At 38.7% G+C, this 142,248-nt stretch overlaps 1 protein-coding gene and 1 pseudogene across 1 annotated transcript; both read left to right on the top strand.

Moving 5' to 3' along the window:
* The first annotated feature begins 47,767 nt into the window (after window positions 1–47,767).
* Window positions 47,768–48,607, top strand: LOC105944669 (annotated as a pseudogene).
* A 25,085-nt stretch (window positions 48,608–73,692) lies between these two features.
* Window positions 73,693–141,413, top strand: LOC101600466 (fibronectin type III domain containing protein 3C1-like). Its single transcript, XM_004666959.2, has 28 exons — window positions 73,693–73,777; window positions 76,159–76,241; window positions 91,539–91,655; window positions 92,381–92,500; window positions 92,844–92,919; window positions 105,221–105,297; window positions 107,508–107,751; window positions 108,552–109,265; window positions 110,596–110,648; window positions 110,800–110,942; window positions 113,180–113,239; window positions 113,579–113,717; window positions 115,488–115,541; window positions 115,652–115,773; window positions 115,859–116,033; window positions 116,725–116,811; window positions 117,003–117,141; window positions 117,720–117,788; window positions 122,880–122,998; window positions 123,121–123,226; window positions 123,753–123,859; window positions 124,067–124,180; window positions 126,000–126,149; window positions 133,464–133,738; window positions 134,061–134,273; window positions 135,088–135,254; window positions 139,171–139,292; window positions 140,703–141,413. The coding sequence occupies exons 3-28, from the start codon at window positions 91,575–91,577 to the stop codon at window positions 141,024–141,026; spliced, it is 4,050 nt and encodes a 1,349-aa protein (XP_004667016.2). The 5' UTR covers window positions 73,693–73,777; window positions 76,159–76,241; window positions 91,539–91,574; the 3' UTR covers window positions 141,027–141,413.
* Window positions 141,414–142,248: the final 835 nt, after the last annotated feature.

Raw genomic sequence — 142,248 nt, 5'->3', positions numbered from 1 at the left:
TCTTATGCCTTGCTTTAAACCATGATGTTCTAGAACTAGGGATTGAACATAAGAAAATTGAAGGGTTACAACTCAGCCTATTATAGTGAATATCTAATTTCCTCCCTAGTACAGTCTTCTAGGAGGGGTTACATAGCAAATACCATAGGTAGTACCAGCTGTAGAGATAAATATATGGCTGCTTTAAATTGAGAAATAAATGAAGTACAGTACACGGTAAGAAAAAGATAAAAGTACTGGCTATTTATAAATATTATCTTTTCAAGAAGAAGAAAATTCCATTAAAATAAACATTTTATTAATATACTTTCTACACTGAGAAGAGCTCATCTAATCCTAGTAGGAATTCAACCCTGAAAAAGTCTTTTGTCTTATCAGAGTCGTAAGTTGACAAAACTAGGAGGTAAATTGGAATAAAAGTTACTCATTCACTTAGTTTCACACAGGGAAAAAGCAGAGGTCACAAGATGTAAAGAGACCTAAATATCACATGACAATCTGTCAGAAATCTAGTACTATAATGCAAGTTTTCCCTGTCTTATTTCAAAGATTCTACAATTAGACTACACAATTTCTCATGTTAAGTAGTAGTTTTTAATATTTATTTGTTTGTTTGTTTGTTTTAGAAAGAGAGAGAGAGAGAAAGAATCAGAGAGAGAGAATGGGCATATCAAGGTCTTTAGTCACTGCAAAGGTACTACTGCAAAGGTACTACAGATGCAGGCACCACCTTGTGCATCTGACCTAACATGGATACTGAGGGATTACACCTGGGTCCTTTGGCTTTGCCAGCAAGTACCTTAACCACTAAGCCATCTCTCCAGCCCAAGTAGTCATTTTTGATATTTATGCAGTAAGATCCCTCTGTGCCAGCTTCTTCTAAATAATGGTGGGACAGTTCATCTTCTCCCTTCCAGAGGCCCTATACTTGCCTTTGTTCCCTAAAGATCATCATTTCTTTAAAAAAAAAATATGCCCATCATAGTGATATATGCCTTTAAACCCATCACTCAAAAGGCCAAGGTAGGAGGGTCTCTGTGAGTTTGAGGCCAGCCTGAGACTACATAGTTCCTTTGGATTCCACAGTATGATATATCCTCAAGAACTGGGATAATTTGGATCCTGGCATTCTAAAAAAAAAAAAAAAAGAGGTTATTGTTTTATTGTAACACCACATGACCTCAATATGAGACCATTTTGTAACTCTTTCTAGCTTGTTAAAATTATCTGAAGTGCCTGATGTTCAAAACTTCATTGCCCTTTAATAGTATAAGAGGTTGTATTGGTCAGGTTTTCTCTAGAGGAACACAAATAAGAGAAAGAATATATTATAAAGCAGATTTATTAGTGTGGCTTATACAATACAAGCTGGGCAGTGCAACAATGGTTGTCATTTCAACTTGGTGGAGAGGCTGAGAGCCTAATAGTTGCTCAATTCTTGAGATAGAATGTCTCAGTAGTCCCAATCTGAGGCTTCTGATGCTGAAGGCTTGGAGGATGCCTGGAGAATCATAAGTCATGAGTCCACATGTGAAGGCTAAAGAAGTTGGGTGCTAATGTTCATAAAGTGTAGCAGCAACACCACAGATTAACTCACCAATGAGCTACAAGGGCAGCCAGGCCAAAAGACGTCACCTTTTCTTGGAACCTCATTATATAGGAATTTCTGCCCACTCTGATATCAGTCCATTCTCCCACAATTAAGGCTTTGATGAACCACCCTTACAGAACTATACAGTTATCATTATTTGCAGATGACATGATTCTATACACAAGGGACCCTAAAGACTGTACTAGCAAACTGTTAGAGCTGATCAAAACCTACAGCCATGTAGCAGGATACAAAATAAATACACAGAAATCAGTAGCCTTCATACATGCTAACAACAAACACAGAGAATGAAAGCAAAGAATCACTCCCATTCACAATTGCATCAAAAAAAAATAATGTACCTTGGAATAAACCTAACCAAGGAAGTAAAGAATCTCTACAATGAGAACTTTAAAACACTCAAGTGAGTAATTGCAGAAGACACTAGAAAGTGAAGAAACATCCTTTGTTCCTGGATTGAAAGAATCAATATTGTGAAAATGGCAATCTTACCAAAAGCAATCTACACATTTAATGTAATCCCTATCAAAATTCCCAAAGGCATTCTTCATGGAAATAGAAAAAACAATCCAAAAATTCATTTGGAATCACAAAAAGCCTCGAATATCTAAAATAATACTGAGCAACAAAAAAGAGGCTGGTGGTATCACCATACCTGATTTTAACCTATACTACAGAGCCATAGTAACAAAAACAGCCTGGTACTAGCACAAAAACAGACATGTAGATCAGTGGAACAGAATAGAGGGCCCTGATGTAAGCCCAGGTAGCTATAGCCACCTGATATTCGATAAAAATGCCAAAAATATTCATTGGAGAAGAGACAGCCTCTTCAGCAAATGGTGTTTTGAAAACTGGATATATATCTGTAGAAAGATGAAAATAGATTATTCTCTCTCTCCATGCACAAGAATTAAGTCCAAATGGATTAAAGACCTTAACATCAGACCGGAAACTCTGAAATTGCTAGAGGAAAAAGTAGGGGAAACCCTTCAACATGTTGGTCTTGGCAAAGACTTTCTGAATACAACCCCAATTGCTCAGGCAATAAAACCACAGATTAACCACTGGGACCTCATGAAGTTACAAAGATTTTGCACCGCAAAGGACACAGTGAAAGAAGCAAATAGGCATCCTACAGAATGGGAAAAAATCTTCGCTTGCTATATATGTGATAGAGGATTAATATCTAGGATATACAAAGAACTCAAAAAGTTAAATAATAAGGAATCTAACAAGCCAATCAAAAAATGGGCTATGAGCCGGGCGTGGTGGCGCACGCCTTTAATCCCAGCACTCGGGAGGCAGAGGTAGGCGGATTGCCGTGTGTTCAAGGCCACACTGAGACTCGATAGTGAAGTCCAGGTCAGCCTGGGCTAGAGTGAGACCCTACCTCGGGGAAAAAAAAAATGGGCTATGGAGCTAAATAGAGAGTTCTCAAAGGAAGAAATACAAATGGCATATAAGCATCTAAAAAAATGTTCTATGACACTAGTTATCAGGGAAATGCAGATTAAAACTACATTGAGATTCCATCTCACTCCTGTCAGATTGGCCACCATCATGAAAACAAATGATCATAATTGTTGGCGGGGATGTGGAAAAAGAGGAACCCTCCTACACTTCTGGTGGGAATGCAATCTGGTCCAGCCATTGTGGAAATCAGTGTGGAGGTTCCTAAAACAGCTAAAGATTGATCTTCCATATGACCCAGCTATAGCACTCCTAGGCATATATCCGAAGGAATCATCCCATTTCCTTAGAAGTATGTGCTCACCCATGTTTATTGCTGCTCAATCTATAATAGCTGGGAAATGGAACCAGCCTAGATGTCCCTCAACAGATGAGTGGATAATGAAGATGTGGCACATTTGTACAATGGAGTTCTACTCAGCAGTAAAGAAAAATGAAGTTATGAAATTTGCAGAAAAATGGATGGACCTGGAAAGGATTATACTAAGTAGGTAACCCAGGCCCAGAAATCCAAGCACCACATGTTCTCCCTCATATGTGGATCCTAGGTACAGGTGATTGGGCTTCTGCGTGAGAAGGAAAATACTTAGTAGCAGAGGCCAGTAAGTTAAAAAGGAGGCATAAAGGGAAGAGAAAGGAAGGGAGGAGGGTACTTAATAGGTTGGTATTGTATATATAGTAAGTACAATGATTGAGATAGGGAGGTAATATGATGGAGAATGGAATTTCAAAGGGGAAAGTGCGGGAGGTAGGTAGGCTATTGCCATGGGATATTTTTTATAATCATGAAAAATGTTAATAAAAATTGTGAAAAGAAAAAAAATAAAATTGAAAAAAATTCCAATGACATTCTTCACAGGAATAGAAAGAACAATACTTTTTTTTAAATTCATTTGGAAGCACAAAAAACCTTGAATAGCCAACACAACTTTGAGCAGCAAAAATAAGGCTGGTGGTATCACCATACACAAAGTTAAGCTGTATTTAAAAGCCACAGTAACAAAAACAGAATGGTAGGCAGACATGTAAATCAATGGAACAGAATAGAGGACAGAGATGTTATTACAGGCAGATTCAGCCATCTAATTTTTGACAAAAATGCCAAAAATATTCACTGCAGAAACAGCCTCTTCAAAAAGTGGTGCTGGGAAAACTGGATATCTATATGCACAAGAATCAAATCCAAGTGGATCAGGGACCTTAATATCAGACCTGAAACTCTGAAATTGCTAGAGGAAAAGGTAGGGGAAACCCTTCAATATATTGGCATAGGTAATGACTTTCTGAATATAACCGCAATTGTTCAGAAAATAAAACTACTAATCAACTACTGGGAACTTGTGAAATTACAAAGACACCAAATGACACTGTGAATACGGCAAAGAGACAACCTACAGCATGGAAGAAAATCTTTGCCAGCTACACATCTGACAAAGGATTAATATCCAGAATATAAAACAAACTCAAAAAAACAGAACAATAAGAAATCAAACAACCCAACCAAAAAATGGGCTATGGAACTAGTAGAGAGTTCTCATCAGAGGAAATATAGATGATATATAATTATCTAAAAAAGTATTCTGCATCCTTAACCATCAGGGAAATGCCAATTAAAACTACCTTGAGATTCCATCTCTCCCCTGTCAGAATGGCTACACCATCAAGAAAACAAATGACAATAAATGTTGGTGAGGATATGGTAAAAGGTGAATCCTTCTACACTGTTGGTGGGAATGTAATCTGGTACAGCTATTGTGGAAGTCAGTGTGGAGGTTCTTGAGACAGCTAAAAATAGATTTGCCATATATCCAGCTTTAGCACTCTCCTAGGCATATGTCCTAACGAGTCTTCTCACTACCTTAGAGATTCTTGCACAACCATGTTTATTGCTGCTATATTCACAATATCTAGGAAATGGAACAAGCCTAGATGTCTATCCACAGATGAATGGATAAAAAAGATGTAGTACATCTTCATAATGGAGTTCTATTCAGTGGTGAAGAAAAATGAAATTATTAAATTTGCAAGGAAATTGATGGATCTAGAAAGGATTATACTAAGTGAAGTAACACAGGCCCAGAAAGTCAAACATTGCATGTTGTCTCTCATATGTGGTAGCTAGCTACAAATGTATAGACTTGTGTGTTATCTGGAACCAAAATCAGTAGCCGAGGCCCATAAGCTATAAAAGGCTATAAGGGAGGGAGTAGAGAGAAGGTCTTAAGGGGATGGTATTGTATATATGTAAGTAGAAGAACAGATTACAGGGAGGGGAAAGGCCTAAGTGAGGTGAGGGGAAGAGATTGTATAAAAGAAAGATGAGGGGGGTGTCAATCAAAATTCAAGATGTTAAGAATAAGACATATGAACATCTACTTTCTTGAATAATGGGACATCCAGAAGCCATAGATTGTTACTAGAAAATTTTCAGTGCCCAGTTTGGGATACCTTCCAATGAGTTGTTGGCCAGGGTGATCCCTGTTGCCTCCAAAACATTATAGACTATTGCCAAGGGCCTTGTTTTCCCATAAGAAAGAGAGACAGTAAGACCCTATTGCTGAAGACTTCACACGCCTGAGTGGCAGAGTCACTGAGAAATCAAGCTGGTGCTGAGCAGAAAACCTTCTCCCTGTAGCCCAGATGACTGAAAGCTGGGAAAGCTGCACTGTATGCAGCCCAATGGGAGACAGAAATCATCAGCAGTGAAAACAGTGGACACTGGAAACCTCAAGTTTGGCCAGACAAGCCAAATTACTAAACAAGTGCAATAGTGGCATGTCTGCTCTGGGGAAAACCAACTTCTCTCTAATTGGACTGAAGGCCCACTCTATGGGAGGGAATACATGCTGGTACTGAAAACCTAATCAAAAGCCTATGGCCGGGGAAGTCATGAGCCTTAGGGGTATAAAGCCTTCTCTTGTCTGGATAAATGTATAAATTACTCTCACTAAATTGCCCTGAAAGCACTACACTTAATGTTCATACTCATATATTAATGCTACTTTCACTTCTGGTTAGAAAAGCTTCTTTTTTCAGATGATGATGACCACTGGGATGACCCAAAAGACAACATAGTGCTGAGAAGAAGGGATGGAGGAGTGTCCAGCACTGAAACATCTCACACCCTCCAAGGCTCAGGTACCATTGCGGAGAGCCAAAGGACGGGTACCACTCCTTATATACAAATGTCCAGACAGAATTTGTACATGATATCCAAGACCTCGCAGTGCCTAGCAATACCTACACAAGAGCTTCATAATAGGAGAAAAAGATGATGGCACCAAATTAAAAGAGAGACTAATGGAGAGAGGGAGGGCATATGATGGAGGTCAGAGTTATGAAGGGGAAAGTGGGGGAGGGGAGGGAAATACCATGGTTTGTTGTCTGTAAGTATAGAAGTTTTCAATATATATATTTTAAAAATTCTGCTGACCATCTACCAGAAGCACAGGTCCTCACCAATCATGAACCCACTGCTTTAGATTATTAGACCCCAGCAAGGACCCATAAATATAGGATGATAATAGAAACCATCATTGAAGGAATGAAAACATTACATTAAGACATCAGTTAACTCTAACAAGATCAGAAAGTTTCCTCAAAGTACAAAAGAAAATCCTTTCCTATTTCATAACAAGCTAATTGAGGCTTTCAAGAATTCATCAACTGAGATGCCTCATCCTCCAAAGAACAAGCTCTTCTGAACCAATATTCATTTACTAGTGCTTCCCTGATTTCTACAGAAAGCTTCAGAATCTGAGGAGGGTCCCCAGCAGAATGTTTTCAGGTGTGAGGGAAAAGAGTATACCAACACATGATGTATCCATGCAAAATATGTTGTTAATAAAAGTAGTAACAATTTAAAAAAAATGACAGAAAGAATATATACTAAATATATATTTAAAAGGAATACATTGGATTAATTTATATGCTATTTCTTGGTAGTCTAACAATGACTGACTTTTCTTCATAGTGGAGCGGTTGAGAAGCTGGTTGATAGCTGGATGCTTCATTATTACCAGTATGATACTGAAAGCATAGAGGGATCTCTGGACAGCCACCGGACATGTTGTAAGGCTGAAGAAGCTAAGTTCTGTCATCAGCACAGGGTGAAAGCAAAAGGATGAATGCACTCACCAGCAAGGAGAATGATAGGCTAGCCATAAGGCCACTCCTTCCTGGAGATTCTTTTTATGTGATTTGCCACCAGAAGAGCTGCGCACACTGGGGTAAGGTCTTCCCCTTAGTTAATCCTTCCTAGAAACACCCACAACAGCACTGCCCAAGAAACATGTCTCTTACTTGATTCCTGATCTGATCAAGCTGACAATAGAAATTAACTTTCAGAGAAAGCTTAAACTCATTACAAAGGATCCAAGTAAATCACAGCATGATTTATGAAACAGAAAATTTAATGGTGACACATACGTAATTGTTAACTACAATTAATAATTAATTTTCTTTTTCCTGGGCTGGAGAGATGGCTCAGCAGTTAAGTAAATTTCCTATGCAAGCATGAGGGCCTGAGGGTACCTGAGACGCCCAAGTTTGAATCCAGAAACCATATAAGCAATTAGGTATGGCCATGCACACCTGTAACCCTAGTCCTACAGGGAGTGGAGACTGGAGAATTTCGGGGGCTCACAAATGGCAAATTAGAATCATTAAGAGACTCCACTGAAGGGCCAGGTGTGGTGGCGCACACTTTTAATCCCAGCACTTGGGAAGCAGAGGTAGGAGGATTGCCATGAATTCAAGGCCATCCTGAGACTACACAGTGAATTCCAGGTTAGCCTGGGTTAGAGTGAGACCCTACCTCAAAAAATCACTCTACTGCAAGGAAAAACAGGTGGGCAAATTATGGCAGGGGACACCAGATGTTCATGATCTACCATAGGCAACAAAGTACCATATGAGTACATACCTGTGCATATACCACATATACACCACACCAAACATAACTACACACATGCAGTAAAATCCAATAGTCAAATACTGCTAGATGTTTATTTCACAATAGGGGGAAACTAAAAAAGGATGCAACAAAGCTCTAATACTCCAAGTTAATTTCTCATTTTTGCTTTAGTGGTCTTCAACAACAAGAATAAAGACATTCCAAAAGACCAAAGGAAAATTATTTTAAGCACAGAAACAAGCCAATTAATCATCTTAACCTTGGGGACAATACATTTCCTAGGTAGATAACAATCCATTGCTTCAGAGAAACTCCAAGCTCAGTGAAGAGGATCTTAAAGGGGCAATGCTTGCCACAGCTATGGGAAATTTTTCTAAAATCAGGAACAAGAGAAAGGTACTCACATTAACCATTCTTACTCAATATCTTACTCAATTCTTACTCAAAGTTTTAGCTAGAGCAATAAGAAAAATAAGGGGAAAGTATACAAATAGGAAAGGAAGAAGTCAAAATTTCTCCATTTGCAGATGGCAAAATCCTATACTAAAAAGACTGTAAGCACTCTACCAGAAAGCAGTTTCATCATATCAGCAGGATCCAAAAATCAATGTACAAAAATCAGTGTCCTTTTTATATACCAATAATCCATAGATTCAATACAATCTTCATCCAAATTTTAATGACATTTTCCCAAAACTATAAAAAAAATCTTAAAATACATCTGGAGGTTCAAAACACACCAAACAGCCAAAAAATCTTAAGCAGAAAGAGTGATGCTAGAGACATCTGGAAATATCATATTTAATCTCAAATTATACTTTAAATCCATATGGGGGAACTATGACATATGACATCATATGGAACTGAGGAAAGATGTATAGACAAATAGAACAGAATATCAGACCTAGAAATAATCTCACACAGCTACAGCCACTTGATTATTGACAGAGGAGTTGTGGTGGCTTTATTCAGGTATCCCCCATAAACCTAGGTGTGATGAAAGGTTCCCAGATGATGGAGATTTGGGAATTAAAGCCTCCTATAGTTAGTGCATTGTTGGGGGCAGGTTTATGGGTGTTATAGCCAGTTTTCCCTTGCCAGTGTTTGGCACACTCTTCCTGTTGCTATTATCCACCTTATGTTGGCCCACAGTGATGTCCACCCTCTACTCATGTCATTGTTTTCTCCTGCTATCATGGAGCTTCCCCTCAAGTCTATAAGCCTTTTTTTCCCTAAAGCTGCTCTTGGTCAGGTGATTTCTGCCAGCAATAGGAACCTGACTGCAACAGGAGTCAAAAACATACATTGGAAATCAATCTCTTTCACAAATGGTGCTGAGAAAACCGGCTACACACATGTAGAAAAACCAAACTAGATCCTTATCTTTCATCATGCACAAAAAACAATTCAAAGTAAATCAAAGACCTTAATGCATGAACTGTTCAAGGAAAATATTTCAAAACATAGGCATAAGCAAGAACTTTCTGAAAAAGACTTCAATAGCACAGGAACTAACTTCAAGAACTGACCAATAGGATTACATGAAATTAGAAGCTTCTGCACAGCAGAGGAAACAATCATCAGAGTGAAGATAAAGCCTTACAGGATGGGAGGAATGTGTTTCCATCTATACATCTGATAGGGAATAATATCTAGAATATGTAAAGAACTGCAATAATTTAATACCAAAAATACAAAATCAGGGCTGGAGAGATGGCTTAGCCGTTAAGCACTTGCCTATGAAGCCTGAGGACCCCAGTTCGAGGCTTGATTCCCCAGGACCCACGTTAGCCAGATGCACAAGGGGGCGCAAGCTCTGGAGTTCGGTTTGCAGTAGCTGGAGGCGCTAGCGCGCCCATTCTCTCTCTCTATCTGCCTCTTTCTCTCTCTGTGTCACTCTCAAATAAGTAAAAATAAACAACAACAAAAAAATTTTTTAAAATACCAAATTAGTGCTGCTAGGATTGTTGGCTGGTGAAGGTCTTGTTAGTCGCTTCCACACTGGCCGTTGAACTGAGGGGCCGAGCTCACTTGGGCCAGTCAGTTTGTCGCCTTTTGGGAGCTACAGAGGAGGTGAGAGGCCAGGGAACCCCTGTGAAGGACAAGACGGTGTGGTGCATGCATGCAACAGTTGTTTTTTGTTTGTTTGTTTGTTTGTGTGTGTTTCTTTCTTTCTTTCTTTCTTTCTTTCTTTCTTTCTTTCTTTCTTTCTTTCTTTCTTTGTTGAGAGAGAAGTAGAGAGAATGGGTGCATGAGCACACCTCTAGCCACTACAAACGAACTCCAGATGCATGGGCCATCATGTGCATCTGGCTTACATGGTATCTGAAGAACCAAACCTGGATCCTAGGGCTTCACACACAGGCACCTTAACCGCTAAGCCATCCCTCCAGCCCTCCCTACTTATTTTTGGTTTTTCAATGTAGGGTTTCACTCTAGCCTAGGCTGACGTGGAATTCACTATGTAGACTCAGGGTGGCCTAGAACTCACAGTGATCCTCCTACCTCTGCCTCCCGAGTACTAGGATTAAATCACACAATCAATAAGTGAGCTAATGGACTGAATGGTGTGCCCCTTCTCTCTCTGTTTCTTTATGTCTCTCGGCTTGTTCTTTAGGTTCAGGTTGCTGGGATGAGCTTCCAGACCAGGCAAAGTTATGGAGGAAGGGATATTTATTGAAGCTTACAAATACAGGGAAAGTTCCATAATGACAGAAGAAGCTGCCCCACTTTCATAGGTCCAAGCAGAGAGAGAGAAAAAGCCGAAAGCTATCAGCAGCACCATAATCAACCAAACTTTAAGAAGTCCAGGCAGAACTCTGAATATCTTTAAAATGGAATTCCAAATCCATCCCTGCACCTTAGGACTGGACCCTAGCATCCACCCACAGTGACACCTCCTCCAGCCAGATGGAGATATCTAAGAAGCTTTAATAAAACTCCAGGGGGACAATCTATTCAAATTACCACACAAATGAATAAATAAAAATATATTTTTAAAAAACTACTACATCTAGCTATACTATTCCTGGACATGTACCCACAGGAATCTAAGTCAGCCTACAAACTAGATACCTGCCCACCCATATTTATCATGGCACTATTCAAGTAGCCAAGTTAAGGGAACCATCTAGGTGTCTATTAAAAGATGAAAGAGCCGGGCGTGGTGGCGCACGCCTTTAATCCCAGCACTCGGGAGGCAGAGGTAGGAGGATTGGCGTGAATTTGAGGCCACCCTGAGACTCCATAGTGAATTCCAGGTCAGCCTGGGCTGGAGTAAGACCCTACCTTGAAAAAACAAAAACAAACAAACAAAAAAAAAAAAAGATGAAAGGACTTGGGTTAGAGGGATAGCTTAGAGGTTAAGGTGCTTGCCTGCAAAGCCAAAGGACCTAGGTTTGATTCCCCAGGACCCAAGTAAGCCAGATGCACAAGGTTTCCCATGCACGTGGAGTTTGTTTGCAGCGGCTGAAGGCCCTGGTGCACCCATATTCATTCTCTCATTCTCTCTCTTTCTCTCTCTCTCTTTCCTTCTCTCTCTCTCTCTCTCTCTCTCTCTCTCTCTCTCTCTCTCTCTGTCCCTCTATCAAATAAAAACAAATAAATAAAACGGGCATTAGAATTAAATGTGTTTTAAAAAATTAAAGGGGGCTAGAGGGATGTCTTAGTGGTTAAGGAACTTGCCTGCAAAGTCAAAGGACCCAGGATCAATTACCTAGGACCCATGTAAGCCAGATGCACATGGTGGTGCATGCTTCTGGAGCTCGTCTGCAGTGGCTGAAGCCCTGGCACACCATTCTCTTTCTCTCTATATCTGATTCTTTCTCTCTCTCTCTCAAATAAATAAAATAATTAATTTTTTAAAGTTTTTTTTAAATATTTTTTGTTCATTTATTTATTTGAGAGCGAACAGTCAGAAAGAGAGAGACAGAGAGAGAGAAATGGGCGCGCCAGGGCTTCCAGCCTCTGCAAACGAACTCCAGACGCGTGCGCCCCCTTGTGCATCTGGCTAACGTGGGACCTGGGGAACCGAGCCTCGAACCGGGGTCCTTAGGCTTCACAGGCAAGCGCTTAACCGCTAAGCCATCTCTCCAGCCCAATTTTTTAAAGTTTTTAAAAGATGAAAGGACTTTTGAAAATTTGGTAAATATACACAATGAAATTGTGTTTATCTGTTTGAATGATTGAAGTACTAAGGATTGAGCATAGCATCTCACACATACCAAGCACTCTACCACTCAGGTATATATATATACATACATATATATATATATATATATATATATATATATATATATATATATATATATATATATATATATATATATATGTATATATATATATATATTGTTTTTAATTTTTGAGAGAGTCTTACTAAGTTTCCATGCTGCAGTTGAACTCATTGTGATCTCAAGCAGGCCTTAAACTTAAAATCTCCCTGCTCCAGCTTTTTGGGTATTTGGCCTGGCTACACAATGGAGTTTTATTCAGCCATAGTTATCAAAATTGTATTATTTGTGGGAAAAAATTGATTGAACTAGAGAATAAGCTGTTAAATGAAATAAGCTACTTTTAGAAAGACAAAGATTGCACGGTTTCTCTCATAGTGAAATGATTTTGTGTGTGTGTTGTATGCACATGCATGTGCAGATCTGTGTGCTCCATGCACACAGTTGTAGAGACCAAAAAATGATATCAGGGGTCCTCCTCTATCTCTCTTATGCCTTATTTCCCTGAAGCAGTCTCTCATTGAACATGAAACGCCCCATTTTATGTTAGATTGGCTACACACATAGCTGCATGTATTCTCCTGTCTGTACCCCAGGCTCCCAGAATTGAGTATATAAACATGAGTGGTTATGCTCTGCTTTTTTTCATAACTTTTCTTTTTTTTATTTGAGAGCGACAGACAGAGAGAGAAAGAGGCAGGTAGAGAGAGGGAGAAAGAATGGGCGTGCCAGGGCCTCCAGCCACTGCAAACGATTTCCAGACATGTGCACCTCCTTGTGCATCTGGCTAACGTAGGTCCTGAGGAGTCGAGCCTTGAACCGGGGTCCTTAGGCTTCACAGGCAAGCGCTTAACCGCTAAGCCATCTCTCCAGCCCTGCTCTGCTTTTTAAGTGGGAGCTGGGGGTAAACTCAGGTCCTCATGCTTATGCAACAAGCTCTTTTACCCACTGAGCCATCTCTTTAGGCCCTGTAATCTTGATCTAAGTGAAAAAAACAAAAGGATGAGAGTAGGAGGCCAATTTAGGAAGAAGGGAGTGAGATGGGGAAGACTAACAAGTAAGGTAAGGTAGGGTGAATATAATTAAAGCACATTAAATACATTTCTAAAAATCTCAAAATGAGGCTAGAGAGATGGTTCAGCAGTTAAGGTGCTTTCCTGCAGAACCTAATTACCCAGGTTTGATTCCTCAGTACCCATGTAAAGCCAGAGACACAAAGTAGTGCATGCGTCTGGAGTTCATTTGCAGCAGATGAAGGTGCTGGCATGCCCATTCTCATATTCTCTCTCTCTCTCTCTCTCTCTCTCTCTCTCTCTCTCTCTCTCTCTCTCTCCCTCTCTCTCTCTCCTCTGCTTGCAAATAAATAAATAAATATTTTAATATCAAAATAAAACTAATGGGGGCTGGAGAGATGGTTAGCAGTTAAGTGCTTGCCTGTGAAGCCTAAGGACCCTGGTTCGAGGCTCAATTCTCCAGGGCCCACGTTAGCCAGATGCACAAGGGGGCGCACGCATCTGGAGTTCTTTTGCAGTGGCTGGAGGCCCTGGTGCGCCCATTCTCTCTCTCTCTCTCTCTATCTGCCTCTTTTTTCTCTCTCTCTCTGTCACTCTCAAATAAATAAAATAAAAAATATTTTAAAAAGCAAAACTAATTATACAATTACTATATGGTAATAAAAGTAGATAATGAGGAGCTTGAGAGATGGCTTAGTGGTTAAGGTGCTTGACTGCAAAGCCAAAGAACCCAGGTTTGATTTCCCAGGACCCAAATAAAGCCAGACACACAAGGTGGCATATGTGTCTGGAGTTCGTTTTCACTGGCTTGAGGTCCTGGCATACCCATGAGTAAATGGTGAAGGTAAAGAAATATACATGCAAAAACTTTCAGAGCTGGATGAAGTGATACACACCTTCAATCCCAGGACTCAAAAGGCAGAGGTAGGAAGGAATGCCATGAGTTTGAGGCCACCCTGAGACTACATAGTAAATTCCAGGTCAGCCTGAGCTAGAGCGAGACCCTACTTAAAAAAAAAAAAAAAAAAAAACTTTCAAATATTTGAATGCTTTTCTGTTAATAGTATAATCAAGAAAGAAATTGAAGAGGGCATGAGAAGATGAAAAGACCTCCCATGCACCTATATGGGTAGAATTAATATTGTGAAAATGGCAATTTTACCAAAAGCAATATACATATTTAATGTAATACTAATAAAAATCTGGCATCATTCTGCTCAGAGATAGAAAAAACAATTTCAAAATACATATGAAATGGCAGCAGGCCTCAGATATCCAAACATATCCTCGCCAAAAAAACATGTGTGGCGGGGCTGGAGAGATGGCTTAGCAGTTAAGCACTTGCCTGTGAAGCCTAAGGACCCCGGTTCGAGGCTCAGTTCCCCAGGTCCCACATTAGCCAGATGCACAAGGGGGCACATGCGTCTGGAGTTCGTTTGCAGAGGCTGGAAGCCCTGGCGCGCCCATTCTCTCTCTCTCTCCCTCTATCTGTCTTTTTCTCTGTGACGCTCTCAAATAAATAAATAAATAATTTAAAAAAAAAAAACACGTGTGGAGTTATCACCATACCCTATCTAAAGCTATACTGCAAATCTATAGTAGCAAAAAATAGCATGGTATTGACATAAAAACAGACATATAGACCAGTGAAACAGAATTGAATACCTGGTCCATAGTTCAACTACTTGATCTTTGACAAAGGAGACATCGTACACTGGAGAAAAAAAGAGCGACTTCAGCAAATGGTACTGGACAAACTGGAAAAGCACATGTAGAAAAATGAAATTAGACCCATTCATCTCACCATGCACAAAAATCAACTCCAAGTGGATAAAGACCTTAATATATGACCTGAAACTCTAAACCTACTGGAAGAAAAAATAGTAGGAACTCTCCATGATATAACAGTGGGAAAGACTTCCTGAACAATACCCCAGTAGCCCAGAAAAACAGAGCTACCAGCAGGCCCAGCTATTCCTCTACTGGGCATTTACCCTAAATGCTCCATACTTCACAGCAGACACAGCAGAAATATTTGCCCAACCATATTTATAACTACTCAATTCATAATAGTTAAGAACTGAAATCAACCCAGGTTCCCATCATTGGACAAATAGTTAATTAAGATGTGGTACATATATACACAATGAAATTGTACTCAGCAGTAAGAAAAATGATATAATGACATTTATAGGAAAGTGGATGGACTACTAAACAAGACACAGAAAGACAAACGCCACATGTTCTCACTTATGGATAGCTTGAGTTGCTGGCATACCTGACAGGCAACTCAAGGGCCAGACAATAGGGATGGAAGGGTCAAGGGGAGGGGAGTGGGAAGTTGGTGGGGGAATAAACACAAAACCAAACCCAAAATGAACTGGTACCATAAAAAAGTTTCTCCTTGAAGATGATGAAATCAAATTAAAAGAGAGACTAATGGTGAGAGGGAGGGGATATGATGGAGAGCAGAGTGGGGAGGGGAGGGAAATATCATGGCTTATTGTTTGTAAGTATAGAAGGTGTGTGTGTGTGTGTGTGTGTGTGTGTGTGTGGGTGGGTGGGTGTGTGTGGGTGTGTTTGTGTGTGTGATAGAAGACAAAAGGATATACACTTCAACAGGAGCATGGGGGGATCATCTGGTAAGAAGGGCCCTGGAAAGAGTAGGATGAAGCAGAACCTTAAAATATTTGGCTCTGGTATGTAACCCCAGTACCAAAAGCAGTTGCTACCCACATTGAGCTGATTATCAGAGAGACCTACAAGGTTCCCAAAACAAGACAGGCTTCTGTCAAAACACTTGATTACCCACCTTAGGTTAAAGGTAATACTCTATTCCTAAAGACACCACATGCTGCCAACATAGAACCCCAAGTGACCTGGCTATAATCTGAAAGGGACCCAGTTCCCAGATGCTTAGTCCATGTAGTTGTATAAAGTACTACATGAGCTACTGGGGGAACATGGCCAACAACTTTGTGAGCAAGCAGGGGTCACAGCTCCTCAAAAGCAACCAGCCTGGCAAGACATACATACCAGTGCAAAGGTGGCACACAGCTTTGGTGGGTAACCAATAATGGCTTTCTGATTGGCTAAGAGATCTATTCAGTGAAAAGGGACCCATGGCTGGAACTGGGAACCAGGTCAGAATCTCCTGGAGACCAACACTATGGTCTCCAATGACAAGTTTCCACTAGTCTTTGACCAAATGAAGGGCTACATCCATCAAAACCTCTCTAAATTAACAGTGCTTATCCCATTTAATTATGCTAACTTCATTCTCCATTGGATAATCCATTCTTTTTCAGAAGATAATGAGACCTGAGGAAATAAACCATCCTTGCCACTTCAGCCAAGGCCCAGGTGAAACCGAGGAGGATTTGGTGAAATGTACAAGAGTGCTGATTGCATGGTGAACCTGACAATCTGCACCAGAGTGACAGAGATAGATGCTGAAGACACTGAACACATATCAAAGCAAAAATCCAGAGTCTCCTGAGAGCTTAACACTGAAGTAGACGTAAAATACACCCACCACAGCTCAGGGAATTTTGCAGAAGAGTGGGTAGAAAGACTGTAAGAGCCACAGGCCGGGAGGGCATACCCAGAGGCATCCCCTTCCTGCTAATGACTGACTCCTGCTCTCACAACACTTTGTCATAAAATGATTGCACATCAAGGATCACTGAGAACTGGTTCTGAACTATTACTAGTTCCAGGGAAATGTAAATTTCACTATAATGCAATACTCTGAAATTGTTCTTATCAAGATCAGATATACAAGGGAACTGTGGCTCAGATCTATCAAACAATGGGTGTAATGGGTAGATCTTTGAACACATGTGTGGCTATTTCTCACATTCTGAAAATCATAATGCAAACAGACATACTCAATAATTAGTAGAATCATTTCCCATTAGTCCCCTGGCCTACAATTTGAGGAGCATGAGTGTGGAGAAAGTAAATAAAAAGCAACACTGGAATTCTGAAGAGATTTCAAAGATTAATACCATCATCTAGAACTTGAAGGATACAGGGACGGTTATTACCACTATACTTCCATTAAGCTCACCCTTTCAGCCTGTGTAGAAAACAAATGGACTTTGGAAAATGACAGTAACTTGGTGATGACTCCAATTGCAGCTGCTATACCAGCTACAGCTGGTTTCATTGCTTCAGCCAATTTACTCATCCCCTGGAATCCAGTCTGAAGCTATTTATATGTCAAATCTTTATCCCCATGTCTGTTCAAAAAGTCCATGGAGAAACAGCTTGTTTTATTGCTGAAGTACATGATATGCCTTTAACTCTCTCATCTCACTGATAAAATTAACTTTCTATACCTATGTCATGTTTTAGTCAGCAAAGCCCTTGATTGCATCCACCTTTTACAAAATACCACACTAAGCCATTCCAGTAGTGGCATTATGCTCATTGGACTCAGGCAGAAGTAATAGCTATAGATTTGGTATCAAGGTATTTGCACATCTGAAAAGAGAAATAAATTCAACCAAGATTCAAGATCTTCCACCTCGGTAAAGGTTTTAGAGATTCAACAGTGTGAGTCTGTATAACTATCCCTTCTAAGGCTGCCCCATCACCAAAATGAAGGCAAATATTCAGTTAAGCAGTTTTATTACAAGAACAACATTTCCTCGCCTGGTTGTGTTACCTCAGCCTATTTACTAAGTAACCAGAAAACCTGATGGTTTTGTGTGCAGCCCAGAACAGTAGAAGACTACAGCAAGTCCAGGCTGTCATGAAAGCTCCTCTACACCACAACTGAGATCCTTAGAATTTTGGGGCCAAGTTCTACCATCTCCACATTTCAACAAATAAATTTCTGTGAACCATAGCCAAATTGCACATATAATTAGCCTTTATCAATTCAGTTTTGATACACAAATCCTTAAAACATACTTGTTTTTTTTTAAAGACTAGCAAAGTCATACTGTCACTTAACCTGATACACCACTCTTGCATACAACTGAAAATTTATATTAACCTTTCTTTGATGATGTTTACTGTTTTCAATATGTGTGAACTCAATACTCTTATGGAAAGTTAACAATGCTTAAATATTATAAGGTAAGCATAATATGTGTTATACAACATAATAACTTTCCACTATCCATAGTATTTTTATATTATATAGAACAATCTGGTAATTGGGACTGAATTTTCTCTTCCTCAATCAACTGGTTGTGGGAATTCTCCATGAAGATTATTCTATCCTATACTCTTTCATAGGCAGAGGGAGAAAACATAAAGTAGTTAAACTGGGAACCATGGGCATTTGGCCCACTTTGTTATACAACTTATTTGGATTTTAGGGCTTGGTCATGTTCTATCTCATATATAGAACTTTCATTTGGTAATGACGTGCTATGATGTTGCTGTTGTACCTGTGCAACTATATGGCTTGATGTTTCAGAGAACATTCAGTTCATGCTAGGAACTCATGTGGCATTCTTAAGGCCCACTAGCAAGCCAAGAACTTATTCTTAAACGGGGCACACAATGGAGTTTCTACCCACCTCAACAAATTTTGTACACATTTTGGATTTGCCAACCTCAACAAGTGTGAATGACATAAGCCAATTGTAGGGGAGGAGAGAGGAGAGAAAAGAGAGTGATCCTCTTGGTTTCATTTGCTTGCATAACTCTAATATAACATTTTAAATGCTTGAATAAAACTTTGTTTAGTGGGAAAAAATAACCTATAAGGATTTACAAGTTAAAATCCTAGAACCTGGCCTGGAAAGATGGCTTAGCAGTGAAGTTACTTGCCTGTGAAGCCTAAGAATCCAGGTTTGATTCCTCAGTACCCACATAAACCAGATGTACATTGTGGCACATGTGTCTGGAGTTCATTTGCAGTGGCTAGAGGCCCTGTAATGCAAATTCTTTCTCTCACTCACTCACTCTGTCTCTCCTTCCTCCCTCTTCCTCTCTCTCTTTCTGCCCCCCCCCTTACATAAAAAGAATTTTAAAAATTCTACCTCCTGTAAATTCCCTGGTCCCAGTTCCCTGTGTTGGAGGGTGTGTGTGGACTAGTGCTGCATAGAGTAAGTAGTCCAGATCCCTGTTTGCTGGCTCTTCCCAGTTCCCTGGTCCTGGAACTTCCCATTGTGCATTGCTTGCAGAGGCCTGGTTCCAGTCCTATATCATGAGCATGCTTTCTGTTTTTTCTTCCAGTAGTTGAAGAGTTTCAGGTCCAATATTGAGGTCTTTAATCCATTTGGATTTTGGGTATGGCTTAAGAAGTTGGTCTAATTTCATTTTTCTACATATGGTCATCCAATTTGTCCAACACCATTTGTTGAAGATGGTGTCTTTTCTCCAGTCTATATTATTGGCACCTTTGTCAAAGATCAAGCAGCTATAGTTACTTGACCTAAGGTCTGGGTCTTCAATTCTGTTCCATTGGTCCATGTTTTTGTTTTTATTCCAGTACCATGCTATTTTTGTTACTATGGCTTTGTAATATAGCTTTAGATCAGGTGTGGTCATATCTTCAGATTTTTTTTGTAATTTTTTGTTGTTGCTTTTGTTTGTTTTTTACTGAGAATATGCTTGGATATCCAAGGCCTGCTGTCATTCCGTATGAATTTTGAGGTCATTTTTTTCAATCTCTGTGAAGAATGATGCTGGTATTTTTATTGATATGGCATTAAATCTGTATATTGGTAGAATTGCCATTTTCACAATTTTAATTCTATCTATCCAAGAGCATGGGAGGTGTTTCCATCTTTTCAAGTCCTCCTCAATTTCTTTCTTGAGCTTTTCTTCTCATGCTTTCATTATATAAGTCTTTCACATTCTTGGTTAGTGTTATTCCAAGGTATTTTGTTGTTGTTGCTATTCAAAATGGGACAGCCTCACTGATTTTTTTTTCTCTGTATATTTGTCCTTTGCATATAGAAAAGCTACTGATTTTTTGTACATTAATTTTGTATCCTGACACTTTACTGAAGGTATTAATCACCTTTAGAAGTTTTGAGATGGAGACTTTTAGGTCACTTGTTTACAGTATGATGTCATCTGCATTATAGGAATAAATTGACTTCCTCCTTCCCAATTTGAATCCCTTTTATTTTTTTCTCCTGTCTTACTGCTTGTGCTAGTACTTCTAGTACTATGTTGAAGAGCAGTGGTAAGAGTGGGCACCCCTGTCTTGTCCACAATCTCAGTGGTAACTCCTTGTGTCTTTCTCCATTAAGTATTATTTGGGCTATAGGAGCTTTATATATAGCCTTTATTCTGCCTATTCCTTCCAGTGTTTTAATCATGAAGTGTGTTGTATTTTGTCAGAGGCCTTTTCTGCTTCAATTGAGGTGATCGTGTGGTTCTTATGATTAAGTTTATTTATGTGGTGTATTACATTAAACAATTTCCATATGTTAAACCATTCCTGTATCTCTAGGATGAAGCTTACTTGATCAAGATGGATAATGTTGTGGATGTGTTGTTGAATTCAGTTTGCAAGGATTTTGTTCAAATCTTTGCATCTAAGTTCATTAGGAATATAAGCCTATAGATTTCTTTCTTTGTTGCATCTCTGTCTGGTTTTTGTATTAGGGTGATGCTAGCTTCATAAAAGGAGTCCAGTAGGATTCCCTATTCTCTGATTGTGCTCAATAGTTTGAGAAAAAAAAATGGTTTCAGTTCTTCTTTGAAGGTTTGATAGATTTTACCTGAGAAGCCATCTGGTCCTGGACTCTTCTTTTGGGGGAGGTTTTTGATTACATTTTAGATCTCCATGGATGTGATAGGTTTGTTTAGGAGATTAATCTTCTCTGGATTTAGTTTTGGTAAGGTGGTATGTATCTAGGAATTCTCCATTTCTTCCAGATTATTCAATTTTTTGGAGTAGAGGTTTTGGAAGTATGTCCTGATAATTCTTCCAATTTCATTGATGTCTGTTGTGATCTCTTCTTTTTCATTTCTGATTTTGTTAATTTGAGACTTCTCTTTTTTTCACTCAATCAAATTGGCCAGGGGTTTTCAATCTTGTTTATTTTCTTCAAGGAACCAGCTCTTCCATTCACCAATTTTTTTAATTGTTTTCTTAGTTTCCAATTCATTAATTTCTGCTCTAATCTTGATTATTTCTTTCTGTCTGGAGCTCTTTGGGTTGGATTCGTCTTATTTCTCCAGTGCCTTTAGCTGGACAGTTAGGTTATTAAATTGAGATCTCTCTGTCATTGTAACAAAGGCATTTAGCACTATGAATTTTCCTCTTAGGATTACCTTCATTGTGTTGCATAAGTGTTAACAGGTTGTGTTTTCATCATCATTCAATTTCTTTTTTATTTCTTCCACAACCCATTCATTTTTTTAAAGTGTGTTGTTTAGTCTCCAGGAAGTGGTGGAGTTCTCAATGTGTCTCTTGTTGTTAATTTCTAGCTTTAAAGCATTGTGATCTGACATGATGCAGGATGTTACTTCAATTTTCCTGACTTTATTTTTTTTTTGTTTACCTTTATTTATTTGAGAGTGACACACAGACAGGGAAAGAAAGAGGCAGATAGATAGAGAATGGGCACGCCAGGGCCTCCAGCCACTGAAAACGAATTCCAGATGCATGCGCCACCTTGTGCTTCTGGCTTACATGGGTCCTGGGGAATCGAGCCTTGAACCAGGGTCCTTAGGCTTCACAGGCAAGCGCTTAACCACTAAGCTATCTCTCCAGCCCTTAATTTTTCTGACTTTATAGAGGGATGCTTTATAGTCTCATATATGGTCAATTTTGGAGAAGGTTCCATGGGCTGCTGAGAAGAATGTGTATTCTGTAGTGCTGGGATGGAAAGTTCTGTAGATGTCCATTAGGTCTAGTTGATCATTAATGTTGTTGAGCTTTATTATTTCCCTGTTGATTTTCTGCTATTGATTATAGTGGAGTATTGAAGTCTCTCACTATGATGGTGCTGGTGTTGATTTCTGTTTTATAGACTGTGGGGCACCTGTGTTTGGCACATGTATTTATAATTGTGGTATGCTCATGTTGGACCATTTTCTTGATGAGTAAGAAGTGGCCTTCTTTTCCCTTTTTGATTACTTTTGGTTTGAAGTCTATTTTATCAGATATTAATATAGCAACACCCACTTGTTTTCTTCTTTCCATTTGCTTGGAATATTTTTTCCATCCTTTCACCCTGAGGAGGTGTCTATCTTTAGTGGTGAGGTGGGTTTCTTGAAGACAGGAGACAAAAGGGTCCAGTTTTTTTTTTTATCCACCCTGATAACCTGTGTCTTTTGATGGATGAGTTAAGATCATTACTATTTAAGGTTATTAGTATGAGGTTTGAATCAACTCCTGCCATGATGAGGTGTTTTATGGGGTTTAGTGCTTTCTTGTGCTTGGAACTATTTTGAGCCTGGTCTATGTTGGTGACTCTGATCTTCTTGTTGGCTAATGAAATTAGTTGTTTGACTGTTTTGTGTATTCTCTGTAGGTTTGGCTTTGTGTTCATATAATCATAGAGTTGACTTTTTTGCATGGAATGTTTTCCTTTCACCATCTATTATGAGGGATACTTTTGTTGGGTAGAGGAGCTTGGGTTGAAAGCCATACTTTGAAGTGTTCCATTCTAGGCCTTTCTGGCTTTCAGGGTTTCCATTGAGAAATCTGATGTAATTTTTATGGAAGTGTCTTTGTATGTTGTGATTTGTTTTTCATTTGCTTCTTTTAACACTCTCTCTGTTTTCATTGTTGATAGTTTTGTTGTTGTTGTTTATTTATTTATTTGAAAGTGATAGACCGAGAAAGAGGCAGAGAGAAAGAGAATGGGCATACCAGGGCCTCCAGCCACTGCAAACAAACTCCAGATGCATGCACCCCCTTGTGCATCTGGCTAACATGGGTCCTGGGGAATTGAACCTCAAACCGGGGTCCTTAGGCTTCACAGGCAAGCGCTTAACCACTAAACCATCTTCCCAGCCCTCATTGTTAATAGTTTTAACTATGATGTGCCTTGGAGAGTTTCTTCTTTGGTCTTGTCTGTTTGGTGTTCTGTGGGCTTCTTTTATCTGGATAGGCCTCTCTTTTGAGAGATTCAGAAAATTTTCTTCAATAATTTTGTTGAATATGTTCTCTATGCCTCTGGCCTGGATTTTCTCTCCTTCTGGTATAGCCATGATCTGGATGTTTGGTCATTTTGGGGTATCCCACAGTTCCCTCATATTCTGTTCATTTGATTTTTTGAACTTAGCAAAGTGTTTGGCCTCCTGATCAACTTATTCTGTCTTGTCTTCCAAGTCAGAGGTTCTGTCTTCCACATGAGTTACTCTGTTTATGAGGGATTCTAGAGAGGATTTTATAATCTATATTTGATTGTGGTTTTCTGTTGTATTATGTTGCATTGTCTCTATCTCTTTTTTCAGGTACAATTTCAGTTCAAGTTCTAATTTTCTTGATGCTTCATGGAATTCATTCTTACATTTGACCAAGTCTTCATTAAGCTTAATCAACCAGTTGTTAAGATCTTCCATTTCTTTACTCACCTTCAATTCGTTCATAGCTCTTTTGAGGTTTCAAACATTCTCTTCAATCAAGTTAAACATACTGTCAAAAGCTGAATGCTCTAAAAGACAATTCTGTTCAATTTCTTTGATACCATAGTTGGTTCTCTGATGGTTTGATTCCAGTTCAACGATTCTTTTGAATAGGGTCTCACTGGTTGTTGTATTTTTCTTTTGGAAATTAATTGCTGTTGACTTCTCTATGATTTCATTGGTGTCTTTCATTGTAGGACTAGGCATCCTTGGTGGCGATCTCTCAGTTTTCTCACTTTTGTTGGCTTTTTTTTTTTCCATTGTGGTCTACCCATTTTAGGGAGACTCTGTTATTGAGGAAGAAGCAAGTTTTGTCCTTTGGCTTGTGTACTCTCTGACTCAGGTGAACAGGGATGTTGGTACGCAGTGGCCTGTCAGGACACCACAGCAAAAGGCCTGACTCCACACCCCACACAGGGAGCAGGCCTCCACAAGCAAGGCACAATGGCTCCTACCAGGACCAGGGAACTGGGAGGAGTCAGGAAATAGGGATCTGGCCTACTCACTCTTCACCATGCCTGCCTGCGTACTTTCCTGCACAGGGAAACTGGGTCAGGGAGCTAGGAAGAACAGGGAAAAAAATGATCTGACCTACTCACTCTGCATGGTGCCCTCCCACAAGCATGCCATCATGTGCAAAGTACCCAAATCAGGGAGCTGGGAGGAACTGGAAAACAGGGGTCTTGCCTACTCACCTGTGCATGCACCTGCCCACCTGCCTGCACATGGTCCAGTGCAGTGAACTGGGCTTTCACTCTAGTTTTGATTTTCATTTCCATGATTAATAATATGAAGCATATTTTTCATATTCTTGTTGGACATTTCTATGGTTATTTAAGGAAATGTCCATTAGGGTCTACTGCACATTAAAAAAAATCATCGACAATTTTCACACATGTACATAACGTAATTCTGATCATAATCTCCTCTCATTGCTATCTTTTATCCCCTTCCTCCATCCTGAACACCTTCTTTCCAACTAGTACCTTTCATATTTTAACATCTTTTTTTGCCTTTATCCATCTTCCATGGTGACATGTTAGTGGACAAAATATTGTGCAGGTCTTGTGCAAGTAATGACAGCCACAGTGAGGTCATGAAAGCAACAGCCACTTTGTATCTGGAAGATAGTGCTCCAGGGTATTACTCCCCATCCTTTGGCTCCTACATTCTTCCAGCCACTTTTTCCATAGTGTTCTATGAGCCTTGAAGGACATAATAGAGATGTCTCATTTAGTGCTAAGCACTCAATAGCCATTTATTCTCATCAATCCGATGAGTTTTGAGTCTCTCCAGTAGTCACCACCATCTGCATAGAGAAGCATCTCTAACCAAAAGTGGAAACCACACTAATCTATAGGCATTAACATAAATATTTAGGGGGTAGCTGGTTGTGGTGCACACCTTTAGTCCCAACACTCAAAAGACAGAGGTAAGAGGATTGTTGTGAGTTCAAGGCCATGCTGAGACTACACAGTGAATTCCTGGCCAGCCTGAACTAGAGCAAGAACCCTCGACTGGAACCCCTGTTGAACTACTTTGGGGAAGTAAAGCTATTTTTCTTCTCAGCACAAGTACAGAAAGGCTTGTCAATAACAGGTAGAGATTCTAAGATCCCAGACCTAGTCTGGACACACAGGGAAGGGAGGAAAGGCAACTCTCTTTAAAATCCCAGATCTAGTTAGAGCATGGTCTGGTTGGTGTGGAGAGAGGGAAGTGGTTAGAGCTCTGGGAATCTGACAGTAACCAGGACTCTCTGAGAGTTCTTGTTACATACTGATATATTTTTTTTTTCATTGTCTGACTCATTTATCTTAAGGAAGAAATTAACAAGGGTTGTGAAAGTAAAATTCCAGGTGTTTTTAGTGGTTCACACAAAGCCAACAGGTTAGCATTGTAGATTTTTTTAGGCTAAGGTTTATATAGAAGCAAGTTCTTTTTTCTTTCCTGTTTACCAAGCCAATCCCATTACTAACATATTATGCAAGTAGGTGGGAATCAGTCTATCATACAATTTAGAGTTGTATAAAGTACTTAGGTGTTAAAATTTGATGTTTTTAATTTGAAAAGCCACAAAGTTATGCTGTGAAATTACAGAAAATGCAACCAATGATAATATTACATATAAATATTAAATATTAATATTTACTTATTTCTTATTTGAGAGAGAGTCAGAGAGAAAGAGGCAGAGACAGGGAGACAGAGAGAAAGAATGGGCACACTAGGGAATCCAGCCACTACACACTCTAGATGTATGCATTACCTTGTACATCGGGCTTGTGTGGGTCCTGAGGAATCGAACCTGGGTCCTTTGCCTTTGTAGGCAAGTGCCTTAACCACTAGGCAATCTCTCCAGCTCTGAAAATTTTGCTTCTTAATTAGAAATTCATTACTGAAAAAATTTAAATCAATACATAATGACATATTTCACAGAAATTAGAATAGCCCCTAACTGCTACATAACTGCTTGTTTTAATACAGAGAAAAAAAGAACTACCCAAACATCTTCCTTTCAAAAATGGTTTTATTGAGGAATCATTCCTGTAACATAATGCACCCATTCTAAGTATACCTTTCCATGTGTTTTTAGCAAATTATCAAAGTTATGCACATAACTTTTAGATGACCCACTTTTAGAAAACGTCTCTCATTCCAAAACATCTCCTGTGCTCACATGGAGTGGGTTTTAATTCCTATGCCCACACCTAGAAAATTATCTTTATTCTGCTTGGAATTTTTCTTAGGAATAAAATATGTAATATGTTGTTTTTTAGTTATTATTTTTTCCGCTTCATATTCTTTAAGTTCATCTTAGTTATAGCATGTATTAGTACCTTGTTTCCTGTTGTTGGTGAATAATTTTCCCTTGATGAACATAACATATTTTTAAGTTCAATTTTGATTGCCAAATAGTAATTGTGTATGTTTATAAGGTGCAATTTGATGTTTCATTGCATGTATACATTATGGGATGCTTGAATCAGGGTAATTAGCATTTCCATCATTTAAAATATTTATTATTGCTTTGTGATATGTTGCAGTCAGCTTTGAGTTGCTGGCAGAAAACACCCGACCAAGAGCAGCTTGTTGGAGGAAAAGGTTTATTTTGGTTTACAGACTTGCAGGGAAGTTCCATGATGGCAGAGGAAAATGATGGCATGAGCAAAGGGTGGACATCACCTCCTTGCCTACATCAGGTGGACAACAGAAGCAGGAGAATGTGTCAAACCTGACAAGAGGGGGGGTGTTGCCACAAGCCTGCCCCCAACATCACCTCCAGAAGGTGCCAATTCCCAATTGCCACCAGCTGGGGACCTAGCATTCAGAATACAATCAGTTTATGGGGGACACTTGAATCAAACCATCACATAATATAAAAGATTTAGTATTTTCTTTTGTAGCTATTTTGAAATTTATGATGCATTAACCTCAGCACTCTGTTTTAGTAACCACTGTTGTATGCTCTATGAGTTTGGCTAATGTTAGCTTCCACATAAGAGAAAATATGATGTTTTCTTGTCTGTGCTTAGCTTCTCTCTCTTAGCTAATGTTTATCAGATTCATCTATGTCATGTTGGCAGAAATGATAGCATTTCCCTTTCTAGGGAAAAATACTATTGTGTATGTGTATAATTACTGATATTTAACGTGAACCTCACATTGAAAGATTATTTACCCCCATCAACATAATTTTGCTTTGTTTTTGCCTGCCTTTCCTGAAATTCTAAGCAGGGGTATTATTTTTTTATATGCATATACTCACTTCCTCCATTTCAGCACTAGATGGCACCCAGGCCCAGATTTGCCACAAACCCATTATTGGTAAATTGTCACTCTTGTCACTAGAAAGCAACCCCAGGCTGAACTTGTCCCAAATCCATAATTGATGTATGGTTCAGCTTGAACTGGTGGATTACCTAAGTGCACAAACTGTCTCACAAACCTCTCCTATGGACAATATAGGCCCATCTTACTTATACTTACTGGCCATTCTGCTTTGCTCTGGGCAGTATCATTATGGAAGAGAGAACTAGCCTCAGGCTCCTATATTGTGCCTGTGGCCATCAATGTAACAATATCATATCACACCCTGAGTCCTCAGCCTTATTAGACCAGAACAGCTCTGAGATGAGATCATGGGGTGCATATTACTGGGGTGGAATCATTATCTAAAGCTTCTTAAACCAGCAACAGGTGATGCTTGCTGGAATGGAAGTATGATAGATAGTTTGAGGTTACATGCCTCTGCCTGTCTGTCCATTGACTCCATTTGCAGGCCCTAGCTGGGAGATAATACTCACTGGATTCTATTCAGCTATGTTTCATCAGCCCAACACCAAGTTTAAGATTAGTCCTGAACTTTCTAATAAGTCCCACTGTCACATAAAAATCCTTTTTTCCCCCTGGGATGACATGAACACACACCTTCTCCCCAGATAGGGTACTGGAATGGGGAAATTGGGGTTCTGTGGTGCTTCCTGGAACCCCAAGCCCTGAGTTCATATCTGCAAACTAACCAAAGAATTGGTGATAATGATCTTTTTTTTTTTTTTTTTTTTTTTTTTTTGGTTTTTCAAGATAGGGTCTCACACTAGCCCAGGCTGACCTGGAATTCACTCTGTATTCTCAGAGTGACCTCAAACTCAAGGTAATCCTCCCACCTCTGCCTCCTGAGTGCTGGGATTAAAATCACCACCATGCCCGGCTCTAAGATAATGATTTTTAAAATACCATGTTTTATTCGAATTTTACAAAGGTGTGCAGAAAGTAGAAGACTGAAAGGTACAGGGAAATAAAGTGAGGAGAAGTTCACCACGTGGAGCCCAAAAGCCAATGTGGGCCACATGTAGCTCAGGAGTCCATGTGACTTTGTTGACTTCCTGAGTTCTCTGGAATTTCCCTCCTGCAACCCCCAAGGGATATTTCAGTTTCTAGCTAACATAACCTTGGGGAGTAGTTGTATCACCTTTAAAATTCAGTTCTCCATGACTTGACTTCCAGAATCCCCAGAGCCTCCCTTTCTGTCTTCATTTTGGAGTAATCTGCTACACAAAACCAACCTTCAGTGAATGGGCTCTTGCTCCATGCTATGCTGCCCAATGCTGATGTAACATGGTGAAGGCACATCTTCAGCTATCTAGATTAACACTAAATCCAACCTAAATTTCACAGTTGCACAGTCCTACACAGTCACATTGGTGCACAAGCTAGTAGATATGCAAACTGAAACATGAATTCGTCCCACTGAAGTTTCTAATACTGAGGAAGGTTTTGAGCCCCCATTTCTGAACAGTGGCCATATATAATTAATCATATTATATATATTGTACTATATATATTCATATATACAATATATGTATAATTAAATATATTATATATTTGTTATATAAATATATATTTAAAATTTATATGTATATATATAATAACAATAATTGTACTGCCTGAGGTTGGAGAAAATGTGATAAAAATAGTCCGTTGGTTGGGAGGGATAACATTAAGTTCAGTCACCTGATTCTTAAAGCTGTACAGACCTACATAACTTTGAAGAGGGAGTGGTATGCCCTTGTCCTACAATGATCCAGGCTAAAACTTAAGTACATCTCAATAACACAGTTCTCTGCTGGATTCCAAGGAAAGTCTGGAAATTCAATCTGTAAACTCTGGTCTGAGTATAGAGGCCTTTGTTTTCTACATGTTATTTAATCACACCATGGTAGGTGTAGTAGTTACCTTTTCATTGTTGTCATAAAACACTAGTCCAGAAGCAGAAGGGTTTATTTCAGGCTTACAGTTTTAAGGAGAAGCTTCATAATGGCAGGAAAAGAATGGCATGAGCAGGAAGCAGGTTCACATCTTCATGTATCAGCAGCAGGGAGGTAGCAGTCTAAGTGAGCTATCTCTGAACACAAACTGGTCTGGACTAACAAAGCTCAAGGCATAGTGGTGCACACCTTTAATCCCAGCACTCAGGAGGCAGAGGTAGGAAGATCACCATGAGTTCAAGGCCACCCTGAGACTACATAGTGAATTCCAGGTCAGCCTGGACTAGAGTGAAACATTACCTTGTAAAACAACATCGGCACAGCTGGGAAACAAGTCAGAACCATATCCAAAAATGAGTCCGCTCTCCATTATCAAGCTACCACCAACTGTGGGCTACAAGAGGGCCTACACCTATTAAATTCTCTCTAAAATAATAATGGTTATCCCCTTTATCTTGCTAACTTTACTCTCCATCAATAACCCACTTCTCTTTTTCAGATAGATGCAGATCCTAAGGAGAGAACCACCCCATCATACCTCAAAAGGGCCCCAGCTGAAACTAAGTATAATTGGCAGAACAAGCAAGAATGCTGTTTCTTTGGGGAACCTGGTACCAGCAAAAGGGTGAAGGAGATAGACACAGAGAACAATCAACTCCAACGAAATCAGATATCGAGAGACACAGAAGCTCCCAAGCTCTCATCACTGAAGCAGACCTTAAAATGAACCCAACATGGCTCAGGGAAATTTGCGGAAGAGGGGGTGAAAAGAATGCCAGAGCAACACGTTAGGTCATGATACACAGAGACATTTCCCCCTACCCTACTGATGGCTAACCCCACAATGCATGACCCATATACTCCAACAAGAAGGGTCCATGTGGAGGGGGGAGGTCAGGTAGGAGGCTAATAATGATACCGACTTGACTGTATTCACTGAGTACAAAACTAATTTTTAAAAAGAAAAATAAAAACACCTCAAGGCCTACCCACAGTGACACACCTCCTCCAGCAAGGCTGCACTTCCCAAAGGCTCCACCAGCACGGGACGAAGTAAGATGCTTAATCACAAACTCTTGAGGTTATGGGGGATATTTTACACTCAACCCACCACAGTAGATCTGGCAATGAATCCTAAAACAAAGCCATTTATTAGTTTTATGTTCTGCTCTCCAGACAGTGCATTCTTCTTCCCCATTCAAGTACACAAGGTAAGAGAAAGGATGGTAAAGTCATTCTCTTTGATACCAGGCAGGGCACAAAAGTTCTAGCAAATCAGCCAAAGAATATTACCCAGGGAATGGATGTTATAGTACTCTGCCTAGCACTTGGTTTCACTGTAGTGAGCCTAGAGGTTTATTTTAAGTATAATGCTCGAACATAATTCACTCTTCCTCCCCCAAGCACTAGGAAACTCTATCTCCACTGATTGCAGTTGAGATAGAGGCAACATAAGGACCTCTTTGTTTCCTACCTTCTTAAATGCATCTTTTTATTATTATACTAAAACCAGGGACAATGGTCTCTTCCCAGATTTCCTTAATTCTTGTGAAAGTAGTTTGATGCATGAATCACTCTGGGTGTTACTATGGGGTGACAATTGCCAGAGGGTACTACTGGCCATCATCTTCTTCTGCCTTTTCTGGGTATATTAAAAAGACTAAAACCAAGAAAATCCTCAAGTTTACCATTGTACATAAATAGGAAAATTTTTAAGTTAGAGTAACATCATAGAAGTTATAGTCAGGAGATCAATGTCTCTGTCTTTTCTCACCACTCAGCATGAAAACAAAGCAATTAATAAGCTGTAAAAAGCTACCAAATCAACTTTTATAAAACTCAAGATGCTAGTCAAAATTGGCAACAATTGTGGGCTGGAAAAATGGCTCATTAAGAGCCATAGTTAACAGCACTTATTGCTTAAGCAGGAGGGCCTTTCGAGCCAGAGACTGCCAAATTCAACTCCTTAAAACCCACATAAAAAGCTGGGCAAGGCCACACATGGCTATAACCCAATCCAAGGGGGGTTGGAGACAAGAGGGAGTTGGAAACCAGAGAATCACCGGGGCTTACTGAACAGACACCAGCTCTTTGTTGAGAGAGGAACCATGTCTCAAGGAAATAGCCAGATGACATTATCCTCTGGCCTCTATGCATGCGCATACACACACATATGCATAAACCACACACATATTCTACATACAAAAAAGTTACAACAGAACTTCTGGGTAAGTTGATAGCATAGTGGCCACACCAAAACTGCCCAGGGTGGGAAATAAGCAGAAAAACAGTAAAATACACTTGCATACCAAAAAGTAAAGGTTATAAGTTACTATCAACCAAAGCAAAGAATGGAGAAAAGTATCCAGAATCCCACTGAGGCAGCAGTGGCCCCAATCCACACAGCACCCGCCTGGTCAGGACAGAACTGCATGAGCAGAAACCAGATGAAAGGACTTTCCACTCACATCAGCCTCCTTGAAAAGTCAAGAAACCTTAAGGGGAAGATAGCAGGGACCAGTTGAGCAGCTGCTGAAGAACACAAACAGAACCAGCTGAGCAGCTCTGATACAACTTCAAGCACTCTGCACAGCCTCCCATCCACCTACCACCAGTGCCACAGCATCCAGCACAGCCAATAAGAATGCCAGATCCAGTGACCAAGCAGCCTAAAAGAGTCCCCAGCACAATGGAAAGGGATCAAGGTGGGCAATCAGAATTGGTGATATTGGAAGCCATGCCAAAAAGTAACAGGGCCTACTTACCAAAGTCAGATACAAAGGCCTGCATTGGAAGTGCTAATCTCTCTTTCCATATCAGAAAAGGTTATGTATTACATTTGAATGATATTCTTCATTGGCTTTATCATTCTCAAATAAGCACCAGAAATCTCAACCTCCTAGTTGATAGGATTAAAGGTTTGGGGCAACACACTAAATGATGAATGGGTCAATGAAGAAATCAAGAAGGAAATCAAATATTCATAAAATCAAATGACAATGAGATCACAACATACCAAAATCTTTGGGACACAATGAAGGCACTCCTAAGAGGGAACTTTATAGATATAAGTGCCTATATTTATAAATTAGAAAAGTCTCAAGTAAACAACATAATGCTTCACCTTAAGGCCTTGGAAAAAGAAGAACAAGGCAAACCAAAAATTAGTAGATAGAAAAATAATAAAGATTAGGACAGAAATTAATGAAATAGAAAACCTGCCGGGCGTGGTGGCGCACGCCTTTAATCCCAGTACTCGGGAGGCAGAGGTAGGAGGATTGCCACGAGTTCAAGGCCACCCTGAGGCTACATAGTGAATTCCAGGTCAGCCTGAGCCAGAGTGAGACCCTACCTCGAAAAACCAAAAAAAAAAAAAAAAAATACAAAGAATGAATGAAACAAAGTGTTCTTTGTAATGATAAACAAGATTGATAAAACTTTAGCAAAACTGACCAAAAGAAAGAGAGAAGAGACACAAAATAACAAAATTAGAGATGAAAAAAGACACAATTCCAACAGATACAAAAGAAATTCATAAAATCATAGGGATATAATTTAAGGACATATACTCCACTAAGTTTGAAACTCTGAAAGAAATGGATGCTTTCCTTGATTTATATGACCCACCAAAATTAAATCAAGATGAGATTAGCCACTTAAATACACTTATAACAAGTAGGAAGATCTAAGCAGTTGTAAAAAAAAAAAAAAAAAAAAAAAAAAAAAAAAAACTCCCAACTGAAAAAATCCAGGCTCAAATGGATTCGCTGGTGAATTTTACTAGAGCTTCATGGAAGAACTAACACCAATGATTCTCAAACTTTTCGATAAAATAGAAAAGGAAGGAAATCTACCAAACTCTGTCTGTGAAGCCAGCATCACCCTGATACCAAAACCAGACAAAGATAGAACAAAAAAAAGAAAGAAAATTACAGACAAATATCCCTCATTAACATAGATGAAAAATTTCTCAACAAAATATTGACAACCAGAATACAAGAATATATCAGAAAGATCATTTACTCTGGACAAGTTGGCTTTATCCCAGAAAATCAAGGATGGCTCAACCTATTCAAATTGATAAATGTAATACACTACATATAAATGGACTGAAGGAAAAAAAATCACATGATTATCTGAAGAGATGCAGAAAAGGCATTTAACAAAATCCAATATCCTTTCATTATAAAAGTCCTACAGAAATGGGTAATAGAAGGAACATATCTCAACATAATGAAGGCTATTTATGACAAACCTACAGCCAACATAATACTAAATGGAGAAAAACTCAAAGATTTTGCTGAAATCAGGATGGAGGTTCCTGAGACACCTAAAAATACATTTATCATATGACCCATCTATACTACTTCTAGGCATATATCCTAAGGTCACATCGCACTACCTTAGAGATACTTGCATATCCATGTTTATTGCAGTTTTATTCACAATAGCTAGAAAATGGAACCAACCTAGATGTCCTTCAACTTATGAGTGGATAATGAAGATGTGGCACATTTGTACAATGGAGTTATATTCAGTAATAAAGAAAAACAAAATTTACAAGAAAATGGATGGATCTGAAAGGATTATATTTAGTGAGGTAACCCAGGCCCAGAAAGCCAAGCTCTGCATATTGTCTCTAATATGTAGATCCTAGCTATAGATATTTGGACTTGTATGTGAGTTGGAACAAAACTTAGTAGCAGAGGCCAGAATCCAGAAAGGGGATAGAAAGGGAGGGAGGAGAGGGTGGCGAATTTAAGGATTGTATTATATATATGTAAGTAGAAGAACAGATGAATAGGGCTGAAAAAGTCTAAGTGAGGTCAAGGGAAGAGATTGAGTAAAGGGAAGGTGAGGGCAGGGTTAATAAAATCTAAAAGAATATGAATGAATAAGTCATATGAAAACCTACTTTTTTGAACAACGGTGCACCCAGAAGCCATAGATTGTTCCTAGAAATTTTTCATACCAGGGATGGGATACATTTCAGAGAGTTGTTGGTCAGGGAGGTCCCTGGTGCCTCAAAAACTTTACAGGTCAATTCCAAGGCTATTAGTTTCCACCAGGAGTAGATGGTAAGACCCTATTACTGAAGACTCCACATCCTTGGCCTTCAAGGTCACTGAGAAATCTTGTTAGAGCTAAGGTAAAAACCTCCTCTGTGTAGACCTGCTGAGAGAAAGGTGGAAAAAGCTATGCTGCATGCAGCTCCATGGGAGACAGAGAAGTCAACAGTGGAGATAAACAAAAGGAGATCCTACAAGCCTTAAGTTTGGCCAGCCAGGCCAAATGATCCAATGGGTGCAATAGTGGCATGTCTGTTATGGGGGAAACCAGCTGCTCTCTAATTGGACCAGAGGCTTGCTCCACAGGAGGGAATACATTCCTGATACTCAAAACCTCTGATGGGGGAGGGAGGTCATGAGCCCTAGGGGCATAACATCTGCTGGTGTCTGGCTAAATTCATATATTATGCTCACCAAACTTCCCAGTAAGCATTTCTCTTAATGTTCATACCCATATATTACTGTTATTCTCACTTTTGGTTAGAAAAGGTTCTCTTTTCAGATGGTGGTGACCTTGAGATGATTCAGAAGGCACAATGGTGCTGAGAAGATGTGACAGAGGAATGCTCAGCATTGAAATACCTCTATCATGCCTTCCCAGGCTCATGGTCCATTGCAGAAGAGGTGGCAGAAAAACTGAAAGAGCCAAAGAAAGGGTAGGACTCATTACAATGCACTCTTCTGACACAAAATGGTCTGAATATCCATGACCTTGCAGTGCCTGACACTAACTACATAAGTTCATTATGATAGGAGGAAAAGATGATGACATCACAATAAAAGAGAGACTAATTGAAAGGGGAAAGGGATATGATGGAGAGTGGAGTTGTGAATGGAAATTGAGGGGGGAGGGAATTACCATAGTTTATTGTCTATAATTATGGAAGTTGTCAATACAAAAATTTTTAAAAAATTAAAGTTACACCAGCCAGGCATGGTGGTCCACACCTTTAATCCCAGCACTTGGGAGGCTGGAATCGCCATTAGTTCAAGGCCACCCTGAGACTACATAATGAATTCCAGGTTTGCCTAGACTAGACTGAGACCCTACCTCAGGAAAAAAAAAAAAAAAAAAACAGTTACAACAATCAGGAGAAAGTTTAATGAAAACATTGCTGCATGTAATAAAAGAGCACTGACAGATCAATGTTTGTTTTCTTTTATCCCCTAGTTTGGTGGTCGTGATTACTCAGCCTTCACTCAGGTTGATAGTGACAAAGGAAGCAATAAGGACCTTGCTCTCAATGGATTGTTTTAATTTTTTTTTTTTTATTTTCTAGTAGCAACCTCAAGAATCAGTGGGAAAAAAATCTCTTTTCTTTCCACTGAGTTGGAACATTCCCAGAATTGGGGTGGTTTCCTAAGCAGCTTTTGTCAAAATCATCTTAAGTAATTGGGCTTAGCAGACTGGAACAAGGGAAAACACTCAGGGCAAGTCATTTTCAGAACAAAAAAACCTGGAAATAGAGAAGTTAAGAAAGAAAACTACAAAATAAAAAGAGAGTTTGAAATTAGGTATATAGTGGAATATCAAGAATGCTGTGCTCATACATATGGCTAGATACATGTTCAGGGAAGGCCTGATGAGACCCTAACCTTGCACTTCTACATGACTTTCCGACTTGGTGAAAATAAGAAACAAATACTAAGGTTCTATTTTAAATAGCCTAGCTAAGTTTTGAAAGAAGGTCCCAACATAAATCCAACTAAAAAAATTCTTTACTTTTCATTTTGGCTTCTGACATACAAGAGAACTTGTTCAAAAACCAGATAACTGAAAACTTCTGGTTAAGATGGTGGTGTAGATACCACGCCAAAGCCGCCTGGGGGAAAAAAAGACCAAAAAAAAAAAAAACTCAGCAAAATACACATTTTTACTAAAAAGTGAGGTGTATAGGAAATTGAAGCAGCAGTGGAGAAGTAGAAGAGATCCAGAGCATCCAGAGCTGACACAGGCCTGCAAAAGCGGCTCCGGCAGCTCGGCCAACCATGGTGGTGACGGCACACCAGAAAGTGGCCAGGTTCAGCTCCAGATGCAGGAAAAGCCAGGTGCGGGACTTTCCCCTCACACCAGCGCTCTCTGCAACTCAGGAAACGTGAAGGGAGAGTGGCAGTGAGCAATGGAGGAGCAGACCACGAGGTAGAAGGACACGTGGAACAGCGAGAGAACCAGAGCAACTGCGGATCCCTCCCCTCCCCACACCACCCCCCACCCACACCTGAGACCAGCTCCAGTGAACGGAGCAGTGGTCCTGGAACTGGCCACGCCAACTTGAGCCGACAGCAGGACCTAAGCAAGAGCAGAGTTTGGCAGCAACATCAGTGGCTCCGGCACCAGTAACAGCGGCCCCAACAGCAGCAGATCCAGTAGCGGCAGTAGCAGCAGACCCAGCAGCAGCAGCAGTGGCAGACCCAGCAGCAGCAGCTTCAGTGGCAGCAGCGGCACTGGACCCAGCAGTAGCAGCTTCAGCAGCAGTGTGGCTCCAGAAGTGGCAGCTACAGCAGCAGCAGCAGCAGAGGCAGCAGCAGCGGAGGGCCCAGCAGCAGCACCATCAGATGCTGACAGACCCAGCAGAGGCAGCTTTAGCAGCAGCAGTTCCAGCAGCGGGGGTGCTGATCTGCAGGGCCACAGTTGCCAGGCTCAGTTTGCCCCGCAGGAAAAGCCAGTGCGCAGCTCCAGAAATCAGAACAGCAGCCCAATGACCCAGGCAGCAACTTGACTGAGACCAAAATCATCCAAGGTAACTGGGATTGCACCAGGAAAGTATCTCACTTGGTCACAAGCTGACTTGGATCCCTCAACAGACCAGAAATCTTAACCTCCATGTTGATAGAGGATCTGGTTGTTACATTAACTACTCTGGCATACATACTTGGGGCAGTTTTTGATTGAACGGGTACAGTGCTTAGTTAAATTTTAGAAACTACCTGTATTTTATTCCACTCAGCCTACTTGAATACTCCCATAGCAGGGAAACTCAACCCCTAGGAACACCTTTGTAGATACTCTGAGAGTCTTAAGAGCCACACCTAACACCTTAAGCTCCTACCCTGAAAATATATAACATCAAATCAATTGATACAGCTAAGAATACCCAGCTAGCTAGAAAATCCAAGCATTAACTTAATCCAAGATGCAGAAATATATACATTATAACACAAGAAACACTAAAAAGCAAGATGATATAAATCCACCTAAAAGTATTAATGCATCAGAAATTACCTCCAGTGAAAATGAGTTAGAGGAAATGCCTGAGAAAGATTTCAAAAGAATGATTGTAAATATGTTCAAAGAAGTCAGGGAACAAATCAAAGGAGTCAAAGAGGAACTTAAAGAGGAAATCAAAGGAATCAAAGAAGATGCAGGACACCAATTTCATGAAATAAAGAAGGCAATACAAGACATAAATAAGGAAATAGAAATAATAAAGAAAAAACAGTTAGAATTACTAGCAATGAAGAACACAGTTAGTGAAATTAAAAACTCTGTAAAAAATCTCACCAGTATAATGGATGAAGGAGAGGACAGAATATCTAATCTAGAAGACCAGGTGGCAGATCTAATACAGTCCAACAAAGAGAAAGACAAACTTATAGAAATGTATGAGTGGGGATTTCAAGATATTTGGGACACTATGAAAAGATCCAATATAAGAATTCAGGGCATAGTAGAAGGAGAAGAATTCCACTCCAAAGGCTTAGTAGGCATCTTCAACAAAATCATAGAAGAAAATTTCCCCAAAATTGGGAAAGAGGTGCCAATGAAGATACAGGAAGCCTTTAGAATCCCAGCCAGACAAAACCTGGAAATAACCTCTCCTCGCCATATTATAATCAAACTTGCAAACACACACACCAATGAAAAAATATTGAAAGCAGTTAGAGAGAAAAATCAAGTTACCTACAAAAGCAAGCCCATCAGGATTACAGCAGATTATTCAACACAAACTTTTAAAGCCAGAAGGGCTTGGAGTGATATATTCCATGTTCTGAAAGATAACAACTGTCAACCAAGGTTACTTTATCCTGCAAAGTTATCCATTCAAATAGACGGAGAAATAAAGACATTCCATGACAAAAGCAGGTTAAAGGGGTATTTGAAGACAAAACTAGCTCTGCAGAAAATACTTGATAGAATCCTCCATGCTGAAGAAAAAGAAAAGCACACATATAAGGAATCTAGAAAAAAATCAGCAATACTCAAATACTAGTAAACACAAGAGAGCACATGTAGAACCGGAACCACAAAAAATGGCAAACATAAATACACACCATTCAATAATATCTCTTAATATCAACAGCCTCAATGCCCCAACGAAAAGACATAGGTTTGCAGACTGGGTGAAAAAGCAGGATCCTACAATTTGTTGTCTCCAAGAAACTCACTTTTCTTTTTTTATTTATTTATTTATTTATTGAGAGTGACAGACATAAAGAGAAAGACAGATAGAGGGAGAGAGAGAGAATGGGTGCGCCAGGGCTTCCAGCCTCTGCAAACGAACTCCAGATGCGTGCGACCCTTGTACATCTGGCTAACGTGGGACCTGGGGAACCAAGCCTCGAACCAGGGTACTTAGGCTTCATAGGCAAGTGCTTAACTGCTAAGCCATCTCTCCAGCCCGAAACTCACCTTTCTACAAAGGATAGACATTATCTTAGGGTGAAAGTTTGAAAGACGGTGTTTCAAGCAAATGGGCCTAGAAAACAAGCAGGGGTTGCTATCCTAATATCTGACAAGGTAGACTTTAGTCCAACGTTAGTCAAGAATGATAAAGAAGGTCACTTTATATTGATTAAAGGCACACTCCAACAGGAGGACATTACAATCCTAAACATATATGCACCTAACACGGGGGCTCCCAAATTCATCAAACAAACACTATTAGAACTAAGGTCACAGATAACACCAAACACAGTGGTGTTGGGTGACTTTAACACCCCACTCTCATCAATTGACAGGTCATCCCGGGAAAAAATAAACAGAGAGGCATCTGGACTAAATGAGGTCATAGAAGGAATGCACCTAACAGATATATACAGGACATTTCATCCAAAGGCTGCAGAATATACATTCTTTTCAGCAGCACATGGAACATTCTCTAAAATAGACCATATATTAGGACACAAAGCAAATCTTAACAAATTCAGGAAAATTGAAATAATTCCTTACATTCTATCTGACCACAATGGAATCAAACTACAAATCAGTAGCAAGAAAAGCTATAGAGCATACACAAAATCATGGAAACTGAATAATACACTACTAAATGATGAATGGGTCAATGAAGAAATCAAAAAATTATAGATTCAAATGATAATGAGAATACAACATATCAAAATCTCTGGGACACAATGAAGGCAGTTCTCAGAGGTAAGTGTCTATATTAAGAAATTAGAAAGGTCGCAAGTAAACGACCTAATGCTTCACCTTAAAGCCTTGGAAAAAGAATAACAAGGCAAACCAAAAATCAGTAGGCGGGAAGAAATAATAAAGATTAGGGCAGAAATAAATGAAATAGAAACAAAAGAACAATCCAAAGAATTAATGAAACAAAGAGTTGGTTCTTTGAAAGGATAAAGAAGATTGATAAATCCTTAGCAAATCTGACCAAAAGAAAAGAGAAGAAACACAAATTAATAAAATCAGAGATGAACAAGGTAACATCTCAACAGATTCCAGAGAAATTCAAAAAATCATAGGGACATACTATAAATGCATATACTCCACAAAGTAAGAAAATCTGAAAGAAATGGATGCTTTCCTTGATTTATATGACCTACCTAAATTAAACCAAAATGAGATTAATCACTTAAATAGACCTATAACAAACATGGAGATCCGAACAGTTATCAATAATCTCCCAACTAAAAAAAGTCCAGGCCCAGATGGATTCACTGCTGAATTTTACCAGACCTTTAAGGAAGAGCTAACACCATTGCTTCTTAAGCTTTTCCAGGAAATAGAAAAAGAAGGAATCCTACCAAACTCCTTCTATGAGGCCAGCATCACCCTGATACCAAAACCAGGCAAAGATAGAACAAAAAAAGAAAATTACAGACCAATCTCCCTCATGAACATAGATGCAAAAATTCTCAACAAAATATTGGCAAACAGAATACAAGAGTATATCAAAAAGATCATTCACCCTGACCAAGTAGGCTTTATCCCAGAGATGCAGGGATGGTTCAACATACGCAAATCTATAAATGTAATACATTACATAAATGGGTTGAAGGACAAAAATCACATGATCATCTCATTAGATGCAGAGAAAGCATTTGACAAAATCCAACATCCCTTCATGATAAAAGTCCTACAGAGACTGGGAATAGAAGGAACATATCTCAATATAATAAAGGCTATTTATGACAAGCCTACAGCCAACATATTACTAAATGGGGAAAAACTGGAAGCTTTTCCACTAAAATCAGGAACAAGACAAGGGTGTCCACTGTCTCCACTTCTATTTAATATAGTATTGGAAGTCTTAGCCATAGCAATAAAGCAAGAGACACACATAAAAGGGATACAAATTGGAAAGGAAGAAATCAAGTTATCATTATTTGCAGATGACATGATTCTATACATAAAGGACCCTAAAGACTCTACTAGCAAGCTGTTAGAGCTGATCAAAACCTACAGCAATGTAGCAGGATACAAAATAAATACACAGAAATCAGTAGCCTTCGTATATGCTAACAACAAACACACAGAGGATGAAATCAGAGAATCACTCCCATTCACAATTGCATCAAAAAAAAATAAAATACCTTGGAATAAACCTAACTAAGGAAGTAAAGAATCTATACAATGAGAACTTTAAAACACTCAAGCGAGAAATTGCAGAAGACACTAGAAAGTGGAGAAACATCCCTTGTTCCTGGCTTGGAAGAATCAATATCGTGAAAATGGCAATCCTACCTAAAGCAATCTACACATTTAATGCAATCCCTATCAAAATACCAAAGGCTTTCTTCATGGAAATAGAAAAAACAACCCAAAAATTCATTTGGAATCATAAAAAACCTCGAATATCTAAAATAATACTGAGCAACAAAAAAGAGGCTGGTGGTATCACCATACCTGATTTTAACCTATACTACAGAGCCATAGTAACAAAAACAGCATGGTACTGGCACAAAAACAGACATGTAGATCAGTGGAACAGAATAGAGGACCCAGATGTAAGCCCAAGTAGCTATAGCCACCTGATATTCGATAAAAATGCCAAAAATACTCATTGGAGAAGAGACAGCCTCTTCAGCAAATGGTGTTTTGAAAACTGGATAAATATCTGCAGAAGGATGAAAATAGATTCTTCTCTCTCGCCATGCACAAGAATTAAGTCCAAATGGATTAAAGACCTTAACATCAGACCGGAAACTTTGAAACTGCTAGAGGAAAAAGTAGGGGAAACCCTTCAACATATTGGTCTTGGCAAAGACTTTCTGAATACAACCCCAATTGCTCAGGCAATAAAACCACAGATTAACCACTGGGACCTCATGAAATTACAAAGATTTTGCACCGCAAAGGACACAGTGAAAAAAGCAAAGAGGCAACCTACAGAATGGGAAAAAATCTTCGCCAGCTATATATCTGATAGAGGATTAATATCTAGGATATACAAAGAACTCAAAAAGTTAACTAATAAGGAATCAAACAAGCCAATCAAAAAATGGGCTAAGGAGCTAAATAGAGAGTTCTCAAAGGAAGAAATACGAATGGCATATAAGCACCTAAAAAAATGTTCAACGTCACTAGTCATCAGGGAAATGCAGATTAAAACTACATTGAGATTCCATCTCACTCCTGTCAGATTGGCCACCATCATGAAAACAAATGATCATAAATGTTGGCGGGGATGTGGAAAAAAAGGAACCCTTCTGCACTGCTGGTGGGAATGCAATCTGGTCCAGCCATTGTGGAAAACAGTGTGGAGGTTCCTAAAGCAGCTAGAGATTGATCTACCATATGACCCAGCTATAGCACTCCTAGGCATATATCCAAAGGACTCATCTCATTTCCTTAGAAGTACATGCTCAACCATGTTTATTGCTGCTCAATTTATAATAGCTGGGAAATGGAACCAGCCTAGATGTCCCTCAACTGATGAGTGGATAATGAAGATGTGGTACATTTATACAATGGAGTTCTACTCAGCGGTAAAGAAAAATGAAGTTATGAAATTTGCAGAAAAATGGATGGACCTGGAAAGTATTATACTAAGTCAGGTAACCCAGGCCCAGAAAGCCAAGCGCCACATGTTCTCCCTCATATGGGGATCCTAGCTACAGATGACTGGGCTTCTGTGTGAGAATGAAAATACTTAGTAGCAGAGGCCAGTAAGTTGAAACGGAGACATAAAGGGTGGAGAAAGGAAGGGAGGAGGATACTTAATAGGTTGATATTGTATATATGTAATTACAATGATTGTAATAGGGAGGTAATATGATTGAGAATGGAATTTCAAACGGGAAAGTGTGGGGGTGGGGTGGGAGGGAATTACCATGGGATATATTTTATAATCATGGAAAATGTTAATAAAAATTAAAAAAAAAAAACTCTACCAGCAAACTGCTAGAGCTGATCAAAACCTATAGCCATGTAGCAGGATACAAAATAAATACACAGAATCCAGTAGCCTTCATATATGCTAACAACAAACACACAGAGGATGAAATCAGAGAATCGCTCCCATTCACAATTGCATCAAAAAAAAATTAATAAAGTACCTTGGAATAAACCTAACCAAGGAAGTAAAGAATCTCTACAATGAGAACTTTAAAAACCCTCAAGCGAGAAATTGCAGAAGACAATAGAAACTGGAGAAACATCCCCTGTTCCTTGATTAGAAGAATCAATATTGTCAAAAGGGCAATCTTACCAAAAGCAATCTATACATTTAATGCAATCCCTATCAAAATTCCAAAAGCATTCTTCATGGAAATAGAAAAAACAATGCAAAAATTCATTTGGAATCACAAAAAAACTTCGAATATCTAAAACAATACTGAGCAACAAAAATAAGGCTGGTGGTATAACCATACCTGATTTTAACCTATACTACAGAGCCATAGTAACAAAAACAGCCTGGTACTGGCACAAAAACAGACATGTAGATAAGTGGAACAGAATAGAGGACCCAGATGTAAGCCCAAGTAGCTATAGTCACCTGATATTCGATAAAAATGCCAAAAATGCTCATTGGAGAAAAGACAGCCTCTTCAGCAAATGATGTTGGGAAAACTGGATATATATTTGCAGAAGGTTGAAAATAGATTCTTCTCTCTCGCCATGCACAACAATTAAGTCCAAATGGATTAAAGACCTTAACATCAGACCTGAAACTCTGAAACTGCTAGAGGAAAAAGTAGGGGAAACCCTCCAACAGATTGGTCTTGGCAAAGACTTTCTGAATACAACCCCAATTGCTCAGTCAATAAAACCACAGATTAATCACTGGGACCTCATGAAATTACAAAGATTTTGCACTGTAAAAGACACAGTGAAAAATGCAAAGAGGCAACCTACAGAATGGGAAAAAATCTTTGCCAGCTATATATCAGATAGAGGATTAATATCTAGGATATACAAAGAACTCAAAAAGTTAAATAATAAGGAATCAAACAAGCCAATAAAAAAGTGGATTATGGAGCTAAATAGAGCATTCTCAAAGGAAGAAATACGAATGGCATATAAGCATCTAAAAAATGTTCTACATCACTAGTCATCAGGGAAATGCAGATTAAAACTACATTGAGATTCCATCTCACTCCTGTCAGATTGGCCACCATCATGAAAACAAATGATCATAAATGTTGGCGGGGATGTGGAAAAAGAGGAACCCTTCTACACTGCTGGTGGGAATGCAATCTCGTCCAGCCATTGTGGAAATCAGTGTGGAGGTTCCTAAAACAGCTAAAGATTCATCTACCATATGACTCAGCTATAGCACTCCTAGGCATATATCCGAAGGACTCATCCCATTTCCTTAGAAGTACGTGCTCAACCATGTTTATTGCTGCTCAATTTATAATAGCTGGGAGATGGAACCAGCCCAGATGTCCCTCAACTGATGAGTGGATAATGAAGATGTGGCACATTTATACAATGGAGTTCTACTCAGCAGTAAAGAAAAATGAAATTATGAAATTTGCAGAAAAATGGATGGATCTGGAAAGGATTATACTAAGTGAGGTAACCCAGGCCCAGAAAGCCATGCGCCACATGTTCTCTCTCATATGTGGATCCTAGCTACAGATGACTGGGCTTTTGCGTGAGAATGAATATACTTACTAGCAGAGGCCAGTAAGTTAAAAAGGAGACATAGGGCTGGAGAGATGGCTTAGCGGTTAAGCGCTTGCCTGTGAAGCCTAAGGACCCCGGTTCGAGGCTCGGTTCCCCAGGTCCCACGTTAGCCATATGCACAAGGGGGCACACGCGTCTGGAGTTCGTTTGCAGAGGCTGGAAGCCCTGGCGTGCCCATTCTCTCTCTCTCCCTCCATCTGTCTTTCTCTCTGTGTCTGTCGCTCTCAAATAAATAAATAAATAAAAATTAAAAAAATGAAAAAGGAGACATAAAGGGAAGAGAAAGGAAGGGAGGAGGGTACTTAATAGTTTGATATTGTATATGTGTAAGTACAATGATTGTGATGAGAAGGTAATATGATGGAGAATGGAATTTCAAAGGCAAAAGTGTGGGGGGAGGGAGGGAATTAACATGGGATTTTTTTTATAATTATGGAAAATGCTAATAAAAATAAATAAATAAATAAATAAATAGTCTTAGAAACTTTCTAGCTCCCATAAACATCTAAGGATTTGTGCCTGAAGTTCATCAGGTTTTCCTACGCAAAGGAATCATTTTCATGTTTCAGTGTGCATTCCCTTTGAAAGCCTGCAATGTTTAGTAGACCGCATGAGCAAAGTGATCTGCCTCTGGGTTGGAGGGAAATGTTTTCCTATGCCACCATGTAACTAGCTTAGTAACAGTCATTGCTATTTGTAACCATATGTATTGATCGTAAGTAACATGTAGCTGAATTTAAATCTGTTGAGAACATGGAAGGCAGCACTACTATTTCTAAATGTTATTGACTTCATGATTTCAAATCTTTTCTGGATATATTGTAGATTATCCCTTTAAGTGTTCTGTTGTTGCAAAGAGCTGTTTTGTGTTTTTTTTTTCTCCATAATCCTGGCAATTTCTTAATCTTATTTCTAGTTAGATAATTTATTAGGGAACTTATTGCTAGATCCTACTTTTAGAAATTATGCAAGCCAGAATGCTTAGGAAGTCATACTTAGAAGCATGTGGTATGATGTAATCCTTTATTCCTGCACAAAATTGATGACTTTTGTAAATTACAATCACAAATTTACAAGGGTTTCTTAGCACTTTTTTCAGGCTTATTTTTCCTTTCAATATTTAATCCTTAGTCACAGATAAGACAGAGGAGGTCTGTGTTTGTTTAAACACATTATCTTAAATATAGTTTTAAGTCTCAAATTTACCCTGAATTGCTTAAAAAATATCTTTCATTTAAGCCTCAAAATTTAGGGGACATTAGGGATGATAAAGAAAAGCAACACAGAACATATCTTATTCATCCTGAAATGTTTTAATTTCCTTAACAAAGGTATGAAGTGGAATATTAGCACCCACTCCCCCTTAGCATATGAGTGGTCCTATATCAAATGACAATAATGAATTGACCTATTCTACCTCCACAGGTGACTGGAGTTTACATTTGGGAAAGCCACTGTATTAATTTATAATGAGAAAACAGGAAAAGATGGAAACATTTGCACATGTCTTAATTTTTTTTGGAAACAAGAGCAGTTTAAATAAATATCACATCAAATCCCCCCCCAAAAAAAGATAACTTCTAAAATAAATGGAACACTGACCAATGGCCACACAAAGCATATAGATTTTTCATAAAATAGGCCAACCAGCCTATGGACAGACAACTTGGGGCATAGGTCCAGTGCCTAGGAACATGTTATATTTAGTTATATAAACAGGCTCCAGGGCTGGAGGGATGGCTTAGCAGTTAAGGCATTTGCCTGCCAAGCCAAGGGACCTAGGTTCCATTCCCCAGGACCTTCATTGGTCAGATCCACAAGGGGGTGTATATATCTGGAGTTCATTTACAGTGGCTGGAGGCCCTGGCACACCCATTCTCTCTCCTCTATCTCTCTCTTTCTCTCTCTCTCTCTCTCTCTATCTGTCAAACAAATAAAAAAATAAATAAAAGTATATTAAAAAAAAAAAACAGACTCCAGAGCTAAGCATGATAGCACACGCCTGTAATTTCAGCACTTGGGAGAGACAGACAGGGGTCCTCCAGGAGTTCAAGGTCATCCTTGACTATATAGTGAGTTCAATTTCAATACCACTCTGGGATACATAAAATTATGTCTGAAAAATAGAACACACAGGGCTGGAGAGATGGCTTAGCAGTTAAGCACTTGCCTGTGAAGCCTAAGGACCCCAGTTCGAGGCTCGATTCCCCAGGACCCACGTTAGCCAGATGCACAAGGGTGCACATGCACCTGGAGTTCGTTTGCAGTGGCTGGAGGCCCTGGCGTGCCCATTCTCTCTCACTCTCTCTCTCTCTCTTTTCCTCTTTCTCTGTCACTTTCAAATAAATAAATAAATAAACATAAAAAAATAGAACACACAAAAAATGACTCCAGAAGAGAAAATCTAACAGGTCAGTAATTAAAGAAATTGGAAATGTGCCCCCAAAAGTAACTGACTGCTGCTCCCACAACACACAACCCATAACCCCACTATAAGGAACACCTGCAACTCCAATGAGTAGGATCCTCAGTGGAATGGGGGCAGGAACGAGGGAAAAGAGGTACCAACATATGATGTATCCACACAAACTATGTTGATAATAATATTAACAATAATAAAGAAAAATGGAAAGGTTATAAAAAGCTGTCATTCTCAATGCCAGGCTGAGCTGATTGTCCATTAAGTTGTACTTTGTTTTATTCCTTGAGTAGTAATGTGTCATACGCAAGCATCCTATTCTTTTGAAATTATACTGTGAAAAAATAAAACAAAGCTTTCATTAAAGGTTAAATGAACCTTCATGAATAAAAAAGACCTGAACAAAATGAATTCAGAAGCTCATGAAAAGAAGTCATCAATCCCAACATCTTCAAAACACGATCTATCCCTTCATATTACAAGTTTTGGTGAAATAAAAATTACTTGTGTGGCTACTTAGCAGCTTTCAACAATGTAGCAATCAAATTGCTCATTTAGAAGATTCTGTTTCTGCAGCAGTTCCATGGGATCAAAACACCCAGGATGCAGGACTTTATTTGAGGAAGGACGGATGTCCAAATTTGTATCATGGATTCCTCATCCCTTGGATAAAAAGCAATTAATTAACACTGGCCTGTATGATTTGGTCTGTATGAGGATTTATCTTGCCTTCTCCATAAGTGTGTCAGTGCTCCAGAATTTGCAAGAACATCACAAGCCATTTTCACTGCATTGGAAAGAGTTTAGACACTTCTTCAGGACCACAATTATCATGAGAAATTCACAAACACTGATCAGGCTTTCAGGGCACTGAAATGCCATGTAATTAGAATGTATTGCTGAGAGTTGGTGTTTATTCTCTTCCATAATGGATTCATCAATCTTTCTCTTTTTCTTTTTTTTTTCTCTCTTTCTCCCTCTCTTTCTCAGGCTTTCTTTCTCTCCTTCAAAGGCATCTGCCTATTTCAATAATGCATAGTGCTCATTTGGTCATTGACTTTATCTGTGTAGGTCTTTTAGGTGCAATGTTGGGTTTTTGATATCACTAATCAATGCTATAAAAACACAAACATTTTTAGATTGGTGAAGAATTTCAGTCTTTCCCAAGGTTTTCAAAATAATCTGACTAGGTCTGAATAGGAAACTCACAAATCTTTTCAAAGTTATCCATCTGAATTACCATTGATCCTACACATCTTGATGAATAGTCAATGCAATTTGTGAGTTAAAGGTGAATATGACTACACCTAGGAAGAATGTAATTTGGCCTTGTTTCTAACTGGCCTAAATACAACTTGGAGTCTTTGAGCCCAAAAAATAGTAAATTATGAATAAACCTGTTTTTCTTAAGCATGGACAAAAACAAAATAAGAGGTTTCAATAAGAAATGTTAAGGTAGGGCTGGAGAGATGGCTTACCAGTTAAGTGCTTGCCTGAGAAGCGTAGGGACGCAGGTTCAAGGCTCAATTCCCCAGGACCCACGTTAGCCAGATGCACAAGGGGGTGCACGCATCTGGAGTTTGTTTGAAGTGGCTGGAGGCCCTGGCGTGCCCATTCTCTCTCTCTCTCTCTCTCTATCTGCCTCTTCCTCTCTGTGTTTGTTGCTCTCAAATAAATAAAAGTAAACAAAAAAATTAATTAAAAAAAGAAATGTTAAGGTAATTTTGTTGTTTCATCATTATGCAAGAGTTTTAGGCTATTACTGGGTGTATACCTGATAGCCTTTGATAGGCCAATATAATAGATAAGATGTGATTTTTTTTCCTCCCAGAAACAATTGTTAGGCCTTCTCTATTGAAACATAATGACCATAAGCAGCCACAGCAATTGCTGTTAAGCCCCAGGACTTCTCAGGCTTACATTGTTACACCATTTTTTCTTTCATTTCTGTACCCTTAGGAGCAATTGCAGAGGTTAACCTTTTTAAACTCAACCATCTATGTAGTAGGACAAAAAAACAGAACTGAAACAAAACAAGTTATTAGGTATAGGCCTTTCATTATGAACAGCTGATATTAGTTTTGAAACTAAGCACTGTTGTGTTAGTAATTATCTAAACTATTTCGTTTAGACATGGCAGAATCAAGCAACTAATTGAAGTTCCAATTTTACTCTTTAGCTTTCAAAGTTTTTTTTTCTTTGTTTGTTTAATTCCAACTGTGACTTCAAGCTCTTCCAAAATCTCCTTATGTTGGTTTTGCTGATTTCATTTCCAAAAGATGGGTGTAATTAGTTACCTTTTTATTACAGAAAGTGTCTCATTTTATGAAGAACCTGTTGATTGCACTTAGATCATACACTATTTAGTTTAATTTATTTGAATTATTGGGGCCAATGTAGAAGAATTGGAAGTTATTCCCTCTTGAGTAGTAATTTGTCACATACATGAATCTGGTTCTCTTGAAATGATACTTTAAAAAAATAAAACAAGTACTTCCATTTTAAAAATAGTTTAGTAAGGCATGGTGGCATATAACTTTACTCCCAGCACTCAGTCAAAGAGGACAACCTCCTCAAAATGTCAAATGGCAAAATGGCAATCCTACCAAAAGCAATATGCACATTTAATTCAATACCAATAAAAATCCCAGCATTATTCTTCACATAGATTGAAAAATGATCTCAAAATTCATATGGAATGGCAGAAGTCCATGTCTATAAACCATGTTTATAGGTGTTCAATTCCTAATAGCTAAGAACTGGAATCAACCCAGATGCCCATCATGGGATGAATGGATAACCAAGAAGTGGTATATATACATAATAGAATTCTACTCAGCAGATAGAAAAAAATGACACAATGAAATTTGTAGAAAAAATTGTCGAACTTGGAATAGATCATACTCAGTGAACTCAGCCAATCAAAGAAAGACAATCATCACATGATCTCTCTCATCTTTGGCTTCTAACCTAGATCAGCCTGAGAAGCTGACATACATAACAGGCATCTCAAGGACTTGGCAATAGGGAGGGTAGGGCTGGAGGGGACGGTAAGGGGGGGACCCAAAACTGGGCTCAACTGGAACCGGTACCATAAAATCCTATCCCCATCAAGGAGAGTTCCTTTGGAGGGGGGTCAGAGACAAGGGAAAAGATGGTACCAACCTATATATGCTGTTTACATACTGAGTATGTCCAAAACTAATAAAAAAAATACCTGAGGATATGGGCAAATTACATTATAACCATTACAATAGCCCAGAAGATAATTCCAAGAACTGACAAATAGAATTCCACAAAATTCAGAAGTTTCTGCACAGCAAAGGGAACATCAAAAGAGACAACCTGTAGAACGGAAGAAAACTAACCAATCATACATGTGATGGGGAATTAATGTCTTAAATCTATAAAGACCTCAAAAAGTTAAACACACACACACAAATCATCCAATAAATAAATTGGCAAATGAATTGAACAGTTTTAAAAATAAAAAAATGTAAGCTACCAATAAATATGTGAAAAAATGTTCAACATCCTTAGCCATCAGTGAAATGCTAATTATAACTGCACTGAGATTTCCTTTCATTGCAGTCAGAATGGGTATCACCAACAAAACAAACAAATGCTGATGAGTGTGAGGAGAAAAATGAATCCTTATACATTGGTGATAGAAATGTAACCTGGTACTGACGCTTTAGAAATCAGTATAGATGTTCCTGGGTACATATACCTGAAGGAATGAAAATCCGCATGTCATAGAGATATTGTACATCAATTTTTGTTGCTGTACTATTTACAATGGCCAAGAAATGGCCTAAGTCTATATGCTTGTAAACATATGGGTAAAGAAAATGTAGTGTATATATACACAATATAGTGTTATTCAGCCATAAAGAAAAATAAAATATCACTGTTATATAATCTTGATTATTCTGGAATCAACAAAGACACACAACTCTAGGAAAGTCAGTAAGGGGATTTCAAGGAAATATTAACTGAGTAGGGAAAAACCCTCCTACAGAGTGGGCAGCACCTTCCACCATTGGCCAGATAGAAAGAGATCTAAGAAAAAGGTAGTGCTGCTGTACTTCTTGTTGATGAGTACAGTGCACATATATAGTTGTTGTTGCTGCTGCTTCCCCTGCTACTGATGCCTCTGCTGCTGCCCTTCCCTGATATTAGAACTGAGCTTGTTTGGCTTTCTAGTGCGGATGAAAGACCAACAACTCTTGAGAAATCATGCAGTCTTCAGCACCAGACTGGAACTCCTGAAGCATGCAGCTTCATGAACTGAGCAGCTACTGGCTCTCAGCCTCTCCAACATTCAGGTATCCATTGTTGTACTCCCTAGCCCCTATCATATAAACAAATATAATATATAAATAAATATAAATATATATTCATCATTCTGTTCCTCTAGAGAATCCTAATATAATAATTTATAGGATAATAAGCCACATTCAGAAATATACATATTGCATGTTTTCTCTCACATATAGCATCTAATTCATATGCATGCATGTATGTATGTATTGGGAGCAGAGGGATGCAGTTGTCAAAAGGGATTGGGGAGGGAGAACTAGAAATGGGGTAAGAAAGACAAACTAATACATATATATGTCTTAAACTAATATATATATATCTGGAAAGCTAAAGGGAAAATATTTCAGAGGGAAGGACCAGCAGGAGAGGAGAGGGGTAAAGGTAAAAGGCGATGAGATGTTATTTCCATTTTGTTGTTGTTGTTTTGTTTTGTTTTTCAAGGTTGGCTTTCACTCGAGCCCAGGCTAACCTGAATTCACTATGTAGTCTCAGGGTGGCCTTGAACTCACAGCAATCCTCCTACCTCTGACTCCTTAGAGCTGGGATTAAAGGAGTGCACCACCATGCCCGGCTCCATTTTTATACATACTGCATTGTCACTATCCATATGTTGAAGGCATCTAAGTTGGTTCCCCTTCTTTGCTAATATGAACAGTGCAGCAATAAACATGGATGTGCAAAATATTTCAGTATGTCATCATGAAACCTATTGTTTTGTACACTAATGTCAACAAATTTTAAGAATCTTAAACAACATATTGAATCTGTAGCATTGCTATAAGGCATTAGTGAGTTATCTGAAATAAAAAGAAATAATTCTGAGCTGGAGAGATGGCTCAGAGGTTAAAGGTTCTTGCTTGCAAAGCCTTCTGGCCTGGATTCAATGTTCCAATACCCACATAAAGCCAGACTCACAAAGTGGCACATGCATCTGGAATTTGTTTGCAATGGCAAAAGGCCCTAGTGTGCCCATAGTCACTCACTTTCTCATTCTATCTCTCTCACAAATAAATAAAAATATTTTTAAAATAAAAATAATGTAACTTCATTCATAATAGCTACAAAATATTATATATCAAGAAATGAGAAAAAAAAGAAATGAGGGCTGGAGATGTTGCTTAGTGGTTAGGGCATTTGCCTGCAAAGCCAAAGGACCCAGGTTCAATTCCCCAGGACCCACGTAAGCCAGATGCACAAGGTGTCACATGCATCTGGAGTTTGTTTGCAGCAGCCAGAGGCCCTGGTGCACACATTCTCTCTGTGTCTGTCTGTCTCTTTTTCTCTCTCTCTCTCTCTCTCTCTCTCTCTCTCAAATAAATAAATAAAGTAATATAATCAAAGAGGTAGAAGATCTCTACAATATAGATTATAAAACATTAATGAAAGAAATTGGAGACAAAAGAGGAAAAAGCCATCCCATGTCTGTGAGTTGAAGGAACAAATATTGTAGTAATGTCTGTGCTACTCAATGCAATCTACAGAGCCAATGCAATCCTAAACAAAATAACAGAGAACTGGGGGAAAAAATTCTAAAATTTTATGGAATGGCAAAACCTCTCGCCCACTTTTAAACCTCTCGATAACAAAAGCTATCTTGAGAAAAAAAGAAAGAAACATTGCTCTTGATTTCAAAATATACTACAAAGCTGCAATGATCAAAACAGCATAACATTCTCACAAAAAAAAGAAAGACACGTAAACTGGTGGAACAGAATTGAGAGGCCACAGTAAGCCAGTATATGTTCAGACAACTGATATTTCACAAAGTTACTAAGAGTGTGCTAAGGAGAAGAGATGGTCATTTCAATAAATGGTTCTGGGAAAAATACATATTCACATGACAAAGAATGAATGTAGAATCTCTCACCAGTTACAAAATTCAACCCAAAAGGATTAAATATATGATTGAATATTGAAGATTGTACCTACTGAATAGTCTGTCCTTTTCTAATAGTGCCACCATGAAGAATAAGCCCTTAATAGAGCCTTGGGGAGCACGTATATAAACTGTAGTCGTCTATAAATCATTTTAATGCTAATATTAAAGCTAGAAAACAAAAGCATTAAGAATAGCTGTAGGGCTGGAGAGATGGCTTAGCGGTTAAGCGCTTGCCTGTGAAGCCTAAGGACCCCGGTTCGAAGCTCGACTCCCCAGGACCCACGTTAGCCAGATGCACAAGGGGCACACGTGTCTGGAATTGGTTTGCAGTGGCTGAAGGCCCTGGCGCGCCCATTCTCTCTCCCTCTCTCTATCTGCCTCTTTCTCTGTCTGTTGCTCTCAAATAAAAAAAAAAAATTTAAATATTTTTAAAAATTTATAAAAAAAAGAATAGCTGTAAATGCTAAATTAGTTAATGATCATATAATTCAAAATACATTAAAGAATAAGGTGAGTAGTCTAAAGTATGGGAGGATCAGGTAAAAATGTACAGGTTTTGTATATTATTGAAGTCAAGTTGTTATTAATTTTAAATAGAAAAACAGAACTGCAAAATTGTTTTAGTAATCTTGGTTTAACAACAGAAGAGAAGCCTATAGCTGGGCATTGGAGAAAGCACCTTTAATCCCAGTCCTTGGGAGGCTGAGGCAGGAGAATCATAAATTTGAAGACAGCCTGGGATACAGAGCAAAACCATGTCCCCAAAAGAAAGAGAGAAAGAGAAAGAAAGAAAAGAAAGAGAGAAAGAGAAAGAAAGGAAAGAAAGAAAGAAAGAAAGAAAGAAAGAAAGAAAGAAAGAAAGAAAGAAAGAAAGAAAGAAAGAAAGAGGAGGGTGGGGGAGAAGAGAAGGATGGGAGGGAAGGGGAAGGGAGGGAACAGATAGGGAAGGAAGGAAACTAGGTATAGAAGATACAGTAAAGAAAACTATCTTGGCACTTAAATATATAAAGCAAATGTTGACCAATCTGGAGGCATAAACAGACAGCAATACAATAATAGTAACCTCAATATCCATTTTTTTTAATATTTTATTTATTTATTTGAGAGCGACAGAGAGAGAGAAAGACAGATAGAGGGAGAGAGAGAGAATGGGCGCGCCAGAGCTTCCAGCCTCTGCAAAGGAACTCCAGACGCGTGCGCCCCCTTGTGCATCTGGCTAACGTGGGACCTGGGGAACCGAGCCTCGAACCAGGGTCCTTAGGCTTCACAGGCGAGCGCTTAACCGCTAAGCCATCTCTCCAGCCCTCAATATCCATTTTTAACAAGGATTGTAACACTGAGACAGAAAATCAGCTGGGAAACAACATATTTGAACCTGAAAGATACACAAAACATTCTACCCACAACAGCAGGATATACACCCTTCTCAAGTGTATAGAGAATTTTTCCAGGATATGATCACGTTTGGGGTGATAAAAGTCTCAAGAAAGCTAGGCTTGGTGGCACATGCCTTTAATCCCAGCACTGAGGTAGGAGGCGAGACATGCATTCAAGGCCAGCCTACAGATTAAGTTCCAAGTCAGCCTGGGCTAGAGTGAAAATCTTCCTGGAAAACAAAGAAGCATCAAAAAACTTAGGAGAGAAATCAGGCACAATGAAATGAACCTATAAATCATTAATAAAATAAAAGTAAAATTCACAGCATATAAACATATGGAAATACCAGAATTTAATTATTAAATCAAAGAAGAAATCAAAACAAAGTAAAAAAAAAAATACCTTAGGCTAGAGTGAGACTCTACCTCAAAAAAAAAAAAATCGTAAGAAGCTGGAGAGATGGCTCAGCACTTAAAGGCACTTGCTTGCAAATCCTTAGAGCCCGGGTTCAATTCCCCAGTACCCAAGTAAAGCCAGATGCACAAAGGGTGCATGCATCTGAAGTTTGTTTGCAGTGGCAGTATGCCCTAGTATGTCCATTCTACTGCGCTCTCTCTCTCCCTCTCTCCCTCTCTCTCTCTCTCTCTATTCTCTCTCTCTCCCTCTCTCCCTCTCTCTCTCTCTCTCTCTCTCTCTCTCTCTCTCTCTCTCCTTCCTTGCAAATAAATAAATAAATACATAAATAAAAATTAAAATGTCATTAAAAGACATATTTGACTAACTTTGTAGATACATAATATCACTGAATAGTTGTTTTTTTTTCCCCCCCATGGGAGACTAAGAACAAGACAAGATACAGATTAGAGTTTGCAAGGTGGCAGATATGTTTAATTATAATGTGTACAAATAAGGACTCTAAGCCGAGTGTGGTGGTGCACACCTTTAATCCCAGCACTTGGGAGGCCGAGGTAGGAGGATCACCATGAGTTTGAGGCCACCCTGAGACTACATTGTGAATTCCAGGTCAGCCTGACTAGAGTGAGACCCTACCTCAAAAAAACAAACAGGGCTGGAGAGATGGCTTAGTGGTTAAGTGCTTGCCTGTGAAGCCTAAGGACCCCGGTTTGAGGCTCGATTCCCAGGGGCACACACATCTGGAGTTCGTTTGCAGTGGCTGGAGGCCCTGGCGTGCCCATTCTGTCTGTCTCTTTCTCTCTCTCTCTGCCTCTTTCTCTGTCTGTCGCTCTCAAATAAATAAATAAAACAAAAAAATTAAAAAACAAAAGATATGTACTATATTTTATAAAACTATACTTTATTGAGGATTTCTGACAGATTTTAGCTGCTCTTATAACAAAAACAAAACAAATGGATAAATATGTGAGATGATAGATATGTTAACAGGCCTCACTATGCTAACCATTTTACTATCTGCATATATTCCATAACATCACATGCAATACTTTAAATAAATTCAATAAAGATTCATTTTTTTAATGTTTTGCCTAAGTAAAAATGATAGTTCTCAGCCCAGCAAGTAAAAACCCAGAAGTTGCCATCCCAATCTAATAATAAAAAGGATGACCAAACTAAAAAAATCAATAGCTCTTTCTAGATCCATTAGAGAGGTTGGGGTCACAGGACAAACAACTACCCACAAAATTGGAGAGACTGTCAGGAAATTCAGGTAGTTAAAGTTTTCCAGAACAAAAATGCACAAGCATTACATTTCCACAGAAAGTGTAGAAATAAGGTAGAAAAATCTGAACTAAAACAGATTACTTGTTAGCAGCCCAGAATGGGCAAGTCTAAAAGAGAAAAACTCTGTAAAATTATAGCCATCAATCTCCACACAATTTTGAATTTTCCCTAACTATATATGCCTGTGTGTCCATAAATGTACGTATTGTTCATTTATAGAAAGTGAATGATACAAAGAATAAGAGAGAGGAATTAGAATTCTTTTTTAATTTTTTTTCCACTGGGAGGGGTTGAGACAGTCTCATGTAACCTAGACTATCCTGAATTTGTTCACTAGTAATATTGAATGAAAGATCCACCCTATGCTTCCATCTGAGTAATTTCGGTATGAATTACTTTTAAATATGCCAGAGCCTTCTACCCTTCCTAACAACATCAGCTTTCAGTAGAAACTACTTAATAGCAGCCTAAACTTCTGGACTTTTATCAGAGCATAAATGACCTAGGATAAATGAAATACCCAAATCCAGTTGGATTTGGCCATCTATGTAAAGAAAAGAAAATAAATCCGGGGATGTAACTCAGTGGTAGAGCACTTGCCTAGCATGCATGAGGCCTTTGGGTTCAAGTCCTAATACTGAGGTGGGGGGTGAGATTCATAAGAAAGGGAAAGACACAATTCTAGCCACCTCTAAATTTCCACATATTAGAAAGGAAATATCTACCTTGTCTCACCAAGAGAATATAAACTTCTGAGGAGCATGTGTGAACTTCACAATCCAAGGGTACTGGTCACTAAAAGGCTGAGACTCTCATAGTTGTACAAAACTCTTCATGCCATGTGACATGACTAAAAACCTAAAGTTTATTTTTTTTCCACTTTATCATTTTTATCCATCAAGAAAATTTTACAAAACATGATAAAAAAATTTTAAATGAAGGAGCAGATTTATAGTCAGAATAAGGCTTAACATAGCAAAGATGTTGTATTATCATATCAGGAATTTAATTTAACTATGATTAACAAATTAAGGGCTCTTATGAATAAAGTATACAGTAGATAGCCCACAAGAACAGATGGGAAATGTAAGCAGTGAAATGAGGATTCTAAGAAAAAGATTAGAAAAGAATCAATAGAGGAGAAAAACATAGTAACAAAAATGAAAATTGGCTTTGATGTATTCATTAGTAGATTGGATGTGGCTGAGGAAAGAATCTACCAGTCTAAGAAGCTCTCTTTTGAAATGCCAAAACTGAAAATCAAAGAAAAAGATACTTGAAAAAAATAACAAAATAACCAAGAACTGACTCAGCTGTGTTTGAGTACTTGCCTAGCATATGAGAGGCACAGGGTAATACAGGATGCCACAAAACATGTAAAATTCATACAATATGTGAATAATAAATTCCTATAACCCTAGCACTCAGAAGGCAGAAGGATATTGCAAGGCTAATGTATATGACATAGTGAGTTGAAGGCCAGTGAAAAGTACATAGCTATATAATGAGACCCTATCTCAAAAAAAAATTTTAAAAAGTGAACAGCAACAATGTATTTAACTATATATGCCTGTGTGTCTATAAATGTACGTATTGTTCATTTATAGAAAGTGAATGATACAAAGAATAAGAGAGAGGAATTAGAATTCTTTTTTAATTTTTTTTCCACTGGGAGGGGTTGAGACAGTCTCATGTAACCTAGACTATCCTGAAACACACTATGTAGCTGAGGATGACAATGAACTCCTGATCTTCCTGTCTCCACCTCCCCAGTGCTGGCATTACAGTGAAGTGCCACCACTCCAGGTTTTAGTTGGTGCTGGGCATCAAACACAGGGCCTTGTGTATGCTAGACAGGCATTCCACTGAGATACATCCTCATCCCTAGAGTTTGAGACCAGCCTCAGCTTCATAGTGAGATCCATCTCAAAATACCAAAGACGTGGGATGTATCTCACTATTACAGCACTGGCCTAACATGTGCAAAGCCTTGGGTTCAAGCCCCAGTACTAAAAATAAAATAGAAAAAGCCGGGCGTGGTGGCGCACGCCTTTAATCCCAGCACTCGGGAGGCAAAGGTAGGAGGATCGCCATGAGTTCAAGGCCACCCTGAGACTACAGAGTTAATTCCAGGTCAGCCTGGACCAGAGTGAGACCCTACCTCGAAAAACCAAAAAAATAAAAAAATTAAAAAAAAATAAAAAAAATAAAATAGAAAAAGAAAGAAAAATCACGGGGCAGAAAAATAGTGGCAGATAAAAAGAGGAACAATGAAAATTGAGAATCAAAAAGAGTAATACATATAGTGGTATTGAATCAACTCTAACAATAAACATTAAACCTAAAGGACCAATTTTTCAAAAAGACAGTGTTGCAGTCCGGTTCGCCTTGCTGGTAGAAATCACCCAATAAGAGTAGCTTCTGGGAAAAAGAGATTTATTTTGGCTTACAGGCTCGAGGGGAAGCTTCACAATGGCAGGGGAAAACGATGGCATGAGCAGAAGGTGGACATCACCCCCTGGCCAACATAAGATGGACCACAGCAACAGGAGGGTGTGCCAAACACTGGGATGGGGAAACTGGCTATAAAGCCCATAAGCCCACCCCCAACAATACACTCCCTCCAGGAGGCATTAATTCCCAAATATCCATCAGCTGGGAACCTAGCATTCAGAACACCTAAGTTTATGGGGGACACCTGAATCAAACCACCACATTCCGCCCCTGGCCCCCATAAACTGATATCCAGACATGATGTATTCAGTCTGACTTTAAAAGTCCCCATAGTTTTTGATCAATTCCAATGATGTTCATATATCCCCATAGTTCAAGATCTTTTAACTGAGCCGTAATACCAAAAAATAACCTCAAAAAACCCCATAATGGCACAGAATAAATATTCACACTGCAGTAGATGGCATTGGGCATAGCAAAGAAACATTCAACCAATACAAGATTTAAAACAACCAGGGCAAACATCAAACTCTGTAGCTTCAAGTCCAGCAACTCTAGCCAGTGACAAATCTTCAAGTCCGATAATTCTAACCAGCAACAAGTCTCTGGCATTCCAATTCCGCCCCTCCAGCTAGGCTACTCACAGTCCTGGAGAACTTCATCGGGGCCGGCAGCTCCTTGGCAGCCATCTCGTGGTCCCGGCATCTCCACTGGGTCTCCACTGCAAGCCACGGTTCATCTTCATGGCCCCATGGGGTCTCTATGCAGGCAACCAGCAAACCTGCTTCACACTGCCCATGGCCATTTCCAAAACACAAGACCGTGTTGCAAACTCAATGACCCTCTTTCCAGCATTTCTTATACCCCACAATACCAGGTAGGGTGCCAATTTGTTAATCCAGGGGGGAATAAAGCAGACTTTGAAGAACAGGACACTCCTTGAGCATTCAGGCCCCTTCTAAAGAGTCTACATTCTTCTTGTTGCCCCAGCGCAGGTCAGCTAGCCCAGTCTCAAAGGTTGTAATTTCTCAGTTGCAGCTGAACGGGCAGCAGTTCACCCAAAGATTTTCCTTTCTGTGCCATATCCCTCTGCACACACCAGTTCATTTCTACGCTAAGCAACCCTGCACAACTTCTCAGGACATGGGCACAAGAGCAAGCTTCTCACACAAACTGCTAGCCCAGTTCAGGCACAGCTCTTTCTCACCCTCATAAGCCAAACCTCACAGTCCATAGTTCTTACTGCATTCAGGTCTTGCAGGTCTGACCAGAATAGTCCATTAAGCTGTACTTACAGCACTGCAAGGTATCTCTTAGGCCAAGGTTTCAACTCCTTCCACATTCCTCTTGAAAATCAGCTCCAAAAGGCTGAAGCCACATAGTCAGGTGTCTAGCAGCAACCCCACTCCTCGGTACCACTTTACTGTTGCAGTCCGGTTCGCCTTGCTGGTAGAAATCACCCAATAAGAGTAGCTTCTGGGAAAAAGAGATTTATTTTGGCTTACAGGCTCAAGGGGAAGCTTCACGATGGCAGGGGAAAACGATGGCATGAGCAGAAGGTGGACATCACCCCCTGGCCAACATAAGATGGACCACAGCAACAGGAGGGTGTGCCAAACACTGGGATGGGGAAACTGGCTATAAAGCCCATAAGCCCACCCCCAACAATACACTCCCTCCAGGAGGCATTAATTCCCAAATATCCATCAGCTGGGAACCTAGCATTCAGAACACCTAAGTTTATGGGGGACACCTGAATCAGACAGTATCAAAGCAGATCAAAATGCAAGACCCAACAAAATGCTGCCTCTAAGAAACCTACTTTACATGATTAGTACTGTAAACCTGGTCAAAAGCCCATGGCTGGGAGGGCCATAGTCCCTAGAGGGGAATCTTCTTGTGTTGTTTTGCTAAACGGACATGTTGCCAAACTGCCATCTAAACATTCCTGTTAGATGAGCACTGCTCTCAGTCTTGATCAGAGAAGCTTATTGCAATAGGCAGCAATTAATGCAAAGACTCATAACTGGTCAAAGTTCTGAGAATAAACAACTGTTGAGTGCTCAGTCCTGAATGGGACATCTCTATCACCCCTTCCAAGGTTCAGGGAACATCGAAGAAAAAGAGATAGAAGAAATGTAAGAGCCTAAGGATGGGGAGCAATGTTGTTGGATGCTGTCCTCCAAAAATGACATGGCCTATAGCATGGTTATAAACTCACAGCAACTGTGGTTACCTGCATGAAACCTGGACAAGACTGGTTCCCTCAGCATTCCATCATGGATGGCAGAGGAGCTCATGAGGCCACCACCCCACTCTGAGTCAGTTAATGGTTGCTGGTGGAGAGGGAGTCATTTTCTTCAGTGGTATAGACAATGGTAGTTGCTCATGCTCCAGTAAATAACCCTCACTCATGTTCATGTAAGCAACCCTAACTAAACTCAGTCTGCCATAAAAAAATGAAAGTGGGAGGAAGATGAGTTGATAAGAATAGAGTTAAGCAGGAATAGGAGAGGGATAACTGGCCAATTGGGATAGGGGAGTATGGCCAAAACATATTGTATACCTTTTAAAATTTTCAAAAAAAATTAAAAAGAAACATTTTAATATTTTATTTTTAGTTATTTATTTGAGAGAAAATGGGTGCACCAAGGCCTCCAGCCTCTGCAAACCAATTCCAGACACATGTGCCACCTTGTGCATCTAGCTTTACATGGGTCTTAGGGAGTTGAACCTGGATTCTTCGGCTTCACAGACAAGCACTTTAACCACTAGGCCACCTCTCCAGCCCCAAGTAGCCTTCTTTAAGTATAAAGACACATACAGACTAAAACTAAATCAATGGAGAAAATATGATATGTGTGATGATGATTATCAACATGATTACACTGAGAAATGCTTAGGAGATGAATAAAGTACCCCTCTGGGTATATGTATGAGGGCATTACAAAGAGTTTAGCTAAGAAGAGAAGAACCACCATGAGAAGAGCAATCTCATAGGCTAGAGGCCTAGAAAGAAATAAAACACATTAAGAAGAAAGCCAGCTGGTAAGATGCTTTACTCTGGTTTGCCCTTCCCACCATAAAAAAATTAAATTACTGAAGCTGCGACAATAAATAAATTATTCTCAGCTTGTTTCTTTTCTCAGGTATTTGTCATAGTAATGGAAAACTAGTGCATTATGCTAGTACTAATCAAAAGAATAGAATACAGTAGTAATGTAATACCTCTCACCTACAAGGGATATAATCCAAGATTCAGTCAATGCCTAAAGCAAGAGTACCAAACCTTCCATATATTAAATCTTTTACCATGCATACTTACTAATGATAATATTTAATGTGTAAATCAGCTATAAGTAATACATTAATAACATTAACTTATAGATTTCAGCAACTTCAGTATATATTTTCCTTTCCTTATTAGGTCAAAACCTTTTACCTTTTCACTGAAAGAAAGCATTTTGTTTCTTTTTTATTTATTCTTTATTTTATTTTTACCTTATTTTATGACTACTAAGCTTTCCTTATTTAATCTGATTTTTAAAAATATTTTTATTTATTTATTTGACAGAGAAAGAGGGAGGGAGAGAGAGAGAAAGAATAGGTGCTCCAGGGCCTCCAGCCACTGCAAACAAATTCCAGACACATGTACCCCCTTGGGCATCTGGCTAACATGGGTCCTGGGGAATTGAACCTGGGTCCTTTGGCTTTGCAGGCAAACGTCTTAACTGCTAAGCCATCTCTCCAGCCCTTAATATGATTTTTATGTTCTTTTATTAAGTATATACGCATTTTACAGCTTCTGTTTGATATATCTGAATGGCCAGCCAGCAACACTACTGTAGTGCTTTGGTGTTCCTATGTATACTAAGTTACTTGGACACAAGCACTGCAATATGACAATCAGAAATGACACATCTACTAAGTGACTAAAGGGGAAGTAGCATATAGGGTATGGATACATTTGGCAAAAAGACGATTCATATCCCAGGCAGGACAGAACAGGATAGAACATGATTCATTACATTACTCAGAACAATGTATAAATTAAAACTTCTTAAAAGGCTTATTTCTGGAATTTTCCATTGACATCATGGTAAGTGAAACCATACACAAAGGTGAGGGATATTTTGGTTATATCAATTTCAGAGAAAGCAGACTTATGAGAAATATGAGCAATTAGGTATAAAAATGATTATTACATAATGGTAAAGAGATCAAAATGCCAAGAAGACAATCTTCAACCTATATATGCCTAATAGTATCCAAGACAAAAAATGATAAAACTGAAACAAGAAACAGGTAAATTCACTATTATTTTTGGACACATTAATACCTAATAGGAATTAACAGACCAAGAGAGCAGAAAATCAGTAGGAACATCCTTGAACTCAACAGTGCTGGTATTCAGCAGGTTATACACTACTTCAATAGTGAAACACATGGAGAACAGACACTCCTCCAAGGCACATGGAACATTCATGAACATAGACAACGTTCTAGATTATGAAATAAACATTTAAAATTAAGACTGAAGGCTGGAGAGATGGCTTAATGGTTAAGGCACTTGCCTGCAAAGCCAATGGACCTCAGTTTGATTCCCCAGGACACACGTAAGCCAGTTGCACAAGAGGGCATATACATTGGGAGTTCGTTTGCAGTGCTTGGAGGCCCTATGTGTCCATTCTCTCTTTCTCTTTGCCTCTTCCTCTCTCTCTCTCAAATAAATAAAGAAATAAAATATTTTAAAAACTAAGACTAAAATCATACACTGTCCATTCTCAGACCACAATGGAAATAAAATAGAAATCATTGACACAAAGATAGCTTTAAAATCCTCAAACACCTGGTGCTTAGGCAGCACACTTCTAAATAACATATGGATTTGTGAGAAAAGATCAAAAGAAATGTTAAGGGCTTGAGAGATGTCTCATCACTTAAAGGTATTTATTTGCAAAGCCTGACAGCCTGGGTTCAATTCCCCACTGCCCATGTAAAGGGGCACATGCATCTGGAATTTATTTGCAGTGGCAGGCAGCCCTGGCATTCATTCTATCTATCTATCTATCTATCTATCTATCTATCTATCTATCTATCTATTTATCTATCTATATAATGTTAATATATTTGAACCTAACCTATTACAATAGCATCAAAAATTGTGGGACATAGCAAAGAAATAAAAAAGGCAGAACTTACAAAACATGCTATAGAATTAAATGCATATATCAGAAAAGGACAAAGTGCTAAAATAAGTTGCCTAACTTTCCACCCTAGTAAGGTAGCAAAAAGGGAATAAGTTAAATCCAAAGTAAATAGAAGAAAAGGAATAATAATAAAAAGAAGTGTGAGTCAATGAAACTAGAAACAGGGAAGGGAGAAGATTAATTAAACTAAAATAATTTCTTTGAAAAAAATCAAGAAAATTTGTAATACTTTAGCCAGTCTAAGAACAAACGAGAATTCTGTAAACATTTTTAAAAGAATTAATACCAATTCTTTTCAAACTGTTCCAAAAAATGCTGAAGAGGAAGAAACATTTCCAAACTCATTTTATGAGGCGAGCATTATTCTGATTCCAAAACCAGACAAGGAAACTACAAACAAGGGAAATTACAGACCAGTATTTCTAAGAATCCTCTGCAAAATATTAACAAAACCAAGTTCAACAGCACATTAAAAAGATAATATGCTATTCTCCAATGAGATTCACTTCAAGCATGTAAGAATGGTTCAACATATGCAAATCAATGAATGAGATGCATGGCATTAAGACTAGGAACATTTCAATAGATGGGTAAAAAAGCATTTGACAAAGATAACACTTTTTCATATAAAAACTCTTAAGAAAATAGGTGTAGAATGAGTGTTTCTGAACAAAATAAAGACTATATATGAGCCAGGCATGATGGCACACGCCTTTAATCCCAGCTCTTGGGAGGCAGAGGTAAGAGGACCGCCATGAGTTCAAGGCCACCCTGAGACTGCATAGTGAATTCCAGGTCAGCCTGGACTAGAGTGAGACCTTGAAAAACTAAATAAAGTTTCTGTGCATAGAGATAAGTCTACATGATTTTGAACCATCCTAAGCTTCCAGTGCTTCTTCATAATAGCAAACCTGTGGCCAGGAGCATTAGTTGAATTGATAGTTTTGCTAAGAAAAGGATGTCAGGGGCTGGATAGTTGTCTTAGCAGTTAAAGCACATGCCTGTAAAGCCTAAGGACCCCAGTTTGATCCTCTAGGTCCCATGTTAGCCAGATGCACAAAGGGGCACATGCCTCTGGAGTTGGCTTGCAGTGGCTAGAGGCCCTGGTGTACCCATTCTCACTCTCTCTCACCCTCTCACTGTCTCTAATAAATAAAAATAAAAATATTTTTTTAAAAAAATAAAGAAAAGGTTGTCAGACCATCTTGTAAAGCCATTTTCCCAATTTTCTCACACAGGTAGAAGGACCTGATGTGGTAGTTTGAATCTATATACCCCATAGACTCAGGTGTTTTATTGAAGCTTGTAACATGGATCTCCAGCTGCCTGGCTGAAGAAGGTGTCACTGGGGGTGATCATGAGGTCCAGCCCCAAAATGTGCTTGGAGCAAGATCTAAATTCCATTCCAAAGTTATACAGAGAGGTCTGAGCTCTGTGGGTTCTTGCTTGCTGCCAGTTATTGTGTTTTTGTTGCCTTTTGGTGTTGCTGGCTGTTGATGCTTCTCTATGCTTGGGTTTATGGAAGCAGCTTCTTCCACCATTGATGGAACTTGTTTCTGGAGCTGTAAACTTGAAATAAACCCTGTTCCTTCCAAAAAAAAAAAAAGACTATATATGATAATCCCTCCATTAACATCAGACTTAATGATATAAACCAGAAAGCTTTTCCTCTAAGATCTAAAAGGGAAAGGAATGCTCAATCTTACCAACAAATGAATGTCATTAATACAGGAAAGGAAAAGTTGTCTCTGTTTGCAAAGAAGATAGCCTTATATTTAGAAAACCCTAATGATTCCACCAACTAAACCTGTTAGAGCTAATTAGCAGGTTTAGTTGGTGGTATATAGTTACATTCCTATATACCAACAATAAAACAGGAAAATTAAAATCAAGATAAATAATATTACAATAGTATCAAATATTTAGTGTTAAATCTATCCAAAAACTGAATGATTACACACTGACAATTATAAAATAAGGATGAAATAAATTGAAGACAAATTGAAAAATATCCTGTGTCCATGGATTGGAGAAAATAATATTGTCTAAATATCAATAGTATTCAAAATTAACAGAATCGATGTAATGTCCATAAAAATTCCAATGACATTTTTACAGAAATATGTAAATGTAAATTGTATATGAAATCACCAAACACACCCAAGTAGTTAAACTAATATCATGCAAGAAGAAAAACACCTGAAGTCATCAAATTCTTGATTTCTATTTATATTGCAAATATATACTAACCAAAACAGTAATATCCTGACATGAAAACTGACATGTAAACAGATGAAAAAGAATGGAAAGCCCAGAAATAGATGCAGCCCTTCATTTCACTCATGTCTTACAATAGTGCCAGGAATAAACAATGGGAAAGGACAGTCCATTCAATAACTTGTGCTGGAAAGTAAATATTAACAAGCAAAAATTTGAAATTAGGTCTTTAGGTATTGGAAAGATTGCTGAATGGTTAAAGCACTTGCTTGCAAAGCCTTCCAGCCTGAGTTCAATTCCTTAGTACCAATGTAAAGCCAGGTGGGTATTCATTTGCAACAGCAAGAGACCCTGGCACATGCATGCATGTGACAAAAAAAACTTTTTTTAAAATAAAAATAATAGGCTAGAGAGATGGCTTAGCAGTTAAGACATTTGCCTGTGAAGCCAAAGGACCCAGGTTTGATTCCCCAAGACCCATGTAAGTGAGATGCACAAGGTGGCACTTGCATCTGGAGTTTGTTTGCAGCAGCTGAAGGCCCTGGCATGCCCATTCTCTCTCTCTTTCTCTGTCTCTTTCTCTCTCTCAAATAAATAAAATAAAAAACTAACTATTTAAAATAAATAAACTAGGCCTTTATCCCATACCATACATAATCAATTAAATACTTAAGACTTGAAATTATAGGCCCTAGCAGGAAATCTACTATTATTTTTTTGGATAAATGGATGTGTAATGACCATCAAATTCCCTTCTTAATATTTATGGCTGTGCCTATAGATTAGACCTGTCCTCAGCTTTGGCCAGAGAAGCTTTTTCTTTTCTTCTTCTTCTTGCAGCTAACCATGATTACTCAACAGACTCAAAACTCTTCAGTGCTGAGAATAAGTTAATATTGAGTTCTCAACACTAAGTGAAACATCTCTATCATCCCCTCCCCACCCAAGTCTTAAGGAACATTGCAAAAGAGGAGGAGGAAAGAATGTAAGAACCAGAGGATGGGGAGGAGTGATGTGCAATGCTAACTTTTGACATGAAGTGTTTGTTGTATTCATGACCTCACAGAGACTTGCACAATACTGAGCCCATCAATATTTCATCGTAGATGGAGGAACGCATGAGGCCTCATCCTCTCTGAGGAGTCATTGGCAGTTAAGAGTTGCTAGGGAAGGGGAGATTTTCTTCAGTAATGTAGCCACTGGTAAGTTGCATGTGCTTTAGTAACCCCTTACTCATGCTCAATCAAACATAATTAAATTCAGTGGGCCACACACATACAATAAAAACAACATCAATGCACAAGATGGGCTGGGTTCCTGGGCTGAATAAGAAGAAAATGACACACCGATCCTGGCTGAGTCAGCAAGAGCAGAGCTACTGAGACTCATTCAGTGCACCAAAAAGGGAAGCAGCTTCACACTCAACTTAGGTGACAGTGACCACTGGGGTGACTCAAAACTCACCAAAGTGACAGTTGAGTGTTCAACACTGAGTGAGATATCTCTATCACATCTTCTAATGCTCATGGACCATTGCAGAAGAGGAGACATAAAGAATCTAAGAGCCAAAGGAAAGAAGTGTTTTCAATACTGCCTTTCCAGACACAAAGTGGCCATCATATTGATGACCTCACAGTGGCTGACACTGCCTACACAAGACCTGCATAATAGGATGGGGAAATGACAACATCAAAATAAAAAAGAGACTAGTTGGAAAGAAGGTATTCAGTGGAGGGGCCATTCAGGAAAGGGAAAAGGGAGGGCAGTAGGAGTGGGGAACTATGATCATAGGACATTGTCCATATGGACAGAAATTAATAAAATGTTTTAAAAGTATAAGAGGAACTAGTTGGGAAGAAATCATTTGGTAGCAGGGTCATGGGGAGGTGGGAAAAGAGAAGGTTATAGAAGGAGATTATGATCAAAATACATTCATTGGGCTTGAGAGATGACTTAGCAGTTAAGGCACTTGTCTGCAAAGCCTAAGGACACAGGTTCTACTCCCCAGTACACATGTAAGCCAGATGCACATGGTGGTGCGTGTATATGGAGTTCATTTGCAGTGGCTACAGGCCCTGGCATACCCATACTCTCTCTCTCTCTCTTGCTTGAGATATATATATATATATATGCCTCTCTCTTAAATAACATAAAATTATTTTTAAAAAACTACATTCATTACATGCATAAAATTTTCAATAAACACAATAAAATGTACTTGAAATTGTAATAAGAAAAAGTACAAAGGGAGGAGGGTACTTAATAGGTTGATATTGTATATATGTAAGTACAATGATTGAGATGGGGAGGTAATATGATGGAGAATGGAATTTCAAAGGGGAAAGTGGGTGGGGAGGGAGGGAATTACCATGGGATATTTTTTTTTACAATCATGGAAAATGCTAATAAAAAATTTAAAAAGACAAAAGAAAAAAATACAGGAGAAGATTCATGGCATTGGCCTTGGCAGTGAGGTTTTGGGTACAACACCAAAAGTACCACAGGAAGCAAAAGCACAAATAAACAAGCAGCAAACTAAAACTTTCTGTACAGTAAAGGTTAAAGCCAAGACAAACAATTAAAGGTAATCTGGAACAGAAAAACTATTACAGCCCATATGTTAAGAGTTATTTTTGCATTTCTGGGGACAAACACCTGGCCAGAAGCACTTTATGTGAGTAAAGTGTTTATCAGACTTGCAGATTCCAGAGGAAGCTTCATTATGGTGGAAGAATCTGGCTCACTCTAGCATACAACCACAGCAGAGAGAGAAAAACCAGAACCTGCAAGCATGAACAGCCACAGCTCAAGTTGGCTCTCTACATACCTCTTAGGGCTGGTCTCAATATCTGTCCCCCAGTGGTACATCTCCAACAGGGCTCTGCCTGTTGAAGAATAAATAGGAAGTTTAATCAAAAACACCACCACACCATGTATCAAATAAGGTGTTAATATCCAAAATATATAAGAATTCATACAACTCAATAGCAAAAAGCAACTTAACAATTTAATAACCTATCTACAAAATAGGCAAAAGGTGCTTAGGAGATGGTTAAGTGGGGAAGAGTATTTGCTGCACAAGTATGAGGATTTAAGTTTGACCCACAGCACCCATATAAAAAGCTAGGTGTGTCCACACATACTTGTAACACTAATGTTGAAGAGAGACAGAGACAAGAAGATTTTGGGGGGTCACTGGTCATCCAGTCTAGCCGAAAAATGACATGAGCTCCAGGTTCTGTGAAAGACTCCTCAGAGCAATAAAGCCAAAGAAATATAGAAGGTGACACCCAGCATCTTACTCTGGCCCATGTGCATCTTTGCACATGTGCACATGAGCACAAATACACACACTGAAAAACAAACAAAAGACATGAGCAGACATTCATCAGATAAAGACACACAGAATAATTTCAGTATTATAATTTTCCTGGTGTAAATTTCAATGTATAAATGTCATGCTTATCATTTGGTTATACATTCAAATATGAATTTAATAATTTGAAGCGTGGGCTGGAGAGATGGGTTAGCGGTTAAGCACTTGCCTGTGAAGCCTAAGGACCCTGGTTCAAGGCTCGATTCCCCAGGACCGACGTTAGCCAGATGCACAAGGGGGCGCACGCGTCTGGAGTTCGTTTGCAGTGGCTGGAGGCCCTGGCGCGCCCATTCTCTCTGTTTCTCTGCCTCTTCCTCTCTCTGTCTGTCGCTCTCAAATAAATAAATAAAAATAAAATATATTTTAAAAAATATTAATAATTTGAAGTGTTTTTAAAGCTACTACTATTAAATAAGTGCAGTTAAATCTCTGAGCTTAATTAATTGCCACTTATAATTATTTTGCAGTAAATCTGTTAAGTAAAGTTTCTTCAGGTTTCATTGGATACACAGTTATAATGGTTATTTTTTTTAATTTTGGGGAGACTGGAGGGATGGCTTAATGATTAATGAGCTTGCCTGCAAAGTGAAAGGACTCAAGTTCAATTCCCCAGGACCCATGTAAGCCAGATGCACAAGGTAGTGCATGTGTCTGGAGTCTATTTGCAGTGGCTGAAGGCTCAAGTGCATCCATTCTCCCTTTCTTTGTATCTGCCTCTTTCTCTCTCTTTCCCTCTCAAATAAATAAATATTTTTTTTAATTTATTTGCAAACACAGGGACAGAATGGACATGCCAGGGCCTTGTGGCACTGCAAAAGAACTCTAGATACATGTGCCACTTTCTGCATCTGGCTTTATGTGGGTACTAGGTAATTGAACTTATGCTGTCAGACTTTGCAAGCAAGTGCCTTTAACCACTGAACAATCTCTCTGGCCCCTGGTTTTGTTTTTGTAGTGACCACACTACTGCAAGGAGACTCTTGAAATAAACCAGTATTTGGAAGCTGAGAGTGGTGGCTCACACCTGTCATCCCAGCACTCTGGAGGCTGAGGCAGGAAAACTTCTGAGAATTCAAGGACATATTGTGTTATAGTGTGAGCCACTATTTCAAAAAAAATCAATAAAAAAGTTGTTAGAAATGTTTTAAAATGATCTTTTTGTTGTTGTTCTTGTTGCTTTGTTTTTGTTTTTTGAGGTAGGATCTCGCTCTAGCCCAGGCTGACCTGGAATTCACTACATAGTCTCAGGGTGGCCTTGAACTCAAGGTGATCCTCTTATCTCTGCCTCCTGAGTACTGGGATTAAATGTGTGCGCCACCACGCCATAGGGGCCTTGTTTTTGTTGTTTTTGAGGTAGAGTCTCACTCTAGTTTAGGACGACCTGGAACTCACTATGTAGTCTCAGGGTGGCCTTGAACTCATGGTGAACCTCCTACCTCTATGTTGCAGGTGCTGGGATTAAAGGTGTGAGCCACCACACCCAGTTCATTTATTCTTTTGATGAGCATTTACACCCATAAATTATCTTAGTTTTGTTTGTCATTTTGTAGTTTCATAAGTAACTTTGGAGAGTTCCTTAGAATTTAACCCTCATTTGTCACACAATTCCTGTGGGTAAGGTTGCTGTTTATAAAATTGTTTGGAATAAGGCTCATATTTCCAGAAGCCCATCCCAAGTCCTAATAAAGGGAGGTGTGCACATCTATTTGTAGGATGTCACTATTTGCTAAGATCGAGTACTGGCAGCTTCTAAGAGTTCTTGGCTATTGAGTTACTCATGCTCAACCTGGCCACTAACCTTTGCCAAGGATATTTTCAGTATGTGATCTCTACAGACAACTTTTCCAAATTCTCTGTTTTCGTGGTTGCCCAGAAACATGAAGCAGTCCTTTTATTGGTAATTCTCTGAGTTGTCATTTGCTTGGGGTGTAAATTATCTAACATCTTTCAAATGCCTCCACAAAAAAGTTTTGTCTATATATAAGGCCACATATAAACATATCCTCTATGATAAAAACAGCACTTAGTGAGTCCCTATGTAGACTCTCTTGCTTGATCTTACTATTTCTTGAGCTATTTTGACCAGGAAGTCATGAAAGGGGTAGAAATGATAGAAGACATGGCCTGTGCCTTTCAAAAGACTTTCATCAATGGCAGCCCTCCTTGGTTCTACCTCTCCTAACCTGGGCAAAGGCAGTGCTGCAAATCTCATTGCAGGCCTCTCGTGCCTACACCCACCTCGAATGTGTGAGAAGTAGGCAGCACAAGGCTTGGATAAGGAGACCAGTATTACAACAGAGCAAGCCCCTTCCCTCACTGGCCTTCACTTCCACCCTCAGGGAGATGTTTGGAAGGTTCAAAGGTTCATACATTTAATCCCATAAGAACATTATATCTGTCAAGTCTCCGTTTTATTTTAAATTGTTGGCCTGCTCAGTCTCTTCCAGAACCTTCTCTCCTGGATCATAAAGATTGGCTCCTACAGAAAAGTCTCAAGGCTCCCCTGACTTCCCTGCTAGGTCCTGCTTCTCAACAGCCACAGCACCAACCCAGCTCTCTGTGTGAGCTCATGTTCTTCGCTGTGCTATAGTCTCTGCACTCACCTTGGTCTCTTTGAGACAGAAGGTGCCCACTCCTTTCCATAGAGCAGTCTGCCTTGTCTTATGTCTTCAGAGTGGTAACTACACTCTCCAGCTTCCCAGATGCAGCCTCCCTTTAGGCAGTGGCAGTGCATCACATCTCCCCTAGAGCCATCCTTCTAGGTCTGATGCCAGCAGCCGGTGGTTCTCAAAAAATAAAAGCAGCTGAATGGAATTGAATCCACTGAACTCCCCTCTGAAAATCACCATTCCCCAAAGGCTCCTGGCACTTGTCTCCTGTCAAACATTAGCATCTCTACAACTCTTAAGAACCATTTGTTTACTCTGGCCCCAGCCTGGCTAGGGAGATTCTCAAATCCACTTATTGGAGATGGAGGAGGATGGGGGTGGGGGTTGGCAGAGAAGAGCAAGCCTGGCCACCCCGTTCATTGTGAATTATAGTATTTTATAAGTGCCCCTGCCCTTTTCCTTCACAAATCCCTTTGTTAGCGAACACTTGTGTCCAATCCTATGATTCAGCAATTTCCTCTTCTGGACCCTTTCACTTTGGGACCGACCGCAGCTGCCACAGACCCTTATGAAACAGAATCCACACAATAAAACGGCCAAGGAGATAGGTTTGCAAATTGGGAGTGCTAATCTCAAGAGAACGGAAGAAAAGGTTGGCCGGTCCCATGATTGCGCAAATGAGTGAATAGCCTAGTTTACAAAGAGGTAAACGGCCCTCGTATTAAAGAACTCCAGAGCAGTGGCCCTCCATTCCCAGGCTGGGGCCTGGGGGGGGGGGGCACACAGTGAGTCAATGTCCTTTGATGTCCACCGATGAGTTTTTCCCTGGTCTCAGAGGGCGAGGCTGCAGTGGCTGGCAGCTGTGAAGGACAGAGCTGGGAAGTCTAAGGACCGCCTGCTGAGTCTCGCTCAGTAGCTTCAGAACTATCTAGATGTGCCGAATGTGAACCTCACTCGACAGACCTTGGCCAAGAAATTGAGGGTCACTCAGGAGCTTTTTGGCTTCGGTTAAGAGAAGTAGAGAAAAATGTCAAAGGGACTAAGGAAGAACAGAAAGTTCGGTGCGCTATGTGACTTTCCCTGGAGCGGCAATGACTTTCAAGGGCCCCCCCTTTCGCCGCCCAGCCTTTCGCTCATAAGGACGCACTCTGCCAGGCCCAGCCCTCAGAAGCAGAGGCACGCGGTGTCCAGGTCGCGCCTGTCCTTTGCCGCCCCCAGGCGTCGCGGTCTGGTCTGGGAGCCCCGGTGGAGCGGTCTAGTCCTTCCTGAGGTAACCAGCGCGGTACAGAAATGACGTGCCGGGGTTTCGGGAAAGCTCAAGGGCTTAAAGCACAGACCCAACCCGGATAATAGGAAAGAATGGGATCTTTGTCAGGACCCGGGGAGGGGGGGCAGTCAAGGAGCTACGGACCAGTCCCCGCCCTCTCCCTCCTCTTTCCCCTGACCTGGTGGCCTGGTTAGTCTGTTGGTACCCTCCCGGGGCCACGGGCCTGTGACCCCGCGGAGGCGACAGCGGGGGGTGCAGGCCCGCGGCCACTCTTGTTTTTCTTTTCCTGTCACTTTTTCTCTCTTGCCCCTCCCCGCCCAGTCTTTGGGCTCCGAACAGCTGCTGCTGTAGCTCCTAACTTTGTGCCTTTCTTCGGCCACCAACGGCTGTTGGCGTGCTCCAAGACCCGGGCAGGACGCCCCGCCGGAGGGGGCGTGAGCACACTCCGCTAGGACGGCCGCGCGCATAGGGGGCCGGAGCGATGCGGTGACCGGATGGAACGCGCCGAATAGCACGCGGCGGCGGCGGGGGGTGGGGGGGGAGGCGAGGGGCGGGGCGGGGCCACTAGGCCCCGGGCTGGCTGTGCCTGTTGCTGGGATGCTGATGGATAGGGTTACACGGCTGCTGGGGCCGGCTCAAGGAGGTGAGGGGATATTTTTGGAGGGAAGACTTTCTGAGTTTGGGGTCGGGAGTGGGGGGAGGGCAAGGGAGATAAAAAGTTACTCTTCCACCTGGACCCTCATTTAGATGGGGACTATATAATAGGCGCGGTTCCTTGCCAGCCATTGGGTGCCGCTTAGACCTTCCACTACCCTCAGAGCCTCCCATCCGCCGGTCGGGCCCCAAAGGTCCCGCCAGCTCCCCCTTTCTTCCCTTAGCCTTACTTGCTTGTCTTTGTATTTGTGACTGTTTTGCCAGCCCCATCTTTTATCTTTCTTAATCCTGAATGGTTCACAGTTGCTTTACTTCTTATCCGAAATGCACCGTCCTGATCTAGAAAGAAGTACCTGAATGGGGAATGAAGCTCTTGGAGAAGCACTTTTATGTCTGCTGTCTTGTGTTCCTTGACTTTCCAGCAACGATAGTTTTCTGTGTCCAGTTAATTGTAGAATTTGGAGCTCCCGGAGTCGGAGAACCTTTTGCAGGAATTTTTTTTGTTTAATTTTTCAGTACTGTTCCAGTGCTAATTTTGTTCTTGCTCACTCTCGCATTTTTCCCCTTTCTTTCCTTTTCGGTAGGCACTGACTGGTAAGTCAACTAGGTGCTTATTTTACTGAGAAAAGAGAGCTAGTATCCTTGCCGAATGTACACAAGAGCATTGCCGAGCGCTGACATCTTTTATTTAACCACCTAAGCGATCAGTATTTATGGGTTAGTGTGGAGAATTATTTGGAAACCACTGTTTTTTTTTTCCTTCAATTTTTTCATTGCGCTTTGGAGGTATCTATCATATCTGCGGATGTTGAATTTTCTAAAGCTAAAAAAAAAAAAAAAAAAAAAAAGATCGGTAATGCCCTTGTTTTTTCCTACCTGTATGTTATTATTATGACTTCCTTGAATGAATGCCTTGTGAAGTGCTTTGAATCAAGTTATCTGTTTTTTTGTTGTTTTTCTTTTCCCTCAGTGGGAGAGTTGCAAGTTTTTATTTCCCAGATTTGTTCATTTGACCATAGGACAGAATATTTATTTTCAAGGAGTTTTGCTGATGTTGAATTCACTTAAGAAATTAGTAATTATTTTATCACTATTCTGACAAACGTAAAAGAAATCAAGAGCCTTAAATACTAATTCAAATTTTGCAACACCTGAAAGGGAAGAATCTATCTTATTCCTACTCCAGACTCGCCCCTAGCCTCGCCCGGCTCTTGCGCACTCCGCCCCTCCTTTGACATTCCACATAATGAATATAAGTGAAATACGATTCTTAAAGTAATACCTGTGTCTTACAGGGTGGGTGACAGAAATACCAGACAGCTTTCATCGTTTATTTTTTAAGTTACCACTGCAATTCTTTTGATGTCATTTGTTACCTAATTTTTTTGTTTGTTTGTTTTGCAAAAAAACGGAAAATTAGTTGTTGGAAACTTATGTCTTTCTCCACAATGTAATATACATGAATTTTAATCATAAATAAAGTCATAAAATGTTCATGAAGGGTGACAGATTACAGCTAACTTATATCCTGTGAATACTTTTAAATTATTCTCATTAACAAAAATGTAAGGCTGTTTGTTCTGCGTTTCGATCTCAAAAAATAGATAATTTGAAAAGTTCCTAATAACGAATTTGGCATTCAAGATTAAGTAGAAACCTGAATGACAGAATTTGCAGAGCTTAGGGAAGTTTTCTGAATATTTCCACCTGTTTTTGTGTCCACCTCAAAGCGAGCCTGTGTTGAAATCTTTCCAGACGGAAGTGGCTTCATGCAGCTCATCACTGCTGAGCACCAGATTTTAGCAGAAGAAGAGTAAGTACCTTTCACTGCACTGACTTATTAAACCCTTGAAGCGGGGTATGAATTTTAAATTGGTCTGTGCTCACTGCAAACCTGACAAATCTTGTTTAAGCTCTAGGCAAAATTCTATGTGTTTCAGAGCACTACAATTAAATTGACAAAAGTAAATCTCAATTTCCTTTCTATTATATTTCAAGTGTGCTATAAATCACAATCCTGGTTCATAATACAATTTATTATGGAAATATCTGAGGAGAAATAAATTTATAATATTCTACTACTTATATGTGCCAGGTTTCAAGATCTCTAAAATCTTCACACAACAGAGGTTTTGTGTTTGTGTATTTCATTTTGTTTCTTTTCATTTGTTTTGCTGGGATTTAGAATTAAGAGTTTGACACTATCACAAATATTTTCATTTCTTAATGAAAACATTTTTTCACAAACTCTCATTCGGTTATAATTACACTACTTAGAGAATTAATTATACTAAATGAAAAGTAGTGAGCTCAAACATATTAGATCTGTTAGGTGGGTGTGGTGGTGCACACCTTTAATCCCAGCACTTGGGAGGCATATGTATGTATATATGTTTTTTTCTATTGACTTGGACTTGCCAAAATAAGTAGTTTTCTTATTAAAACTTTCAACAATTAAAAAGGATTCAGTAGAGGTAAGAGGAACACTGAGAGTTTGAGGCTACCCTGAAACTACATAGTGAATTCCAGGTCAGCCTGACCTAGAGTGAGATCCTACCTCAAATAACCAAAAAAAATGAATTCAGGACTGGAGAGATGGCTTAGTGGTTAAGCGCTTGCCTGTGAAGCCTAAGGACCCCGGTTCGAGGCTCGGTTCCCCAGGTCCCACGTTAGCCAGATGCACAAGGGGGCGCACGCGTCTGGAGTTTGTTTGCAGAGGCTGGAAGCCCTGGCGCGCCCATTCTCTCTCTCTCCCTCTATCTGTCTTTCTCTGTCTGTCGCTCTCAAATAAATAAATAAATAAATAATTTTTTTAAAAAATGAATTCAGATATTTAAAATTCAGATTTTTGAAATAGACAATGTATAACTTAAGCTATTCTATTTTGGTCACACTTTTAAGTAGTCAGTATAATCTGATTTTCAATAATAGTTTGAAAACAAATTTGGTAGCTTTTTTAAAATTTAAATAAGTAACATTTTAAAGTTAACCTTTTGATATCTTATTCCTGTATTATAGATAAACTATGCTAATCAGTACCAGAAATTCAGTGGGTTTTGGAGATTAAAATAATATTATGCAGTTAGGAATATATAATACTATCATAAAAAAAATAATTATGGGGCTGGAGATGGCTTAGCAGTTAAGGTGCATGCCTATGAAGCCTAAGGACCCAGGTTCTATTCTCCAGGTCCCACATAAGCCAGGAGCACATGGTGGCACGTTTGTCTGGAGTTCCTTTACAGTGGCTAGAGGCCCTGGTGTGCCCATTCTCTCTCTCTCTCTCTTAAATGAATAAAAATAAAATCCTTTAAAAATATTTATAAGAGCTGGAGGGATGGCTTAGCAGTTTAGGCATTGACCTGCAATGCCAAAGGACCTTGATTTGATTTCCCCCAGGACCCATGTTAGCCAGATGCACAAGGGGGCGCATGCATCTGGAGTTTGTCTGCAGTGGCTAGAGGCCCTGGCACACCTGTTGTTTTTTTTTTCTCTCTCTCTCCCTCTTTCTGCCAAATAAGTAAAATATATATATATGTGTGTGTGTGTGTGTGTGTGTGTGTGTGTGTGTGTCACATCTAATAATTTATAACATTTTCATTTCTTAAAATCATTTTGATTAAAAAGTGTCACTTCTGTGCATAGTGGTGCATGCCTTTAATCCCAACACCCAGGAAGAAGAGGTAGGAGGATTTCCAAGTGTTTGAAGCCACCCTGAGACTACATAGTGAATTCCAGGTCAGCCTGGGCTAGAGTGAGGCCCTACCTTGAAAAACAAAAAAAAGAAAGAAAGAAAGTAAAAGAAAAAAAAAGCGTCATTGATTTTATCAAAGGGAGAAAACATTCAAATAGGCTTGTGTCATGTGTCTGTCTAGGATCTATGACACATGCAACATATAATCCCACTGATCATTGCCAATGCTAAACATAATTTCGTAGTTATGACTAACATTTGTAGCTTTGACGTTCCTTGAAGGCTTTAAAATGTAACAGAAGGGGCTGGAAAGATGGTTTACCGGTTAAGCACTTGCTATGAAGCCTATGGACCCCGGTTTGAGGCTTGATTCCCCAGGACCCACGTTAGCCCAATGCACAAGGGGGTGCACACGTCTAGAATTCCTTCACAGCGGCTGGAGGCCCTGATGTGCTCATTCTCTCTCTGTCTCTCTGTCTCTCTCTGTCTCTCTGTCTCTCTGTCTCTCTCTCTCTTTCTTGCTCTCAAATAAATAAATAAAAATTTTTTTAAATGTAACAGAAGGATTTCCTCATGGAAAACTTTGGGATTAGAGATGACACAGGAGGTCAGCCTAGTGACTATCCATTCCATTAGTCTATATTTTGAGGTGACACCAAAAGATACTTTGTGAAGAATATAATGGACTTTCATAACATAGGACTCAGGGAACTAAATAAGCACTTCATATATCCCAGCTTTCTATTAATAATGGAAGATTGATTAATATATTAGAATTTTCTCTAATCTGTTTTCTGTGCACAAATGTATGTGTGTCCATAAAAGTGCATTGTTGGAGCCAGGCATGGTGATGCATGCCTTTAATCCCAGCACTTAGGAGGCAGTGGTAGGAGGATTGCCTTGAGTTCAAGGCCACCCTGAGAAAACAGAGTGAATTCCAGGTCAGCCTGGGCTAGAGCAAGACCCTACCTTGAAAAACCACAAAAAACAATCCATTGTTGGATACACAGTAAATATATTTTTGTTTTGATATTTTGTTGTTTGTTTGTTGAGACAGAGACTCAGATAGCCCAGAATGGCTTCAAACTTGCTATGTAGCCAAGGATGTCCTTGAATTTCTGATTCTTCTGCCTCTACCCTCCAAGTGGTGGGATTACAGGGATGCATCATAATGCCTGGTTTGTGTATACAAGTTTTATTTAGTCATTTTTACTTTACAGTGTATATTGCATTTATTCATCTCCAATGGTACCCATTCCTTTTTATTCTTCATCCTTATTTTCCATACTGGGAATTGCACTCATGAACCTTTAAAATGTCAGGGATGTGCTTTACCACTAATCTATATTCCCAGCCCTTTTAAATGTTTATTTTGAAACATGTTTGTTAAAACATGATAAGCATGGTTTGATTTTTATTTTTATAGCACCATAACTAGTTTGACAATGACCTCTGGCTTTTCAAGAATGCCTAAAGTCAATTGTCATAAAATTATCAAGACTAAAGGGAGATAAAACTAATGAAGAAGCAAGTTGGATTTATTGATAACAAGGAAGCCTATATATGGAATATTCAATGTAACTCTAGTCCCCCAAAGTTTTGTCTGAGAAGCTTTCCTATGGATGATTCCATTCTTTATATTTTTAACTTTTTTATAGTCACCTTATTTTTCCTTTTTTTTTTCTTTTTCTTTTTTGAGGTAGGGTCTTACTCTAGTTCAGGCTGACCTGGAATTTACTCTGTAGTCTCAGGGTGGCCTCAAACTTTCAGCGATCCTCCTACCTCTGCCTCCCGAGTGCTGGGATTAAAGGCGTGGACCACCAGGCCTGGCTAGTCGCCTTATTTTTAAATTGACAACTTCCATAATTGTAAACAATTTCCCATGAAAATTCACTCCCTCTCCCCACTTTCCCCTTTGAAACTTCACTCTCCCATCATATCCCTCCCGCTCTCAATCAGTCTCTCTTTTATTTTGATATCATCATCTTTTCATCCTATTATGATGGTCTTGTGAAGGTAGTGTCGGGCACTGTGAGGTCATGGATATCCAGGCCATTTTGTTTCTGGAGGAGCACGTTGTAAGGATTCCTACCCTTCCTTTGGCTCTTACATTCTTTCCACCACCTCTTCTACAATGGACCCTGAGCCTTGGAAGGTGTGATAGAGATATTTCAGTGCTGAGCACTCCTCTGTCACTTCTTCTCAGCACCATAGTGCCTTCTGAGTCATCCCAAGTTCACTGCCTTATGAAAAGAGAAGCTTCTCTAGCCAACCATGAGAGTAGCATTAACATAATGGTATGAACATTAAGAGAAGTGCTTACTGGGCAGTTTGGTAAACATAGTATATACATTTAGCCAAACACCAGCAGACGTTACACCCCTAGGGCTCATGACGAACCCTGTTGTAGGTTTTCAGTATCAGGGATGTATTTCCTCCCATGGAGTGGGCCTCCAGTCAAATTAGAAGGCAGCTGGTTTCCACCATAACAGACATGCCACTATTGCACCTGTTGGCTCCTTTGGCCTAGCTGGCCAAATATAAGGCTTGCAGTGTCACTGTTGAGTTTCTTCACGGGTGAATCTCCCAGTGAACTTCATGCAGCATGACTTTTTCCAGCATTCTGTCAGCTGGACTACATGGAGGAGGTTTTCAGCTCAGTTCCAGCAGGATTTTTCAGTGACCTTACAGCCCAAGTATGTGGAGTCTTCAGCAATAGGGTCTTACCATCTATTCCTGGTAGGAAACCAAGAGCCTCAGCAATGGCCTATAATGTTTTGAGGGCATCAGGGGCCTCCCTGGCCAACAACTCACTGGAAGGTATCACATCACTGGTACTGAAAATTTTCTAGTAACAATCTATGGCTCCTGTGTGTTCCATTGTCCAAAATAGTAGGTTTCCAAAAGACTTATTTATATCCTCTTAAATTTGATTAGTCCTCCCTCCACCTTTCATTTACTTAATCTCTTCCCCTGACCTCACTTAGGCCTTTTCACCCCCATTAATCTGTTCTTCTACTTATATATATTCTTTATCTTTTTATCCAAAAATTCTCACTTTAAAATCTCTCCTTAAGATACTTAAGCATTGCAATTTGTAATCATGATTTTAGCTAAAATACATTGTTTCTCTTGCCTATTAAAGGTCATACAGACTGCTAAAGAGTTGAGCCTTTTGGTTAACATTATCTAATTTATAAGAAGTCCTCCAAAGGTATTTAAAATATGTGACATTTAAAAAAATTGTAGTCAAAACCTTGATGTGAATTGTATGTATTTTTATTAATTTACATTTACACACACACACACACATTGCATTTTGATCTTATGCACTCCATATTGTCTGCCCTCGTCCCTACATCCCACTTACTAGTTTTTCTTCCCACCATTTAAGATGTGGCTATGCCTTGGAAGAGAATGGCTTTCCATGCAACTGTTAATTGTCTTTAATTCCTAGAGGAGGTTTTTGACCTTATAAGCCCCTCCCCTATCTATAACAAAATGTTGACTGACTCCATCATGTGCAAGTAACTACATCTGCTGTGAGCTCATGTATACTCAATATCTTTTTTTTTTATTTTTACTTTTTATTTGAGAGAGAGAGAGAAATAGAGAGAGAGAGACTTGAGGATTTGAAACTGAGTCCATTGGCTTTACAGGAAAGCATCTTAACCACTAAGCAATCTCTCAAGCCCCTCAATATTTTTAAAAATGTATTCTATGTAGACTGTACTAAGCAGAACTATTAGAGTTTTGACTTATAATTTTTCATTTTCATCTACATAAAATAACAATGGAATATCATGTCTCTTTTTTATTTCATTTATTTTTGCATGTACATGCATGTTCATATATGTGTGGACCAATGTGTGTGGTAGTGTGTACATGGGGAGGCCAGGGTTTACATCAGGTGTCTTCCTTGATTGTACTACACTTTATATTATTGAGGCAGGGTCTCTGACTTGAACCCAGAACTCAACAGTTCTCCATCTAACTTGTCAGCTTGCCTCAGGGATCCCACCTCTGCCTCCTAAACACTGAGATTATGGGCAGACTGCCATACCCACCCAGCACGTACATGGGTGCTGGATGTCCTAACTCTGTTCCACATACTTGCATGGCTTATTGGACTGAACCATCTCCCCAGCCCTCTATTTTCTTTTTCTTTGAGACCAAGTCTCACATTATAGCCAAGAATGGTCTCAAAATAAGCCAGGTATGGTGACACATGCCTTAAATCCCAGCACTCAGGAGGCAGAGGTAGGAGGATCGCCATGAGTTAAGACCACACTGAAACTACATGGTGAATTGGTGAATTCCAGGTCAGCATGAGCTAGAGTGAAACCCTACCTCGAAAAAAAAAAAATAAAAGAATGGTCTCAAATAAAGTTTTTCTGCCTCAGCTGTCCAAAGGCTGGTATTATAGGAGTGCACCACAATACTCAACTTCTAAATTTATAATTTTTGAAAACAGTTCAGGGATGGAGAGATGGCTTAGTGTTTAAGGTGCTTGCCTGCAAAACCAAAGGACCCAGGTTTGATTACCCAGTACCCTCTCTATATATATGTTTCTCTCTCTCCCTCAAATAAGGAATTTTTTTTAAAAAAAAATTCATTTTTGTGGGTATGGTGGTGCATGCCTTTAGTTCCAGCACTCAGGAAGATCGCTATGAGTTTAAGGCCACTGTGAGAGTACATAGTGGGCAAGAGCGAGACCCTACCTTGAAAAGAAATTCATTCTTTATCATTTCATTTAATAATCTCAAAATATTTAAGTGGGAATTTTTTATATTTTATTGTTCTATATGTTACTTCATGCCATTTTTAAGGAAACACCTCAATGATATTTATTACTTGTACTTTCCCAACTTAATTGTGTATTTTTCTCAGAATATATTTTTATAAAACTTACTGCCGGGGCTGGAGAGATGGCTTAGCGGTTAAGCGCTTGCCTATGAAGCCTAAGGACCCCGGTTCGAGGCTCGGTTCCCCAGGTCCCACGTTAGCCAGATGCACAAGGGGGCGCACGCGTCTGGAGTTCGTTTGCAGAGGCTGGAAGCCCTGGCACACCCATTCTCTCTCTCTCTCTCTATCTGTCTTTCTCTCTGTCTGTCACTCTCAAATAAATAAATAAAAAATGAACAAAAAATATTTTTAAAAAAACCTTGCTGCCAAATAATAATCATTCAAACTTTATAAACATGTGTTTCTAACACTAAGTAGTTTTGGAAAGCTTTGAGTCATAGCAGATTATATATGTGTGTGTGCGTGTGTGTGTGTGTGTGTGTATCTGCCGTGTGTATGCCTTGGTATAATATTATTGATCTTCCACATCCTCAAAGGACTGCTCTAAATTACACTGGGAGCTATGGTAAATATTTATGAAATAACTTATGCCTCAGAAGCAAATCCCTTGTTTAAGGGGCCATCACTATAGAAGCAAAAGGACGGTTTCTAATGCCACATCGATTTTACATTATTGCTGTGTTTGATAACATCATGGAGCTTGAAACTATAGAATTCATACTTCCCTGGCTTCAGTACATAAAAGATTATTCCATTTCATATTTCTATATTTTGTTATTTATTTTAAAATAGTCTATATTTATATACTTATTTTTATTACAAATTTCATGTACACATTTAGATACATAATTCATATGTACATATATATCCTAACCTAATTAAACATTTAAAAGAAAGTAAGAGGCCATTGAGGTTTGCTAATGTAAATACATATTTCACTGTTCATCTCAAGACGCATTTGATTATAATTTCAAGTACCACTGATCTCTCTCTCTTCTGACAAATTCTGGAACCAATTTTCAGAGTTACATATTTTAGCCTTGTTTTATACAAGTGACACCCATCTAATAAATAGGGATATGTTAAATATGTGTAGGCTTATTAATCTGGACCCTCTTGTGCATTTTCCCTAAAGAAATAATATTATAAAGTAGTAATCAGCATCCTTAGCAAGTTTATTCAGCATATCTTGTAGTTCAAATGTTGTATCTGAAATGAAAATCAGTAGAAACAGGGATGTTCTCCATGTTGGTAATTAGAACACAAGAATCACAAAGTATTCTTCAAATTGAATCCTAGTGCTTGAGAGGGGAAATGAACTAAGTTAAAGGATAATGAAATAGTAGTAGTAAGATATGGAGATTATTAAGAAATTTCTAGACAAGCAGGTATATGCCATTTATTGTCCATATACAATTTCACTTATAAAATTAAAACTTTGTTGTATTGTTGTAGATTTATTAGCAGCAATATTCTTTTTTTAATACATGACATTAACATTGTTTTCCTCCTGAAAGCTATAGATTGGTGACCAATTTTCAATGCAAGTTATGCAAGAGTTGAAAGGACAATGTATTAATATGTCACTAAGGAAAAAATTATTTGTGGTTAAATTACAAATAAAATTAATGTACAGACTATAAACTATAGAATGAATTAGGTTAGATGATGGATTGGAAAGAGAATTATCTTAAGTCAATTATCTGTTTTGGCCACCAAATAATATTAGGCCCAAGACTTAGGCTGGAGGGCTATGAGCAGAGTAGGAATGAGAGGTCATGAAACACTTATACTATATTATCTTGTTTTATTTCCAAATCCTTTTTCTCTGAGCTGGAGGCCACCTGCAACTCCCTGGGCTTGATCCTCAGCACTAGAAAAAAAAATGTTGAACTAAATGATCTTCCTCAAAAGAACTTTAAACTTTGAAACTTCTGGGGAAGCAGGTACATGGCAAAAGAAAGATATTGTAAGATATTGTAGATATATACTGGTAAGTTGTCTTACATAATATCAATCACAAGCTTATCATAATATGATAGCAGCTTAATAAATTGCCTATTTCATAGAAGATTGCAAAGATTAAGTGAACTGTATCATGATTAATACTTGAAATGGTGCCTAGCATGTGCCAATGGAACAATAGGTTTTTTATGATTATCATTAATGTATCACCACTTTTATTGTTTTCATTGATTAAATCTTGTCATTTATGAAAAAATAAGTACACACCTCCATGAGTTAAGAAGATAATGCAGCCAGGCATGGTGGTGCATGAATTTAATCCCAGCACTCAGGAAGCAGAAATAGGAGAATCACCATTAGTTCGAGGCCACCCTAAGACTGCATAGTGAGTTCCAGGTCAGCCTGAGCTAGAGTGAGACCATACCTTGAAAAAAAAAAAAAAAGAAGAAGAAGATAATGCACAGTAGGATGAAGATAATCAACAATATTGTATTATGTATCTTAAAATATGAATGCCTTCACTATAAAAAATGATAAACCTTGGATATGCTATTACCATGGGTTAATCATTCCCTAATGTATACATGAATCAAATATCACAGTATAACAAACATGTTCAGTTGTTATGTGTCATTCAAAGAACACACTCAATTTTGATGATATTTAACTGGCCCTACCTAATTAGAAATTGTCATATAGTGCATGTAGACTTTAGCCTTAGCATCAGAATTGAACTGATTTTTTGAAGCAGGGACTAGGGCTGACCTGAAAGGAACCTGGAGGTAAGTAAGTTCTGACTGTGTCATATGATTTTGATTGACCTCTTTCTGCCCTTTTATTCAGTGAAAAGCTAGAAATATTGGCAATTTCACATCATTCCTGAGACTGCAGTCCTCAGAAACCATTTCCATGATCCTGATCAAATGATATTCATAAGAAAGTATAGCTGTAATGTATTTTTAATGGATACTTTGATATTAGACAACTTTGCACTTTTCTTTAAATAAAATTGACTTCTCTGATATTGACCACTTAACATTTTAAAATATAATATGGATACCCTGAATGACTGCAATAAGACTGGTTTTACCTCTAAAATGGTATTTTTTCATTTTAAACTTTGCAACATACCCACCTGCTCATCTTAGGCAGAATGATATTGAAGAAAAAGATCCACATATATATTAAATCGGATGATTAAACAAATTCTTACTTTGGAAATAGAGATTTGATTTGAATGCTTTGTAAATAGGAATGTTTTCAAATGATTGCCAGTTAGAGTATGACATTTTCAATTAAAATGTTTCTCATTTATTCAGCATGTCTTCAGTGCCTGCTAAGTACTCAGCAATGTAGTATACAAAAAAAAAAAAAAAAAACTTGTCTAATAAAGGGCAAAGCAAGAATTTGACCTCAGGTCTTTAGGCAATCAGACACTGCTTATAAAACACTGCAATTTTACCTTCTCTGAGATAAAACTAAAATAATAAAATATTAAGATTACACATTTTCTTTCAACAAGATTCAGTTTGTCTTACTAATGTTTGACCTATTTAATATTTAGTTCAAAGAAATACAAAATATGTTTTATATCAAGTAATAAGTTAAATTAAAACTGCAATTCTTTGGTGACAGTCTATTCCAAAAGTGCATTTTGAAATAATTTATTTCCAATATTAACAACCATTATTTGCAACTTTGTGAATGAACCTTTGGAATGGGAGACTATTAAAAGGAACTTCACTGGAAAAAATGTTACTTTTCAGGAAACACAAAACCTGTGGACCAAGACTGTATACATTCTGAATTGAAATACCCAAATTTTCAAGTTGTGTGGAAAATTGAGCCTAAAATTTAATCCTGGGAAAAAGGAGTGCTCTTTAAGTCAGGCTAAATACTTAAGATATATTTAAGATGTATTTTTCTACTTTTGAAAAGGATGAAATGAGTGTCTGTGGGGTAATTTTGAGTATTTACATTCAGTCATTAGTTGAATTAACTAAACCATAACAATTCACAAAGCAGGACTTCCTTGTTCCCTTTTGATATATTTGATGTTAGTGTTAAGTGTGTCTAGTCATGCTATCTTCAACATTATGCAGAGAGACACAAAATCCTTTACTGCCACATGCAGTAGGACACCAACACTTTTTAACTATAACACTGCATTTACGAAATTACAGAAATACATGACTCTAGAATTAACTTGAAATAAAAAGTATAAAAACTACTAAGAAGCCTGGAAGTATCTATTTTAACATATTCCTGGCCAAATTATAAGGCTTTTTCTGCTTCTAAGGAAGCTTATTATTTTTCTGTGTTCTATAATTCCTTGTTTCAGTGAGAGTTAAGGATTTTTGTTCAAATGCAAGGAATTTATCAAAATGAGTTTAGAGGAATTTGTGTTTGTAGAAATGCTACTCAACACTTTACACTTTTTCTGACATGGCATTTTCTTTCATTTGAGCTATTTCATGATAAAGCATTATATTTGTAGGCCAATTACAGTACAAAGTACTGGGAGAATAATGGTAAATTCGTGAGGGAAGCAGAACAGCAAAATGGAAGCATCTGTGGGGTTTTCTTTCTAGGACACTTTAAGAGCCTGAAAAGCAAAATTACTAAAGCTGCATTGAAAAAGGTACTTCACCTTATAGAGTAGCTAATTGACCCACCTAATGAGGTGGAAAATAGATTATGTTGAGGGAGAGGTATTTAATGAAGCAACCCTAGAAATTCTTCACACTGAAAAAAAAATCCTTGGCAACCAAGCCTTTGTCAAATTGCCCTTCATTGTCTAGTTATTTATCTTACTTTTCTATAATGGAAGAAAGCTGTATGTAAAGCAGCTGTTAAATTAAGATTCTAGGTTAGAAACGTATATATTTCCTTTATTCCACCTTTTCATATAATAATGCTGATATAAGTATCAAAGTTAAGTTATAAGGCTTCCATGTACGATTAGCAGTATTTTATTGAATATATTAAAAAGAATAAATATATCCACATAAAAAATTTGTGAAACCATGTTACAGTTAAATTTTTGTGGTGGATGTATAACTAATTAGTCAAAATATGTTGAAAAAATAAAGAATTCAACATGTATTCGGTGGTTAATTTGGAGGTGTCATAGTCTTTTTTAGTTATTTTTTTAAAAAATATTTTATTTATTTATTTATTTACTTACTTACTTACTTACTTACGAAAGAAAAAGAGAGTATGGCTGTGCCAGGGCTTCCTGCCACTGTAAACTCCAGATGCATGCACTGCTTTGTGCTTCTGGCTTTACATGGGTACTGGGGAATTGAACCCAGGCCATTAGACTTTTAAGCAAACACCAATAACTCCACTAAGCCATCTCTCCAGTCCCAGCATTTAATTGTTTAAATGATCAAATTAATAGCCAAAGCATGAGGACAAAACACAAGTTTTATATTTTCTAAAAGGAAATTTGGTTTCTTATATAAGAGAGATAATTAAATCTATAAAGTTTAATAAATTAAAAATCAAAAATTGAAACTTTGGGCTGGGGAGATTGATGGCTCAAGTGGTTAAAGGCACTTGCTTGTAAGCCTGCTGGCCTAGACTTAATTCAATTCCCCCGTACTCAACTAAAGCCAGATGCCCAAATGATGTATACATCTGAAGTTTAAAGTGGTAAAAGGCTCTGGTGCACCCATAGACATTCTCAGCCTCCCTCTCTCTCTCTCCCTCCCTCTCTCTCTCTCCCTCCCTCTCTCTCTCTCTCTCTCTCTCTCTCTCTCTCTCTCTCTCTCTCTCCCTCCCTCCCTCCCTCCCTCCCTCCCTCCCTCCCTCTCTTCTCTCAAATAAATTAAGATATTTTAGAAACTGGAACTTAATCCTAAATAATGTGATGGGCTAAGGGAATTTTTCTTTAATGTTTAAGATAACATGACACTAATTTTAGTTTTAGAACAGTAAACTACCTCTAAACTTTTTATTGAAGCCAGATGCAGCAGTGCACACCTGTAGTCCTAGCTACTCTTCTGGGGGCAGAAGCAGGAAGAACACTTGAGCCCAAGATTTTCCAGTTTTAGTGTGCTATGCCCCTCCCTAAGTTTGTTATCAGTATGGTGACCTCACAGAAGTGGTGCGGGAGCCGCCAGGTTGCCTAAGGACAAGTGAACTCACTTAGGTGGTTACTTTGAGTGGGTCAAAACTTCCCCGCTGATTAATTTGTACTGAAGATTAAGTTTGGCCCTCAGGCTGTTTATTGTGAATCCATTGATTTATAGTCATCACCCAAGACCGAATAAACTCTAGACCTAAGTTGCTACATAGCTACAGAAAAGAGCAAAGTAGTAAATGCCATACATTTAATATACAGTGTGGACGAGTGGTTGGAAGTTCTGATGAAAATAAACACACTAAGGATTGAGAAAGAGAAAGAGGAGGAGCCACAGTGAGAAAATGAGGGAGAGAAGGGCTCCCGTTTTATTTTATTTATTTATGTTTCTTTTTTTCAGTTTTCAAGGTAGGGTCTTACTGTAACCCAGGCTGACCTGGAATTCACTATGCAGTCTCAGGGTGGCCTCGGATCACTGGATCTTACCTCTGCCTTCCAAGTGCTAGGATTAAAGATTTGCGCCACCACGCCAGCGACGGCTCCATTTAAAAAAAAATATTTTTGAGCTGGAAAGATGGCTTAGCAGTTAGGCGCTTGCCTGTGAAGCCCTAAGGACCCTGGTTTGAGGCTCGGTTCCCCAGAACCCACTTAAGCCAGATGCACAAGGTGGCCCATATATCTGGAGTTCGTTTGCAGTGGCTGGAGACCCTGGCGTGCCCATTCTCTATCTATCGCCTCTTTCTCTCTGTCTGCTGCTCTCAAATAAATAAATAAAAATAATCCAAAAAAGCCGGGCATGGTGGCGTACGCCTTTAATCCCATACCCGGGAGGCAGAGGTAGGAGGATCACCATGATGAGTTCGAGGCCACCCTGAGACTACATAGTGAATTCCAGGTCAGCCTGGGCTAGAGTGAAAACCTACCTCGAAAAAACAAAACAAAAGAAAAGAAAAATAAACCAAAATATAAATATATTTTTTTCATTTACTTGAGAGAGACTCTGTCATCTGTCTGTCTGTCTGCCTGTCTATCTATCTATCTATCTACGGGCTCCATCTTTAAATGTCATTGTAGGCTATGTTTTAAATCTTGACCAACCTAGCCTTTTGAATGAACTACAAAGCAATGATTTTTGCTCTAAATGAAGCAAATACATTGGTAACAAAAGAGATTTAAAGTAGGCAGGGTGTGGTGGCACAGGCTTTTAGTCCCAGATGGGGAGGCAGAGGTAGGATTGCCTTGGGCTAAAAGCCACCCTGAGACTACATAGTGAATTCCAGGTCAGCCTGGGCTAGAGGGAGACCCTATCTCAAAAATCCAAAAAGAGAGAGAGAGATTTAAAGTAATGCTGCTTGTCACTATTAAGTAGGTTAATTAAGTTGGTTAACTATTCCCTATATCACTAATCAAAAAAACAGACATTTTCCTGCTAGATACACTCAATATTTATTTGACGTTAAAATAGTTTTCTTTTCAAATAATAATCTTTAATTTATTAAACTCGGTATTCAAAAATAAAGTCTCTTAATACCCCTTTAAAAGCATGATCAGGAAATGATATCATTGAATTATGACACATCAGTGTTACCAAGGAGCCTGGGAAGCTTAACAGTGCCCTTCATGTAAGGACCTGCCTCCATAAAGAGAGGTCCTCTCTACATCATCCTGTCGCTCAACTGTCATATTTTCTTTCTGACTTTCACCTGTGTTCATACTGTTATTTGGTGCCACCTACATATGAACTATTTCAACCAGGTATTTTAACTTTAAATGTTTGGGTTTAAATATTAAACTATTGCTGAGCTTCATAGCTCACACCTTTAATCCCAGTACTCTGGAGGCTGAAGTAGGACAATCATCATGAGTTGAAGGCCAGCCTGGGCTAGTTTGAGGTCCCAGACAGCCTGGGCTAAAGTAAAACCCTGTCTCAAAAAAAAAAAAAAAAGATTTAGATGCTATTTAAGCTGTTTTGTTTCTTATATAAGAGAGTTCCTATCATTTTTAAACGATCTAGTCAACACAGTTAGCTAAACAATATAGAATCTTTTTGTAATTACTCTTATAGATTAAATTGATAATCTATTGTTTGAACTGGATCTAAGTAGATCAAAGAGCCTTGTTTAACTAAGCCATTAGCCATGCTGTGAGATGGGTTGTTTTTATTTGTCTTTGAATGAATGAGGAGAAAAAAAAGAAAGCAGGGGCTGGAGAGATGGTTTAGCGGTTAAGGTGTTTGCCTGCAAAGCCAAAGGATCCTAGTTCAATTCTCCAGGACCCAAGTAAGCCAGATGCACAAGGGGGCGCATGTGTCTGGAGTTCTTCTGCAGTGGCTGTCTCTCTCTCTCTCATAAAGAAATAAAATATATTTTTAAAAAGCAGAAATTCTTGACACCACACTTCAGCCTTTCATTTATGAATAACAATGATTTTTAATGTTATTAAATAATTTCACTTAAAATATATCTAGAGAGAAAAATTGTGATAGATTTTCTCAGAAGTATTTTTTTATTTAAAACCATAACTGACTTCATTTGATTAATTTGTAAGTTTTTTTTTAGAAATATCACTTAATGTGAAAGCCAATCCTTTCAGACATGACAGAACATCAGCTTGCCTCTACCCTTCCTGAAATACCTCTAACAGTTCCAGTTAACAATGGTGATCCTGTGAATCATGTAAGAATAGTTTTGCTTCTTTTAATTTTCATTGTAAGTGGTCAAAATGTTCTTAAATCTAATATTGGTTTGTATTTAGAAAGCTTTCCACTTGCATGATTGGTCACTTATCTGTAAGTTTTTATCTGTTTATCAGCATAGATTTATCTTTTTGTAGGCCTTTTTCAAATCACTTAAGACATTCATCACTTATTGTGTATATAATTTCTTGAGTTGATTTATCAGCTTTTTTTGATCCTCCCTTCAATAGCTCAAAAGGCCTAGTCCTATGTCTTAAAGTCTACCTATACTTTCACATGATGTATATTTAAAATTTTTGGTGCTAGTGAAGACTAAAGTTCTTTCAAACCCATTAGTTATCTGTTCAACTATCTAATAATGGGAAAATTGGGTTGGAATAGCAACAGCTTCTATGTATAAGATTTATTTCTAGAAAGAAAGAGTATGCTTCAAATTTAGGATTTGTTTCTGTGAGCTATTCAGTGGAAAGCCTATATTAATATGTAATGTAAAAAGATCACTAACTTTTTTTCTCTTGAACTTAAAATAAGGACAAAGAGTATACTTTAGCTTATGAATACAAAAGTGAACTATATGAATGTATGAAAATATCAAAATGAAGGGCATTACTTTTGTGATTAATAAATGCTAATAAAATGTTTTTAATTTCCAAAAATGACAGATATAAACATTTCACTATAATTAAAATTATATTATTTTAATAGATGGAGAATTATCTTCTGGACACTACTGCTGCTCCGCAGTATTGTACAAATTATTCACAAATTACGGCTCCTCCCAAGATATATGGCACATGGCCTTGTCCCCAGTACTGGACACAACAAGTATGTCTTAATTTTACCTTCAGAGTATAGTTTTGTTTTATGCTTTTTGTTTGTAAGGGTTTTATTTTTGGGAAGGATGCAAAGGAGAACTTGGTCTTTCCACCTCAATGCACCTATTTTCTATGACCTTATTATGTTAAGTTTTGCTTGGGTGGGGGAATGGCCTATTCTTACTAACGGGTATTGAATTTCTCCTAAGTGCCCATTGATCCAATTGTACTCTTCTCCTTGAGCATTTTGAAATCCCCATAATTAGTGGGTCTGAATATTACTCAAAGGGATAATAATGATTTGGGCCTAGATTAACAAAAAAGTCCATAATTAAAGAATTGTTTATTTCTAGATGGTATTTGTTCAAGTTAATCCTGGAGAGATACTTACCATAAAGGCTGATGATGGAACTATTCAGAATATTCAAGGTTAGTTAAAGTATAATTAAATGTGTGTCATTGAAAAACCAAATAGAGTGAATTCCAAGTATCAGTGTGAAATTATTTTACTAACAATCCAATAATATCCTTTTCTATTTTTCTAGATTAAGCATAGGAGCTTAGCATCAACAGAACAATCATGGTTAATCTTGCTTATTTTTTCTAGAAATCTTCAAAAGTAAGAAACTTCTAAAAAAAGAAAGGAAGTTAATTGAAGAATTTCTTTAAAGCAATTCAGACATTGGATATGTTGATAACTACTTATTAGTTTTACTTTAATATGGTAATATAAGCAACTACCTTACAATGTGACCCATGCTAAAACTTTTAACAGTAATATTCTTTAAAAGTATATCACAAGTGAATACACAGGACTGTATTTCATGTATATTGAGATGTTTGGCACACTTGTCAAGATGGAGAATATCAAATTGCAATAAAAATTCTCCTGTTTTACATATAATTCTAATATTTTCACAAAAATATAAGGCAACCAAAAGGTAAGCTGAAATTTTAGTTTATATGGATAGCTCTAATAAAGTTTTACCTGTAATACTTTACATATAAAACAGTGTTTTTGCAAAATTAAATATCTTAATGTATAAGTAGTATGTATTCTTATCAAAGCTAAATTCAAGTTCATTGTGCCAGTTCTAAAATGTGTTTATAAAGATTGTTACAACTGATAAACAGAATGAGGCATAAAATATTCAAATATTATCCGATCAGTCTCCTCTTCACAGTCTTTTCCCCTCTTAAAAAATCAAAACCTTTACATATATTTTGAACTTTTTTTTTCTGTTTGGTTTTTTTGAGGTAGGATCTCACTGTAGCCCTGGCTGACCTGGAACTCACTCTGTAGTCTCAGGCTGGCCTTGAACTCGCAGCAATCCTCCTATCTCTGACTCTCCAAGTGCTGGTATTAAAGGTATGCATGGCAAATCTGGCTTCATTTTTTACTTTTTTGTTTTTGTTTTTTGAGGTAGGGTCCCACTCTAGCCCAGACTGATCTGGAATTCACTATGTAGTCTCAGGTTGGCCTGGAACTCACTGCAAAACTCCTACTTCTGTCTCTCAAATGCTGGGATTAAAGGCGTGCACCACAATGCCTGGCTCATTTTTTTTTTTTTAATTTGGCCAGGCCTGGTGGCACACGCCTTTATTATTATTTTTATTTATTTGAGAGTGACAGAGAGAGAGAGAGAAAGAGGCAGAGAGAAAGAGAGAGAATGGGCACACCAGGGCTTCCAGCCGCTGCAAATGAACTCCAGACGCGTGTGCCCCCTTGTGCATCTGGCTAACGTGTGTTCTGGGGAGTCGAGCCTCGAACCAGGGTCCTTAGGCTTCACAGGCAAGCGCTTAACCGCTAAGCCAACTCTCCAGCCCTGCCTGGCTCATTTTTAACTTTTGTGTGTGTGTGTGTGTTTTTGTTTTTTGGTTGTTTTTTTTTTTTGGTTTTTTGAGGTAGGGTGTCACTGCAGCTCAGGCTGACCTGGAATTTACTATGTAGTCTCAGGATGGCCTCGAACTCACAGAGATCCTCCTACCTCTGCCTCCCAAGTGCTGGAATTAAAGGCATGTGCCACCATGCCTGTCTCATTTTAACTTTTGAAAACTCTTGTTGAAAGGTAACATTGCATGTAAACCATCAATTTATATTTTCTATGATAATACAACCATATATGTATGGTATGAATATGTGACAGTTATGTACAGTGAGTATTTGACTATTCATAATTTTATTCTATAGATGAGGCCTTTAGACAATTCATTCATATATTCAACAAATATATCCTTAGTGTTTAGCATATGGTAGGACTTAGGTACAATAATATCCAGGAGAGAGAGGACACAGCTAAGATGACATATATTAAAAAGGCTATTACAATACACATATATACATATACATATACATTATTTATGTATTTACGTTTCATTGTATATAAAAACAAAAATTATTATCTTAATTAAAATCATTAATAATAAAGCTAGGACTATAAAGTAATGAGCCTTATTTTTAATTATTTCAAATTGAGGTGACACTTTTTATTTTCATGACAACTATTACAGATCCTAAGTGATTTTGACCTATTGTGCCAGGAATGACAGTGACAAGCCAATGACCCAGTCATAAAAGTATTTACTAGGTTAGAACTGACACAGAAAATATTGGTTAAAGAAAATATGCTACAGGCGGGCTGGAGAGATGGCTTAGCGGTAAAGCGCTTGCCTGTGAAGCCTAAGGACCCCGGTTCGAGGCTCGGTTCCCCAGGTCCTACGTTAGCCAGATGCACAAGGGGGCGCACATGTCTGGAGTTCATTTGCAGAGGCTGGAAGCCCTGGCGTGCCCATTCTCTCTCTCTCCCTCTATCTGTCTTTCTCTCTGTGTCTGTCACTCTCAAATAAGTAAATAAAAAGAAATTTTTTAAAAAAGAAAATATGCTACAGGAACAGAGACACAGTGAAAAACTTCTCATGAGTTTCTCTGAAAAGGAATGGTGTTTATCTAGAATTATCTCAAACGCCAGCTATGTGGGCTGTATATCTGAATATACAGGAATCTCAGAACTAACTTGTTAAGTAGTAGGTTGTACACCACCACTTGTCTTTCTTGGGATTGGCCATTTGGGGTAATATGTCATGGATTATTAGTAGTTAAGCTCTAAATGTTTGTATGAGACATCACAAGTCAGTAGGGTCAGATTTCAAGTAGTCAGGATATGATTGTTATTAAAGTGTGGAAACTTCTTTTATTTTTGGCCCTGTTATCTCTAAAATTTTCCCTTAACAAATCACCAAGGTCAAATCATTGCCAAGAGATAAAGATCATCTTCCAGAGCTTCAGAGCTCAGAAGAGGTGTTGGAGGGTCCTAATTGGCTTTGCTAATCTGTCATAGGGCTGTAAGATCATAAAGTATATGAGGTTTCATAAGAATTTGGGAGGGAACCTCACAAGAGGTTCAAGCTGTGACATCAACTTGGAGGGTGAAAGGTCCTCAGTGGTGATAGGAGACAGGCACCAATTTCAATGGTAATGACTGATAGGCCTGGGATAATAACATCTGGAGTTTAATGGCCTATAATGTGGAAGATACCAATCATACCAGACAGTTAAGTAAACAACGACCAAAAAGAAGGAGAAGTATGATACTAAGTGGACTCAGAAGAGATAGTAACCAGGAAAGCCTGGCTCATGTGCCCTCTCACAGATGCCATTCCTTGGAAGCTTTCTCTCTTAAGCAGAGACCTGTTTCCTTGGTCATTTAGGTACATTTTATAATACCTCTGATTGATTGGAATAGATGCAGCATTCTTCTCCCAAGGCTAGTTAGGTACCACTTGGGTCACTACAAACATGTTGAGGGCAGACAGGGTTTTTTGTTTTGTTTTTTAATTTTTTTTAATTTTTATTAACATTTTCCATGATTATTAAAAAAATCCCATGGTAATTCCCTCCCTCCCTCCCCCAGAAATTCCTTCTCCATCATATTACCTCCCCATCTCAATCATTGTACTTACATATATACAATATCAACCTATTAAGTACCCTCCTCCCTTCCTTTCTCTTCCCTTTATGTCTCCTTTTTAACTTACTGGCCTCTGCTACCAAGTATTTTCTTCTCACGCAGAAGCCCAATCATCTATAGCTAGGATCCACATATGAGAGAGAACATGTGGCGCTTGGCTTTCTGGGCCTGGGTTACCTCACTTAGCATAATACTTTCCAGGTCCATCCATTTTTCTACAACTTTCATAACTTCATTTTTCTTTACCGCTGAGTAGAACTCCATTGTATAAATGTGCCACATCTTCATTATCCACTCATCATTTGAGGGACATCTAGGCTGGTTCCATTTCCCAGCTATTATAAATTGAGCAGCAATAAACATGGTTGAGCACATACTTCTAAGAAAATGAGATGATTCCTTTGGATATATGCCTAGGAGTGCTATAGCTGGGTCATATGGTAGATCAATCTTTAGCTGTTTTAGGAACCTCCACACTGTTTTCCACAATGGCTGGACCAGATTGCATTCCTACCAACAGTGTAGAAGGGTTCCTCTTTTTCCACATCCCTGCCAACATTTATGATCATTTGTTTTCATGATGGTGGCCAATCTGAAAGGAGTAAGAGGGAATCTCAATGTAGTTTTAATCTGCATTTCCCTGATGACTAGTGACGTAGTACATTTTTTAGAGGTTTATATACCATTCATATTTCTTCCTTTGAGAATACTCTTTATAGCTCCATAGCCCATTTTTTTTGATTGGCTTGTTTGATTCCTTCCTTATTATTTAACTTTTTGAGTTCTTTGTATATCCTAGATATTAGTCCTCTATCAGATATACAGCTGGAGAAGATATTTTTCCCATTCTGTAGGTTGCCTCTTTGCTTTTTTCACTGTGTCCTTTGCAGAGCAAAATCTTTGTAATTTCATGAGGTCCCAGTGATTAATCTGTGGTTTTATTGCCTGTGAAATTGGGTTGCATTCAGAAAGTCTTTGCCAAGACCAATATGTTGAAGGGTTTCCCCTACTTTTTCCTCTAGCAGTTTCAGAGTTTCAGGTCTGATGTTAAGGTCTTGAATCAATTTGGACTTAATTGTTGTGCATGGTGAGAGAGAAGAATCTATTTTTATCCTTCTGCAGATATATATCCAGTTTTCCCAACACTATTTGCTGAAGAGGCTGTCTTTTCTCCAATGAGTATTTTTGACATTTTTATCAAATATCAGGTGGCTATAGCTACTTGGGCTTACATCTGGGTCCTCTATTCTGTTCCAGTGATCTACATATCTGTTTCTGTGCCAGTACCATGCTGTTTTTGTTATTATGGCTCTATAGTATAGGTTAAAATCAGGTATGGTGATACCACCAGCCTTATTTTTGTTGCTCAGTATTATTTTAGATATTTGAGGTTTTTTGTGATTCCAAATGAATTTTTGGATTGTTTTTTCTATTTCCATGAAGAATGCCTTTGGAATTTTGATAGGGATTGCATTAAATGTATAGATTGCTTTAGGTAAGATTGCCATTTTCACAATATTGATTCTTCCAATCCAGGAACAAGGGATGTTTCTCCACTTTCTAGTGTCTTCTGCAATTTCTCGCTTGAGTGTTTTAAGGTTCTCATTGTAGAAATTCTTTACTTCCTTTGTTAGGTTTATTCCAAGGTACTTTTTTTTTTGATGCAATTGTGAATGGGAGCAATTCTCTGATTTCACCCTCTGTGTGTTTGTTGTTAGCATATATGAAGGCTACTGATTTCTGTGTATTTATTTTGTTCCTGCTATATGGCTGTGGGTTTTGATCAGCTCTAACAGTTTGCTAGTAGAGTCTTTAGGGTCCTTTATGTATAGAATCATGTCATCTGCAAATAATGATAACTTGATCCTTTCCTTCCAATTTTTATCCCTTTTATTTGTGTCTCTTGCCTTATGGCTATGGCTAAGACTTCCAAAACTATATTAAATAAAAGAGGGGACAGTGGATACCCTTGTCTTGTTCCTGATTTTAGTAGAAAAGCTTCCAGTTTTTCCCCATTTAGTAATATGTTGGCTGTAGGCTTGTCATAAACAGCTTTTATTATATTGCGATATGTTCCTTCTATTCCCAGTCTCTGTAGGACTTTTATCATGAAGGGATGTTGGATTTTGTCAAATGCTTTCTCTATGTCTAATGAGCTGATCATGTGATTTTTGTCCTTCAACCCGTTTATATAATGTATTTCATTTATAGGTTGGCATATATTGAACCATCCCTGCATCTCTGGGATAAAGCCTACTTGGTCAGGGTGAATGATCTTTTTGATATACTCTTGTATTCTGTTTGCCAGTATTTTGTGGAGAATTTTTGCATCTATGTTCATGAGGGAGATTGGTCTGTAATTTTCTTTTTTTGTTCTATCTTTGCCTGGTTTTGGTATCAGGGTGATGCTGGCCTCCTAGGAGTTTGGTAGAATTCCTTCTTTTTCTATTTCCTGGAAAAGCTTAAGAAGCAATGGTGTTAGCTCTTTCTTAAAGGTCCAGACAGGTTTTTTAAATATATTTTACTTCATTTATTTATGAGAGAGAGAGAGAGAATGGGCTCCCCATTGTCTCTATCCACTGCAAAAGAGCTCCAGATGCGTGTGCCACCATGTGCATCTGGCTTATGTGGGTTCTGGAGAATCAAACCTGAGTCCTTAGACTTTGTAGGCAAGCACCAAAACCACTAAACCGTCTCTCCAGCCCAAGGGTAGACAGTTTTAAATTACTACTGAGGAAACAAAATCAACCTGGAACTAAAAGCCTTCTAGAGCCACTAAGAGTCCAATGTCTAATTTAATCAAGTTATAATATGTATAAGAAGTCAACCTAATTTCACTTATTCTAGTACCTATGCTTGCTGTAAGGCCTGTCCCATTAGTCGTATCTGTTGAACAGCTTTCTTAGGTCAAAAAAATCCCAAAAAGGAATACAGAAAGAGAATGGTTGTGAAGGTCAGTTTGGATATTAGAAGTAATGAAAGCAATGGTGCACATACCAGACCAATAACCAAAAGACAGTGGTAGGTATTAGTTCCACATAGGCAAAAGTACCTTGAGATGTTAAGGTAGAGACATAGTTAGGGATTTTTAAAGAGGAAGTTAAGGCAAGAAAGAAATAATGAGAATTCATAAGCATCCCAAGGAGAAGTTGAAAGAGGGATTTGATGTAGGGTTGTTGAGAATTTTTTACTTTCCCAATACAGGTAGAACTTTTGGAGGTTTTATTAAGACCCACTGTTGTTTATTGGAGAGAGAAGGAATTTAATTTTTTTTCTGAGGCAAGCCCAACCAACTGGTGTTTTTTAGGCAAGAGACAGCGAGTGAGCAAGCAAGAGTGAGAGAGAGTATTGGTGCACCAGGGTCTCCAGCCACTGCAGTTGAACTACAGATGCATGTACCACCTTGTGCACATGTATGACCTTGGTACACTTGTGTCACCTTGTATATCTGGCTTACATGGGAACTGGAGAGTTGAACATGGGACCTTAGGCTTTGCAGGCCTTAATGGCTAAGGCATTTCTTTAGCATTCTAAAGGGTGTTTTTTTTTTTTTTTTGAGGTAGGTTCTCACTGTAGCTCAGGCTGACCTGAAATTCACTATGTAGTTTCAAGATGGCCTTGAACATACAACAATCCTCCTACCCCTGCCTCCCTACTGCTGGGATTAAAGGCATGCACCACCATACCCGGCTTTTAAAGGGTTTTGTTTTTTTTTTTAAAAAAAAAAAAAGAAGACATACAAGCTTGCCAAGGACAAGGTCAGAAAAATTAGGTAGTCTGGCTGGACTGAACTGAGTTTTTATTTGGAGTTTGTCAGAAGTGTTGAGAACACATGCCCATGAGACCTGTATGTTGTTGGAATTAGGGGTTGTTGAGGGAGAAAGATGTTCTTTTTGTTCTAACAGGAAGGTGAAGTTGCATAATAAGGGAGATACCACTATGTCCATATGACCAGTGGTCTTAATGGGGGTTTGGCTTAAGAGGATGATTGATATCTGACAATATTTCACCCTCAGTTGGACAGTGAGGAAATAAAATTTGTGTTTATATTTGGCCATGAAAGTATTGGAAGGGATAGTAAGTCCAGCAAGATAGAGGTTTCAAGATAGCTTAGGGGATAAGAAGCTTGCCTGCAATGCCTTAGGACCCAGATTCGATTCCCCAGGACCTATGTAAGCCAGATGCACAAGGTGGCACATGTGTCTGGAGTCTGTTTGCAGTGGCTAGAGGCCCTGCTGTACCCATTCTCTCTATATATAGATAATAGATGATAGATAGATAGATAGATAGATAGATAGATAGATAGATAGATAGATAGACGGATCGACAGACAGACAGACATATAGATAGATCTGCCTTTTTCTATCTCTAATAAATAAATAAAATAAAATATTTTTAAAAAATTAAAAAGATAGAGGTTTCATTAGAAATGTTTATGGAGAGGCTGGAAAGATTGCTTAGTGATTAAGGCACTTGCCTGTGAAGCCTTAGGGCCCAGGCTCAGTTCAACAGTACCCACATAAGCCAGATGCACAAGGTGGCACATGGGTCTAGAGTGTGTTTGCAGTGGCTAGAGGCCCTGTTGCATCTACTCTCTCCTCCCTTTCTCTCTAATGAATAAATAAAATATTAGAAAAATATATATAGAGGAAGACTGTTACTTGGGTCCATTTTTTAGTTAGAATATTAGGGCAGGCAGGAACACAGTCCTCTAAAGTAACTACTGTTTCAGGAGATTCCAATGAGCTTTTCTCGGAAGGAAATAAGTAAAGGTATTTGTAAGGGCTGGGAATAGGAGTAAGAGGAAAACAAAAGCATTAATGGTTGAAAAGTGAGACCATAGGGTGATTTCAGGAACACAGGTAAGACATATGATATTAATGCTCATCAAGATGAGAAGGACTTATTGTCTATAATTATTGAAGTTGTCAATAAAAAGTTTAAAAATAAAATAAAAAGTAAAGCCATATCAATGATGAGAAAGACTACTCAGCCCAGTATAGGAACTGAGCAATATTAGGTAAGGGGTAAAAATGGAGGTCATGACTGAAGGTAAGTGATAAACATGGCTCAGGAATAGCATATATATATAAAAAAAAATCTCCCTGAAGGAAAAACTCTAGAATGAAGGTCCTAAGCTGGTTTGGGACTTGCAAAGAATTTAGGTAATAAGAGAAGAGAACAGTGTGTTCCACCTGGATCTTGCTGAAAGAGAAGACAGAGATCTCCAAAAGGTTCATAGCAAGAGGCCCATTTGAGGGCTGGAGAGGTGGCTTTGCAGTTAAGCGCTTGCCTGTGAAGCCTAAGGACCCCGGTTCGAGGCTTGGTTCCCCAGGTCCCACATTAGCCAGATGCACAAGGGGGCGCACGCGTCTGGAGTTCGTTTGCAGAGGCTGGAAGTCCTTGCGCGCCCATTCTCTCTCTCTCCCTCTATTTGTCTTTCTCTCTGTGTCTGTCGCTCTCAAATAAATAAATAAATAAATAAATTTTAAAAAAAGAGGCCCATTTGAGCTTCTAGGAGTAGAACAGTATTGCTCTGTTGTTTGGTTCTTATGTTATTTTTCTCTTTCCCACTATGTTTCCTGAGGCTTGGAGGGGGTGCTAGAGATGTCCCATTTATGGATGAGGACACATCAGTCACATATTCTCAACACTTTGACCAGTTCTGAGTCTGCATTAACAGCTGCCCACTGCAAAAAGTTTGTCTGACTAAGGCCAAGAGTAGCACTAATCTGTAGGCAAAAGCATAAAATATAAATAAGGTAGCCGGGCGTGGTGGCACACGCCTTTAATCCCAGCACTCAGGAGGCAGAGGTAGGAGGATTGCCATGAGTTCAAGGCCACCCTGAAATGACAGAGTTAATTCCAGGTCAGCCTGGACCAGAGTGAGACCCTACATCAAAAAACCAATATATATATATGGCAGCCAAACTTTTTTTCACTCATTCTTTTTGTGGTCCTACCTAGCTGCCCCATTCCTCTCCCAGGCAGGGATCTCATGTCTAAACCTTAGATGCATTGAAAGCTGTTTTTGTTACTCTAGATGCTCTTGTGGCCTTCCTAATACTGAGTTCCCTGTCCGGTAGTGGCAGTGATCTGGAGCTTCAAAAATCTCTACAATCTCTACTACAGATACCCACACCACCCAACAAGTTCCCCCTGAAGTCTGGATACTTCCATGTCTGGATGTTACTAATAGCTACTCCTTTCATAATTTCCCATAAGGACCATAACATCTTTTACTTATGTCCACAGTATTTTTTAAAACCTGAAATGTAGAAAAGTATACAGCCTGTAGTGGTTTAAAATGTCCCCATAGCCTTAAGTGTATATAACTAAGCCTCCTACTTAGTCCTAAACTAGTAAGTCTTTGGGATGTGGAGCCTTGATGGAGGAAGTGTATTACTGGGAATGGGCCTTGAAGTTTATTAGTCCAGCTTATTGGATGTGCAGAGTTAGCTCACTCTTGCTGCTCTTTCTCCATTCTGCTACTGTATGAAGATGTGAGCCATTTGCCATGCTTTCTCCGCCATGATGAAACTTCCCCTTGAAACTATAAGCCTGAAATAAACCCTTTCCCCCATAAGCTGTTTTTGTTCTGGTAATTTGTCCCTGCAACACAAAGGTAACTGCTATAGAAAAACTGGTACCAGGATTGGGGTCATTGCTGTAACGATATTTCACCTTTTGGAACTGATTTGTAGGATTGTCTGGATTGGGACTCTATTGCCTTCTTTGGTCTTTTCTCCACTCCAGTGCTTGTGGTGGTAAGCCAATCAGCCCATGGGTAACTGAAGGTCTGTGGCTGGGCCTGCTTTCCAGTGAGACCCAAAGGCCATCAAAATTTAGTGCTAAGAATGTCAGTGATAGATAAATACATGAGAATAAAAGTTTTTATGAAATCACAAAAGACACAGAAGAGATTTATTAAAGAAAATATGCTTAAGAGATAAAGACAAAGCAGGTTAATTCTCAGAGAAATAATTGCCTCCTGTGGTGGTTGGAATGTGAATGCATGTCCTCCATAGCCTGAGGAATTTTTGATTAAGATTAAGCTTCTACTTAGTTTTCAGAGCCTTGCTGGGAAGAGGTATGTCAATGAGGGCAGATCTTGAGTTCCAACCATACTAGGTGTGCTGAGAGCCAGCTTGACCACTGGCTGTTCTGTCTCTGCTATGGATGTATGATAAAGTGAGCCTGCTTCTTCTACCATGACGAAACTTACCCTGGAATCTGGAATCCTGAAATAGACCCTTTTTCCCACAAACTGTTTGTGAGTGGGTATTTGTCCCAACAACAAGAAAGTAACTGCAACACCTCCTAAAATGGAATGGAAGTTAAGGGAAGTTACTTGGTCTTTTTCAATATGCCATTTATGGTGCATTGGTAGTATACTGGTGATCATAGCTGCCTTTCAATGTGCCATTTGTGTGGGTTCTATATCTGGATAGATAAGCTAGCATCTCCCTGGCATCTCAATATCATAAGTAGTAAAATTTACAGCACCAGTTGTCTTTTTTGAGACTGGCCATTTGGATAAGGTTTCTTGGGTCAATAGGAGGTAGGCTTTAATTGTTTGTGTAAGACATCACAAGTCACTGGGGTCAGGCTCCAAGTAGTCAGAGTATTATTAATAAAGTATGGGAATTTCTGCTTCTATTTTTGGCCTTTTTGCTTATACAGTTGTCTCAAGAATTTCTAAAAATATTATCTAGCAAAAGATTTTAAATGGTTGTTACATAAATTTATCTTGAACTCATTTATTTTCTCATTTAAAAAACAAATTGCTTTTCATAGACTTTAAAGTCACATTTATTCTTAGAACTATGTACTTATAGTAATTTCAGATAAACCACAGAAAGATGACATACCAACGTCCTATTCTGTACTATACTTTTAGTTGCTATGCAAGTGTATGTTTACAATAATAAGAACACTTAGTATAAAACTAGAGTATTCCATGAGTAGCACTAGCTCCTTATTTATGATATACCACTTCCTGGAAATTATCTTACCTTAGTAATATTGATTAAAAATTCATATATGTTTATTAGGTATCATCATTACAAGAAATACATTTTATGGTACAGAGTAAAACATTAAGTATATAAGCATGCTAAGTTAAAGAGAACTACCAGAAGACAGTTAATTTTCAATGGCAGTCAACTTGCCAGAGATTTTTTTTTTCCGAGGTAGGGTCTCAGTCTACCTCAGGCTGACCTGGAATTCACTCTGTAGTCTCAGGCTGGCCTTGAACTCACAGCAATCCTCCTATCTCTGCCTCCTGAGTGCTGGGATTAAAGGTGTGTGCCACCATGCCTGGCTATAAAGAGATTTATTTTTTTGTTGTTAGCAGTCAACTTGTCAGAGATTTATTTGTTGTAGTTGTTTCTTGAAGGCAGAGTCTCATGAAGCTCGGGTGGCCTCAGACTTGTCTAGAATGGCCTTGAACTCCTGATCCTTCTCCCTTCACCTCCCAAGTGCTGGGATTTCTGGTGTGTATTGCCATACCCTGCCCAATATTTTTATGGTATAAATGTTGCCCAATACTTAATAAATGCTTTGGTTATATTCCTTCGGTTGTGATGGATTTTCAGTGACTCATCTATACTTTAATAATCACCTTTCTGAATAAATAGCATACTTTCAAAATGGTTATTGTTAAAGTTAAGTGCTGTTTTCACTATGCAAAGTTAACTGACTTCTGTAATGGACTTGCTTAGATTTATTATAGTACTCATTAATAATAATAATTCTCTTAGGACCTGCTGATGTACCTCTGATATCACCAACTGGTAATTTACCACCAATATATCTTCCTCCTGGTTACATATCTCAGGTATGCTAGTGTGATTTTTGCTTGGTGTTTAGCTCTATATTATCATTTAACATTTTTAACTGTCGTCAGTGCATAAGAGCACTTTACAAATATTATTTATTTATTCACATTAGGCTATCATCATTGCTTAAAATTTACTTTAAGAGCCTGGAGAAATGAGTCAGTGGTTAAAAAGCACTTGCTTGTAAAGCCTGACAACCTGGATTCAATTCTCCAGTACCCACGTAAAGCCAGGTGCACAAAGTAATGCATGCATCTGGGATTTATTTGCAGTGGCAGGAGGTCTTGGCACACCAATATTCATTCTATTCTCTCTTTCCCTCTCTGCCTACCTCTTTCTCTCTCAAATAAATAAATATAGTTTAATTGCTTTAATTAGACCTGGGGAAATGGCTCAGCAGTTAAAGGCACTTGCATGTAAAACCTGACAGCCTGGGTTCAATTCCTCAGTACCCATGTAAAGCCTGATGCACAAAGTGGTATATGCATCTGGAGTTTCTTTGCAGCAGCAAGACAGCCTGGTAAGCCCATTCTCATTCTCTCTCCCCTTGCAAAATAATTTTTTTTAATTTTAATTTTTATTTATTTGTTACAATCGGAGAGTTAGAGGGAGAGAGAAAGAATGGGCACACCAGGGCTTCTAGCCATGGCAAAAGAACTCCACATGCATGCGCCACTATGAGCATTTGGCTTACGTGGGACCTGGAGAATCAAACCTGGGTCCTTAGGCTTCCCAGGCATGCTCCTTAATCGCTAAGCCATCCCTCCAGCCACAAATATATTTTTTAAATTACTTTTAATTAAGCTTTAAAACTAATTGTTTATGGATGGGGATATGGCTAAGCAGTTAAAGGCACTTGCTGGAAAAGCACGCTGGACAGTATCCACATAAAGCCAAATGCACAAGGTAGTACATGCATCTGGAACTTGTTTGCAGCAGCAAGAGGCCCTGGCATACCCACACTAACATTCTTTCTTTCTCTCTTTCTCCCCCTCCTCTCTTCCTCCCTCCCCCCCTCAAATAAATATATAAAATATTTTAAATTTTAAAAAAATGTTTTAAATGGTTGATTTTAAACAAATCTTCCTTAGAATGGCTTGTAACTGATGCCCAATTTCTACTGAATTTAGGTCACTTATATTCATTTCCCATTGTTTGTTGTTATTTGTTCTGGGCATGTTGATACATCTAACTATTAACTACCTATTAAAATTGCTGCAATAATTACTACAGATAAAGGGTGCCCATCAATCCTTAAAATTACTTAGTATTTTCAGTTCAGTAGTATTTAATTCTCATATTAGTAAAGGTATTTTAAAGAATTTAGTCAAAGCCGGACATGGTGGCGCACGCCTTTAATCACAGCCTTCGGGAGGCAGAGGTAGGAGGCTTGCCGTGAGTTCAAGGCCAGCCTGAGACTACATAGTGAATTCCAGGTCAGCCTGGGTCAGAGTGAGACCCTACCTCAAAAAAACAAAAACAAAAAAAATTTGGAGAGATGACTTAGCAGTTACGATACTTGCCTATGAAGCCTAAGGACCTCAGTATTTTCATACTTTAGGGGTTGTTTGTTTTTTTGGGTTTTTTTTTTTTTTTTTTTTGCTTTTTCGAGGTAGAATCTCACCCTAGCTCAGGCTGACCTGGAAATCACTCTGTAGTCTCAGGGTGGCCTCAAACTCATGGCATGGCAATCCTCCTGCCTCTGCCTCCCAAATTCTAGGATTAAAGGCATGCACCACCACACTCAATGTACTTAAGGGGATTTTTTATTTGCAAGGAGAGAGAGAAAAAGAGAGCAAGAAAGAAAATGGAAAAAAATAGAAAAAAAAGAAAGAAAATGGGCACACTAGGCCATCTAGCCTCTGCAAATGAACTCCAGATGCATGCGCTACTCTGTGCATCTGGCTTTATGTGGGTACTGGGAAATCAAACTCAGGTCATCAGGCTTTGCAGGCAAGTACCTTCAATGCTGAGCCATCTCTCCATCCCTAAGGTTTTAAATAATGTGAAAAAAAATCTCCCTAAAAGCTATCTACATGGGGAAAGGGAAGAATTATCTTGCTACCTGCCTGACATAGTATTTTTCTGGATTATTGGTTTATGGTGCTTTTGATTTCTAAATTAACAGCATATGATGTAAAAGCAAATTTTAAAAATGATGGTTTCTATGGCTTGCAATATGTATATATAATTCTGTCTTCTGTCTTAGGTGGTGGAAGAAAATGGGATTCAAAAAATTATCGTTGTGCCACAAGCAATTGACTATCAAATGCCTATTCCTGCTTCTGTGCATCAGATCCCACCCTTCCCACTACCAATTTCATTTGTATATCCACATACCCCTCCACTTATGTATCCTCCAGCTCAAGGGGAAGTTCCACCAACTTATATCCAAGAACCTTTTCCCCAGCAGCTGCCACCACCTACAGCATTTATATACCAAGAACATCGTGGTAGTATATACTTTTCTTAAATACAAAATATTTTCATTAGAACATATGACATGAAAATAGAAATGAGACTCGGAGAATGGAAGAAAGTAGTGAGAGCAGGAGGCAGAAAGGGGAAAGTTTATTTATGATACCTTTGCAATTGAAAAATTATATAAGAACTTAATTATTAATGCTATATTTTCAAATATAAAATATGCTATAGGATGACATTATATTAAAATTTGGGCTGGGTGAGGTGGTGCACACCTTTAATCCCAGCACTCGGGAGGCAGAGGTAGGAGGATTGCCTTGAGTTTGAGGCCACCCTGAGACTCCATAGTAAATTCCAAGTCAGCCTAGGTTAGAGTAAGACCCTACATCTAAAAACCAAAAAAAAAAATAATAAGAATAATAACTGGAAGTAAAGTTAGTACATAGAAAATCACTATATTTCCTCACTTTCTGTATTGCTGCTTTTTTTTTTTTTTTTTTTTTTTTGGTATACTGACATGGAATTCACTATGCAACTTCAGGATGACCTTGAACTCACGGCAATCCTCCTACCTCTGCCTCCCAAATGCTGAGATTAAAGGCGTGTTCCACCATGCCCAGCTGGGTGTATGTGTTTTTTAACTGTAACTATCACATAAGCATATACACATAGAATATAACATAAATACCCAACATAAGTATTAAAGCAAAGAAAGAAAAAAAAACTTAAAGCAAAATTTAGTAATGTTCTTTGGTTGGTTAAGTGAAGAAAAAACTTGTAATATGCAATTATTTTCATTTTTAAACATTATTACACTATCTTTTTTTAGAATCCTATTCTCGTGGAAGAGCAAAGCACAACCAATCCACTGAAAGGGCTGCAAAAGTGGAAGAATGTATGAAGAAGGAAATAAAAGAAAGCCAAGTTGGTGAACCTAAGACTAGCTCCATGGCTAATAGCACCACTTCAATTGTGAACCAAGCAAATGATTTGCCTAGTACTTCTGGTACTCCAAGTACTAACACTCCTAGCACTCACAGTGATGCTAATGCTTTGAGCATCTACCCAGTGAATACCGCTTTGAGCACTTGCACTGCTAGTAATGCACCAAATACCAATACTGTTGACAATCCTTCAAACACTGATAAAACTCTTTCTGATTCTTTCACTGGCCATGACCCCAGTCCTTCTACCTCAGATGCTACATTTTGCCCTGACACCACTGACAGTACTGCAGCCCCCCTCAGCATTGATGACAATCCCAAGTCCACTGAGGAAACACTAAGTCCATCAACTATGGACAAAACTCCAAGTTCTTCCATTTCAGACACTGCTCCCAACACCTCTAACTCTGACGATGCTCCTTGTACTCCTATTGATGATGCTATCAATCCCCCCAATGCTGTTACCCTGTCCAGTGCTGATCCATCTACAGGTGAAAACAGTGATGGAAAGGAACAAGATGTTATGGGAGGTAGAAACAATAAGCAGACACCAGATGTCAAGCAAAACAGGAGTCAGTCATCAAATACAGCACTAAAAGGTAAACCAAGGAATTTGGTTTTGTTGCTGATGAGTACACATTTGAGTGCTTAGGAATTTCTGTGTATTTTAAATATTTAAATGTCCCTTTATGCTTCCATTTCCTCTTATGTTTTTTACTCCCCTGACTCTATTTTTTCTAATTTATTGTCAATTCAGTATTACTATTAATTTTAATTGACAAGCTATAATCATATACATTTATACGGTACAATAAGATATTTTGATATGTGGGCTGGAGAGATGGCTTAGCGGTTAAGCGCTGGCCTGTGAAGCCTAAGGACCCTGGTTCGAGGCTCGGTTCCCCAGGTCCCACGTTAGCCAGATGCACAAGGGGGCGCACGCGTCTGGAGTTCGTTTGCAGAGGCTGGAAGCCCTGGCGCGCCCATTCTCTCTCTCTCTCCCTCTATCTGTCTTTCTCTCTGTGTCTGTCGCTCTCCAACAAATAATAAATAAATAAAATTTAAAAAAAAAAGATATTTTGATATGTGTATATGATGTGCAACTACTAAGTGAAACTAATTACCATACTCATCACCTCACTTGCCTATTGAGTTTTTTATGGTGAGACATTTGAAATTTATGCTTAGTTATTTTTGAATATATAATACTAATACTAATACTAAATACTATATAGTCACCCTGCTATGCAGTAGTTCTGAAAATCTACTCCTTCTATCTGAAACATTTCCCTTTGATCAGTAACTACCCATTATCTTCCTCTCACCCTGATCTCCAGCCCCTATTCTGTTCTCCTCCTATATGAATTCAACTTTACTAAATTCTACATTTAAGTGATTATGAAGTATTACTGCTTCTGTGCTTCTCTTATTTCACTTAGTATAATTCCCCCAGGTTCATTTATGCTGTAGCAAATCACTTTAAGGCTAAATAGTATGCAAGCACACAACTATACTGCTTTTAAAGCCACGAGGAGGGTTGGGGTGTACCTAAGTGGTAGAGTGCATGCCTAGTGCACACAAGGCTCTGGGTTCAATTCCTAGCATCACAAAAATCATGAAGGAATAATATACTTGGGTAAAAATTCATATCCCATCATTTATTCTGTCTTTTAGTGAAACAGAAAATTTCAGCCTAGCCAATTATATGATCTTAGTTAAATTAAGGAACTTTGTATATATTTCACTAGAATTTGTCTAATAGCATACATTTTGACTGCTCTCTTCTTTTAAGCATTTTAATATAAATTATTACTAGGTGCTAGTTTTCATGGTGATGATATATTTATAATGGAATAATAAACATCAAATCCTTTTCTCTTGATTTTTCCAATGTGACATCTACTTTAGGTGCTTTTTGTTTTCTTTTAGAATGCAAGACAGTAAACAGAAAGACATGCTGTTTCAACACTGAAAAACCCACTGTAAGTAACTGACATGAATATTTAACTATTCCTTTATCTTCTCAGTCACCTAATGTGGGGAACATTATATGTAATATCAAATAAGACTTAAGGAAAAACTATGTTACAGATTATGATTTTTAATATGCTACTTGGATTTTTATTATTTTAGGTTTCTGATATTCAAACAAGATCTGCTATTATTTCATGGAATCTGCAGAGCTCTGAGAACTGCAAGCATGTGGAATTTCCTGTAACATTTGAATTGGCAATGTCTAACACTGGCAAAAATGGAAACTACAAAAACATTTATATGTATGTCTTATATTCCATCTCAAGCTTTTGGCTAAAATCACATGCAGTAAACCTTTTTAATCATTTCTCTTTCCTCATAATTCAGTTCAAATGTTTGGGGGAATCCTAAAGGGTTTTTTAACCACAATATATATATATGCATACACACATACACACACATACATACATATTGGTTTTTCAAGGTAGGGTCTCAGTCTGGTCCAGGCTGACCTGGAATTAACTATGTAGTCTCAGAGTGGCCTTGAACTCTCAGTGATCCTCCTACCTCTGCCTCCCAAGTTCTGGGATTAAAGGCATGCGCCACCACGCCCAGCTAAAAATTTTGCATTTTTGACAGAGGTAATTTTCTACATAGTGGTGGGTTACTAAATCAGTCCACAAAGCTCATTGGATCATAGTATGTTAGAGCTGAAGGGGAAACTTCAATATCAACTAGTCCATTTTCCTCAGTTTATGGGTTTCCTATTAGGCAAGTTGGAAATCAAGGAGAGAAAAGAAAATCCTCCAATTTCTCCTCATTTTTCATTTAGGTCTTTTAAAGAAAAATAGTTCCACAGGATGGTAGATCCTTAGATAAACAAGTAAGATAATTATAGTACTGTGGAAATTTAAGTCTTGGGATCTGCTAGGAATTTCATTACAAGATCTGTTTATAAGATAAAAGTTGTGGTAGTGGTAAGATACCTTCAAGAATGTGTTCAAAAGATAGAGCTGAAGCTGAGCATGGTAGCTCATGCCTTTAGTCCCTACTCTGGAGAGTGAGGTAGAAGAATCAACTTGAATTCAAGGCCAGCCTGGGCTATGGAGTGAGTTCCAGGTCAGCCTGAGCTAGAGTGTGACCCTGCCTCAGGAAAGGAAATTAAAAAAGAAGATAGAACCATAGTATAAACACACTCAGATCCTCTGAACTGCTTCTGGCATGGAGGTGAATGCAAGCTAAAAGAGACACAGTGGGAATTTTGTAACTGGAAAAGGAAGAGAAAACCCTATGTCCATAAATCATCTAGAGAATATGTTAGAGATCATGTACGTTTGCTAGAATGTGTCATCTTTAGTCAGAGACTCAAAGGGAAAATTGGAATTTGTGCAAAATTCTATTTCTTTTATAATGAGCAGCTATTTTTTTAATTTAAAGATTACAACTCACTATGCCCCATATTGGGTGGGGGACTGAAAAATATAAAATTAACTTCCAGGCTGGAGAGATTTCTCAGTGGTTAAAGGTGCTTGTTTGCAAAGTCTGACAGCCCAGGTCCAACTCCCCAGTACCCATGTAAAACCAGATGCACAAAGTATCAAGAGTCCTTGGTGCACCTATTCATTTCCCGCCTTCACAAATAAATATAAGCATTTTAAAAATAAAATTAACTCATGTATACATTTCCATGACAGTCTTTTTCTGGCATTTTATATACTCCACAAAAGTCCTAGTTTAGCCGGGCATGGTGGCGCACGCCTTTAATCCCAGCACTCGGGAGGCAGAGGTAGGGGGATTGCTGTGAGTTCAAGGCCACCCTGAGACTACACAGTGAATTCCAGGTCAGCCTGGACTAGAGTGAGACCCTACCTTGACAAGCCAAAAAAAAAAGAAAAAGTTCCCAGTTTACAAAGAAGACAATAATACTTACCTCCTAGCATCACAAGGAAGAGTAGGAGGAAAGGAGGAAGAAGAGAACAAGCTTTCCCACTTGCTTATACCTCTGATCCTCATTTGTTTTTGAGGTACCTTCACTTAAAAGCATCAATTTGTTGCATTTTTTAGAGGAGTAGGACATAGAGCCTGAAGGAGTCCCTTGAGGTGGTAGAGTACACCTAAGTGCTTATGACTGTACACAGGAAAATGTAGGCATGAGAATATAAACACATATTCATGTGGCAGGTAGGATCCCAATCCAGAAAAGCTCCTTTGTAACTGAATGAATAAACTGCATGACATATGATGCAGTTTGAGACATTTTATCTGTACTACTTAAAATATGCTAACTAAAAGAAAATTTGTACTGTATTTATGAAAGGTATGCATTGGTAAAATAGTAAGTTCTTATGTCTTAAAGCTATATGAATTTGGATGCAAATGAATTGTTTTAAATTATTAATATCATTTTTATGCATGTAAAGTGGGTTAAAGTTATCCCCAACTCAAAGAAAGTTGTCATTATCAATTGAATATATTAGGACTGCATATTTAACTTTTAAATACATGTGATATCCATTGTAAACAAAGGTTATTTTCACAGTGGTGATGAAGTTACTTTCACCCTCCACGATCTACAACCATCTATGGCCTATTTTTTAAGGTAACTCCATCATGCATAACCTCCACCTAGCCTATAGCCAGTCAAGACTCCCTAACCTGTTATCAGTCCACTACTTAGAGTTTTGCAGTAGCCAAGCTATTTGCTAGTAAAGTGCCCTTTCCCTCAAGCTTCAAACAGCTACCTCCAAATCTACCATTAGTTCACTTTCTTTCATTTGAAACTGGTGAAAGAGAGCTTTGGAAAGCATGTCTAAGGTCCCAACTTTGCCCAATTAGTTAAGATTTTATAATTAGCTATTAAGAAATCTGTTCAGAAAATCAAGTTTTCAACTGAATACTTTGAACTGAAAGCTGACAATCATTGTCATCACATTTTCAGAGTTACAACCATAAGAAGCTCAGAACATAGAACTGTGTCTGAAGTGGTTAGCTTCACCACACCAGGATGTGAACCGGACCCTCCACTTGCCCCCAGACTGATTAAGCGATCCAAGAGCAGCTTGAACTTACAGTGGAAAGTAAGGATTTTATTGGCAAAAGCACCTCACCATGATTTGAAAATACTTTCTCCTTTATCAGGAATTTTAAATGAGGAGTTGTACATGCCTCATCTGATCTATTTCCCTAGAACTTCTTCTTCACAATAATCTTTCTCTTCTTACTATTACTAGATCAGGTTTCAAATAAATTAAGCAATGTCAATAATGATTTAAGTAATAAAAACTGAAATGTTTATTCTTTTTTGATTTATCATTTTTCATTTGTTCTTTGACAATTTTATATACATATATGCTTATTGAATATTTTAATTTATACACTTCCCATTTCCCTCCCTTAGCCCCCTTCACTCCCACTTCTTCCCACCATTTGCCAGTAGATATAGCATGTAAAAGAATGACTCCCCCTCCCCCAGCAACCATTAATTGCCACTAGCTCCTCAGAGAGAGAAGGCCCTCCCCTATCCATGACAGACTGTTGATTGGCTCTCTGAAGTGCAGATCTTGTGCAGGTAACACATGATGTTCACTCCCAGAACATAAATTTAGTTGTTAATAGTCATAGTTACCAAAAATATACATCTCAGTTTACTTAAGTACTAATTGTCTTCAGTGTATGCAATATGGAAGACACAACACAAAGCATAGAATCTGGACATGATCTTTATACTGTAAAAAAGTGTATTTAACTTTAAAATCTGGATTGCTTTACAAATAAAATATCAACAGATAAACAAATAAATTTTACAGTAATTTGGGGTTGGAGAGATTGCCCAGTGGTTTCTCAGTGGTTCACAGGCACTTGCCTGTGAAGCCTAACACCCTAGGTTCGATACCCCAGTACCCACATAAAGCCAGAGAGATGCACAAGGTGGCGCTCATGCATTTGGAGTTTGCTTACAGTGTCTGGAGGCCCTGGCAGGCTCATTCTCTCTCTCCCTCTCTTTCTCTGTGTCTCTGTGTCTCTATCTGTCTTGCACTCTCTCCTTGCAAATAAATAAATAAAATATTTGTAATTTACAGTAATTTATAATATATAGCATTATATATAATATAATATATGTAATATATATTATAACATATAATTATATATTATATAATACATATTATTATATAAATGTGTATACTATATATATGCTATATAAAAAATCCCATCATAATTTTTATTTATTTTTTCTTATTAACTAGAAACTTTGTATCAATACATCATGTGTTGGTGCCATCATTCCCCTCCTCCTTACCCACCATTCCTCTGACAGCCCTCCTTAGTGGGATTGCTGGTATTCTCTGTAGAATATCCAGAGGCATATTTTTTAATATTTTATTTATTTATCTACTTGAGAGAGAGATAGAGGAAGAAGCAGAGAGAAAGAGAGAGAATGGGCGCTCCAGGGCCTCCAGCCACTGCATACAAACTCCAGACATATGCGCCTCCTTGTGCATCTAGTTAATGTGGGTCTTGGGGAATTGAGCCGGCGTCCTTAGGCTTCACAGGCAAACACCTTAACCACTAATCCATCTCCCCAGCCCCAGAAGCATATTTTTAAAAATATATTTTATTTATTTATATATTTATTTGAGAAAGAAACAGGTGGGGGGGGGGGAGAATGGGCATGCCAGGGCCTCTAGCCACTGCAAACAAACTCCAGATGCATGTGCCCCCTTGTGCATCAGGCTTATGTGGGTTCTAGGGAATCTAACCAGGATCATTTGGCTTTGCAGGCAAAGGCCTTAACCGCTAAGCTATCTCTCCAGCCCAGAGGCATAATTTTATCTTTCTTTTATTTTTAGGGTTCCAATGACAATGGTTCCAAAATAAACAGCTTCCTTTTGGAATGGGACGAGGTATATAGTTTTATTTTTAAAAATTATTTCATTGTAAATGATGACAAATTTTATGATGAATATGTTAATTGTAGCATTTTATAATATGGCAATATTTTGTGTTTTTTAAGGGTAAAGGCAAAGACTTTAAAAGTTGTTACACTGGTACCATGAAACAGCACAAAATTTTTAAACTGACTGCTTCTACAAAGTATTCATTCAGATTAGCTGCCAAAAATAACTTTGGCTTAAGGTACACTGAATTATTTGCAATATTTAAAAGCCTATACTTCATGAGAATCTGAAACTAATTTTCCATCTTAATCTATTTTGTCCAGTGGTTTCAGTGAGATTGCTGTCTTCTATACATCGGGAAATATTCCTCCAGCACCTTTACCTCCTAAATTAAAAGAAGCTGGAATCTGCAGCTTATCACTAGAATGGTGTGCTCCAACAAACGTCAACCCAAACGATAGTCTTACATATGTATTAGAAATGGAAGAAACAAAATCTGTAAGTATTTTCACATACTTTATTCTCGGTTTTAGTATATGTGCTGGCAAATGAGCACTGTTCTTAGTTTTAAATATACTTATATGTATTTCTCACTTGAAAAAAAATAAATGATTCACTCTGTTCTAATGGGGTCAATTCAGAGCCATTATTGAGCAAGCCTCCATAGGTACCATAGTCCCAAATTAGCTAAAATACAGCAGAAGCATGGAGACTCAGAGAAGTCTTCAGTTTTTAGGCCTATTGGATGACTTTCTGTAGTCATGTAGATCCTTGGCACCTTATACAATTCACCCAAGCTATATCCTTTGCTTCGTCTTCTCTGATGTGGATGGGAAACTACTTCATTCCATTCTGATATTTCAAGTCTACATAAAAAGGCTAGTCAATTTTTTTAAAAGCAGATATAAATTGCTATAAGTATGTTACCACAATTTAAATAAAGTAGGTAATTGAGCAGTGTCCTATGTTATAATTAATATACTAAGTGTTTTCACATGAATTATCTCATTAAATCCTTCATGGAGGAACCCTTCAAAATGAAAATTAACTCCACTTTCTTAACGTGGAGTAAATGAGGTTTGAAAAGATTAAGGGACTTGCTCAGGACCACTCACATGGGAAATAAGTTGAAGCTAGAATTTGAACCCAGGCTTGACTGGTTCCTAAATTCATTTTCTTCCATTTTCAGGGACTAGGTTTTAAACCTAAATACAATGGAGAAGACCTCTCATGTACTATAAAAAATCTTCAGAGAAATACTACATACAAGTTTAGGGTATGTGGCTATAATTTGTAAATTTGTGTCATAGTTTATATAAAATCAAACTCTTCCCTAAACCTTATTTTGCATTTAAATCTTGGAAATTGTGTTTCACATAGGGTGCTTTGCACTTGTAAATTATATATTAGCAAACCAAACATTCATTACCAGTGGTCACCCATATACTCTCTTTTTTGCTCCAACAGATTTTTTCCTACAATTTGGAAGGAAGAAGCAACTCCAGTGGAGAAGTAAAATATACTACCTGTCCAGATAAGCCTGGTTGCCCCAGAAAACCATATGTAATGGGAAAGATCCATGCAAACAAAGTAAAAATTGGATGGCGTAAGTAATCTTTTGTATTTAAATTTATGCTTTTCATATTAACTACTGAGAAGAAATCTTTCTCTGATTGAACTAAGATTAATAAAATTAATCATTCTACCATACAAACAGTTCCAGTTTTAAAACATATTTTTCTATTTCACGTTTGAAATTTTAATTGCTACTCTATAGTTCACATACCAACAAATTGTCAAAATTAATATGGGTCCTTAAATATCATCTTTATTTCAAGTAAAATTGCATCAACATAGAGGCTTTGATTAGAAGACCACATCAGTGACAAATGTCAGCTTGACAAGAACTTATATTTATACAAATTTATAGCTAGTGAAATTAACCTTATGGCACATATATTTATCATTTCAGTGTATTCTAAATAATTTTTAAATTACATCTAAATGCTTCACATACAAGATCAGAAGCATGTAGTGTACATTATATTTTTAAATAATTATTCACATCTAGAGGTTAAAATGTCAGTGTGTTATGCTTATATATTTCTGTGAAAGTTATGAGATAAAATTTCAGTGAAAGATTTGTAAATTTAGTGATTATTTAAAAATTATTTTTCCTTTCAGAATCACCCAATGATAATGGAGGAACATGCATTTCAAGTTACAGTTTAGAAGTTAGTGAAAATTCAGATGGTAAGGCATCAAGGTTATTTTTTTTTTTTTGAAAAAGATACTGAGATTTTGCCATTACCATTCATGTACATTACATTTTGGTCATAGGTACCCCACATTACCCTCTCTTATCCCCCTCAGCCTCATTGTTCTCATTATTTACCAGTGGTAATTCCTCAAAAGAAAGTGACTCCTCTCCCCCAGCAACTGTTGTTATTAGCCCATTGGGGAAGGGAGTGGCTTCCCAAGTCCCCCCCCCCCATCTATAACAGAATGTTGACTGGCTACATCATGTGCAGGTAACCACAGCTGCTGTGAGTTCATGAGTGTAATACTCTTGTCATATCCAGAGGCCATAGTTCCAGAAAACTCCCGCAATGTTCGCTGAGGCCTGGAAAGGATGATGCATATCTTCAGCCTGTGTAGGAAGGACTGAGCATTCATCAGCTCATCAGTAACTTATTTTTAAAATATTATTTATTTAGCCGGGCGTGGTGGCGCACGCCTTTAATCCCAGCACTTGGGAGGCAGAGGTAGGAGGATTGCCATGAGTTCAAGGCCACCCTGAGATGACAGAGTGAATTCCAGGTCAGCCTGGACCAGAGTGAGACCCTACCTCGAAAAACCAAAAATATATATATATATATATTATTTATTTATTTGAGAGAGAGAAAAAAAGAGGCAGACAGTGAAAGAGAAAAAAGTGAGTATGGGTGTGCCAGGGCCTCCATCCCCTGCAAATGAACATCAGACACATGTGCCACTTTGTGTATCTGACTTCACGTGGGTACTGGGGAATCAAACCTGGGTCATCAGGCTTTGCAAGCAAGCACCTTTTATCATTGAACCATCACTCCAGCCCTCATCAGTCACTTATTTTTCATACTTGACTAATTATGATTTGCTGCCTTAACTGTCTCTCACTGCCCCCCCCAAAAAACAAAGCTTTTTTCTGTCCAAGGCTGAGAGCAAAACTGATCAGTGGGTGTGGATATAAAGATAAACATTTTAACAGGTAGTTTGACAACACATCAGTTTAGCAATACAGCAGTAGTATATTCTTCCCTAGAGCCTACTTTTCACCCAGTCATAGGCTTTTAACCTGGTTTTCAGTACCAGACATGGATTCCCTCCTGTGAAGCTGGCCTTGAATCCAGTTAGAGAGCTATTGATTACTCCCATAACAATCCTGCCACTATTGCACCAGAGAGCATATGTTGCCTGGTGGGTCAGTATTGGCAGAAAGCAAGATTCACTGCTGGTGATATTGTTCATTACTTGTTTCTGCCAGCGGTCTACGTAGCACCTTCAAACACTAGGAAAACTAGCCCGCTGAAAGAAAGATTCTGCCTCAGTTCCAACTTGAGTTATCTATTTCCTGCAATCAATTGGCATAGTGTCTTCAGCAATAAGATCTTACCATTCAGTTTTGGTGGACAGCCAAAGCCATGGCAATTGTCTGTATTGTTTTGGGGGCCTTGGAGTCTTTCTTGATCAACAATTCACTGGGAATATACCATATCTGACTGACACTGATATTATTTTGTTATTATTATTAATGATTGCTCATCGCTACTAAGAGCAACACTATTCCATCTTAGTAGAGTGCCCTCATTACATATGTATGTATATGTATGTATATATATACACACACACATACACACACACACACACACACAATTAGGCTTATTAAATAGTTGGTTTGGGGCTGGAGAGATGGCTTAGCAGTCAAGGCACTTGTCTGGGAAGCCTAAGGATCCAGGTTCAATTCCCCAGGACCCACATGAGCCAGATGCACAAGGTGGTGCATGTGTCTGGAGTTTGTTTGCAGTGGCTGGAGGTCCTGGCATGCCCATTCTATCTGTCTCTCTTCCTCTTTCTCTCCAGTAAATAAATAAAATTAAATATTTTTAATGTATTATCTATTTATTTATTTATTTGAGTAAAAGAGAAAGAGGCAGATAGAGAGAAAGAGAATGGATGTGCCAGGGCCTCCAGCCACTGCAAACAAGCTCCAGACGCATGCACCCCCTTGTGCATCTGGCTTACATGGGTCCTGGGGAATCGAATCATGGTCCTTAGGCTTCAGAGGCAAACGCCTTAACTGCTAAACCATTTCCCCAGCCCCAAATTAAACATTTTTTTAAAATAAAAAGAAAGTGGGGGGGGGAGGGAGGGAACTAACACAGGATTTTTTTATAATCATGGAAAATGCTAATAAAAATTTTAAAAAAATAAAAAAATTGGGCTGGAGAGATGGCTTAGCAGTTAAGCGCTTGCCTGTGAAGCCTAAGGACCCCGGTTGGAGGCTCAGTTCCCCAGGTCCCATGTTGGCCAGATGCACAAGGGGGCGCACGCGTCTGGAGTTCGTTTGCAGAGGCTGGAAGCCCTGGCGCGCCCATTCTCTCTCTCTCTCCCTCTATCTGTCTTTCTCTCTGTGTCTGTCGCTCTCAAATAAATAAATAAATAAATTTTTTTAATAAAAATAAATAAATAAATAAATAAACAAATAAAAAGGTTGGTTTTATTATGGCATTTTCATGGCTCCTAGATATTGATTAACCCTCCTCAATCACTCCCACTTCTTGCTTATATCTCTGCCATCATCCTTGCTTTACAACCCCATTATTCCAACCCTGACCCCATTATTCCAACCCCAGTATTGCCTCGCCACTATTTTCATATCACTTATGTTCTGTCTCCTCCACTAAAGGCCTCTCTTTCTACCCCCTCCTTCCCTTAGTAATTTTCTAACTTCCTGGTCCCTGAAGACATTCCAGGTTGTACACATGGGTCTCCAGATTCAAAACTAGGGTCTAATATGAGAGATAACATGTGTCTTTTTGAACAAGAGTTATTTAACTCAATATATTTTCCAGTTCCATTCGTTTTTGTGAAAATTTCCTTTTTCTTTACAATGGAATGAAATTCCATTGTGTATATATACCACAGTTTTATTATCCATTCATCAGTGGATGGGATATCTAGGCAAGTTCATTTTCTAGCTATTATAAGTAGATCAGCAATGAATATAGTTCAAGTGTCTCTATGGGAGAGATACATGGTCAAGTATCTCTATAGTAGAGTATAGAGCCATATATGTATGTGTGTGTGTGTGTGTGTGTGTGTGTGTGTGTGTGTGTGTGTATTAGTTCTATTCTTTAATTTTTGAGGAAATGCCACACTGATTTCCAGAGTGGCTTCACTGGGATGTTACACACTTATTTATTTATTTATTCATTAGGAGAGAATGGGCACACCACAGTCATAAGCTACTGCAAATTAACTCCAGATGCACGTGTCACCATGTGCATGTAGCTCATGTGGGTTCTAGGGAATCAAACCTGGGTCCATAGGCTTCGCAGACAAGCACCTTAATTGCTAAGTCATCTCTCCAGCCCTTGATCACTTTAAAAATATTTAGCAACCATCTGTATTTCTTCTTTAGAGATTTTTCTCTATACAGTTCCATAGCCCACTTCCTGATTTGGTTGTTGTTTTCTTAATGTTTCATTTTTTGAATTATTTATATTATAGGCATTAATGATGCTTTTTCAGATGAATAGCCAGCAAATATTTTCTCCCATTCTATAGGATGCCTCTTGACATGATTGGTGGCTTCATTTGCTATGCAATGGCTTTTAAGTTTCATGAAGTCCCTTTTATTTATTGTGTGTCTTATTTACTAGGCAGCTGGCATTTTTTTCAGAAAGCCCTTCCCTGTGACTTTACTTGAAATGTTCTGTCTAATTATTCCTCTAGCTATTTTAGACTTTCAGAACTGACATTGAGGGTTTCTATCCATTAGGAGTTGATTTTTGTGCAAGATGAGAGATAACAATCTAGTTTCATTCTTCTACATGTACATATCCACCTTTCTAAGCACTATTTATTGGAAATGCTGTATTTTCTCCAATGTATGGCTTTGACATCTTTCTCAAAAACCAGGTGGCTGTAATAGCATGAACTTATACCTGGATCCTCTGTTCTATTTTATTAATCTATATATTTGTTTATGCCACTACCATACCTTTTTATTACTATAGCGTTATAGTATAAGTTGAAAACAGGTATGGTAATATCTCCACAGTATTATTTTTACTGGGAGTAGTTCTGGCTATCTGAGGTCTTTTAGTGCAATATGAATTTTTATGATTTTTTTCCTATTTCACTGAATATTGGCGCTAGAATGTGGCAGCAAGTGCTTTTATCAAGTTATTTTGAATAATTTTAGACTAAATTAGAAGTTACAAAATGGTACAGGGGGCTGGAGTGATGGCTCAATGGTTAAGGCACTTGCCTGCAAAACTAAACGACCCAGGTTTGATTCCCCAGGATCCACGTTAGCCAGATGCACAAGGTGGCACATGCATTTGGAGTTCATTTGCAGTGGCTGGGGGCCCAGGCTTGCCCATTCTCTCTGTCTGTCTGTCTGTCTGTCTGTCTGTCTCTCTCTCTCTCTCTCTCTCTCTCTCTCTCTCTCTCTCAAATGAATTAGTAAATAAATAAAAATGGTATGGGGAATTCTCATGTAAAACTTCACTTAATATTAATATCTTACATAACCATGGACTGGAGAGATGGCTTAGCAGTTAAGCGCTTGCCTGTGAAGCCTAAGGACCCTAGTTCAAGGCTCGATTCCCCAGGACCCACGTTAGCCAGATGCATAAGGGGGCGCATGCATCTGGAGTTCATTTGCAGTGACTGCAGGCCCTGGAGCGCCCATTCTCTCTCTCTCTCTCTCTCTCTCTCTCTGCCTTTCTCTCTGTGTCTGTCATTCTCAAATAAATAAAAAATGAACAAAAAAATTTTTTAAATATCTTACATAACCATAGTGCAATTACCCAAATCAGGATATTGGCATTAGAAAACTCCTGTTAATTAAACCACAGAGCTTAATTATATTTCTAAACCTTGGTGATAAATCACTATTTGCTGATTTCTTAGGGTTTTAATTCTATTCGGAATCAAATTATTTAACTGACATAGATTATTGGATCAACTCAATTTCCAAAGTGGCTATTTCTTAGCATATATGAATTAGCTTGGCAGCCCATAAACTTTGCAAATGACCTATAAATACATTGAATTTTTTTACTCTTATTCCTTCAGTGACTATCTGGAATGTTATTTACAATGGCACTTTGCAGGAATTTCTGTATGATCAGCTACAACCTGGTACAACATATAAATTGAGAGTATTTTGCACTTCACCTGTAGGCCAAAGCCAGGTGAGCAAACAGAGGAAAAAAATTAAAGTGTGGCTTGAAATGTATTATGTTATGTTAATAGATGTGTTACAAAACTGAACTTGAATTTAGTATAGTCATAAAGTATTTTGTATTTCTCTTAGCCTTCAGATGTGTTGACAATTCAAACACCTACTCTGCCTCCTGCATCCTGCCAATCTTCACCCTTAAGTGGCAAAACAAAGTCCAAAGAAGCACAACTTCAGTTTGGTGAGGCATCTTATGTAATGTCATAAATACATCTAAACTTCTGGTTCTATGACTTTTGATTTTTTTGTATATTGAATAATATTAAAGTAAAGCAAATGGTTTTCTTTTAGAACAAAATCAAATAGTGCTTAGCAAACCAAATTTGGTATTTGAATACCCATTTTGATATCTAAATCAAATTAAGAAATCAATTGACATTATACTTCTAGTACTTAAGAATTTTGCCGGGCGTGGTGGTGCACGCCTTTAATCCCAGCACTCGGGAGGCAGAGGTAGGAGAATCACCGTGAGTTCAAGGCCACCCTGAGACTACAGAGTTAATTCCAGGTCAGCCTGGTCCAGAGTGAGACCCTACCTCGAAAAAACAAAAAAAAAAAAAAAAGAATTTTAAGAGTTGTTTTAGCTTACTGTACCCTAAAAACTATTTTAGGGTCCAGAGTATAGCTCAGAGATACACCGTGCTTAAATGCACAAAGCCCTAGATTTAATCTCTAAGAACCTAAGTGCATTTTTGTATATTTTATAGACAATCCTCCTGTTAATGGGAACTTAGAAACACCTGCGCGTGTCAAAAAGACAAGAGGTCACCAACGTGGCAGAAAAAATCACCCAAACTCTGAAAAGACATGTATGGTAAGTAAATTAATTTCTGAAGAACCCATTTCTAATTAAAAGCAGCAAGTAGACATGGGGAAAAGATCCTATTTAATTGGCCCATTTGTACTTCATTTCATTTTGAATGAATATGTGTCTCTACTATATTTCTTGTTGAGGTGGGGAGTAACCAAGCCTGCAAAATGTTGCATGTGTTTGCTTATTTGTATGTTTGTTTATTTGTAGCTTGGAACTCTTTCAACGAAGTGTGGAATTGTACCAGTTCGGCGCCCTCCTTCTCAATGTGGCACACCTGTGCTAACCTGCAAGGGTCCAACCTGTATTGTTGTCAGTTGGGAAGTATGTTAGCAAAGTATTTTTTTAATTTTAATCATATAAATCACAGTGATGATTTAGAAAGTTTTAGAGAAGGCTAGAAATCCTTAAGGAGTCAGAGATATAAACCTTAGACTGTGGTTTCTAGACTACAACCAGGACCTGTTACCAATAATATCATGAAGAACATAGCCATTATAAGCCCACCCTAAGCAACCTATAATTGAGAAGAATTAGGAAGTTTAAACCCAAATAGACCATCAATATGTAAATAATTGAATTTTAAAAACCAATACAAGAGATAATGAAGTGAAATCAATTTACAGAAATTTCTGTGGAGCTGAGGGTTGAACCTAGGGCATCGTACATGCTAGGCAAGTACTTGACCATGAGTTATATCATTAGCCCACAACTTCATTGTTTGAAGAATTTCAGTGAGGAATCTCTGATGCTGTTTCTTGTATGTAACTACAATATGGCAGATAGTAAATGTTGAAACTTAAAAAAATATATATATGGCAGGCACAGTGGTGCATGCCTTTAATCCCAGCACTTGGGAAGCAGAGGTAAGAGGATCACCATGAGTTCAAGGTTACCCTAAGTCTAGCGAGTGAATTTTAGGTCAGCCTGGGCTAGAGAAATACCCTACCTTGGAAAAAATGCATCTATATAAATATTTATCCAAACTAATAAAGGACACAACAGTGAGCATTGACCTAATTTAGTCACATCAACATATTTGAATTATTGTCTTTCCTCCAGACTCAAGCAAAGAGGGATTTTTAATTTTTTCTTTTCTTTTTTTGTTTATTATTAACAAGATGTTTTGTATGAATACATCATGTGTTGGTACCCTCCTTTCCCCCCGTCCTTGCCCCCATTCCATTGGGGATGCTCCTCAGTGGGGTTGCAGGTAATCCCTTTGGGGTTGTGGTTTATGCATTGTGGGAGCAGCAGTCAGTTATTTTGGGGGGAAGGGAATGCCTCTAGGCATGATGTCTCAACCTGTGGCTCTTACAATCTTTCTTCCCCCTCTTATGCAAAATTCCCTGAGCCGTGGTGGATGAGTTTTAAGTCTACTTCAATGATGAGCTCTTAGGAGCCTCTGGATCTCTGCTTTGGTAGGTGTTGAGTATCTTCAGGGTCTCTCTCCTGCACTCTGGCGCTGATTATCAGGGTCAACATGGAAGCAGCACTCATGCTATTCTCCCCAGTTCCTCTGTGGTTTCAGCTGTGGCTTGGCTGAAGTGTGGGGGTAGTTTATCTCCTCAGGTCTCACTACCTTCTGGAAAAAGAACATATTGTCCAATGGAGAGTGAAGTCATCATAGTTTAAATGGGATAAGCATTATTAATTTAGGGAGAATTTGATGTATGTAAACCCTCTAGCTAAGAAGTCCACTCAGTGTAAAGGAACACATATCTGAATTGGGAACCAGATCAGAATCCTATGGAGACAAAGATTATGTTCTCCAGCATTGAGTTTTTTTTAAAGAGTTTCTAACATTCACACAATATTTGATAGCTGATTGCTTTACTATATAAAGACCAGAGAGCAACAGAGCTTGTGTTTGATCCTACTAACCAATAGTACTGTTAAACACTATTAAAATATCTGTTTGCAATTGTCAAATATGTTTTATTATCAAGTCCTCTTTTTATTTTTTGAGCTTCTTAATGTTAATTGTAGTGTCCTGCCTGTTTTTGTTCCTATATATGTCTCTATCACATGTCCTTTGATTGATTATGAGCTTTAACAATGAAAGTATGACGTTGGAACCTCCACATTATCTAATATAGTGACCAATTAGAGAAAGAATTTCTATGTTTGTTTCATCTTTCAGATTCCTGAATGCAATGGTGCTGAAATCACTGAGTACAGATTACAATGGGGACAAGTTGAAGACTCAATGCACTTGATATATACAGGTCCCTGCTTACACTATGAAGTTAAAGGTCTCATTCCTGCAACTACATATTTTTGCAAAGTTCAGGTAAACATTTCCTCCATTGTAAAGAAAACAGTACTTGTTAACCTATGCTTTCCACACACATAACACTTTCCAATGTAAAGAACAGAGCAGAGTCCAGAAGGGAGGGACTTCCAAATTGTGAATAGTGCTCATATTGAACTAAAACATTCTGAGCTCCTTCACGTGTCATTTAAAGTCCCACATCATCTGTCAACTACTTTCCATTACAATTTTATCTGTACTAGAGAAGGAAATGAAAGGATGCAGGCAGAAATCAATGAAATTGAAAACAAGAAAAATAAGTAAGGCAAAAATCTGGTTGGTTCACTCAAAAAATAATAAAATTGAAAGCATTCTATAAAATGGCCAAGATAATGAAGATAAAAACAGTAGAGGAGCTGGGAATGTGACTCAGGTTAGAACATATCCTTTGCATATGCAAAGCCCTGGTTCAATCCCCAGCACTAAAAGAATAGATAGAGATAGCTAATTTTATTTTATTTTTTGTTTTATTTTATTTATTTGAGAGTAACAGAGAGAAAGAGAGAGAGAGAGAATGGGCACACCAGGGCCTCCAGCTACTGCAAACAAACTCCAGATGCGTGCGCCCCCTTGTGCATCTGGCTAACATGGGTTCTGGGGAATCGAGTCTTGAACCGGGGTCCTTAGGCTTCACAGGCAAATACTTAACCACTAAGCCAAGATGGCTAATTTTAGAAACAAGACGGGATTATCACTATGACTAAGACAGGTGTGAAAAGGATAAGATAATAATAAGAACAGTTTTACACACACACATACATGCAGCAGTCTAAAAGAAATAGAATGAGTCTTTACAAATCATAAGCTACTAAACTTAGCCAAGATGATGTATAGGCCTATAGCCATGAAATAAATGGAATCTGTAAATTAAAAACACTGAGATTTCCAATCCCAAGTGGTTTCACTGGGAGAATTAATCAAAGAATTTAAAGAAAGAAAAACTGGCATCTAGTTTATGCATTCCTTTCCAAAAAATAAAAATTTAAACATAAAACTACAAACCAAATCAGATGCAGTGAAACATCCCTATAACCTCAGCTACTTGGAAAGCTCAGATGGAAGAATCACTTGAGCCCACATGTCTGAATTCAGCAGAGGCAGTCTAGAAAGAACATGTCTCTTAACAATAAATAAGGCTGGAGAGATAACTCAGTGGTTAAGGTGCTTGCCTGCAAAACCTAAGGACCCAAGTTTGATTCCCCAGTAACCATATAAAGCCAGATGTACAAGGTAGAACATGCATCCAGAGTTTGTTTTCAGTGGCTAGAGGCTCTGGCAGTCCCAGTCTCATTCTCATTCTCATTCTCTCTCTCTCTCTCTCTCTCTCTCTCTCTCTCTCTCTCTCTCTCTCACACACACACACACACACACACACACACACATAAATAAATAAACAAATAAATAAATAAATATTAAAAATCAATAAATAAGCCTGGCATGGTGGCTCATGCCTTTAATCCTAGCACTTGGGAGGCAGAGGTAGGAGGATTGATGTGAGTTTGAGGCCACCCTGAGACTACCTAGTGAATTCCAGATCAGCCTGGGCTAGAGTGAAACCCTATCTCAAAAAAAAATTAAAAAAAAAAAAGAAGCCAGGCGTGATGGTGCATGCCTTTAATCCCAGCACTTGGGAAGCAGAGGTAAGAGGGTCGCCATGAGTTCGAGGCCACCCTGAGACTACATAGTGAATTGCAGGTCAGTCTGAGCTAGAGTAAGACCCTACCTTGAAAAACCAAAGAAAAACAAGGGGGACTGGAGATATGAGGTGTTTGCCTTCAAAGCCAAAGGAGCTCGGTTTGATTCCCCAGGAGCCACATAAGCCAGATGCACAAGGGGGCACATGTATCTGGAGTTCATTTGGGGGCTAGAGGCCCTGGTGTACCCACTCTCCCCCTCTCTCTCTTTCTCTGTCTTTCTCTTTCTCTCTGCCTCTTTCTCTCAAATAAATAAATAAAACATATTTTTAAAACTCCTATATAAAAAATTATGAGAGTTGGGTGTGGTGGTGCACATCTTTAATCCTAGCACTTGGGAGGCTGAGATAGAAGTATCACTGTGCACCCTGAAACTATATAGTGAGTTCCAGGCCAGCCTGGGCTACAGAATAAGTTCCAGGTCAGCCTTGAATAGAGTTACACCCTACCTCAAAACAGAAACAAAACCAATCTTTTTTTTGAGTCAAGTTCTATTTATTGCTTTGTTCAACACTCCAGATCATCCATGAAACATTGGGCATGGCCACATACTTCTGTCACCCTAGTTCATAGAGGGTGGAGACTGGAGAATCACTGGGATTCACTGACCAAAAATGGCAGCTTCCACCTGACATGGTGGCACAGACCTTTATTTTATTTTTATTATTTTTTTTTTTTTTTGGTTTTTCGAGGTAGTGTCTCACTCTGGTCCAGGCTGACCTGGAATTAACTCTGTAGTCTCAGGCTGGCCTTGAACTCACGGCGATCCTCCTACCTCTGCCTCCCGAGTGCTGGGATTAAAGGCGTGCGCCACCACGCCCGGCCCTGGCACAGACCTTTAATTCCAGCACTCAGGAGGCAGAGATAGGAGAATGACTGAGTTCAAGGCCAGCCTGAGACTACATAGTGAATTGCAGGTCAACCTGGGCTAAAGCAAGACCCTACCTTTAAAAAACAAAATAAACAAATAGATAAAATATTAAAATACATATACATTTAGAGAGAGAGAGAGATAATTGAATGTGCTTTCCCTACGTGAAAGGTAGTTGGGTAGAGTAGTGATTAAGCAAACTCTCTTCATTTGGGATTGGAAACAACCTCCACGCCCCACAGTGAGAACTGGATGGGGGATTCTGGTATACTCACAAAGGGACCCACAGTGCTGAAGAAGAATGCAGATGCTGTTTACAAAGATACAGATCATTTCCTCATGCTGATTGCAAAAAACATCAAAGTTCAGAGATAAACCAAACTAGGTAACAGGAGATATGTATGTTTATGATGGACATATGACATTTCTGGAAGGAAACTAAGGCATATCCCTGTAGGTATAAGATTTTCCACTATATACCTTTTTTGAATGTTTTTGTTTGTTTTTGTTTTTCAAGGTAGGGTCTCACTCTAGCCCAGGCTGACCTGGAATTCATTCTTTAGTCTCAAACTCACGACGATCCTCCTACCTCTGCCTCCCCAGTGCTGGGATTAAAGGTGTATATCACCATGCCCAGCTTCTTTTTGGAACTTTTGAACACCAAAACTGTTAATTTCAGCAACATCAATTTATACAGGATATAACATAACTTTTTTTAAATATTTTTGTTTATTTGCAATGGGAAAGAAAAGGAGAGAGAGAGTGGGGAGAATGGCCACACAAGGGCCACCTGCCATTGCAAATGAACTCAAGATGCATGGGCCACTTTGTGCATCTAGCTTTACATGGGTACTGGAGATTTGAACCAGGACACCAGGCTTTGCACACAAGCACCTTAAACCACTGAGCCATCTCTCCATTCCTGTTTTTGTTTTATTTATGTATTTTAAAAAGAGAGAGAGAAGGAAGCAGATAGAAAGAAAGGATGGGTCTGCCAGGGCCACCAACCACTGCAAATGAATTCCAGATGCATGCCCCACCTTATGCATCCATCTTATGTGGGCAATGGGGAAGTGAACCTGAGTCCATTTAGCTTTGCCAGTAAGCCCCTTAATGGCTAAGCCATCTCTCTGGCCCACACCCTGTTTTTTTTGTTGTTGTTGTTGTTGTTTGCTTGTTTTTATTTAGTTTTTTTTTTTTTTGGTGGGGGGAAAGGATCTCACTCTAGCCCAGGCTGACCTGGAATTCACTATGTAGTCTCAGGGTGGCCTCGAACTCATGGCAATCCTCCTACCTCTGCCTCCTGAGTGCTGAGATTAAAGGTGTGCGCCACAATGCCTGGCTTTTTTTTTTCCACATATACTTTATTTTTTGCTTGTTTTTTTCTCAATTTTTATTAACATTTTCCATGATTATAAAAAATATCCCATGGTAATACCCACCCCCCCACTTTCCCCTTTGAAACTCCATACTCCATCATATCCCCTCCCCATCTCAATCAGTCTCTCTTTTATTTTGATGTCATCATCGTTTCCTCCTCTTATGATGGTCTTGTGTAGGTAGTATCAGGCACTATGAGGTCATGGATATCCAGGCCATTTTATGTCCGGAGGGAGCACGTTGTAAGGAGTCCTACCCTTCCTTTGGCTTTTACATTCTCACTCTAATGTGGAAAAGGTGGAAGAAAGAGAAAAATCTTCATATATATATGAAGATATATATATATATATATATCTTAACACAAAAAGCATATTCCATAAAATGAAATAATGATAAACTTGACTTACTCAAACATTTTTACTTTACAAAGGACACTGTAGAGGGGATTTAAAAAAAAGAAGATGCTTCCGGGGTGAAGGGATGGCTTAGTGGTTAAGGCATTCGCCTGCAAAGCCAAAGGAGCCAGGTTCAATTCCCCAGGACCCACATTTGCCAGATGCACAAGGAGGAACACGCATGTGGAGTTTGTTTGCAGTGGCTGGAGGCCCTGGCATGCCCATTCTCTCTCTCTCTCTCTCTCTCTCTCTCTCTCTCTCTCTCCCTCATAAATAACTAAATAAATAAAAATTTAAAAAAACAGATACTTACTACATGTGGAAAATGACTATATGCAAATCACACACCTGAAAAAAAGGACTAGTATTTAGAATATATAGACTCTCAAAGTTCACTAGTTAAAAATTCAGGGGCACAGGGGCTGGAGAGATGGCTTAGTGGTTAAGCACTTGCCTGTGAAGCCTAAGGATCCTGGTTCAAGGCTCGATTCCCCAGGACCCACGTTAGCCAGATGCACAAGGGGGCACACGCATCTGGAGTTTGTTTGCAGTGGCTGGAGGCCCTGGCATGCCCATTCTCTCTCTCTCTCTCTCTCTCTCTCTCTCTCTCTCTCTCTCTCTCCCTCTTTCTCTCTCTGTCACTCTCAACTAAATAAATAAAAATGAACCAAAAATTAAAAAAAAAAAATTCAGGGGCTGGTGAAATGGCTTAGTGGTCAAGGCATTTGCCTGCGAAGCCTAAGGACCCTGATTCGATTCCCCAGGACCCATGGAAGCCAGATCCACAAGGGGACACATGTATCTGGAGTTCGTTTGCAGTGGCTAAAGGCCCTATTGTGCCCATTCTCTCTTTCTCCCTATCTGCCTCTCACCCTCTCTCTCAAATAAATAAATAATTTTTAATCCAAGCAATTAAAGTACAAGACAGGCCAAATACATTGAAATATTACTGAAGAGAATATACAGATGGCAAGTGAGCATGAGATGATGTTCAGAATCATTAGCTGTTAGGGAATTGCACAATGAAATGTTATTATATACCATTCAGAATGCTTCAATTAAGAATAACACTAAATCCTCTTAAGAAAGTGAGGAAACTGAATGACTCATACTTCTCTGATGGAAATTATAACCATTGAAAAGAGCATAGTAAGTTCTTTTAAAATTAAACATGCACTTAATATGCACTCTGAACTCGGGCATTTATCCAGAGAAATTAAATTTTATGTTGACAGAAAATGACTACATGTGACTGGTCATAGCAAATTTAACAATTCAGACGTCTTTCAGCAGAGAAGTAGTTGAACATACTGTGGTACATCCATACTGTGATATACTATTCAGTAATAAAAATGAACAATAACATTTATACCTCTTCAGGGAATTATATTAATGAAAAAAGCATCTGTAAAGTTTTTATGTTGCATTACTCCATTTATATAATATTCTTAATGGAAAAATTATAAAAATGGATACCGATTATGGGTTTCCAGTGTTTAGAAAGAGGGCAGAAAGGGAGTTTACTGTGGCTATAAGAATAGACCATGGGGCTGGAGAGATGGAGATGGCTTAGTGGTGAAGGGCTTGCCTGCCAAGCCTAAGGACCCCTTTTCAACTCTCCAAGTCCCATGGAAGGCAGACACACATTGTGACACAAGAACACATAGTCACACTTACACACTAGAGGGAACATGTATCTGAAGATCCATCACAGTGGCCGGAAGCCCTGGCAGGTCAATTGTCTCATTCTCACATAAAATAAGGCCAGTCTGTTGGGCTTGCCTCAAAAATAATAATAATAATAATAATAATAATAATAATAGACCAAGGAATCCTGGGATACAATTTTTTATATTAATATGGTTGTAGTCACTGCATTGAAATAAGCACACAGACAAATAAGCTCATACAAAGCTGAATAATGACAGTAGATCTTTATCAATGCCAGTTTTCTGGTTGTAACATTGAACAATAGGCAAAATATTACCTTTGAGAGAATGCATGTTTACGAATGATCCCAAAATTAAAATACAGGAAATTTATTGAATATATGTGAACTTATGGTTACCATTAACAGATGAAAAACACCAACATGAAGAGTGTGGAAATCTTCATATAGTAATTGATGACTGTGGTTTAGGCATAGTTTTCCTAAAGTAGCCACATTAATAATCATAACATACCTTCCCTTACATACATTCCTTACTTGCCAAAAGATTCAATCTACAAGTTTCAGCATCTGTTTCAGCAACTTAGAACCTTTTTTTTGTTTTGTTTTGTTCTGTTTTGTTTTGTTTTACGAGGTAGGGTCTCACTCTAGCCCAGGCTGACCTGGAATTTACTATGTAGTCTCCGGGTGGCCTCGAACTCACGGCAATCCTCCTACCTCTGCCTCCCGAGTGCTGGGATTAAAGGCGTGCACCACCATGCCTGGCTTTATTGTTAGTTTAAAAATATTTTATTTATATATTTAATATATGTAGAGTAGGAGGCAGATAGATAGAGATAGGGAAGCATGAATGGGCAAGTCAGGGCCTCCAGCCACTGCAAACAAATTCCAGATGCATGTGCCACTTTGTGTGTCTGGCTTTACGTGGGTACTAGCGAATCAAACCAGGGTCCTTAGGCTTTGCAGACAAGTGCCTTAACCACTAAGCCATCTCTCCAGTCCCATTTTCTTTGTATGCATAAAGCATTTTGTCACATAATAATATAAGTCCTTATAAACACTAAAAAAAAATGGTTCTAAGCTGGGAGTGGTGGCGCACGCCTTTAATCCCAGCACTCGGGAGGCAGAGGTAGGAGGATCGCCGTGAGTTCGAGGCCACCCGGAGACTACATAGTGAATTCCAGGTCAGCCTGGGCTAGAGTGAGACCCTACCTCTAAAAAACAAACAAACAAACAAAAACCTAAACTAGTAATAAACCTCTAACAAAACATACTTTTTTTCAGGCTGCAAATATAGTTGGAGTTGGCATGTTTGGAGGAGCAGGCAGAGCAACCACCCCAGGATCTGTTCCTGCAATGGTGCCAATGCTGCATGTAACTGAAAACAAAGTTCCTGCCAACTTGGTATCATCTTGCATTGCCATTCAATGGGAGGAGCCAGACTGCCATGGCTCTCCAATCACTGGATATAATATTGAATATGGACATAGAAAAGTCTTGAGCGTTGGTAGAGTAACCAAGTGTGTGTTGAAAAATCTACAGCCTAATACCATATATAAGTAAGTGACTTGTATCTTGTCTTGCATAAGTGCAAAAGATGTTTAGAATTTTGAGGAGATCTATATTGCATATTTTATACACATAGTTCTTTAAAAAATCTCCATTGGAGAAATTTGGCATTGGTAAGAGCCGATTTCTCCTTGTTATCAATAACGTTCAATAGTTATGTGAAGTTAAGAGTTTTCTCTTGAAAATCTGTCTAATAATCAGCATAATATGCTGGTCAACATTCTATGTAGAGCTACTAAGGGGGTTAGTCTTATATGTAGGAAATTATTTCTTTAATAAAATAAATTAATACATTTTGTTTTCTACCACTAGAATCAGAGTTCAAGCTATCAATCATTATGGACTAAGCCCCTTTACCCAACCAATAAGAGCCAAAACCAAACCACTACCACCAGAGCCTCCACATCTTGATTGTGTGGTCAATAAACACCACAGTCTCAAACTAAAATGGGGTAACTCTTCAAACAAAAGAGCACTTTCCAGCCCTATAAGCTACAACTTATTAATGGGAGATCAGTCTGGCAGGTAACTTTTAAGTTTTATTTTATTTAATTATTTATGAAAGAGGAAGAAAATGGGTATGCTGGGGCATCTAGCCTCTGCAAACAAACTCCAGACACATGATCCATCTTGTGCACCTGGCTTTACATAGGTATTGGGGAATCAGACTCAGGTCCTTAGGCTTTGCAGGCAAGCACCTTAACCGCTTAGCCATCTTGCCAGTCCTAGCTAACTTATTTTTAGCACTTGTGTTTTAATTTTAAAAAATATTTTTTAAATATTTTACTTTTATTGTTTGAAGAGAGAGAATGGGCATGCCAAGGCTCCAACCACTGCAAATGAACTCCAGACACATGTGCCCCCATGTGCATCTGGCTTATGTGGGTCCTGGGGAATCAAACCTGGGTCCTTTGGCTTTGCAGACAAATGCCTTAACTGCTAAGTCATCCCTCCAGCCCCCAAAATAAAATGTTACATCTCAATTAAAAATAGTTTCAATGAACTAGGTAGATGTGAATGTATCCATTACCATGGTAGCTTATTTTTTAAAATGATATTCATTGTTCATCTCTCATATTTACCTTTCCTAAAGAATGTCTTCATTTATTTAGCACAATTTGATAACCAGCAAATAGAAGACACGGGGGTTAAAGGAAGCCAGCACCTTTCCATTGTATTATGACCTGACTTGTTTCTTTTTGTGTTTTACTTTCTGGCTCTAAGTTAGTTTCCTTGGGTCACACTGAAGTTTTTTTCTTAGATACTTAATGAGCTATTAATATATGTATGACTGTTGGAAATTAATGTTATTTTTTCTCATCTCCTTTCCTTTCCCTAGGTTTTCTGTCATTTATCATGGGACCTGTCAGACTCACAAAGTGCAAAAATTGAGAGAATATACTGAATACAAATTTAAAATCCAGGCATGTAATGAAACTGGTGAGGGACCACTATCTGACATTTATATTTTCACTACAATAAAAACCCCACCACCCACACTTAAAGGTAAGTAGTATATGCAAAAACACTGAACTTGCATTAGTTTGAGTTCCCATAGCTCATATGTAAAATTTGTCAGTAATATTTTTTTTAAGTTTTTTATTTATTTACTAGAGACAGAATAGGCATGCCAAGGCCTCCAGCCACTGCAAACAAACTCTAGATGCATATGCCACCATGTGCATCTGGCTTACATAGGTTCTGGAAATTTGAACCTGGGTCCTTAGGCTTCACAGGCAAGTGCCTTCACCTCTCAACCATCTGTCCAGCCCAAGTAATAAATTTTTAAGTATTTGATAACATGAACTGAGGAGATGACTCAGTCAATAAAGTGCTTGTCATACAAGCATGAGGGCCTGCATTTGGATCCTCAGCATGCCCTTAAAAAACTGGGTACATGGGCTGGTGAGAGGGCTCAGTGTTTAAAAGGCACTTGATTTCAGTCTGACATCCCAGGTTTAATTCCCCAGTATTCACATAAAGCCAGATGCACTAAGTGGTGTATGCATCTGGAGTTTGTTTGCAGTGTCAAGAAGGCCTGGTGCACTCATAATCACTCTTTTTGTCTGCCTCTTTCACTCTGTCTCTCTCTCAAGTGAATGAATAAATAAAATAAATAAGTAAATAGAGCTGGGTGAAGTGGTACATACCTATAATTCCAATACTGGGGAGCCAGAGACAGGACTTGTCTCAAAACTAAGATGAAATTGGAACTGTAGCTCAGTGGCAGAGCACTTGCCTAACAATAATATAGTAGAAGGCTGCAGTTAAGATGCTTGCCTGCAAAGCCTAATGACCCAGGGTTCATTTTCTCAGTACCCATGTAAAGCCAGATGTATAAAGTGGTACATGTAGCTAGAGTGTAGTATGTATGTGTGTATGCAGTGGCTAGAAGCTCTATCTCCCCACCCTTGCAAATAAATAAATAAATAATTTTTTTTTAATAAGATGGAGCTTCTTGGAACCATCTTTTGGGTAGAAGTCACATGGCCCTGTCAGGGTTAGGGGGAGCTAATTCCTCCCCCACCTCACTGGCTCTGGTGACTCAGGTCATAGGCATTCCACATCACAGGAGGGATGTGGCCACTAGCAGGGGATGGGGCATCCAGAGAGCTGCTGAGCCAGGATAAGTGAGGAAAGAGCATGCAGAGCCAGAGAGCTCAGGCCCAGCAGCCAAGAAAGTGAAAGGAAGAATGAAATGTATCTAGTTTTTGCTTTATATTCATCTGTTGACCTTTGTGCCTGTGACTGATCACTGTGGATATAGTGGTCCAGGTTGTCCCAAATGAGGCCATTGCCCATGGGACAACTTCTAATGCTCTGTTGCCTGTGGTCATCATTGCAGTGGGTGACTTCCTCTTCCTGGTAGCCTTTGTAGGCTGCTGTGGGGCCTATAAAGAGAATTACTGCCTTTTGGTTTGCTTGCCATTTTCCTGTCTCTTATCATGCATGTGGAGTGGCTGCAGCCATTTGTTAGCTACGGCTGTAGAGACAAGGTGACATCAGAGTTTAGTGAGAATTTCCAGCAGCAGATGCAGTCTTCCTCTAGAGATGACAAAGCAGCTTTAAGTCTAGATAGGTGGTAGGAAGACTTGAAGTGCGGTGGGGCTGCTAACTACACAGATTTGGAGAACACCTCTAGCATGACCAAAGACCAAGACAGCAGCTCCTGCTGTGTAAATGTCACTGCAGGCTGTGGAACTGATTTCACCGTGCCTGTGATCCATATCCAGGGCTGCGTGGGACAGATGGGGATCTGGCTGAGAAACACTGCTGCTGGTGGTTGCAGTAGCAAGAGCAAGGCTTTGAAAGAGTGCCTGGGTCTTTACTTACTGTTTGGTGATGAGTATCCAGTGTGGCTGGGAAGTGATGTAGTAAGCCTGGTCTTTTCGTTTTATTCATCTAAGGGTGTCAACCAGCCAGGATTTCTCAATTAAATGTTTTTTTCCAACAAAAAAATAATAAGGTGGATAGTAATTGAGAAAGACAACTCAATATTGACCTCTGGCCTACGTGCATGCACACACACACTCACACATACACACACACACACTCAAATACACTGTTAATAATATAACACCAAAAGGGCAATGGTTAATTATGGGTTTAATTGACAATGTAATATTTAATAAGACTCCCACTATCAATAGTTTATAGATATCTTAATAATCATCTAATCCAGTCTCTACTTCCCCTATCATTTTTTAAAGTAAGAGGGTAAGTCCCCCAGATAGTAAGCAGCTCACCTACTCTCTGAGCCAGTGGCACAGAATTATAGGCTCTTGATTTTTATAACTGCTGTATTTTTAAATCTATTTTTGTTATATCTTTTGTTTTATCAAATGGATTATTACACAGAAATTATTATTGTCATGTGAAATTATACTGATGAATCTTTTTAAAAGTCTATGTAAAGTTAGCAAGTTTATTTCTGAATGCATGAATTTACTCTCCTTATCAGCAGGATAAAATAACATGCTATGAATAATACATGAGAGTCCAACATGCAGTCTTCAGGACCCAGGGCTTGAGAATTGTTTTCCCTTCCCCACTGTGAGATTTAGTTCTCCCAATCTGCCCACATGCATTCAGTCATGATTATGGAATCATTCATTTTCAGTGTAAAGCTCACTGAAATATACTGGAATCAAACATAATTTAGATAATAATTCCTTCCTCTGTTCCTGACTAATGTCACTAGATACTTAAGCCTCGTTTTACTGAAATGTAGAAAATTACTTAAAAGCAACTAAAGAAAAAAAGGTGCAATACAGACATGGTGATACACACCTTTAATCAAAGCACTTAGGAAGCTGAAATAGGAGCATTGCTGTGAGTTCCATGTCAGCCTGGGCTAGTGTGATACACTGCTTTAAAAAAAACAAAGTCAGCCAGGAGGCAGAGGTAGGATCTCCATGAGTTCAAGGCCAGTCTGGAACTACGTAGTGAATTCCTGGTCAGCCTGGACTAGAGTGAGACCCTACTTGGAAAAGACCAAAATAATAATAATAAAAATAGTAAGAAACAAAAAACATAAGAGCTAACTAGAAAATCTAAACATGCTAGATTAATTTACAGTTTTGATTAAAGTTTTAGCACAATGATAATATCTGATAGTATAGCAAATGGATTTATAATAGTAAGTGTAATTATATATTTCTATATATGAGGGCTACATGAGCAGCTTTTTTGGTGCATACACATGTATGCACATGCACATGTGTGTGTGTGCATGTGTGTGTAGAATATTTGTGGTGTGGTATATGTGTCGTGTATGTGACATATGCATGTGTGTATACAGATGGGTGTACACCAGTGCCTGTGGAGGCCAGAGGAAAACTTCATGCCTCTTGTTGTTCATGCATATATTTCCTTGAGGCAGAGTCTCCCTCAACTCATAGCTACAGTTTTTTCAGTCAGTCAGCCCCAGCAATTCTCTGGTCTCAGCCTCTTGCAGGATTGTTGTTACAGATGTGTGTGGCCACACCCACTGTTTTACTGTGAGTGCAGGAAAATTGAACTCTGGAGGTTTCAGGCCCTCATGCTTAAGTAGCAAGTGCTCTTACCTGCTAAGTCATCTTCCCAGTCCATGATCTGCCCTTTTTAATGTTTTATTATTTATTTGAGAGAGAGAGAAATAAGCAGAGAGAGAGAGAGAGAGAGAAAACTGGTATGTCAGGATCCTCAGCCCCTGAAACGAACTCCAGATGCCTGCATCACCTTGTGCATCTGGCTTATGTGGGTCCTGGGGAATCAAATTGGGTCCTTTGGCTTTACAGGCAAGTGCCTTAACTACTAAGCCATCTCTCCAGCCCCCATGAGCTGCCTTTTAATGACCATGGAGTGTGGTATAAGTCATTTCAATATATTCACAATCAGCTAGGAAAAGTAGAAACCTCTAATTTAAATTTTCTTTTTCCAGCACCTAAATTACATCAAATTAATAACAATACTTGTGTGATTAAATGGACATCTTTGCAGCCAATTAAAGGGGATTCGATAGTTTACAATCTTCAAATCACCAGCGAAAAAGGAACTGAACAGGTAAATTCCGTCTTTAAAACTTTGTAGTTCTTTTTTTAAATTTTTTTGTTTAGTTTTATTTATTTATTTGAGAGTGACAGACAGAGAAAGAAAGAGGCAGAGAGAGAGAGAGAATGGGCACGCCAGAGCTTCCTGCCACTTCAAACAAATTCCAGATACATGTACCCCCTTGTGCATCTGGCTAACGTGGGTCCTGGGGAATCGAGCTTCAAACCGGGGTCCTTAGGCCTCACAGGCAAGCGCTTAACTGCTGAGCCATCTCTCCAGCCCAAAATTTGTAGTTCTTACAAGTATGTAGTCCAGCCCTTGGGAGGTAGATTCAGGAGAATCAGGAGGTCAAGGTCACCCTCAGCTACAATATCAAGTTTGAGGCCATCCCTACATGAGATCCTGTCTCAAAAAAAAAAAAAAAGTGCAATAGGGCTGGAGAGATAGCTCAGTCAGTAAAGTGCTTGCTTTATAAGCATGAGGTGCCGAATTCAAACCTCAGTATGCATATAAAATGCCAGGTATGGTGGCAAGCACCTAAAACCCCAGTTCAAGGGAGACAGAGACAAGAGAATCCCTAAGGATTGTGAGCCAGCTAGTCTAGCCTAATTGGTGAGTTCTGAGCCAATAAGATAGCCTATCTCTGGAGTTGGACCACATTCCTGAAGAGGACACCTAAAGTGGTCCTCAGGCCTCCACATATACAGACTCACACATGCATGCACACATCCTTGCACACACATAATTTTTTTATAATTCTGTATATACAGCTGAGGATCAAGTGTTATTCAGGATGTATGATAATTTAAAAGATGTGTAAAATAACCAAATCTTATCCCAGAGTCCCATCTTGTCCCTAACATTTATATACATAATACTTATTTGGGGACAATTAGCTTTTTCACTTAATTAGCTTGTTACCATTGAATTGTTTAGTATTTCCTAATTCCCCTGACCACAATGCATGAGTTAATTCCAAATATAATACAACTAAACTCTAACAATTGTAAACTTTTGCTATGTATTATATTGAGTAAAATTACCTGAAGAGAAGCCGGGTGTGGTGTTGCACACCTTTAATCCCAGCACATGGGAGGCAGAGGTAGGAGGATTATTGTGAGTTCAAGGCCAGCCTGGGACTACAGAGTGAATTCCAGGTTAGCCTGGGCTAGTGTGAGACTGTCTCAAAAAAAAAAAAAAAAACAAAATACATAGAGTAACAAATCTCCTCAGAACATTGGATGCATAGTATAAAAATTTAGTTTTATTGTAAATATGTTCATTTTTGGTATTTACAACATGAGGTCAAGTCAGAGATAATGAAATGAATGAATTCATGGTTTTTTTGTTGTAAAAAAATAACAGGTAATGTTGTTTCATTGGGTTAGAAAATAAATTTTCATTTGACTCCTTTTCCTTTAGATTTACAAAGGACCGAACACTACATTTTCCTTTACCAACTACCTTGCAAATTCACGCTATCACTTCAAGGTTTGTGCTGGACGCCAGTATCAAAATTCTGATGGCATACAAGAGGTCTGGGGACCTTACAGTCCCAGTACAACTTTCTCAACTTGTAAGCCAGGGCATGGAAAAGGTGGTAGAGGCAAAGGAAAAGGCAACCATACTGATCAAAAGACCATGTCAGAGATGAGTAGTGATAAATTCATCGTCATCTTAATGATGGGATTTGCACTTGCTGCCATTCTGTGTGTTGTAGCAATTCAGTACTTCCTAATCAAGTAATCTATTGCTATGCATTTCATCCAGTTTAGGAAGTTGTCAAACAAATTATACCAAATATAGAAATAGATACATTGGTGCAGCTCTTACATAAAAATAAAACTCATTGGTAGAAACGTCAACTTTTTCCTAACAATAAAAGCCTGCCTTAATATCCAAAAACTTTACTGTGACAATAGAAGAGATTTTTTTTAGAAAATAGGTATATTTTCAATTTCATGATTTTATCAAGAAAACACCATATTGTTGTACAAAACTGAAACCTTTCATGGAAACTATTTCCTGCCTTAATTTTCCAAATGAAGATTTTTCCAACCTTTTTAGAGTTACAGGATTATAACAGCACTTTGGAATTTTATTTTGAACAAAATGAGAGAAATTATTTCTACATGGCCACATCCATATAAAATAATAAAAAGTATCTAAGAAACTTCCGTAGTGCAATTTATTCAAAATAAGGTATTGCGGCTATTGGCTTATACCCTAATAACTACTTTAATAGTGGGGCAATAATAATATATAGTACTTTACTATAATAGGTAATGGGGTAATAGAAACGAGAGTGGAGAACCATTCTATACCATTGTAAGCTCTTTAAGCCCTGGGTTTGTTACTTTCTAATCACTATGACCAAATACTATATGTATATATTCATATTTTCATGACATTTCTAGTTACCTCTTCTCCCCGAGCTTTTCTGACAATTTGTTATTGTTGTTGTTGTTGTTTTGTTTTTCAAGGTAAGGTCTCACTCTGGCCCAGGCTAACCTGGAACTCACTATGTAGTCTCAGGGTGGCCTCAAACTCATAGCAGTCCTCCTACCTCTGCCTCCCTCGTGCTGGGATTAAAAGCATGCACCACTGTACCAGGCATAATTTATGGCATTGTTTTAAAACATTAATAAGCATCCTGAAATTGGAGATAAAATTTAAACATTTTTCTTAAGAGTGATAAAGTTTCTTGAAAAAATTTGACAGAGCTGGGCATGGTGGTGCACGCCTTTAATCCCAGCACGAGGGAGGCAGAGGTAGGAGGATCGCTGTGAGTTTGAGGCCAGCCTAGGACTACAGAATGAGTGCCAGGTCAACCTGGTCTCTAGTGAGACCCTACCTCAAAAAATATCATAAATTAAATATGAAAGCATCCCATGTTGTTGGCACTGATAATTTTGGCATATTCTGTGACATTGTCTTTCAGTAGGCACTGATAAGTGGTGTGTTATAG

The sequence above is a fragment of the Jaculus jaculus genome, chromosome X (assembly GCF_020740685.1).
Source record: "Jaculus jaculus isolate mJacJac1 chromosome X, mJacJac1.mat.Y.cur, whole genome shotgun sequence".
Classification (NCBI taxonomy): domain Eukaryota; kingdom Metazoa; phylum Chordata; class Mammalia; order Rodentia; family Dipodidae; genus Jaculus; species Jaculus jaculus.
This window is presented reverse-complemented; position numbering and strand designations above follow the sequence as displayed.

What these genes read in the sequence shown, in the direction of transcription:
- LOC101600466 (XM_004666959.2), top strand. Translation starts at nt 91,575, where the DNA reads ATGACAGAACATCAGCTTGCCTCTACCCTTCCTGAAATACCTCTAACA. An exon ending in TATATACCAAGAACATCGTG is followed by an intron (nt 107,752 to 108,551) that starts GTAGTATATACT and finishes ATCTTTTTTTAG; the next exon opens with AATCCTATTCTCGTGGAAGA. An exon ending in TCCTTTTGGAATGGGACGAG is followed by an intron (nt 115,542 to 115,651) that starts GTATATAGTTTT and finishes GTGTTTTTTAAG; the next exon opens with GGTAAAGGCAAAGACTTTAA.